We start from the raw sequence: 144,179 nt of genomic DNA, 5'->3' as shown, positions 1-144,179 counted from the left end.
TTAATAAATATTCATACATAGCTTTACAAAAATCTGTAATAATCGACACCTGTTCCATAGTGCGACGATTCCTTACATCCACTACTCAAACCCCTACAACACTACACAATGAACCAACTCACTTGGCGTAAGCCCGTGCTAGGTTCACACTTACCAGCATTAGCTGAGAAAAAATATATATCCATAACCCATAATAATAATAATAATTTATTTATTTCTCTCTTAAAGGTACAAGGTACATACAAATTCAAATGGAAAATAAATTAACCTTATAATTTATTTTGTAAGCCTTTGAAAGAGCTGAAGTCTGTACTAGGTTCAAAGACCTGTATTACTGATCTCCAGGCTCCCTCCTTCTTAAGATAGATTAGGTTAGGTTAAGTCGTGAACAGATGATGCGGACTAGTGTTGAGAGATCATTAGGTGTTATATTTTAAGAAGGTCATTTTACGTGTGTGTGCGTGTGTGAATGTGTGTGTATTTGGGTGTGTGTGTGTGTGTGTGTGTGTGAGTGAGTGTGAGTGTGTGTATATATGAGCGTGTGCGCGCATGCATGTTGTATTGTGTATGTGTGAGTATCTGCATCTATGCGTGTTTATTATTACTATTACATAGGTATAAATAATATAAATATAATAATATAAATAATTATTTGCTTAGAATTTAGAATAGCCACGATAAGTTATCGTTTTATAAGAAGGTTTTTTTTTAATTCACCATTTGTCCCTCAAAAGGGATCCGCGCTCTAAGTGTATTTTGATTTTAGAATTCAATTATACAGCATCTAATCTAAAATCCTTTCTATGAAACGGCCGAAACAATAACGTTACCGCGTATATAATAAACAAAGTCCTCTGGGAGCAGTTATTTCGTTATGATTCTCTATAAATTTTACGGTCTTCGTCTGGGCTCCCAATTCGATTTTTATACGTGCGTTTTCATTGAGCCACGAAAAACTATAAATCTGATAACGGAACAGCTCCATATATATTTGAAATATCGAGTGGTTTCGCGACGAGTAAACATTTCCGGTTCGTGGCGTGAGGTAATAAAGAATTTATTATAGACCACTATTATATTTCAGGCAGCCTGATATCATTTCGCGTCGAATACTAGTAGGTTTTTTTCGAGTAGATAACTGCGTGATTCATTTTTTTATTACTTAAATAGTTTGACGAGCTCATTGCCGATCTTGTGTTAAGTGGTTACCGGAGCCCATAGACATCTCCGACGTAAATGCCGGCGCTCACCTTGAGACATGTGTTTTAAGTCTCATTTTTATAGTAAGTACAGCGGTTGCCTCATACTTCAAACCTAAACGCATTACTGCTTCATGGCAAAAATAACCAGGGTGGTGAAACCTACCCGTGCGGACTTAAAACACGTCCTACCACCAGTGTATCTGGTGTACTTCCCCCATGGATATCACAGAAAGAGGCGAGGACGTAATTTCAATTCCTAAAACAATGGGATCTGGGTGTTAAGAGGTAGATATGTAGATGATGACGTATGCGGGTCCATAACACCATCCTGGTGTCATTCACGCCTTGATATAGTTACGCTGGGGCTCGGAATAAATAAAAATTCTACCGAAGTATAAATTGAACCTGTTTATCACTTAGAACACTCACAGAACTTTACAACTCGTAGTTCATTTCTTCCGCTTCGCTTCAGGTGATCCGTTCGCTGTTTCGCTTCGAGTAAATCCGATTACTGACTGACTTCGTGCCAACCCTGCAATGCTTTTGTAGTCGATACGACATCTCTAGAATTATCAAGAACATTCCTCACAAGTCAAGTAGTTTCGATGTGTGTTTCCGTTATTATGACAATAGATGGCGTTGTACTTCTCGATTTTTCTAGTACCTTCGATATTCGTTTCTGCTATTCGGCGATAGATGGCGTTACTCTTACCGGTGTAACAATATCTATGGACAGAGGCAATCACTTAACCTCACCTGTTCAGCGCACAAAGATAGAATCAAAAAAAATAATTCAAACCATATAATTCAGATTTGGCGTTTTTTTATATTATTTGTGGCGACGCGCGACTTTTTTTTTTTTTCCACAGGAGAAAATCGCCGGATCCCCACCCGCGCGGCAGGTGGGGTATGTGGGAGTTGAACCTCACTAAAAACTCCTGCCGCTCACAACCGGCGCCCTACCTCGGACCGGGCCGGAGCCCAGTCGGGGCTATTGAAACGGCGGGACAGGGTTGACGCAGAGCACATTACATCCATCCCACCGTCCCACGGACGCCGGACCGGCGGCCGCCAGCGACACGACCATCGGTTCCCTCGTTCAGCGGGCCGAGAGCCCGCTTAGACAAGTTTCAATGTTAAAACTTCTTAAGAATATTTTCGGTTTTTCCATTTAAGAAATTCATCTTGAATAAATTAAATAAGTTTTCTTGTTTAAAGTCATCTCTTATTATAAATTTTGTTTCACAGAACGCCGCCGTACACTTAACGAGTTCCGTAACATTGTTATTTATTTATTTAATTAGTGGCATTAAAGAAGTGATCAAACACTATCGAAAATGTTTGAAATGATTGAGAACATCTAGCAATTTAAAAATAAGAATAATAGAATAATAATACAATGAAATATGTATTATGTAGTTCATAATACAATAAATAACACAATTTCACTTGAGTAACAAAATATTATTAAAAAAAAAAGTTAATGAGAGAGCAAAATTATGAAAAATATATTAGAACTGTCGAATTAATAATCAAAACACAGTTTTCTCTGATCTGAAATCACTGAACCAATAAAATACAGAATGTGATTAATTTATGTTAGGCAAACGGTTCAGTTTTGGTTCCGTGTATTTTCCCTCAGCTGTCAAAGTACCCGAAACTTCCCCTCCTGATTCCTACTGAAAATAATAAAAGGCTATTTCGCGGCCATTTTAAATAAAACTTACTTTTCGATTACTATGCACTACATTCAAGCGTATAGTATTTTCGTGGGTTTTTTTCGACAAAGGTGGTGTAGACAGTGGCTTGGCTTTGCCCCTGACATTGCTGATGGCGATAAACCATTGTGACAACTCAGCAAGTACGCTCCGTGAAGCAGTAATGCGTTTCGGTTTGAAGGGTGGGGCAGCCGTTGTAACTATACTGAGACCTTAGAACTTATATCTCGAGGCGGTTTTATTTTATTTTTTTATTGCTTAGATGGGTGGACGAGCTCACAGCCCACCTGGTGTTAAGTGGTTACTGGAGCCCATAGACATCCACAACGTAAATGCGCCACCCACCTTGAGATACAAGTTCTAAGGTCTCAAGTATAGTTACAACGGCTGCCCCACTCTTCAAACCGAAACGCATTACTGCTTCACGGCAGAAATAGGCAGGGTGGTGGTACCCACCCGCGCGGACTCACAAGAGGTCCTACCACCAGTAATTACGCAAATTATAATTTTGCGGGTATCATTTTTATTATACGATGTTATTCCTTCACCGTGGAAGTCAATCGTGAACATTTGTTGAGTACGTATTTCATTAGAAAAATTGGTACCCGCCTGCGGGATTCGAACACCGGTGCATCGCTTCAACACGAATGCACCGGACGTCTTATCCGTTAGGCCACGACGACTACTGGCGTGACTGGGGTGGCGCACTTACGTTGTAGATGTCTATGGGCTCCAGTAACTACTTAACACCAGGTGGGCTGTAAGCTCGTCCACCCATCTAAGCAATAAAAAATAAAAAAGCTACACTGTTATTAAAAGTAAATGATGAAAACAACCTGATTTTGCAATTCTTACATAGCACATATTTCTGATCAAATAATAATCTTTGTAACGAAAATCTTGCAAACGTGAAATAGATTTAAAAAATATAAATATTCTAGAAGGATCCCTAACGGCGCTAACTACGTCTTGTACACAGGTTTTTGCACAAACACAATGAGACTTTGTCTAGAAAGGAGAAAGTTTTTCCGATTTTGTTGTATCTTGAAATAGAATTTTTCCAGACATTTTCCCGAAACGTATTTCGTCCGAAACTAACAGACTAACCAACACCAGAAAGTTTTGGACGCGATCCCGAAAAAAAAAAAACTGACAATTTCGTGAGTGAATTTATTTCTATTATCTCCAATGGATTTAGATTGGAAATAAACGGGCTATTATTACCTCCAATGACATAAAGGATAAATCCAAATCACACGTCAAAATTGTTATAATAATTAGGACAACTCCCACTCGACGTGACACCACAGTATGGGACGAAATTGCATAGACAATTTAAACTCATGTCCCATGGTCTATGGTGGCATTCACCTTCCTAGTGTAGAAGCTCCAATATAAGCTCCACCGGGAGCTTACACGCCCATCAATAGCAAACAAAAACTTAAATTCTTGTTAACAGAGACGAATGCTGAGAATTGACAACGTTCACCCTCGCCATCGACAATGCCAATAACTTACTCAAACTAATTAATTTTAGCTCTAAGCCAGACGCCATACTTTGAAACTATTAACTAAGCTCAAAAATATAAGCTAAACAGTGACCTTAGTGTATCTGAAACAAAAAGAAATCCAATTTTGAACCTTAATCCCCCGTAATTCGTATGACTTAGGTATTCGTAAACAAAATCTTATTTAAAAGTTTAGGGCGATCTACGGATCCGTTTCAAGTTTCCAATCTGGCGCATTTGGGGTCTTCCTGATAATTCCACCTGTCTTCGTCTTGAAGAGAGTTTAATGGATGTCTAAGTGCTCCGAAGAAATTCCGGTAGATCTCCCAAGTTTGACGAAGCTGAAATATACAAACCTGTATCGTGTCGAACTGAATTTATTGTTAGAAAAATCTCTGGAACAATAAATCGTGAAAATCAGTATTTCAAAACGTCAAAATATATTTGCATTTTCTAGCGGTAGGACAAATTTTGAGCTGTCAAGTGCAGGGACCAATATCCTGTTTATAATTGATCTCAAATCTCATGATATTATTACGCGCTGGGGTTCGGGATAAATAAAATTCCACGAAAGTACAACTAAAAACTGTATTCAACACTTAAAACACTCAACAAACATTTTAAAACTCTCAATTCGCTTCTTCCGCTTCGCTTCAAGTAATACTGTTTCGCTTCGAGTAGTTCCGATTACTAACTAACTGCGTGCCATTTCTGCAACGCCTTTGTAGCCGGTACCACATCTCTAGAATTGTCGAGAATATTCCATACATCTCTAGTAATGTATTTCCGCTATCTTACAATAGATGGCGTTGTACTTCTCGAGCGTTCTAGGTGCAACTGGGTCCTTCGATATTCGTTCGACTATTCGGCGATAGATGGCATTACTCTTACTGGCGTAACAATATTAACATTAGATAATATTATACAGTGAATAAATTAATTATAAAAGCTTGTCGCTGTGTTATGTGTGTGGCGGTAGCTTTCCTAGAGGACAAGATATTTTGACAGAAGCCTGAATCTTGCTCACGACATTCTCATGTTTTTTTGTATATTGCTTTTATACGAGCTCCGAACAATAACATTTGGATCATGGATCTGTGGTCCGGCATGATCCATATAGTATATGGTAAAACGGATCTTATAGTCTCGAGATAGTATAGTTTTCTTGGTCAGGAACGATTAATTTGACTTGATTTTTTTGAAAATTTATATTCCAGAAAAAGAAAGGAAATGACTTTCCAACCCGTCTAGTATCATATTATTGGGATTTTTTTTTGGTCAGGAGGAAATTGCCGGACTCCCACCCTCCACTGGGGATGGCAGGCGGGGTATGTCGGAGTCGAACCGACTAAAACCTCCTGTCGCTCAACAACCCACATCCGAACCTCGCACATAAGTCATGAAAAGGCAAAGGGGAAGAGAGAAGCGTTTAGTGCGGAGTACATCCCTCCCATCACCATTCCCCTATATTATTGGGATATAACACTTTTCTCCGCTGGTCTTTTTTTTAACCACCGGAGAGTGAAAGTTCGTTGAAAAGTGGCTAATTCAGCTTATGTTAAAAAGTTATATTAAAAAGGACCTTAGAGGTCAACACGCAACCACGACACGCAGTTGAGCGACGAATGATGAATAAATTGAGTATAAAAACTAAAACTATAAACAAAAAATAATGAACTATCATCAATTAATTTATTAAAATATTCAAGCAGAAGAGAAAGTGGCAGTTTCCCAGCTGAAGTGAAAAATCCGAACTTGCGCTCCGGGCGTTATGAGAAAGCTTCTTCATCATGCTTCCGATCAATATTAGCATATTATACTTTTTTCGTTATCTCTAAGGTTCAAATGAAACATAATTTCATATTTTAGTTGAATACCTACACTTTTGTGCCATTTGTCAGTACAAATAACTAATCTCATAGATAAAAACATTATTGACGCGTTCCGACTTGCGCAGCGCAATATGAATCCGTATGCCATCGAAACAAAATGAATAAAGGTATTAGTCGAGTATCGTTCAATATAGAATTTCACGAAAAAAATCAAAATCTTTTCGAAGCCTTAAATTGGTTTCAGATTAAACCGATTAAGTTAAACCATAAATCAATAAGTTAGCTTCATTCGGGATATTTCCGGCGACTTTATTTTGAGTTAAATCTTTTGGAAAAAATTTATAACTTGAGTTTTATTGTACCATGGAAAAATTTGATTGGCAAAACATACACATCTTTGGGGAGGCTTAACGACGAAAGGGAAGATCTTCCACCGAGTGGGTGATATTGCTCGGTAGACCGACGCGGCGACGGTCCGAATGTTGTTGTTCGGAACTTGTATATGTGCGAGATTATCTTGAAAATGTCGTAAGCGAGATTCAGGCATCTGTCATATATCTTGCGTTGTATGATGGCTACCCGCCACACATCTAGTTTTAAATTCAAGAAAAATACTGTTCTCGGTAGAATCTATTGTTGGTGTGTTTGAAGTTCGTAAAAGCTTAAAATCAATATGTAATGAAATTAAAAATCAAAAAGTAATATTATGTACGACGTAGCTATGTGAGTATACGTATCAATGTACAGGAAAATAATGGATCATATATTCGGAAATCCATCGTAAACTAGGTATAAGTCGTAGGTATTCTTTCATAGTCTGTACATAGGTATAGTCTGTAGATTATGTGTAATAGGTGATTATGTTTCTTTACATTATGTTTTTGGATATTACACCGAGCCAGTTAAATTCTTCGCTAGAGCGGTTCGGAGCTTGTATATATGGGTATTTATCTCGGATATCTTCGTTAGCGCAATTCAGACGTCGCCGCGTCGGTCAAATACCTTGTGGCTAAGATCTCCGCTACCCGTTTAGCTTCACATCATAAGAAATACCTTTGCTGATGAGGTAAATCAAACAAGTATGCGGGTAAGTACGTAAGTATGTACTACAAGTCTGCTTAATTTCATTACCAAACAGATATTGGTAATGACTATGATCATCAGATGCACCGTGTGCTCGTCTGCTTTAAAAGACAATGAAATATTATTGAGACTTTATCGTATATAAAGACGACAGACTGTATGATGTCCACTTTTTTTTTATTGCTTAATTGAGTGGACGAGCTCACAGCCCACCTGGTGTTAAGTGGTTACTGGAGCCCGTAGATATCTACAATGTAAATGCACCACCCACCTTGAGAAATAAGTTCCAAGGTCTCAAGTATAGTTACAACGGCTGCCCCGCCCTTCAAACCGAAACGCATTACTGCTTCACGGCAGGAATAGGCAGGGTTGTGGTACCTACCCGTGCGGACTCACAAGAGGTCCTACCACCAGTAATTACGCAAATTACAATTTTGCGGATTTGATTTTTATAACACGATTTTATTCGTGCACCGTGGAAGTCAATCGTGAACATTTGTTGAGTACGTATTTCATTACAAAATTTTTTTACCCACCTGGGATTCGAACACCGGTGCATCGCTCAGCACGAATGCATTGGACGTGTTATCTTTTTTTTTTTTTTTTTTTACCTACCAACTCAAGAGCAATTGTTTCGCGAATGAATCTACTACCGGATCGGAATCGCGACCCGCTGAGAAGATCCGGCGAGAAACTCAGCGGGCTGATGCATGGGTTAGGTTGCACGTCGACCTCTTTGTCGAGTTCGACGAGTACCTACGGTTACCGGGGTCCCTAAGCCTGCTCCTAGAGCTGAAGGCGTCTAGTGCAAACGTTATTGGATCTGATGGATCCGTAAGGACGTGTCTAGGGCGTCGACGGTGACTGGCTCCTGCATGATCAGGATTCGGGGAGTAGTCAGCGGCGGCAACGATAAGGCGATTATCATGACGCATAGCCTTATCGAAGTATCGTTCCGACGCTGACTTCATGTATTTCCGAATTGATGCGAGGCCCAGGTCGTCGTGTAGGTCAACGTTCCTCACGAACCACGGAGCCCCGACAGCTAACCTGCAAAAGCGGGATTGTAGGGATTGGAGGGTGTCTATGTGTGTGCGGGCCGCGTGAGCGAACACCACACTCGCGTAAGTCATGACGGGCCTTATGCAAGTTTTGTAAAGTGTCACCTTGTTCCGAAGGGACATTTTACTCCGCTTACAGATCATGGGGTAGAGTCTACCGAGAATAAACGCGGCACGGTCACGGACTGATTTTATATGCGGGCGGAATGTCATCGATGCATCCAGGGTAACGCCCAGGTACTTGTCCTTCCTGGCCCAGGGTATGGGTTGTCTAAAGAGAGTAATCGGGGGTGTGAGATTCCTCCTCCTAATCCGGGAGGAAATCCGTGTGGAGCTTCCCGTCTGAAATAGCACCGCAGTACTTTTCGCTGGGTTGATGTCTATGCGCCATTTTCGGAACCACTGTCCTAGGGCTAGGGCTGCGCTCTGAAGCTTCTTCGCGATTAGGGACTTATTTCTACTAGAATAGTAAACAGTCGTGTCGTCGGCGAATAAAGCTAAATGGGTCGGCGGCGACCGGGGAATATCGTTGACGAATAAGCTAAATAGGAGGGGTGAGAGGACAGAGCCTTGCGGGACTCCAGGTGTGAGAGATCGTGGGGAGGAGCGGGTTCCCTCGACTCGATATCGAAAAGAGCGGTTCGACAAGAAGTCCCGTATGATGAGCACGAGACTATCCGGCACGCCCATGTTGAAAAGTTTGAAAATCAAACCATTGTGCCAGACTTTGTCGAACGCTTTTGCGACGTCAAAGAAGAGAGCTCCCGTGTATAACGGTTTTGGTCGATTAAGCCCCACAAGAATGTGCTCCGTGAGGCGGTGCACCTGTTGAACGCATGAGTGATTTGTACGGAATCCGAATTGTTCATCGATGAGAATGCCCTTGGATGAGACGAAATCTCTGAGGCGCTTGTAGAGCAGACGCTCATACAGCTTGCCTAGAGACATGAGGAGGCTAATCGGGCGGTAGCTCGTCGGATGATTTTTTGGTTTACCGGGTTTATGTATGCCGATAACGTCCGCTTCTTTCCACACCGCGGGAAAGATACAGTTCGCCATAGCGGCATTGAAAATAGATGCCAACATCACGATGAGTTGGACGGGTAGAAGTTTAAAAACGCGGTTAGATATACCGTCGGAACCGGGAGCCTTGCGAGGACGTAGGTCTTTGATCAAGTCTTTAACTTCCATCGGGGTGACGGGTGGTAACGCATCCGAGGGTAGCAAGGAGGCTCTGCGTTCTACCTCACTGTCTACTAATTCTACATGAACAGGGTCCACGGATTGAGTGCTGGGCGTGCACTGGGTTTGCAATGTATCGGCCAGCAGCTCTGCTTTTTCGTCATCATCAAAGGCCGCGAGTCGGCCTGAGGGGCCTACGAGGGGGGGCATAGTTACTACCGTATCCGATTTGAGAGTACGAGCTAAGCGGTAGTAAGACCTTTGGGAGGGCGCGAGTCCTTCTAAGAAATCAGACCATCTGGCATCTCGGACTTCAGCGATGCGAGACTTTACGTCGCGTTGTAGGGCACGCATTCGAATACGATTTTCCGCGGTAGGATACCTGTCGTAGGCGCGTATCGAGGCGTTCTTAGCTCTAAGGAGTTCCCTAATATCGTCGGACAATTTGAAGCGGTGAAGGAAGTCCTCCGCTACAACTTGTTTCGATGACCTATCTAATGTCGAGGTGATGTGTGATGTTAAGATGTCTATGGCTTCAGCGGTATCCTGAGGAGACGGGGTAGAGTCCAGGTTAAACGGGAGCGATGGTGGATCAGATTCAGCCAGGCTGATGCCCAGCGTGTGCCAATCCACCACAGTCCTCGTGACGGGAACGGAATCGGGAGCGCGACCGAGCTTCATAACGACGGGACGGTGGTCTGAATCTAACTCTGAAACTACTTCGATCGAGTGTAAGCGCAGAGTTACGTTTTTTAATAACGCTATGTCGAGTATATCCGGGCGATGCGCGATATTTAGCGGGTAGTGAGTCGGGGTTAACGGAGCGACGATATCGAAGGCGAGATCATCGACTAACGCGTCAAGCCGCCTGCCATTCGGGGTTGTGGTGTGTGAGTTCCACCTGATGTGTTTACAATTTAGGTCGCCCGCCAGAATGACAGAGCTTCCCATGCCGAGCAGCGCCTCGATATCACTGCTTAGAACGATCTTATCCGGTGGAAGATAAACGGACGCGATAACGATCGGCGCGTGTCCCGTCAGTGAGATTCGGCACACTGATGCTTCGATATTAGCGAGCGCGGGAGGATCGAGCGGGACGCAATGCAGGGCTCTTCTATAGCAAATGACGGTACCACCACCACGGGCAGAGAGCCTGTCGTTCCTGACCATGTTATAGTTCGCGATTTTAGGGTCACGGCGCGCGGGCTTAAGTAGGGTCTCCTGCACTAAAAAGATATCAATTTGATGGTCACGCAAAAAGTCAGAAACCTGATCACGTTGATTTGCGAGACCGTAAGCGTTAAAAAATCCTATCGTCACGGATAGGGGCTTTATTCTGCTTATATACGCCATTGATTACCGGCGGAGTGAGGGGAGGACGTACGTATTTAATGACGCGTATACATCGGCGTATTCCTGCACAACGGCGATAAAGTGTTGTGCAGTGGAGGCAGCGCGAATGGCGTCGCCCAAAGCGTTAACGCGCTCAAAGTTGATCGACTGAAAGAAGTCGATCGCTAAAGCGAGATTTTCGGACGCGGTCGGAGGGCAAGTCGCGGGAGAGGGACGAGTCGCGGGGGCGGGACGAATCGCGGAGGAGGGAGTTGTAGCCGTGTTCGTGTACGGCAGCGGTTTCGCCCAGGCCGAGACACTGGGCACCGCCGCCGGAACGAACGCTGGCTTAGCCTGCGACGCAGAGGGTGCCGAGGCTTTGATGTCTGGGCCGGAAGCTCGGAGGCGGTTTTGGCGGGCGACGCGGCGATTTATTTTCGGGGCTCGGGGGCATCCGCAGTAGTTTGCGGGGTGACCCTGTGTTCGACACAGGACGCAGCTAGGCGGTTCCGTCGCGGTTTTTTGATCGCGAGTGCATAGGGCCATGGCGTGATCGCCTAAACATTTGACGCATCGGGGGCGCGCGTGACAGTTACGGGAAGAGTGCCCATACAATTGACAGTTATGGCACTGGCTAGGAGTGCCTTTTTTATGGGGGGCTTCGACAGCGATACCAGAGAGCCTACAGACGGTCTGTGTGTTGAAGATTTTCTTACCCTCGGGGGTAGGCTGGAGAGCGACTAGAACCATATTATATGGCTCCCTACCGCGACCGGTGTGCATACGGTGCACAGAATTCACTGGTAAGCCTTGTTCTAACAGGTCGACTTTTACGAGCTCTACATCTAACTCTTTAGGGATTCCGCGTATTACAACGCGGAGTTCGCGCTCCTCCTGAAGCGTATAAGTGTGGAAGCTTATACGCTCCTTACGGAGATAAGAGGTGAGGGCCCTATGGTCATCAGATGAATGCACCTTTATTTGGATGCCGTTCGCGAGGTTACGGGCATTCGTGAAATTGATATTTTTGGCCTTAAGGGCCAGGGAAACTCGATCCCAAGCTGCCTTCTCTTGAAGGATTACCGGAGGAGGGGACTGGGTTTTATTTTGTGCCACCGGACGCGGCGACGGACTGGCACGGGCTGGAGGCGCAACGGGAGTCTGGGGGCGGGGGCGCGACGCGTTCGCGGCTTTGCTAATTTTAGCGGCCGCGGGAGCTCGAGACTCCGCGGCACGCTTCTTACCCTTTTGTACCAGGGTAAATCCATCCGTCGATGAGGCGGGGGCGAGGTCGACCTCCATCTCCGAGTCAGAGTCGGAGGACGAGGAGGCGGGCGCAGGTGACCTACGAGCAGGTGTTTTGGAGGGCGCGACGGAGGCCGCGGATGATCGCACAGCTGGAACGGTGGCCACGGCGGACGACGCAGCAGTTTTACTCGCCAGTATAGGCGATGCGGGAACGGCAGGCACGACGGAGGCTGCGGTGCTCGATGTAGAAGCTTTACACGCAGGTACAGGCGACGCAGGAGCAGCGAGCACGGCGGAGTCTTCGAGAGAGCTCGCAGTGTGATTGGCCTTGAAAGCCAGAAACTCTGAGGCGAGCTGTGGATGACGAAGTCGGAGGAATTCCGCGAATACAGCGTCCATGATCGCTGAGTGCCCAGGTGGGGCGGCCCTGGGTCTTGAAAACACTCGCCTTGCCGCGAGGCCCCAACTTCTCGGACCTGAGCGGTTCTATTGAACACAGGTGGCGATGCGGCGCGATTACTACAGGACAAAGAAAAAACACAACAAAACGGAAATAACAAAAAGAAACAAAACAATTAAACACTTCCAGGAAAGCAGTTTGTCGGCAGATGTAACACGAACACAGAAATAACGAAAGGAAACAAAACAAATAAAAACTTCCAGGAAAAACACTTGGTCGGCAGATGTACCACGAACACAGGCCGTGCGAACAATGGCCGGGCTACAAAAGCCGGGCGAACAAAGACCGGGCGATCGAGTGGTCGATGGGCACGTCCGCACGTGACGGGTGCCTCTATCGGAATGGACGTGTTATCCTTTAGGCCACGTCGACTTAAAGACGACGATCTCCAACAATCACGCAACGACGCTCATAGAAATATTGAAAAAAAAAAATTGCACCAATGGTCGATTATCAGAGACGCTCGTTAAGAATGCCTTCTATTTAAAGTAGGAAACCAAATCCTTTCTACATCTTAAAATTTCCTGGGAACGTGGGGTTGGTAATTTAAAGTTGCCATAGTCGCCAAGGACTGAGTGAATCGCCATCGGTCTGCTCATCATGTTTCTGTGAAAGTACAAAATTATAATGTTGGCGATTCAAGTCATTCTGTAAAAACTCGGAACGTACTACGTTTTATATATATAAGTAGATATACTTTTTACATTCACCAACAAATCTATCTACAAAAATATAAGCTTGATCAGCGAAAAACAAACGACCCTTGGGCCCTTAATATTTACGACAAGAACTAAAAACAATGCCATCAATCAAACCATCATAAAACTAAAACAATTCTTACTACATATACATATATAAACAACACACTATCATACTAGATTGGTTCACTGAATAGTGCTAACTATACCGGTATTGACGCAGTTTTTTTTTTAGGGCTGGTGGCCTTACCTCCTACAAGGTCTCCGCGCCTAAGGGGCGCGCGCGGTATGTGGGACTTGACGATCTGCATGGTGTTGGGAGCAGACCGCGGGCCCAAGGAATTTTAGGGCCTTACCCACTAAACGACTCCCCTGCACTCTTACACCCGACATCCGATTTCCGTCCGGGGTCAAAACCCGGTCAGAGTAGGGGGGTTCCCGCGGTCAACACTACAACTAGACACACGGCGCCACCCCAAGGACGCCTGACCGACGGGTCGTCGAGGCGATAGTCGACGACGAACGACCGAACGACGTCGGTCTCCGCGGTACGGCGACCCTACTAGGACGCCCGGGCGATACTGCTAGTGTTCCGGGATACCCCGCTGGACCAGAACCAGCTTGCCGGATCGGAACGCGATACACTGCCGACTTCCACAGTATGTTCGGCGACAACAGCGACGACGAAAATGCAGACCGCATCGCAGTCCGCAGCCGCCGACGCCTTGTCCCGTCCTCCTGGTGCCAGCGCGCTAGAATGACGGTAGCGTGCGGCGCAGCCTCAATCCCCTTAGGTCACCCCATGACCATCGCCAGAAGGAAACTGCCTCCTCATAATTGACGCAGTGCATTAACTCAATTATTTTGACTCTTGTAAATAAGCAGAAATTACGCCCAGCAATAATGTTTTAGTAGTCATAAAGAGTAAAAAAAATTTGCAGGAAAATGATTAAATGAACAAATATCTTGGACCTATGTGGGGGAAGAACTGAATGCAATATCTCAAAATTAGAAAGTGGATGAACCTGCAAAAGACCTACACATAGCATCAATCATTGGTAAAAGAGATATGGATGATTCCAATACGAGATGACGTCTATAAGTTTGCCCAAAACTAAATTCTTTGAACACTGAGAATCAAAATTACGTATCAAATTCTCGTTTCATGAAATACAATTTTGTCGCATTAACATTTCCAGTATTTAATGTTACCGTAATTCTGCGTTACCAGCCTACCCGATTCATTCTTCGATTACCCTCATTCGTGCAATAAAACGCTATTGGCCTATGTCTATAAATACAAGAATTTCCCCTGAAATCGATATATTATTTCAATTTGAGTATTCGTTCGTTTAATGGAAACTTGATATCTGAAGAAATTCCTGACGCGTTAAGCAGTTATATATGATTTGGCTTATAACGACCAAAGTTATGACTTATGGTTTGAAGGATATATTCGTTCAGGCAAATAAAAAGGATTTGTAACGTTTTTGGTCGAATGCACGCAAGGAACGCATTTGGAAATTGGGCAAGGCAATAACCTTGCCCAATTTCCAAATTCCCGGGAAGTGTCCTGTGGACAGAATGGAATGGAACAGTCGTGTCATACATAATACGACCGTTTCGGGGAAGTGGAAAAATGCGAGGGAGGGAATACCGTCCTCATCCGGCGCCTTGCGGGGCGATTTCATCACTCCCTCCGAGTGATGAAATCATCATCTCCCAACGGTGGCAACGGGGAGGAGAGTAGGCTTGCTACGTGTAGGCTGGCTACGTGAGACGACTCTGTCCACGTACTGCCATTTTATACTTTGGTGTTATGGTGTCTACCCTACATTTTTGTGATATTTATCAAAACAACATTTTATCATTTAAAATAATAATCAAAACAATGTCTTAATATTACTAAAGTCGTTATCCACGACAAATATATAGTTCCCTACGATTGCACAGAGACTGTTATTTGAAAGAAAATAAACTGCGCACTACTATAAAAAGGATAAAATTTTAAAGAGAATGTGACGCATTCATTGCTTGTAGCACTGCACGGCTTTTTGCCAACACTTTTAATTAACAATTTTAAAATTCACTACAGCCAATAAATAGTGTGGACGACGATAAATCTTAATAGCAAGTACCAGGCGCAAATAAACGAACGGAGATAAAATACCTGCCGTGCATTCCTGATAGTCGTACTCCAGAGCGCAGTGTTGCCATTAATCGCATTACTCTCGGAGCCGAGGTGTTGCAAGTAATTAATATTGACTGTACATTCTCCGCATACGTCAAATTTCGCCCAACACAACTGTGTTGATTCAACATTATTTTCTTTAGCTTAATTAAATTATTTGATAACATTCGGATATTTAATTGCTTGTTTCCGTTCGTTTATTTTAACAACTATAATTGAGGACATTGGCGCAAAAGTGGCCTAACCCACAATTTTGTATATTCAAGATTATATGACGTATATTGAAATTTATTTAAAATATAATATATTTTTATATAAAACCAGCCTATCCATAGTTTCATCCATACATAACAGATAGCTTTGTAAACATTATTTTTGCGCGGATTGTTTTTTTTGCTTACTCAAATTCAAATTCATGAATATTCAAACCTAATTGCCTCCATACTAACTATGATAAGCTTTTTTTTTTTTTTTTCCACAGGAGAAAATCGCCGGATCCCCACCCGCGCGGCAGGTGGGGTATGTGGGAGTTGAACCTCACTAAAAACTCCTGCCGCTCACAGCCGGCGCCCTACCTCGGACCGGGCCGGAGCCCAGTCGGGGCTATTGAAACGGCGGGACAGGGTTGACGCAGAGCACATTACATCCATCCCACCGTCCCACGGACGCCGGACCGGTGGCCGCCAGCGACACGACCACCGGTTCCCTCGTTCAGCGGGCCGAGAGCCCGCTTTGATGGCGCCGCGTTACACCTTCCCCCAGAGCGGTCGGGGGAACGCGGTCTACCATCACCCGGCTTCCTATTGCGGGTGAGCGTGCAAAGCACGCCACCCCACGTCTGGGTCTCTCCCCGCACAAAACGGGTGGGACCCCTAGCTCTTAGGGGGCCAGGTCACGGATACGACCCCGGTCCCGACCCCCTGCTCGGCGGCGGCGGGTTTCTGCGAACTATGATAAGCTTAGGCCACTTTTGCGATGACGGCCTCAGTTAAGAACGAAAATCTTAGTTGCTAAAACGAACATACTAGATATAAACATGATAAATTAAAAAAAAAGTAACATGCAGTATTAGCAATCATAGAACGGAAAATGTCCAGTAAAAATCTGGATGGCGCTAATATTTACAAGGTGAACTTATATAAACAATTTCCAAAGAACAACCTTTGGAACGTCGGTCTGCTGACCAACCACATCCGCTCGGTGGAAGGTCTACCCTTTATCATTCTCCCCAAGTACCTAAGTCAGTTGTTGTTGCTAAATCGTAAGTTGCTTTCAGACTATCCCGGTGGTAACAGTAGCTATTTCGTTGCTTTACTTTCGCGTGTAATAAAGACTTTAGCGTGTATTATTATTAACCTATATTTATTAAAATCTTATTAAAGATCCTTTTTTTTAAAACACTATATAAAAAGTAGATTGAGGTTAGGGTTTCAGATTGAGAAACCTCCTCACAATACGTGCCATATCAAAAAGTAATGCGTTCCTATATTATATTATTATCCTATATATTAGGTCTATAACACAGCTGGATAACGAAAGTTTCTTAAGGTTTTGGTCGCAACTTTCCGCTATCAAACCCTGTACCGATAAAAGTATTGGAGCAATGATGGTTGGATCAACATGCCATATGGCGATTGTCTCGTGGGCCAGGTCTAAACATTTTATCAAACTGTCCTTTTCTACCTTCACTATGTTCTCCTCGTGAGGAATGGTGATGTGAACCAACACTGCTCGACGCGCAGTCCGATCTATTATTACAATATCAGGCTTATCGGCAAAAATAGACCTATCTGTGATAATAGATCGGCCCCAATAGTGCACAACATGACCATTTTATTGGTCCAAGGTTGGACCAAGGTTGAGGCTGTTAATGGTAATAAGGCACAGCAGAATCAACTTGATGACTTATACTCTTAGATATCTATACTAATATACAAATCTACAGTGGTTTTTATGGATGTTCCGTTATAGCTACTGAACCATGCATCCGATTGACTTGAAACTTGGTATCCATGTAGAAAATATATGTACTTAATGGATAGGTTAATATTTATATAAGTGTTGGACTCGCTACACCAGTTGCGGGCGCGTTAATGATGAGAATCGCTGTGGGATGACAAATAATAATGTTAATTTTAAATGCCCAGCGAAGCGGGCGGGTACAGCTAGTAGACTTATAAATAGGAACAGAACTGATTCGATTAAAAGACGATCCTCTTTAGAATAATTAAATGAATTGTCATCGCAATAAGAGTCCTGTAATAGACAATTATTCTAAACGATTGTTCCGTTTATGGCAGTCGTTTCGTGTCCGTTCGTCCGACTAAGCCCAACGTAATCCCGGTATCCATTCAAGGTTAATCCCGCATAATTGCACTGACCTATTCGGAGGACGACGCAAAATTTGGTGTTGCGACTTTATCGTTTGGTGTAAATCCGGTCGAAATTGGAGCACTTCGTGGAAATAGAGCATAGTTTTGGTTACTGGTAGCAAGGTCAGTTAGTTTAGGTAGTAGTCAAGTCGGCAGTTGTTTGCATGAGTGTACCAGACTCACCACAAGCCGGGAGGAGTGGCGATTGCTAGTGCATAACATCTGCCCAATGCAGGAATGATGCTGAATGACGATGACGACCGCTCTGACAAGAGTGATACGATAAACGGAAGTAGAGTGTCTTGTAAGCCAATACTGGTAGGTACCGCGTCCTCTCTGTTTTTACCGCGATGCAGTGATCTGTACATATTTTTTGAATAGTAATGAATGTCCATTAAAAGTTCGGTAATTTATTATCGCACGTCAAAAAAATTTACTGGTGATAGAGCATTTTGATTTTGAGAGTCCGCACGAGTAGGTACCACCACCCTGCCTATTTCTGCCGTGAAGCAGTAATGCGTTTCGAATTTAAATGTCTCGAAGTGGGTGGCGGCATTTACGTTGTAGATGTACATGTATGGTTTGTAGATCCCAACGGAAGTCTTTAAAAAATATTTATCGACGAAGCATCACAAGAAACGCTAATTTTGTAAATAATTGTAAAGACAACAAGGTCGTATTTGGAACTCAAATCAACAAAAATTACCGTACCTTAGTTAGTACCTTGCTTTAGTAAGTACTTTACCTTACTTAATACCTTACCTTAGTACCGGTTTCATGTCGTTCCTCGATATTTCAACTCCCAAAGCTAAATAACATGAAGATGGAAACGAGTCGTCTAAATTTGCCATATTTCCTTTCGCAATTAAAGTACTCGCACGACATTTGCGCACAATTCGTACGTAATCTCAGACAATTACCAAATTTAGATAGCTTTTGTCAATCAACAAAAAAATAAGCCAACATGTAATATTTAACTTGACTATAAAAAAACTATATTTTAAATCAACCGAATATATAATTCATACAATCGTCATCGTGTTTTTGTATTATATGTATTTAATATACAAAATGTTTTTTATCAATATCATATAATTATTGTGAACAATCGCTGATGTGTTGGACTATTCATTTCGATCGGTGTATTTTATTACGTAGTTCAACGTAAAAAGCGTTGACATTTGATTTCATTTTCTTATCCAGAACGCAATTGACATTGACAAGAAGATTATGCGTCACAAATGGACCTGAATAGGCCATACTGTCAAGAGAGAGTCCACAGACATCCTGAGACAAGCCCTGGAGTGGATCCCCAAGGCAAACAGAATCCAGTTGGCCCTAAACAGACCTGGCCCAAAGTAAAGCTCTAAAGCCCTCAGCCCTACCTGGGGCCTTTAGGACCGACGAACAAAAAACAGCTCAAAACAGAAAAGGTACGTTGTAAGCTCACGCGAATTTTACGTGGGCTGGTGTATTTATCTTCCAAACCGAAGGAATCGTGGAAGCTTTGAAATGAAAGCATAAAACTTCAGTAGCATTCGTAGTTAATTACTTCGATGCCCGTTATAGTTGAACACGGGCTGGTACCATTTTCCTAACTTAACATAATTCAATGCATAAGTACTTATTGGCTTTCCGTCTACCTCTTTGCCTTCACAGTCTACTCTTTGTATCGCGTGAGCAGAGAACCCAGCTCATGACTGATATAAAAGGATAACCTAAATTATTTTCCAGAGCTCAACCTTAAAAAATTTCGTCATAATCGGTTCCGTGGTCTCAACGTGAAAACGTAATTATACCGACATAGTTACTTTTGTATTGGTAATATTATTCGTTAACTAACTTCTAAAAATCTAACAGCTTAAAGCTAAATTCCAAAATTTTTTAACCATAAAATATTTTACTATATCCGTTCTTATTGAAACAAAGCTTAAATTCAAAGTTTCAAATTATGAGAGACCAGTGGTTTAATATAAAAACAGATTGATGGAGAAGAATTCAAAAATTTACTTTACATTACTGTTCCTTTACAGCCTCGGTACCTATTGGTACATTAATTGATTGAAACTTACGATCTCACATCTGAAATAAAGGGGAAAACATTCAAATTGTGATAAGTTTAGACTCAAGAAAACATTTACACTTTTTTTTCTTCTCTCTAAGAGCCGTGCCGAATAGTTTGACGATACTTCGAGTCTGATGACAACTTATATTATAAAGCCACGGGGGTGCAGCTATTAGCGTCGTACCTGACTATTGCGCCAAGGGTCGTGGGTTCGATTCTCGCATCGGGCAACATTCATGTGTTGAACAGGTTTTATTACTATTATCTTGGTGCTCATTACCTGGGTGTACATTTATATATTAAAACGTATAGGGTAAAACCTGGATAGATGCCGCAGCGGGATAGATGCCTCATGTTCTAAAAACCTAACTTCCCTCACTCATGACAAAAAATTAATTTAATAAGTAGGAACCACAGTCACTCTATACCTTATGTACCATTTGACAATCGCGTGGTGACGAAGTGTTTTCCTCGTGCACGTAATTTTCTCCGCGCGGAATTTTACGAACACGTCAAAGATTGAAAGGTTAGTATTTAGCGTGGTATAACTTTATAATTAGTGTAAAATTCCATTCTATTTTTTGCTACGTGAATATATTGGTTCATTGAGTCTGCATCTAGGTGTAAATAAATGCTATTAAGTTTATAATTTATTTACAAAAAATTTGGGCATCTATCCTTATCACAAAGGATAGTTGCCCTGATTTTTTGGGGTATAGGTGCCTTTAGAGGCATCTATCCCTCCATACTCTGCCATTTCAGAATACAGCAGAAATATGCCACGAAAACATAAAACACAAACAAATGATTTACAGTTCAAGCAGCGAAGATGAAGATAATCCACTTAACTATAAAATGAAAGGAAATAAAACAATAGATTTGCCCCTAAAGAAATCCAAGGGATAAACCTAAAACGCATGTAATAATATCGGCATTGAATGTTTTGAAAACTATAAAAATACGAAGTCGCAATCCGACTGGATTCAATGTTTAATGTTTCAGAACCAGCTACATGAAACGTGTTTTTTCAGAAATGATGTAGAAGATGTGGAAAATTTAAAGCACTATCCAGTTAAACTTCAATTGGACAAAATAATAAAGATATCTTTATTGTGTTAATTTAATATAAAAAAATATGATTTTGCAATGTACACATTGATACTTAATGTGAATATTTTATAAACAATTAAGAGTTTATATTTTTGTTGAATAAATATTTGTAAAATTTAATTTAATAAAACAATAGGATAATGCATGTTGAAACAAAAAAAATTGTAGTTTAGCTTACGCTTACCTAACGCTTTAAAAATTAAATTATGGTCATTTGTGTCATATGAGAATTATCTATTAATTATAAACATTCAAAGACTTAAAAAATACAAAATATTTTTTATTATTAACATGGGTCGTTTCTTGGAGACAATTATTGCTCTGTTAGGAATAGAACTTCTTAATATTTGGTTTGGTTTTTTCGTTTACACGATATAAAGGGCATCTATCCTGCACTGCAGGCATCTATCCTACTCAGTATTTTCTTGGTGGGGCAACTATCCATACAGGTAGGCATCTATCCTCCAAAAAAAGGTTCTACGAAAAACGAATTTCTGCAAAATCTGTATTTGATAGGTTAAAAAAAAATTATATTAATTAAACATAAAGGATTGAGCTAACTACATTAATAGAAATTATTCGTATAAAATTAATATTTTCAAAATTACATGACTATTTCAAAAAGTGGGGCATCTATCTCGGCTTTACCCTATATGTATGTATTTTTTTTTTTTTTTATTGCTTAGATGGGTGGACGAGCTCACAGCCCACCTGGTGTTAAGTGGTTACTGGAGCTCATAGACATCCACAACGTAAATGCGCCACCCACCTTGAGATACAAGTTATAAGGTCTCAAGTATAGTTACAACGGCTGCCCCACCCTTCAAACCGAAACGCATTACTGCTTCACGGCAGAAATAGGCAGGGTGGTGGTACCCACCCGCGCGGACTCACAAGAGGTCCTACTAGAGGTATGTCAGTTTCCGGTCCCCACAACACAGGAAATCTCGATTTTGGGGCCTGACGACCGTGCCTGATGGGTTCCCGGCTATAACATATCATCTTTCAACTTCCTCAAATTTCCAAGCTATTTGATTAATTTCGCAATCTTAAATCCACATTCACGACGAGTTAACGGTAAAAGCGTATGCAGAATAATTCCAGTAGATCATTTACCATCCCTTCAACAATATTTCAGCCAAAAAAGTCTTCGCGGACCCTAATGTCGGAAGCTGTTCCCCTCGAATCAACGTTCCCAGGGAAACCTCGCTCGGCTTTTTGCACGACATAAAGAATCTTCTAAAATAAATAATCTAAAGAGACTCCGCTGTACAAAAAACAGGAGTTGTTTGCGAAAAGGTTTCGCATATGGTTCGGTATGTTAATGCTACACTTTATTATGAAAACACTGCCAAAGAGAAGAAAAAACACATTTAAAACTCTGATCTAAACACGCGACTATTATCATGTGTTTGTAGTGAGAGTGATTTATAATGAGTATAAATACTTATCATTATATTCACTATTCGTAAACTCGCAATGTACTGTTAGGCCGGTAAGAGTAACGCCATCTATGGCCGAATAGCTGAAACGAATACCAAAGTAACTCGTAACGTCGAGAAAGCTCGAGAAGTACAACGCCATCTATTGTCATAATAACGGAAACACACATCGAAGCTACTCGACTTTCTCAAAATGTTCTCGATAAATCTAGAGATGTCGTATCTGCGTTGCAGGGATAGCACGAAGCAGTCAGTAATCGGAACTACTCAAAGCGAAACAGCGAACTGATCACCTGAAACGAAGCGGAAGTGAATTGAGAATTTTAAAGTGTTTCAAGTGTTTTAAAGTGTTTTAATACACTTTTAATTTATTTGTACTTCGGTGGAATTTTTATTTATCCCGAGCCCCAGTGTATAACAACATTAACGCGTAAAAAAATTAATTAAAACAAAGCGGTGATTAGATATTAAACATAATTAGGTTTATCCTAAGCTAGCAGCACTATCTAGTCTATTTTTATTACCTTGGATCCTAGTGTTCACAGGTTGTAGAGACCTGGCTCACTTTTCTATGGAATATTTTCAGTTGTCGTTTTTGCTGTTAGTTTAAAGTCAAGTGTGGACTATTCATTGGAGCGGTAATGGAGGGTTGTAAGGCAAACAAAATATTTCCAAATGTTTTCGATTGTCGTAATTTTTTCGATTTTTGACGAGCGGTACCCAAATATTTTGAGCACGATAAAAACATGACAAGCCGCAGACCATCTGGGCCCTATCGATTCTACGCTCTCTCGCCTGGTCTCCGGAGACCTGCTATTTACATAAACATGGCCTTTATTGAGATAAAAAATACGGTCCAGTTTTTTATTCGCGCAAAACGTGCGAAAGTAATATTTATATGCTAACGGAATGAAATAATTTCACATTGATTTTGAAGATTCACTTTTAGGTTCGCTTTTGTTGACTTCACTTTTAGGTGACAATAGAAGTGGTGTTTAATTTACTTAAAAAATCGCACAAAGTTATATAATAAACTGAATAACCAATCAATCTTTTAGTACTATCAAACTGATCTCATGTAAATTATGTTACGTGAGAAGTCAGAACCGATAAATTTTTTCGAAGAAACTCGTGATAGGACGTCTTGTGAGCCCGCACGCACCACCACCCTGCCTATTTCTAGCGCGAAGCAGTAATGCGTTTCGGTTTCAAGGGTAGGGCTGCCATTGTACTGTACAAACTGAGAGTTAGAATTCAAGTCTCAAATTGGGTAGTAGTATTAACGTGGCCCGCACCATATTATGAGCTATTCCAAACGTCCAACCTCAGCAAAATAAAAAAAAATTAGTTATGTGACGCATCAATACGAAATCTTAGAATGAAATATTTATATCAAAGAAAACCATATTGAGTTGTTCAATATGGTTTTCGTTCATAGACTTTAGTAATGTCAGGAGCAGAGCCACTCCGCTGCCTACCGTTTAAGACTCTCCACAAGCCTCGTTTGAAGAAGGATATGTCATAGCGCTCGGGAAACACCGTGGAGAGGAGCTCAAGATACGTGGCAAAAAAAATCTCTGGATGTTTGCAATTAATGCTTGCAAAATATTTTTTTACAAAAGGTACTTGAAAATACATGTTTATTTTTGGTTCAAATAATAAACGATTTACGTTGGATAGGCAAGCATAAGTTGAGAGTAACGGATACAGATTAAAACAAACACTAGATTGTAAAGCTACTTATGTGGCAAGATCATAAATGTAGCCGCGCTAACGGTGACATTTTTAGCGAAGTTCCTTAAGGGACGATAAGGAGGGGTAACCTAACTGGGAAAAAAAGTCCGTAACGTAAGATTTTTATTATTTATGTATAGTCTTAGTATGATGGCTATACCGTTAGTTATTATTATTTTAATAATTCCAATAGAAAATTTTGATTTTTTTTTCTAATTATGATATTATTGAGTATAATTAAATTTTGATTAAAATAACAATATTTAATTTCTCTGATATCAATTTAAATATTTTTATTTTAATCAATAAAAAAATCATGATAAAAAATGTATACACGAATAATTATTTTCTTTATACCTCGAATAGAACTTAAAATTAGTTAATATTTTTATAATAAGGAACTTCGTTACTATCCGGTGTCCCGCGACACCACACATCTTTTTATTTTATTACATTCATTCATCGACAAAGCAACGATGCTATAATAATATAGCTTTACTTCAAAACGAAAGTCAAAATACAGCACAATTCCTTTGAAACGTATCAACAAACGTCTATTAAAGAGGCAGAATGCATTGTGTAGATGTATTGTTGAAAATAAGGAAATAACTCTGAGACCGCGGCGAAAAAGTGAAGCGAAAGAGTTGAACAGAATGTCTCATTCCTTATGTAAGTTTACAACAAATCGGCGTAGGGCTGAGTGTATTGAAAACAAAGATTTTGGTTATCTATAAAATAGGTTTACGGACGATAGTTTTGCGTGATAGCGTCAGTAGCAGAACTTTTCGAACTGCTAACTCTGACGTCATGCGAGAAGATACATAAATGTGTCACAAGTCAACCAACGCTTGGGCCGATCGTGGATCTTTTTTTTATTGCTTAGATAGGTGGACGAGCTCATAGCTCACCTGGTGTTAAGTGGTTACCGGAGCCCATAGACATCTACAACGTAAGTGCGCTACCCACCTTGAGATATAAGTTCTAAGATCTCAGTATAGTTACAACGGCTGCCCCACCCTTCAAACCGAAACGCTTTACTGCTTCACGGCAGAAATAGGCGGGGTGGTGGTACCTACCCGTGCGGAATCACAAGAGGTCCTACCACCTGTAATTACGCAAATTATAATTTTGCGGGTTTGATTTTTTATTACACGATGTTATTACTTCACCGCGGTGTGCATTTGTTAAGTACGTATTTCATTAGAAAAATTGGTACCCGCCCGCGGGATTCGAACACCGGTGCATATATATTGATATATGAATATATATATATATATATATAATATATATATATATATCTTGATACGAATACTCCGGACGTCTTATCCTTTAGGCCACGACGACTTGACGGCCTCTCTATCGCTTGTACGCTTAGGCTCAGACGGAACGTGACACTTTTTCGTGCATAAAGCCGGTCTTCATCGATTTATAAGACGTCAATCACGTTGAAAACTTTTATTTATTTATTTTTGTTATGATTACTCGCATTTTTTCTATTTATCATTATATTGTTTCTTTTTAAATATATGTATAAAATGTAGTTCTTAAAGAATTATTATAGAGTTGGAAACATAAAAATAACCAAGGTAAAGGATGCTCTACACTTCTCTCAAAGTCTCAAATGGAGATAGGCTGTCCATGTCGGGAGATACGGTAACAATCTATGGTCAATTAACACCACAAAATGGAAAGGATCGCAGGGCGTGAGAAGTAGAGGTCGCCCGGGCGCCCGGTGACAGGACGACATTGTATCCAAAGCAGGAAGAGACTGGATCACCACTGCTAAAGATAAGGAAAGTGGAATTCTTTGGAGAAGGCTTTTACCCTGAGGGGTCCACATTTAATTGAGTAGTAGATTTATTATAGTTACATAATGTAAAATACTAAATCAATTAAGCTCTATGTAATTATTGTGGAATCAAATAAAGCTATTTTATTTTTATTATTTTCTTATTATGATATTGTTTCTAACGAACGATTAAGCAATCTTCCACAACCACGAAAACGGTAAAGTATTCGGAATATCTGAAATATGTTGAGAAAAACATAAATTATTACAAGATATTCTTTTCGTATTGCGTTTCAACAATAATAGTACAATATTTTCGTAAGTAATTTGAATACTTTCCTTATACGTACATTTTGATCATAACATTCAAAGTATAAGCCGTCTTAGGAAATAGCTTCAGGCAAACATTTGGCGCGACAGCATAGGGTCATTAGATTTTAGCACTTTTCGAACACAAGCAAACGTGTATTAGGCACACATTGTCACTTATTATTTATTCCACTTGTTGTGTTGCATAAGCGTGATGTATTTTATAAATAACTAGCCGTACTCGCCCGCTTTGCTGGGCATTTAAAATTAACATTATTTTCATTATTATTAGGGAGTCCAACACCCATATAAATATTGGCCTATCCATTAAGTACATGTATTTTCTATACGGATACCAAGTTTCAAGTCAATCGGATGCATGGTTCAGTAGTTATAACGGAACATCCGTAAAAACCACTGTAGATTTATATATTAGTATAGATTACTCTGCTTTTGTGTTATTTTTCAAACATAATAATAACATAAAACAGGATCCGAAGAAACAAAAGACCGTGTTAATTAATCCTAACCTCTTTTTCTTATACAAAGAATATATTCAAAATATTGTTTTCTTTGTATTATAACACACAGCCCTAAATAAAAGTGAAAACTCCTTAGACCGAGCAACTCAAAGTTTCTTTAGGAAAAATTTTCTAGAAAAAAAAATTGAATCGCAAAGGTTCTGGAGAATTTACATAAAGTTTCTTTCTGATGAATTTGCTTCTTTAACATAAGTTTCGGAGACTAGGAGGCACTTGGGTATACGCCCGAGTAAATTTTAAGTTGAATAACAACAAAATATATAATCATACTGGACTTAGTTCCATTATTCGTATCAATCATACTCATGCAGTTTGAAGTGCATAATACAACACTGATACAAAACTAACTGATAGTACAACCGACCGCCAGTCCGGCGTCCCGAAGGGGAGGGTGATGGGAGAGATGTGCTCCGCACTAAACGCTTCACTTTCCCCCCTTTGCCTTTTCATGAGTTCTGTCTCATGCGAGGCTTGGATGCTGGTTGTTGAGCGACAAAGGGTTTTAGTCGTTTCCACTCCGACATGAGACTCCAGTCCGGAGATTTCCTCCTGAAAAAAATAAAAAAATAAAATGATAATACAACGTCTAGTGAGCCTGCATTTTTGACGCGGACCAGTAATGCTTTGTAGCTCAAAGTATGGGATAACCGTTGTATTATAGAACTGAGATTTAGAAGTCATGTCTCAAGATGAGTGAAGTCGGGCCGTGAAATTCTAAGGAATAAAAAAATACGAAATGCAGCAAAAGAGCCTCTTAAGATTTTTTAATTTTTTTTTATTGCTTAGATTGGGGGAACGAGCTCACAGCCCACCTGCTGTTAAGTGGTTAATGGAGCCCATAGACATCTACAACGTAAATGCGCCACACACCTTGAGATATAAGTTCTAAGGTCTCAGTATAGTTACAACGGCTGCCCTACCCTTCGAACCGAAACGCATTACTGCTTCACGGCGGAAATAGGCGGGGCGGTGGTACCTACCCGTGCGGACTCCCAAGAGGTCCTACCACCAGTGAAAAGTGATTCTGAAATCTGTTATGACTATATGATGTACGCTTAAATACGAATAATGAAATACCCGCATATTTGAATGTGAAAACGTCTTTTCAAAAGAACTGTGACTAATAACAATAATGACTAAACACCACGTAGATCTAGCGTTGTTGTGGCATGTTGTAAGCTCGCAAATGAGGGTGTAGAGCGGGAAAATGACACAAAGGACCCTGTGAGTCAAAACCTCCGGCAATATTTACCCTATCCCGAAAGAACCAGATAAGAAAAGAAGAAAAACCCGCCATTCCATATACCATTGAGCCTCGATATACCGGGAAATATTCATAGGTTTCAGTTTAAGGCATTGTACATCGGACGGATTTGAGGCTTCAATCTTATGTCTCAAAATAAACAGCGTTCTTTACACCGTAACGTCTACATTAGGTCATAAACTGGCTAAGAGTTAATAGAATTCCCGCGTAGAATTTTCGTGATTCTAGGTATTGCTGAACTCTTTTTTTCCCTATCTAAGCTGATAGCCTTGAGAGGCTATTTCAGCGTAACCTTAACTAGTAGGTGAGCTCACGGGGCTCAAACCTGACGACGTTGCTAACACGAACCCTAGCAAGAGCCGTGCTTCGCAGAATCTACCACCGGATCGGAAACGCGACCCACTGAGAAGATCCGGCGAGAAACTCAGTGGGCTGTGTCTGTAGGCTAATTTACTCGCCGAGCCCTTCGTTGCAAGCGACGGGTTCGACGGGAACGACGACCGATGCTTGAGGTACCTAAAAGCACTTTTAGTGGATCGGGAGGATCCGAAATGACGTGTTTTGGACGACGTCGACTGCTTTTCATTCTGTCCGCAGGATCGGGAACGTTGCTAAGCCCCATTCATGTCTGGAATAGAAAACCTCCACATTAATTGCTGAGCGCTATGAAATATCATTTGTCAAAGTAGGTAGGTGTAAAAAAAAATCCTGAGCGGAGCATTGGCTCATTTATTGGTCTGTACTGATGTTCATGGAGTATCGAAGTAGATCACGTATCTTGGATTGAAGGGACCGTACCGATACTTCAACCTCTACGAACTCCAGTGGTCATACAGCAAACACATTAAGAAATATTATTGGCGATCATTCAACCAAATTTGTTCAACTACATTTGAAGCTTACAAGAGTGTAATTTATTTTTATACCCTAAATGTAAATAGTAAAAAAAATCGACCAGCTTGCTGTTTTTAGAGAAAGGACATCAATGAAGTCCCTCGAGGCTATGCGGAATAAATTTAATATTCTACTCGATATGTTAAGAAATGTATATCTTAAGGACTTTGATAAACAAAATATGTATAATAAAATGAACTTTACCATTTTTGTATTATAGTCCTTTTTTCAATCAAAAGATATATGTAATCTCTATAAAGAATATCTCGTATTCTCGTATGTCGTATCACTCTTGTCAGAGCGGTCGTGGTCGTCATCCAGCATCATTGTTGTGGGTAGATGCTATGCGCCTCACGAGCAATCGCCACTCCTCCCGGTTTGCGGTGAGCCTGGTACACTCATGCAAACAGCCGCCAACTGCCGACTTAATCTGGTCGGTCCATCGCATAGGCACCCTTCCACGCGGTCTGGTGCCTTCTACTTTGCCCTGAACTTAAAAAGGAATATAGATAAACACATATTCCTTTTTAGTATATCCCCGATAGCGATCACAATACATCTAGTATGATACTCAGAAAACGTTGCTTCTTTGAATAAAATTCTCTGGTGAGTCCTTTAGTCGCCTTTTAGGCTATACACGCGCGAAGAGATAAGGTGGCACTATTCTAGACCGATATGAGCCGAGGATCGGAAAAGGGTGACAAGCAAGACATTTACATAATACACTTGGTAATTTCCCTATGAATCAAACCTCGACATAGTATCCATTACGCTCCAACGCCTAGAGCAAATTGTATACATAGTTATACTGTAAATGACGTACAAGCTTAAGTTTGTATTTATTGCTTAGATAGGTAGACGAGCTCACGACCCACCTGGTATTAAGTGGTTACCGAAGCCGAATGTTGTAGATGTCTGTAACATCTACAACAAATTTTTTCCTACCTAAGCTGATAGCCTTGAGAGGCTATAACAGCGTAACCTTAACTAGTAGGTGAGTTCACGGGGCTCAAACCTGATGACGTTGCTAACACGAACCCTAGCAAGAGCCGTGCTTCGCAGAATCTACCTCCGGATCGGAAACGCGACCCACTGAGAAGATCCGGTGAGAAACTCAGTGGGCTGAGTCTGAGGGTTAATTTACTCGTCGAGCCCTTCGTCGCAAGCGACGGGTTAAATACCGCCACCTACCTTGAGATATGAGTTCTAAGGACTCAGTTTTTACAGTACAACGGCTGCCCCACCCTTCGAACCGAAACGCATTACTGCTTCACGGTAGAAATAGGTAGGGTGGTGGTATCTACCCGTGCGTACTCACAAGACGTCCTACCTCCAGTAATTCTGCAATTTTAGTAAGGGGTAGAAACACATTCAGTACTAAAAATAAAAGCAAGATAAGTACTGAACATATTGTATGGAGTTGGTTAATTTGAATTTAACGAAGCCTTTGAAAGGTACTCTGAACGAATTAAGCGACTGAAACTGTATAATATTGTAATGAAAGCCTTCTATAAAATACAAGGACGTGAAAAGTTTTCTCGCTACGTAAACTAGATACAAGCTTTAGCGCTGAAAACTCTTAAATTTTTTTAAAGCTACGTCTATCATGTTATAATTTACGAAGCTTTTGAGGATGCAGTATGAGTATAAATATATTTGACACTTTGGCCTTTTGGAGATATACGACGAAGGGAAGATCTTCCATCGGTGATATTGGGTGATATTATGATTGTATGATATTATGGCGGGTGATATTGCTCAGTAGACCGATGGTCCGAATGTTGTTGCTCGGAACTTTTATATATGTAAGCTTATCTTGAAAATGTTGTAAACGAAATTCAGACATCTGTCAAAGATCTTGTGTTCTGTGATGGCTACCGCCACAATCTTATTACCTGCTATCGAAACATAATCGAAACATATAATCTTAAGGATCTTACCTCTGCATCTTTGAACACCGCGTTCATTGATCATTTTGTGATGGTTTTTATCATGTTTCAAACTTACCACGCGTTTTTTTCCTTCTTGACTTTGATCTGAATGTGCTTTGAAATGCCCTCTCTTGCACTTTATCACCTCCGCGAGTCTACTATCTCACGTGTAGACGAACGAGGAGACGATCCGTCAGCATCAGTCGGAATTATGACGTCTGCATACCGGCGGTCGGATGTAATAGACGAGTCTCTGATGACGTTTCTTGGCTTGGATAACATCAAGGTCAGAATACAGCACACCCCCGTCGCGGAGGACGCACTACCATACTTAATGCCACATACAGAGACTGCGTTTTTAGAATTCAACTATTGACATTTTCAAAACAATTGCTAACTTTTTAACCTTGCAAAAGACTTATACTATAAAAGTCTAATCATTCACCAAATCCATTGTTACGAAGAAAACAATAAACACAAAGAAGATAACTATTAAATTGCCTCTTCCACAGTCTTTAAAGCATAACAATCGTGATTAAAGTTACAAAGTAAATAAAAAGTAACAAGTACATGTTAATGTAAGAAGGGAGTATTGTAAAAAGACTTGGTTGAACTGTGTGATATTATTATGAGAGACAAGAGTATGCCTGCAGAGATCAAGTATGATAAGCCTGAATGACAATAAATAATAGTTTAAAAAAACTAACAAAATACGCTTTTATAGAAAATCCAACTGAAAAATAGAAAATAAATTTTAATAAATTTGAATTAAAAATAGTGTAAGGAAAAATAATTATATTGTAAAATTTCAATTTTTTCATCATTTCGTTTCATCAAATTTCTTTTTTCGTTTTTTTTTTTTATATTGAATTGTCATCGGTCCTTAATAAGTATACCAAATTTCTAGTTAATCCGACGTTTTGAAGGGGGTCAAAATCATGTTCAAAGATAACGTTACATACATACGTACATACATACGTCTGAAGCTAATAAAAGCGTATTAAAAAAGGACATGCTACGCCGACATTGAATAAATTGGTAACAAAATTCATCATCCATTACAAAAACACAATCGGTTTGTTCTTCATAATTACGTAAAACGCCTACTTGAATATCAGCTCGAGCAGTTTCCCAGGCCGCCGCAAAAGACCTCGATTAGAGTAACATTCAGCTAAAAAACTGCCGATCCTCAACGCGGACCTAAACAAACCATAAAGCGTTACTCTGCAAAACGCAGGCTTCATTAAAATTCGTCCGTCAAAGAATACACAGCCAAGTCTCCGGTTCAGGATCCACTCATATTTGAACAGGCCTTATACGGTAATAGCATCGGGTGCTAAAGAATTTTGGGTTTTGCTAACATATACTTTAGTTCGGTATTCGATCGCAACGATCCGAAGTATCTATGATGATAATATATATTTACAATACAGGATAAAGAGACCGTTTCTAAAGGAACATGAAAATGGAATAGGAACTTCGCTTAAATGATGCTGAACAATAAATGCTTCTTATTTATAAAGTTCATATTATCTTAGTTCAATGTGTCGCAAAATTTACTTCCACGGTGAAGGAATAACATCGTGTAATAAAAATCAAACCCGCAAAATTATAATTTGCGTAATTACTGGTGGTAAGACCTCTTGTGAGTCCGCACAGGTAGGTACCACCGCCCTGCCTATTTCTGCCGTGAAGCAGTAATGCGTTTCGGTTTGAAGGGCGGGGCAACTGTCGTAACTATACTGAGACCTTAGAACTTATATCTTAAGGTGGATGGCGCATTTACGTCATAGAAGTCGATAAGCTCCAGTAACCATTTAACACCAGGTGGGCTGTGAGCTCGTCCAACCATCTAGCAATAAATAAAAACAAAAAAACAAAAATTGCCGAGCCAATTTTCATGCTTTCTTTACGTGTTTTATTTGAAAAAAACTTTTATACGTTCTTCGATTCAAATATTATTAAATTTAAAACGACAAAAAAATGCGCTAACACCACATCTAAATTCTCTATGAAATTCAAACCTATCGCTTTCAAAATAAAATATATTATCGAATGTAAAAGATCCTTACAATAATTCAAAACGTGGTCCACTCAACGAGTAAGGCGAGACTGTGGGATGGAGTCATTCCGAATGCTATTGAAAGAATCGCATTGGCCTAAAGGTCCCAAGCACGAAACCTCTCCGGTACCCATTATACGGGTTTTGAATGATCAATTTAACTTCTCCCGTTGAAAAGTCCATTGAGATTGGAAAAATACGAGGAGATTTGGTTTATTTTATTTTCTCGCACTGCAACAGCCAAACTCCGAACTTTAACGCTCGCTCCGAGAGTCGAAATACTTTTATTAAATCAATAGCAACAACGGCGTATAATTCAACTAGCGACCCGCCCTTGCTTCGCTTCGGAAACTGTAATTTATTATTGATTTCTCCACTATTTAATGGACGTTATTATATATATAAACCTTCCTCTTCAATCACTCTATCTATTAAAAAAAACCGCATCAAAATCCGTTGCGTAGTATTAAAGATTTAAGCATACATAGGGACAGACAGATATAGGGACGAGAAAGCGACTTTGTTTTATACTATGTAGTGCTAATTACAAAATACCACGTCATTTCGGATCCTCCCGATCCACTAACGGTGCTTTTAGGTACTTCAAGCACCGGTCACCGTTCTCGTCGAATCCGTCGCTTGCGACGAAGGGCTCGACGAGTAAATTAACTCTCAGACACAGCCCACTGAGTTTCTCGCCGGATCTTCTCAGTGGGTCGCGTTTCCGATCCGTTGGTAGATTCTGCGAAGCACGACTCTTGCTAGGGTTCGTGTTAGCATCGTCATCAGGTTTGAGCCCCGTGAGCTCACCTACTAGCCACGGTTACGCTGAAATAGCCTCTCAAGGCTATCAGCTTAGGTAGGAAAAAAAAAAAAAAAAAAACCGCCCTTGAAACCGAAACGCATTACTGCTTCACTGACACATTACTGACTCACAAGACGTCCTACCCCCATAATTATGCAATTTACAATTTTGTGGGTTTGAATTATATTAAACGATGATAATCCTTTAACTGTCCCCTTCATTGTAATTGTAAGTAAATTTTTAGATAAAGGCTAATGAAATCGTGACAAAATGAAAATCAGTGTGCTCAGTGCGAGCTTTTTAACGTTCTCGATAGCGTAAAAGTTAGCTCATATTTGTATGGAATGAGATCGTTTGCCTACGTTTGCCGCTAGGGGCGCTGTACCAACTGCATACAAAATTGGGCTAACTTTTACGCTATCGAGAACGTTAAAAAACTCGCACCAAGCACACTGTTGGTCCAATGCAATTTCTGAAGTGATAACTTCTTATGGAAGGGAAGGTATGTTACAATTTTCCTTTGTAGTCGAAGCAAACTGTCCCTCCGCAATAAGGTAACTCTCTACAAAACTTGTATACGCCCCGTCATGACGTATGCAAGCGTAGTGTTCGCTCACGTAGCCCGCACCCACTTGAAATCCCTTCAGGTTATTCAATCCCGATTCTGCAGGATAGCCGTCGGAGCGCCTTGGTTCCTTAGGAACGTGGATCTCCACGATGACCTGGAGCTCGATTCAGTTAGTAAGTATCTGCAGTTGGCATCGCTGCGCCATTTTGAGAAGGCGGCACGACATGAGAACCCTCTCATCGTAGCCGCTGGAAATTACATACCCGACCCAGTAGACCGAATGGTAAACCGTCGACGTCGCCCAAAGCACGTCATCACGGATCCTCCTGATCCATTAACGGTGCTTTTAGGCACCACAAGCACCGGTCACCGTCCTCATCGAACCCGTCGCTTGCGACGAAGGGCTCGACGAGCGAACTAACCCATAGACACAGCCCACTGAGTTTCTCGCCGGATCTTCTCAGTGGGTCGCATTTCCGATCCGGTGGTAGATTCTGCGAAGCACTGCTCTTGCTAGGGTCAGTGTTAGCAACTCTCCGGTTGAGCCCCGCGAGCTCACCTACAAACGTTAGGGTGAAGCTGAAATAGCCACTCAAGGCTATCAGCATAGGTAGGAAAAAAAAAAAAAAAACAATTTTCCTTACATTATCATATAGGTAAAATTTCAATAATAACCTAAGCTTTTCTTAAATTAAACAATTTCAATATTAAACATAACTTCAACTTAGATTATTTTAAGTTATCCCGACTAGGTGGTGGGATGACCTCCGAACGGTAGCCGCCAAGAAGTGGATGAGGACAGCCGAAGACCAGGCTCAGTGGTGTAGATTCCGAGAGGCCTATGGCCAGCAGTGGACGACTGTGGACTGATGATGATGATGTTGATGATGAACAACATACAACACGATAATAGCAACAACTTTTATAGACGCATCGCCTCATTTTTTTTTAAAATTGGTGTAAGAACTGGAGCTTATAGATCTCACAACGTGATTTCCGAAGCCGACCTTAAGTCCCTTCAAATCAGACGACAGAACTAATTCAGTACCTCTTATAAACTCCGTTTAAGACCTGCGATATCCACGTGTGTTCTCTGGATTATCTATTACATTTGCTTGGAGTCATCCTTCCCTCTCTTCTTGTACATTAGTGTCTTTTGAAATATGCCCAATTCAATTTACGCACCCTTTTCGATCATCATTAAGCCGCTAAGGTTTTGAATGGTAATAATTCCTATGTACAGAGATGCGTGAATACGTTTGGTCTTATTAACTATTCCTGTACCTTCACAATCATTACATGGGTCCCAATACCACCACTATAGAATCTTAGTTACAGTAGTACCGTTAAGAAAATCGTGCTAAGAACCAGTTAAATAATAGCGCGTGTAATGATTCCATTCACTAGATCAAAGAATGCATCCATATTCCAGTCAAAGATTTATAAAAAAAAAGAGTTCTCGAAGTGTTCGAAAGAAACTGTCGATATCGTGAATAAATATTGGAGAGTCATCGAGTTCAAGTGGTAACACCAAACGGACTAAAAAGAGGGTAGATAGATTTGTCTGCTACTAACATCCTGCCCGCGGTCTTCAATCTACCTGTAAATGCTTGTAAAACTGCCGCAGTATGGCGAAGTCATTAAATGTGAAAATCATGCCAAGAATCTGTTAAACAATAGTTAGTGTAACGTAGATAGACTCGCAAGCTTAAAACAACTTCGCAAGCGCGTGCAAGCAATTTTGAATTTTAACAGATGCATTATACCGCATCCATTCTAAAATCGTCTGTAGTGAATGGTCCTGTGTTCGTCGGGTCGCCCCTCAGCTACGCCGGAGTACTCTAACGAACTCATTCACGTGCCCGCCGCCCGTATTGTGCCCCATGAAAGATATGCTCTCTTAAATTGAATCAAACTTTGCAATTAAAAGTTGCTAGGCGTCTTTGAGATCGAGATTTTTAAAGCTGGTTTTTTAATTAGTCTTAGTTTACGGTTAGCTTTCTGAATGGTGAAGTGGAGTGGATTATATTTTGTGGTACACTAATAAAGTAAGAAGCTGTAGGCCTTGCGGCAGTCCTTCTATAAAGTGAACGGTTTTTTCCCTACCTATTCGCTATTTTATTTTATTTTACCTACGCCCGAATGGTTAGGTGAACTCACGGGAATTTGCAAACAGAGCAGTGCAATGCAACGTCGTCGTAATCGACGAGTTTGAAGAGAAAATTGTTGTCTTTTTTCTTTTTTTTTAAGACAAGACAAGAGTACTAAATGTATCAAAAAAAAGATTGTTAAAAAAATCATTCGTCACCAAGAAAAGGAATTAATGAAAAGATCTAAATTATAAAGTTACAAAAATAAACGCGGAACTAATAAAGGACAATGCCCATTTTCTATGGGCGTTTGGGCCCCTAAAAAAAGTTGTCGCGTCATGAAGATTTCAACTTATTTTGATAGACAAAGAAATATCGTTTCATATTCAGAAAACTATTTTTATATTCAAACCCAGGTTTAAGAGAAATCTGTTATTTTCTGCAGCTAAAATTATGTTGTTAATTGTTTTTTTCGAAATCAATAATCGCTTTCATCATTATTTACAGTATTAAATAAGTTAATTGTGGTTAATGTTGCTAGAAATAAGCCCTTACGTACATTTTATTATTATTATATCAATGATTACTTTATTAGGAAAAGCAAAGTTGGTGTAAATAACAAATGCTAGAAAAATGCTGTTTTTCATGTTATTTACTTCAAGTAACCAGTTGTCTTTTTGAAAAAATAGGATTAATTCTATTGCTGTACAAAAATTTCTAATCGTCGTTGAGCCACGGGAATAGAACCATTCGACTGAGTTTTTTTTTCTGATTCCAAATATGAAATAAAAAAAAATCGTGACTGATGTGGGTTACAGCAGGTTTGCTTTTTGCCGTCGATATCCTCATAATAATAATAAAATGAAATGAAAATCCGGAAGCCGACAACGATATTGTTGTTGTTGTTTTTAAATTCGCCAATAAGCAGGCAAAGAGCGTAGCCTATACAGCCTAGTCTGTCGTAGTTATATTTTTTTGTCAATAGAAAGCCGGTGTATCTCTTTTTATTGCTTTTTGGGAGTTTTGACGTCAACTCGATGAATAGCTCATTGAGTGAGCATGAATTTCCGCAGACCTTTTATCTTGAAAAAAAAACAGTCAGTGCTATGTTAGCCACAGTTTTATTCCAATGCCTCAATAATCGTGAACAACGATTGTTGACGTATAATACACAAAACAACGCCCAATTTATATATTATACATCACAATAATCAATAAAAAAAACATTAAAATAAAACTTCAAGTGACGCTTCACTCGGGTTGCTGCCAAAACTCTGATCATATATAATAAGAATAGAGTAATGGTAGGCCATTGAGATTTTTACTAATGGAATCATTGATATCTAAAAATATTAAATAAAATAACTCATGGTTTTAAGTAATAATTATTATTACAATATATAAATATTGAATTGAACAAAAATAAACTAAAAAGTCTGTGAACTATAACCATTAGTTATTTTTTTTTATTTGTTGTTCAAGTCACAGACAACTCTCGTTTGGCAGCATATAGGTTTGCTATAAGGCTGTATGGGCTAAGCCCTTTGCCTATTGGCGAATTTAAAAACTATGACACTAAGTTTTGGGATGTTATCAAATAAGTAATTTATTTTTTTGTAAAACAATGCCAGGGCGAAAGAAATGTTGATACATAAACTAAACAACGTAAAAAAATAAGGCATAGTTTTTCAAGTACAAATAGTTTTGACATAAAGTTGGCCCACTTTTGGGCATTGTCCTTTAATTGTGTCCACGACTGGAGTAAACATGTCTAACTAAAATTCAGATAAACACTATCATTGCTGTAAAAAAGTAAAAAAAATATCTAGATCCGTTCTCGGACATATTTTCACGGTTTGTTTGTTGGAATATCGCCGACATAGGAAGCACTTGCGCTTGAAATACTGAAGATGCTTCAGCGAACCTAAAACTTCGAACACATGGCTGCCTTTTGTACTATGATTTATTGTTTTCAAAAATTTTATTGTTTTATTGCTTCGTTTGTTCTACATACTTTTTTTTAAGTATACCAATTATCTTCTTTTTTATAATTTATTTACGGTCAACAGTTACAAGACCTTACAGCCTAATAAAAAAAATATAATTTCAACGAATACGTAAAAATCTATATATATAAAAATGAATTGCTGTTCGTTAGTCTCGCTAAAACTCGAGAACGGCTGGACCGATTTGACTATTTTTGGTCTTGAATTATTTGTGGAAGTCCAGTGAAAGTTTAAAAGGTAAATAAATATGATTTTTTTTGTTTGTTTTAAGTTTATTTTATACAAAAGTTTAGTATTAAATTAAATTAAAAGTTTAGTATTAATTTACAAAAGTTTAGTATTAAACGGTAGGCAGCGGCTTGGCTCTGCCCCTGGCATTGCTGAAGTCCATGGGCGACGGTAACCACTCACCATCAGGTGGGCCGTATGCTCGTCTGCCTACAAGGGCAATAAAAAAAAAAAAAGGTATTTAATTATCAATTGAGGCACTACAAAGTCAGCTAGTTTACAATAAATACATATTCTGTTATATGAAAAATGATATGAAGCGAAATGAAATGAAGTAGATTGAGTCTTTAATCAATTTCGGCTAAATTAAATGAAACGAGATGAAATGCGATGAGATAAAGTAAGCCCTCGATAAAATTGTGGCTATTTACTCAGAGTTCAATGGACTCTTTGGACGAAGGATTGATTCAGCGGTTTTGTCTTATTTTCCCACATTTGTGCACTTTCACAGGTGCTAAACGATTAATAAACATTCATTAATACCGTTTCATGGACAGCACGCTGGACCAGCCTGTCCATTCTGAAGGAGCGCGGTATTGCCACAAGGCTGTCCGCTATCTGCTTCCAACCTATTCTCGCGTACTTCGGCCACATCGCTCGTAGAGCCGAAACGAAGACGAAGAGAGAGAGAAACTGATGGTAGTTGGTCAGGTTAACGGGAGAAGATCACGCGGACTCTCACCTACCCGGTGGTCTGATCTGGTTAAGACGCTCACCGGCCTGCCAATAACCGAGGCTATAAAGACCGCCGAGGACAAAAAGACGTGGGGAAGCATTGTGCATCGAGTGGTCCACATTTTAGATTAGACACGACCTTCAGTAATGAAAAGACCGACTCAGAATAGAAGATTACCGTTTACCGAATACACGCTAAATTAACATAATTTATACTATATTAATATTATTAAGCTGAAGAGTTTGTTTGAACGCGCTAATCTCAGGAACTATGGGTCCGATTTGAAAAATTCTTTCAGTTTTAGATAGCCCGTTTAGTGAGGAAGGCTATAAGCTATAGTATATTTAACATCACGCTCACTATTACACGCGTACGAAGTCGCGGGCAAAAGCTAGTAAAATAATACACACGGTTTCGCTCGTCAAAGTTCCCGCCAAAAAACCCTTCGATGCTGTTGTTCCAATATAAAATTGTTTGGGCACTTTTTTTTCGTCGGGCAAATGAACCTCATACGAACTTCTTCATATTATGTGGCAACGTAAATGCCAATATCGACCTTGACACGTGAGACGAAAGTCTCAATTGTATTCTCGGGTTAATTTTACAGGTTTGCATCTCGTTCTCTCATGTAGTAATTTTTGAAGATGCGGAAGGTATTTTACTTTAAAAAAATCAGGTCATCCCCGGAATTCGAATAACTAACTTATCGGAACACGGGACCAGGCGTATTTTAATTTAAATAAAGGCATCCTAAATATCCATTTAACCTCAGAACCATTAATTCTCAACTTCATCGCTAGCCGTACCAAATATTAAAGTTAATTTCCATTTCGGCCAAATTATTTTAGCGGCTAGTTATTTCCGTAATTCAGAGCAAAAATATGACAGGATAAGGTTAACTGGGCCAGGGAAGGTGCGGTGCGTGTTGCCAGATTCTGATAAATTCATTTTTAGAATTTTTGCTTTTTTTCCTGTGGCATTATGTATTGACAGTTCGTTGTAGACCATGGAATACTGAAGATTAAACGTTTTGATAAGTTCTCATTTTAAGTAGCATTTTAATAGCACGAAATTTTTGAAAATATCTTTTTTTTTTCAAACTTATCCTCTTATTTTTCGTATAGTGTGAATATAATTTTGTGACTGACGCTATCCTAAAAACGATTAGTGAATTCAGTTAAACTAATAATTATAATTGATTTTTTTTCATTTCCATTTTTTAGCTCTGGCAATCCTGGGTGCGGTTAAATCGGGACACAGGAATTTTAGTAATAAAAATGTTAATTAGTCTCGGACACGCTCAGAGCGTGACAATAGCCATAACAGCGTGACAGTGCAAAAGGTTAATTACGTTTTCTTCATTAAAAAATGAATACTTTTTTTATTGCTTATATGGGTGGACGAGCTCACGGCCCACCCGATGATAAGAGGCTACCGGAGCCCATAGACATCCACAACGTAAATGCGCCACCCATCTTGAGACATGAGTTCCAAATCTACAACGAAAAGAATAAGAATTGATTGGGTCCCTTTCAGCGGATACTTTTAACTACACTGAGATGGTTTACGTCTACCCTTCGTAATAAAAACTTAACTCTATAACTTCACTTTTATTCGTGCCATTTAGAAGGCTCTTCGTTCCATTAATAATACCTCATAAAGCCTACCACGCACTGCGCTACAAATCAGACTGTTAATGTTGGCTATAAACTAGACGCTTTCAACGCCAGTTAGCCGGTCTAGCCGCCGGCCTGTGTCCATTCGTTTACACGGATTTATGAACCGGAATTATCTATAAGCACCGGATAACAAGAACATTTTGTTGCGTGTAAAATCAATCTTAGGCAGTACAAATTGTTTTAGTATTCTAGTGATTATTGTTCTAGCATTATAACGCTGCACGCATACGAGATATTTATCCAATATCTGTGGCCATTATGAGGGAGTGTTCGGTGTAGGTCTAAGTCAATAGAGATTAAGTTGATAATTCAATATTTTTACCGGTTTCGAAATAACAGGCATCTCTACTCATTGTCATTGTTTCTATATCTTATTTATTATATATCTTATTTATATATCTTATTTATTATTTATTATTTATTATAAAATATATCGTGACTACTTAACTATAAAAATTACATAAGATTACTCTGACTATACGCATTCTGGCCATTAATATAACATTAATCTGTGTTTAAAAAAAATTAATGGCATTAAATTTGAATTTGGAACCTGTCACTGTCATTTGAATTTCCATCACTTGATAATTTTTCCGCCAATCTTTTTTCGATTTTTTCGTGATATTAAAAAGGGTGTGGGATCACAAAGATAATCGTATTTCTCTGATTGCGTTACAAAAACTATGCACGGAGACAAATGCAATTTTAATTTACCCTTTTGGTACTCAAATATCGTTTTATTGATATCAGATTTTTTTTTTATTCAAATTCGAATCATCACAACTAAAACGTCACTGAGACAAAGATAATCAATGTCAAAACCAATTTTAAATTATAGCCACAGACCTGAGAAGAACCGGCGAAATAAATTCAGCGGACTTTTACTTTTTTTTTTTTTAATAATACTTTTTAATAAATTGTTCTATTTCATTTCGAAAAAAAAAAACATTGTCAATTTTGACATTATGAGAATGGAGGAAAGGAAATATTTATATACGAAAAAATTTGTAACAGACATCATGTTTTCTGTTCGACAATCAATACTTTTACGGAATAGTATTGATTAATTGAATCTTCTGTCGGTTTTGTTCTATGTTCTATGTTCATTCTACATGTTTTAGCCGTCGACAAAGCAAGCCTGTCCTTGATCCTATTATTAGGACGAATAGGAGAAATTAAAAAGTTTTCTGTATGAGAAACAAAACTCTAACATCGACGTTGTAATCGTACTCAGAAGTGCTCAAGCTAGTGAAATTATAATTTAAAAAATCCTGCCCATAGTGCAACCATGCAGTCCTGTGTGCTTAGTGCGAGTTTTTTAAAAGTCTCAAGAAGACAATTGCCATACTTAAAAAAAAAGAGAAGAAATTTGAAATAGTACTCAGTTTTGTTAAATTCAATTTAGACTCCAGTGAGCTCCAGTACTGCAATACGCTGAAGTGTCGTCGCTCGGCTAATAAGATAACTTTGTTAGAGCGTTGCGATTAATAAAACACGTTGTAACAACGCTACAAAGTTATGTTTCGCTCGAAATATTATGTCTAATTAAGGAATTCTGAAAGGAGTTTATGATATAAAAAAATTTAGGGTTCCATAGCCAAAAAGATATGAAGAGAAATTTTAAATATCTATATCCTTTTATTGGTTCAGCCAAGAGAATGTACTCACAGCCCCTCCGGCGTCGTTAGAGATCTTGAGTTCTATGCCTTGTTTCATTTTATAGTCATTACGCCAAATACAATTTTTGCGGTTTTGATTTTTATAATAGTTTAGGACACTGTTAAACCCACTTTTGTAGCTAGCTGAATTAATAGGATAAAATAATATTTTGTAAGTTCGAAAAAATTATTGAGAGATTAAAAAAAATCTATGGTAAAAATCCATCGCGTGCTAAATGTCAATTAATTTAAATATTTTATTTACAGATATTGGTAATATTAACGTCATTATAAAATATCTTAAAAAGCACCCCACGGTTTTCTTTACGTAAATATGATTCTTTTCAATCAATACTTTTTTTTTACTTTTAGAAAACTATTTGATAAGTACACTTAAAAGTTTTTTTTTCTACCTAAGCTATAGAGCTACAAGATAGCCTTGAGAGGCTATTTCAGCGTAACCTTAACTAGTAGGTGAGCTTACGGGGCTCAAACCGGAGTGATGCTAACACTGACCCTAGCAAGAGCAGTGCTTCGCAGAATCTACCACCGGATCGGAAACGCGACCCCCTGAGAAGAAATTTAAAAGTAATTAGCACAATTTGCTTCATTTACGCTGCTACATTCATATATTTTTTTTATTGCACTGGTGGGTGGACGAGCTCACAGCCCATCTAGTGTTAAGCGGTTACCGAAGCCCATGGGCATCTACAACGTAAATGCGCAACCCACCTTGAGATATAAGTTCTAAAATCTCAGTATAGTTACAACGGCTGCTCCACCCCTCGAACCGAAACGCATTACTGCTTCACGGCAGAAATAGGCAGGGCGGTGGCACCTACCCGCGCGGACTCACAAGAGGTCCTACCACCAGTCCATATCCAAGTTATACCATATCACACCACATACTAGGCTAGCGCTATTTTGGTGGGTATTTCAATTTTAATTTACCACCCACAGCTGGACACTTTTCAAATTATCCGATAAAATACAATTCTCTTAATTTCTACATTCCTTCCAATAGGTATGCAATGCAGTATGCAATTAAGTTGCCAGCCGGAAAAAATTAGCGCAACGATTCGTTGGAAAATATCAATAATTAATTATGCAGAGGGTAAAATAAGCAGAACTCTGATTTCATAAAAGCGTCCTCTCTTTACGTCTCCATATGTTGAAATAAGTAACCAAAATTGTATTATAGAATTTGGAAGCCTTTTTCTTTAGATCTGTTTAAGGTCAATTTTGTTTAAGTATGAATAAAACTTTCATTAAAAACAATCTTCATTACGTGAGTTTTTTTGCCTAACCATTGCTAGTAACCTCAGAGTTGTGCTAGCTTCACTGGACATCTAGACAAGCTCACGGGGCTCAGCCTGGGTTACATGAGTAAACAAGTGCAATATTTACTATAATAGTTTATTTATTTAGTACAGTCTTGTTACAAACTAACAGTTAAACCAAATATGCGTTAAGGAATTATTGGTAGCTTATGTAGCTTTTGACAACAGCTGAATACCTATATCCATAGGCCGCTAAGGCATTCAGTGGCGAGACAACACAATGCAGCGGCTTGGCTCTGCCCCTGGCATTGCTAAAGTCCATGGGCGACGGTAACCACTCACCATCAGGTGGGCCGTGTGCTCGTCTACCTACGAGAGCAATAAAAAAAATCGTTCCAAATTTGGCGATGAGCTGTATAATTTTTTCTTTAATTTTACTGCCCTGACAACCCTGTTTATGAGCTGCTATTGCCAGATTGCTCCTACATTATCGATTTCTTTCATAGACCTATTAGGGACACGACATATTGTTCTATACGTACAATTGCTTATATAAATAGCACCCATTTTGAAGGTACACACATAAACATATATCTATCTCGTTCTTACTCAGCACTTTAACTCGCAGGAAAACAATATAACAGCATTTCAGTGCGTACATAAAATGAAACATGAATATACGTAAATATCTCTGTCTCCGTCTAATGAGGCCGAAAATCCGCCATGTTTAGCGCACCAAATGTCATTGTCACGTCAGTTCGGCCGTCTGTTTTGGGTTGTACATTATTATTGACTTTGATATCGATTTAATATGATTGCTTATATAAAATTTCATAATTTATCATGCTTAGAACATACAAAAATAATAATTAAAACGTATTTTATAGGATCTCAAGTAAGTCGATGCCCCAAAACTAGTATCTATATATATATTTAAATTCATTATGGAGCCCTCATCCGAAAAATCGGACACCATTTTTCGGTCGGAATCCATTGATCATGACACTAATCATAAATACCTCTTTAAAATATGTCATCAAAACATATTTAGACATTCTGTTTAGATATTTCGGGAAAAAGGCTACCGACAAAATCTCTTCGGAACTATTTAAATAAAATAGTTTTATTCCGCAGTGAGTAAAACACAAATTGCAAATTCGTTAAATATTTCATAATTAAGTGATTTTAGAGAGGAAGTCACAAGGAATGACGTTTTTAATAATGAATAAATGTTCTGTAGGTGTTTTTTCTTTTTCACGCGGTCCCTTGATAAGTTTAAAATTTGAATCACTCTCAAGTGAAAGTGATTCAAATGGTGCGGCGCACCTTCCTTGGGGTGCGCTGCGGTAGTGTGTTACGGACTTTAGAGTCAGCAAAACAATTAAAATAGATTGTAATAGTCTAAGAAAACCACGTACTCAAAATACGATAACATTTAACATGCTAGAAATGGGCAGATGGCACTGTACTACGCCATATCTTTATGTTTTGTGACAAACGACAACTTTATAAAATCAGTGTAGCAACTTTTAAAAATCATCATATCGTTTACTTGGCAAATTCGAAGGACGAACTTCACTTAGATTTCACCCATCTAAATCATATCATATTTGCACATAACAATATACCTACTTACTTCCCATTAAAGTATAAATTCTACAAATAAATAATACTCAACAATATTTAAAATAAAATGAGCTAAGAACGTTTATCGATAAAACCTGATAACATTGAAATCTTTTGTACAGCACTAAAACCGCCATGTTTTGTGGTCAGATGACGTCACAGTGGCACGAATTTTTGGTTGACGTTTCATTTCCATAGGTTTCCTACTTCAGTGATTTCTTTACATAAAAGAGGGTCTACATCTATCTTTTTCCCAACTTTTCTTAACCAATTCATTATTGCTATTTTTATTCGCTTAAGGAAAGCCGCCACGATTTGGCATATTAGTTTGACGTATTAGTTATAATTCGCGACCTGCCCTTTCGAGCTTATATAATACAATCAATAAATATTGATGTAAACTTCAATAGTATCACTCTATCTTCCCTCACTCATTCAGAGAATATACAGAAGCGTTATCCGTACAAATGTAAAATATGAATATAAAAAATCTTTTTTTTTAATTCTCTTAGACGAGGGCAGCCTCGGAATCATAGAAATTCTACGTGTTAACTTATTAAATGTGTTCGACTCGACAATATATGGCTCACTTTGACATGACTTACAGCTTCACGACTGGGTAGTGAATTACCAACTTACAACATGCATTTCAAGAATGTAATCTTTTCACAATTCAAACGCAATAATTTTACTTGTACAAGTAGATCTGTGGGCTTTAGTTAGTGAAAGAAAGTTAGTTAGAAAGTTAGTGAAGAAGGACCCCCTTTGTCATGGCGCCGCAATTCCAAGGATTATCCCTGCAACCAATACCGTCTTTACCATAAGGGCACACGGGACCCGTGCCCAGGGCCTCCATTCTCAGGGGGCCCCTAAGGACCGACAATTTCTCTCACACATTTATTCTCAAAACATTTTTGTCGGGCACATTACACTTTTTTCACAAATCAGTAATCTTATCAGAAGATATTTACAAGGCATATTATTATACTACGCCATTATATCGATGACTGCGCATATTCCTACAGTACTAATTAATAATATTTCCGAACGCATCCTACCTAATTTACTAAGTACACCATCTAGCGATCGTAACCAAAATACCAGCAGCATTCTAATATCGTTAATGACATATATCATACCGTATTTGATTACCTTGATTACCTATAATAAAAGGCCATACTCAATAAAAAAATGTTATTATAATTCGCTTTTTTTACTTTCCAAAAGGGCCTCAAATTCTTGTGTGCCCAAGGGCCCCAGCCTAATTTAAGACGTCCCTGCCTGCAACCTTCCGAGAGTATCGGGATACTTGGGGTCGACATTTCGAGCGATGTCCAATTTCGGAGTCATTTAGAAAGTAAAGACAAGTTAGCGTCCAAAATGCTGGGAGTCCTCAACAGAGCGAAGCGGTACTTCACGCCTGGACAAAGACTTGCTTTATAAAGCACGAGTCCGGCTTCGCGTGGAGTACTGCTCCCATCTATGGGCCGGGGCTCCGAAGTACCAGCTTCTTTCTTCCATTAGACTCCATACAGAAGAGGGCCGTTCGGATTGTCGATAATCCCATTCTCACGAATCGTTTGGAGCCTCTGGGTCTGCGGAGGGACTTCGGTTCCCTCTGTATTTTGTACCGTATGTCCTATGGGTAGTGCTCTGAAGAATTGTTTGATATGATCCCCTCATCTCCTTTTTATCATCGCACCTCACGCCATCGGTGCAGAGTTCATCCATATTATCTGGAACCGCTGCGTTCATCCACAGTGCGTTTCCAGAGGTCTTTTTTGCCACGTACCATCCGGCTTTGGAATGAGCTCCCCTCCACGGTGTTTCCCGAGCGCTATGACATGTCCTTCTTCAAACGAGGCTCGTAGAGAGTATTAAACGGTAGCCAGCGGCTTGACTCTGCCCCTGGCATTGCTGAAGTCCATGGGCAACGGTAACCACTCACCGTCAGGTGGGTCGTATGCTCAGTGGCGGATTTGCAGTCTCGGCCGCCCTAGGCCCCAAGCCATTAGCCGCCCCTTTCTCAGCATCCACCATATAGACTACATAATGAAATTACTTTATTGCCAACTTTTAGCAAAATAGATTTAGAAAAGTATGAAAAAAAAAGTTTAAAAAACAGAAGAGTATTTAAGGATGCTGTATAGATTGCATTATGCAGTGCAGTCCGCCCGCCATACGTTAAATCCTTAAATCTGGCCGCCCCAGGCCCGGGCCTACCGGGCATTAGGGTAAATCCGCCACTACGTCTGCCTACAAGGGCAATAAACAAAAAAAACCCTGGAGATCTCGCGACCCAGTCGTAATAAAGCATGAGGCATTTAAAGACACCATTTTATTCGTTGGAACGGCCTCCTTCAAAACTGGGATTGCTTCATTAAATAAAAAATAAACAGGAGGATGATACAAAGAAATAAAATTTATAATATAGTTTATAGTTTATACTGATAGCAATTAATTCTCCCTAAAGTGTCGTGTCCTTAGCGACAATCTTTTGAAAATTTGTTGCACTGCCCTCTGTACACAACTTTTAGAACTATTAGCAGTCTAAATAAATAGGAAATTGTCCTGCGTAGCTACATAAAAAAACGAAAAATTTATCAAATAAAATACGATTCCTTTTTTAAAAAATTACACTAATTAATATTATAAAATCATTTTTTAACGAGAATTTGTTGAATGAATGCATTTATTCGCTAGTCAGTACAATTGATTGTTCTAAATGAAATAATTCTACTGGTCTTGTGCAGCGTCCTGTTCATGATTGTTTATTAGTCGTTCTGTGTCTGCTAAAAGTAGAACACGAAAAAAAATAGTTTTATTTAAATTAGCCGAGTCGATATACTATAGTTTGTGAGTAGAAATATCTATATTCCTAATACTAGTGAACTGAGTAGTAGGTAGTCAATGGGAAATCAAGTTAATTTTTGAAGTCAGCAACACTAACATAGTGAGCCATCGCCCTCTTAACGGTGTCATGGCGGTTTGACTTGTTGAAGGTTTTTTTTGCAATAATTACCAAGTTAATGTGCTTATTACCGATTTGATCTTTAATTTCTATAAACAAATTCAAGTGACACAATATAGGGAATAATGCGCGAGTACAAAATAGTTGTGTTAGGCAGCGGAGGCGTGGGAAAGTCCGCCCTGACAGTGCAATTTGTACAAGGCATCTTTGTCGAGAAATACGACCCAACCATCGAAGACAGCTACAGGAAACAAGTGGAAGTTGATGGACAGCAATGTATGCTCGAGATCCTGGATACCGCAGGTACAGAGCAGTTTACCGCGATGCGGGATCTCTACATGAAGAACGGGCAAGGGTTCGTGTTGGTGTACTCTATCACAGCACAGTCTACGTTCAATGACCTACAGGATCTACGTGAACAAATCCTGCGAGTGAAGGACACGACCGACGTGCCAATGGTTCTGGTAGGCAACAAAACCGATCTAGAGGCGGAGCGCGTGGTTGGCAAGGAACAGGGACAAAATCTGGCGCGCCACTTCAACTGCGCTTTCATGGAGACGTCGGCAAAAGCGAAAATACATGTTAACGATGTGTTCTATGACTTAGTGAGACAGATCAACAAGAAGTCCCCCAAGAAGGATGAACACAAACCTAATAAACGGAAATGTATTATTCTGTAAGAGTGCTGTACGAGTCTCCGACGCGTCTAGGTATAAATATATTTAATAATTTGAAAGACTTCTTGTACCCAGATTTGGCTCTCGGCAGTTCCCAAAGTTTATCTAGGTCGGGTGATGAACATTGTTGCTTCAAAATACCTGTATGAGAATCTGTGTTTGTTACACTGTATATTACAAGTGCAGTAACACTCGTGAAATCCAGTGTCACTGATGATAGCCACATTTTCTCTGTACAGGCGTAGTTAATAATATCTTACTCTATTTTGATAGTACAGTATTTGAGGATAAATTCATTGTCTTTGTGTGTTTCACTCTAGAAAATTCCATTTGTATTGTGTGGATGCGGTTAGATTGCGAAGTTGTAAATGATTATTAAAAAAATATTCCTTTACTACTTATGATGTAAAACATTGTATTTTGAGCCTATGGGGAGTGTGTCCCATTCTTATCTAAAACTTCAAAGTATATGATTGAACAAACCATAATAGACTCCACAGTAAATATTTTTTGATGTCAGCATGCACTCTCCATGGCCTCCTCAGTATTAGAATCAATTTCATATTTTTTTCAAAATTCAGTGGAAAATTTTATGAATTGTGTTATTATAAATAACCGTGTTGGGTACAGACAGTCTTCTGTCAATTACACAGGAAAATTCCTGAGAAAACAACACATTTGCCATGAAACGCATCAAGGGCACACGCATTAAACAAACAATTCATATTATTCATTTGAAATTGTTAAAATGCCAGTTATTAAGCATTTAGTTTTTATTTGCTGTTTGGACCTAACATAAGGTTGTTAACTAGAGTCTAATTGTACTGATTGGAATTATCCGTTATGTCTATGTGACATTTAGACGGAGGCTGTACAAGACAAGCTCGGTATATTCTGTGCCAGCTGGTCTGAACCAGTGTAATGTTTAATAATTAAGGATACATTAAATTTTTTCAGATATATTATTGTCTTGTTATATAATTCAAGTGTATTGAAGAGAATGTTAGCGTAACAGTTTAGAACTTGATAAATTTAAATTTTAGAGAAGCCTTAGGTGATTGCACCCTGCAGATAGTTGTTGATGTCTCTATGGTGGAGTCCTGTGCCATTTGTTGTGCTTACACCATTGGCACTGTACAATTGACCCCTAAAAATATAGAGTTCTAAATAAAAATTATCGTTATTATAAATAAAATGAAGTTTACTAATTACAGTCTCATTTTTTAATATTAATTAAATACCAGCCAACGTTTTGCTGCTAGAACTTTGTTAAAAGTAATGATAGATGTTTGAAATATTGTTACGAGAATTAGATGTTTCCTCAATTTTTCTTCTGTTAAAGTTAATGACTACTGCACAAGGATATTGGTATAAAAACTTTGATCTGAGTTTTTAATTATATTTTTTTATATATATTGTGCAAATCAAAGAAAATATTGTATATTTTTATCTTTCGATCAATAATAATCGACATGTACAATAAATATTAATTTCTTTTTCTTTTGCAAATTTATCAATAAAACCAATTTTAAATATGATGTCTTAGGGTATATTTTGTCCCTCCCGTGATGCTCCCCTCATGTCAATTGACCTGGTTAGTGTCTGATGAGTCATGGTACAACTATCGGTCCTGGCGCGACGTACCCCCACCGACAATCAAATAAACACCAATTGACTCGGAGAATTTTAATGGTTTATAATCAAATTAAACGACAGCACATCATCTGCTACTATTTTATTTCAGTGTAAAAAAGATACATAAAAAGTGTTGCTTACACGTTATAGAACACACAATAATGTTAAATATAAACGCAGTGAGACGTGGCGGTCGTATGTCGACATTCTAGTAACATAAGAATTGACACAGTCCTACATATTAACGTAATTCTAACAAAGTACGACAGAACTATGATAATCAAGCAATCTAGCCAGTTACATAAAATAAGTATTATATTAATTCACCACTGGCACACCCCATATTGTGTAACAAGATCTAACGCATAGATCGAGCACACCATGGGATGAACTATAAAGCTAAATTAAACTTAATTTGCAATATGGTGGGTTTTGAAAAGCCGTGAATGTAAAGGTCACAATTTGAATGCTCTGGATCTATAAAGATGGCCCACGCAATACGTTCTTTCTTGATCACATTCATAAGAGCGTTTTATTAAAAGTTTTTCGTTCTTGATTTCGTTTTGAAATAGAATGCAGAGTAAAACTTGCATAACAATGCAGTATAAGTACGCTGCATAAAAACAATTCGCTTTTATCAGGATGTTAGGCAACGTCTAGCTTGCTTATCTACGCAGCGGGGTCAAATTGTGATTCAATACAACTAACGATATCCGAAACCAGTTAGTTACCTATACGTTTTCTATATGAAATTTGCTTAATGATAACCGTACGTAAAAATACATAGCGATAAGTGTAAATTCCTTCGAGTGCGATATGATTTTGTGGAAACCAGTGCATCGACAATCCGATATCTACGACTTGGAACGTGTAAAAATTATCTTCATTTTTTTTAAATTCTATTTCGTTCACTAGGTAGTAAATATTAATCAAAAAAAATTGTGTTTTTAAGACTACAATTTTAAGATTCATAAGTAATTCGAGGCGGAAATATGATTACAATTTATTTTTTAAAACGCAATTGGACGGAATTGTTTTCATGGTAATTACTTACGAATACATCTCTAAAATTACAATAGAATAGTTGAACTTGAATAATTTGAATAAGAAACACGATTAATAATGTCGTTATTCACATATCAGCTGGTCGCGAATAATTTTGCGAATTGTAAGAACTCTTTTATTTTCAATTAAAATGAATTCGATTAGGTACATAACGACTAGAACATTCTTCGAAAAGTGGGCGGTAAACGGGCTGTTAATGTGGGCAGTTACGATATTTTCCCATGTACTTTTTTGGTAATGTAAACTTATTTAAATTACATTTTGTTACAACAACTCGTTTTTATTTGGGACGCAAAATTATGAATTACGTCATTGTTTAAAAAAAAAGAAAACCTGATCCAATTAACCTAATTCGTTAATTGAAAAATGGTTTTATAGTAAGTAAACAAGTGTGAACGAAGATAACTGGTTTATAACATTTTTCATTCAAAATAATTCGAAACTATTCAAAAAATCGTTTATATTCATTTTCATTCGTGAGCATTGCGCCAAAAATTAACTAGAACATTAGCATAAAAATCGCCTCGGACTGTACTTCCGGCGCGTTCAACCTCAACACCTTATCTATCCACCGCACTCTGCACTCCACTATCATTCTATCCTGCTCACGGCTTCTAAAACTACAGCGAACAAGAAGAAGACGGATGATTTAAACAAAATCCCTACGTACAGATACGTTTTATTTGCCAATAATGGTGTCCTCCAATGTCCAGATGATTGAGTCATGCGTGTTATCAAACAGGTATTCTTGTGACGAATTAGCTTTAATTCTACAAATCTCTAAACAGTACACAATGATTCATAGCTGATTACTTGTATATAGAACTAAAAAGGTCACATGTTGAAACTTTGAATTGAGCACGGGTCTTGAGCTTCAGGTCTTAAAGACTATTTTTGTTCGTTTCAATAATTTTATTAATTTTTGTTATTAATTAACCGTTGGTCAATATGAAATAATTTATCAAATACATACGTTCCTTTATTATTACAATGATGTAATAGTCATTTTACACGCTGACTTCCCTAAATTGTGCTCATTTTACGTGCTAATAAAGTTTTATAAAATTCACGATATTAATATAATTATTATCAGTAAGCGTGTAATATATGGGATTGATTAACTGAATAAATATATCATTCATTATTTACTAATACAAAAATACAAAAAAATCAATTTAAGATTATTGTTTAGGAATTCGATTTTTTGTTAACTTGTTTGAGAAAGATTTTGTTTATAGGTGTTGGTTGGACGTTCATAGGAATTTCCAGGCAGCATACTTTTAAGGCAAGACTTCGAACCGATCTGCTACTTACATATAAAGTAATTTGATGGCACTATAATTATGATTATAGTGCTCTTCAATTCGAAACACGATTAAGCATGAGATGGAATATTCGAGATAATAATAGAAGCAGTAAAGGCACGTTTGAGATAATGAAGCAGAAATGACATATTTGAGATATTCCAGTCCTTTTTATGAGTGGTACGATCGCACTAACGCGTTCCTCAAAGTCCAAGGAACTTTTTTTTGAAGGCAACCTATTCGTCTCATCTATACTTAAACTTAATAATATATAAATCTACAGTGGTTTTTACGGATGTTTTGTTATAACTACTGAACCATGCATCCGATTGACTTGAAACTTCGTATTTATGTAGAAAATACATTTACTTAATGGATAGGCTAATATTTATATGAGTGTTGGACTTCCTATACCAGTTGCGGGGGCGTTAATGAGAGAATCTTTGTGGGGGTGAGAAATGTTAATGTTAATTTTAAATGCCCACCGAAGCGGACGGGTACAGGTAGTTTTCTATAATTTTATCTATTTTATTTTTTATAAAAAAGTTAAAAGGCAGTTAGCATAATATTTTAAAATACTGTGTGTAAGTAACACTTTAGTCTTCCGCGACCACGGAAACTATACAGTATTCGAAACAACGGACATAATTTAAATAGAGGTGTGAAAGGCCAATCGGTATAAGCGACATTTTTTTAGCTTTACAGGAGAGCCATTTAAAATTTAAAAAAATATAACAAAAAACTTATTTAGCTAGTTCAATGGAGTTCTCAATTGAAGTTCACTTAAAAACATCGGACTGTCGATGCTAATGCCAAATAAAACGCACCTTCAATTACAAAGATAAATGACGCGTATTGAGTGAAATGCCGCTTAAACCAATTTGACTGGAGGTAGGACGTCTTATGAGTCCGCACGGGTAGGAACCACCACCGTGCCTATTTCTGCCGTGAAGCAGTAATGCGTTTCGGTTTGAAGGGCGGGGCAGCCGTTGTACTGTTAAAACTGAAACCTTACAACTCGGATCTAGAGGTGGGTGACGGCATTTACGTTGTAGATGTCTTATTAGCTCCGGTTATCACTTAACACCATGTGGCTGTGAGTTCCACCACACATTTAAGCTACAAAAAAACTCTTCCACTTTCGAGGGCGATTTGACAATAATAAAGGCGAGAAAGAAAATACTAAACGCTGTCCGGTTCTAGGATGAACTGTTTCTAAACATTGCTTCCCGAGCACTGCTTGTCAAATATTCTTTACCCATAAACAGCGGCTTCGCTTTGCGCCTAAGATTGTTGATGCCTATGGGCGACTATAATCACTCACCATAGGACGAGCCGTATGCTTGGAGAAAAGGACCTTCACACCGAACCATGCGGACTCGCAACACGTCAGAAATTATACAAAGGACACCAAAAAAAACTATAAAATGCAGCTCATTATGATGAGTTATTATTAAACAGTCAGTGACGTCACAGGAAAAGCCAATCGAAAAATGAATTACGCTTTGCCACATACATAACTCAATACGTATGTATAGAGTTATTTTGCCAATTAATACGTCTGTATAGAATTGTTTGCTTGCGGTATATTAAACGAATCATTGATGATGTAGTTTGAAGTCACTATTGTTAGTGCTGTATCAGCTCTGAGTGCGCAAAGTGGCCCGAACGGGAAAACCGCATTAAATTACCGATTTGTCCTCAAATTTCAAAATAAATCCCAAAATTCACAAAAAAAAACACCTACAGATCGCTGAAACAACTCCCAACCGCGTAAACTGCAATCGATTTCAAAGAGTATAATGCCTTTTTGGATCCGTGTGCTTAGTGCGAGTTTCTTAACGCTCTCGATATCGTAAACCCAATTTTGTATGCAGTCGGAACAGCGCCCCTAGCGGCAAACGTACGCAAACGATCCCATTCCATACAAATATGAGCTAACTTTTACGCTGTCGAGAACGTTAAAAAACTCTCACTAAGCACACAGAAGTGTAACTTTTTTTCCAACCATTGACTTCTGATAATAATAATATGTTTTTATAAGATTACCAGACGAGTCTTTTGTCCGCTTGATGGTGAATAGACTCTACAATGCCGGAAAGTTAGCATTCACGCTACCCCGAAACTTTTCTTTTATTGCCCTTGTAGTCAAATGAGCATAGCCCCAGCTGATGGTGAGTCAACGTCGCTTATGGACGTCAGCAATGTGATGAGTCACAGCCAAGCCGCTGTCTACCTTTGAGTACTCCTTTTTTATTATAAACTAGCGACCCGCCCTCGCTTCGCTTCGGGAACATTAAAACACACATGAAACCAAAAAAATAAAATAATATTTTTTTTTTAAAAAGTAGCCTATGTTCATCAGCGACAATGTCGGCTTCCAATGGAAAGAGAATTTTTCAAATCGGTCCAGTAGTTTCGGAGCCTATTCGAAACAAACAAACAAACAAATCTTTCCTCTTTATAATATTAGTATAGACTAGCGGCCCGCACCGGTTCCGCTCGAGTCTTTAACAAAAATTTCGACAATATTTGACGTTGTTTTATTTAAAAAAATAAAAGAACACTTATTGCGGCATAGCTATAATAGTTAGACATATGCTGTCGCGACACTTTTTGTAAATAATAATGTGTTCTAAAAAGTTGTAGTACATTATTTTATTCTATCGTCAATAGTTTTCGTAAGGCACGCGATGTGAAGAATATTTTGAATTATTTTTTTACACCTTGGATTACATTATTAGAGTTTTAGTAAGGATCCTTAATTTTTTTCAAAAAAGATTATAGCCTATGTCACTCGGGAATCGTGTAGCTGCCAAACAGTGAAAGAATTCAAATTCAAATCGGTTCAGTAGTTTCGGAGCCTATTCAATACAAACAAACAAACAAATCTTTCCTCTTTATAATATTAGTATAGAAGTATAGATATAGTTTTTTTTTTTTATGTAGCATAAAGAAAGTGTTTATGCAAACAACGATAGTCGTATGGATCCCGCGCCCTAGCGTTTCTCTCTGTGAGATTTAAAAAAATTTGTTCCTTATTAGGAGCACCTCAAGTGCACGCTGCGCATTTAATATTTAGTCAATTCTCAAATAATACATTTAATGGAAACGACCTAATCTGTATTTTTAAATAATAAATTCCCTAATGGAACAAATATAACATAAATCTGGAGGCGATGTTTTTAACAGAGATATCCCTCAAACTTCTTAGTAGACTAGGCCTGAATCATAAGCAAGAATAACGCAATTACTGATATAAACAAATAAAAATATAAACAGCGCACATAACGTATCGTCTGGTATAAATTAGGAAAATTTTCGTAATTAATTATTAATTGCGTAAATGCCAAATAAAAAAAATTACTTCTTGGAAAACATGAACGCAACGGGCGATTACTCACTCATTTTAAATTAACAACTACTATTCATCGCTACGTATAATTAATTCCCTTGACGTATTATTATACAATTAAATATTTTCATCGAGACAATAACTTAATTGCAACGTAGAAAACGTAAAAAAACACGTATAGGATGCGAATAATAGTGTGCTTAGTGCGAGTTTTTTAACGTTTTCGATAGCGTAAAAGTCAACTCAAATTTGTATGCAGTTGGAACAGCGCCCCTAGCGGCAAACGTAGGCAAACGTTCCGACCCCATACAAATTTATGTTAACTTTTACGTTATCGAAAACGTTAAAAACTCTCACTAAACACACAGTATATATTTTGAATGAATCAAGTAAGACTACGCGAGAATTGCATCGTAGTATTGAGCTGTAGCACATTCTTGCTTCGTGAAGCAGCCGTGCGTTTGTAGAGTACAGGTTTTCATTTTTTTATTGCCCTTGTAGGCAGACGAGCATACGGCCCACCTGATGGTGAGTGGTTACCGTCGCTCATGGACGTCAGCAATGCCAAGGGCAGAGCCAAGCCGTTGCCTACCATTGGTTTACAACGTACGACAAGCTTGATACGAATGCACCGAATATTTTATCCTTTAGGTCACGAAGTCTTCTAAAAATGACTATACTTGAAAACCAATATTGTCCCAAATCAAACATTGATTGTACATATTATTATTTAAATCTAATGTTTAATTACCGAACTGCAATCTAGTTTAGTGTTTCTAATAGATGCATAAACTATCAAGCTGCGGTGGCATCGTGGCGCGTTCATTGTGTCAATAAGAGAGTAGTAATATTAGTAGTAGCAACAGGAAAGACGAAGGTATCACAAACCATACAGCCTAATACTTTGTATATTCTGTTATATGAAAAATAATATGCAGTGAAAATTGATACGGATAAAATAAGGTGGAGTTGTTTTATCTGAGACTTCTAATCAATTGAGATGAAATTAAATGAATCGAGATAAAATGGGATGAAATATAATCTCTATACAGGTTATTGCTTAGAGAATTTAGTGGACTTTTTGGTAGAACTCAAGATGCCACATTTTTTATTTATTGCTTATTTGGGTGAACAAGCTCGCGACCCACCTAATGCTACGTGGTTACCGGAGCCCATAGACATCTACAAAGTAAGTGCCGCCACCTACCTTGAGACATGAGTTCTAAGGTCTCAGTTTTTACATGAAGCGACTGTTTAATTTTCCCGCATTTACGCACTTTCACAGATACTAAATAATCAATAAACAGCAGTTAATACAGGTTTAAGCCCAAAGAAAACTATAAAATAACAAAATATAACAATCCACACAATATTTGAAGCAACACTATACTTGTCACATATTTACCTCGTGCTATAATGTACCACGCCAGACCACATGTAGCACTAAACAGTGCATTTAATACTAAACGTGAGTACTCGTGAACATTTAGAAACACCACTACCTTAATCCGAAATAAATTGATGGCGTTGTAATGCCAACAATGAACACATTCAAGATTTCTTCAATATATTGAATAATCAATGTTTAAAAAATATCATCTCTTAATATCTGAACACCAATTTATATGTAATCTGTTACGCCACAAATTCTGGCGACACTTTTACTACGGTAGTTCTGAACTAAATTTGTTACGCCACAAATTCTGGCGACACGTTTACTGTGGATGAACTAAATCTGTTACGCCACAAATTACGGCGACACGTTTACTATGTTAGTTCTGGACTAAATCTGTTACGCCATACGGCTACACTATGGTAGCTCTTAAGCCCTTGTTAAGTTTTCTTCGGCGATTCAAATCTGGGGTTGTATTTATTTTGATGAGTCATAGCTGTCGGTGAGCGGCGGTAGACTATGAGCCAGGGTGCTGTCCAACTTTCTGGCTTCATGTTCCAATGTGTAAGAGTCTAGGGCCGGGTCCTGTTGAAGACAATATATTCTTTGTTTATTGTCAAGCTTTTGTTATTGTTTAAAGTCTGTGGTCAAATTGAGAATAGATTTGTCTATGTCTTGGCAAAATCTGTGATGTTTTTATTTTTGAATTTCGAATTTCGACTACTAGCGAAACAATAGTACAATTAATAACGTGACGTTTGAAAAAAATAAACGGTTAATATACTTAAAGCTTTGTGCGGACATGTTGCGGTTAACGTTTGAAAAAAGAAACAGTGGATGCTCCTAAAGTTTGGTGTTTGTGTGGACACTAGCGACCCGCCCTCGCTTACGCTTCGGAAACTGTAATTTATTATTGATTTCTCCACCATTTAATGGATGTTATTATACATATAAACTTTCCTCTTCAATCAATTTATCTATTAAAAAAATCGCATCAGAATCCGTTGCGTAGTTTTAAAGATTTAAGCATACATAAGGACAGACAGATATAGGGACAGAGAAAGCGACTTTGTTTTATACTATGTAGTGATGTAGCGGTGGGTACCTGCGACACCGTCCTCAGCGAGTCCCCGAGCGCGGCCCGCAGGCGCTGCACGTCGCGTGCGGCGCGCCCGCTGCGCGACACGTACGCCTGGCGCCGCCGGATCTCCGCCGACAGCTGCGCCCGGAGCTGCGCCGCCTGACAACCGCAGTACAATTTTTGAAGTTATACTTCTTTATGCGCGTTATGAAAAATAGATGAGAGTGAAATTTTACGATGCGCGCGCACCGTGACGCAAAATTAACAGAATGAAGTTGCCCACTAAATCGCTCAATACAATACGACCGACGTAATTTGGCGAGTCTGAATATAGCCGCAGGTGAACTTTCCGAACCGTACCGAGAATTACCGAATTTATACGATGTCAAGAAAAGGGATGTCCAATATGCGTGTTTTAATCGATTTTCTTTGAAATTGATTAAAATTTAAATTAAAAAAAGTAATAAATATAATAAAAATAAAGTATAACTTCTTACGCGCATAGATAAATACACGCACATTACCTAGTTTTATTGAGTCCCGACACGAGGTCGTATTATTCGCAGATGATACATCTTTATTATTTAAAATTAAACGACAATTACAAGTCTATGACGAAGTGAATGATGCGATTTCGTGTGTGGTTCATTGGTTCCGTATCAAAAATCTATTATTGAATAGTAAGAAAACTAAATGTATTAAATTTACTTTAAAATGTATTAAACCATCTTTAAATGTGAGACAAGTGGATAGTGATGTAATTGTTTCTGAGGAATCATTGGAGCTTGTTGAGTCAACCGTATTTCTTGGTATAACAGTGGACTCCAAACTGCAGTGGGGACCTCATATTCATAAATTGGCGAGTAAGCTCAGCTCTGCTCATACGCAGTAAAAAAAATTAGAATGTTAACAAACGCGGACACGGCTCGTTTAGTTTACTTTAGTTACTTCCACAGTGTCATGTCCTATGGCATTTTGCTATGGGGCAATGCGGCCGATGTAGAAATGATATTTATTCTGCAGAAAAGAGCTATACGTGCTATTTATAACATGCACTCAAGGGAATCCCTGAGGGAAAAATTTAAAGAAATTAAAGTTCTCACTATGCCATCCCAGTACATCTTTGAAAATTTGATGTATGTTCGTAAACATATTGAGGAGTTTCCTAAGATGTCGGACATACATAATAGAAATACTAGGAACAAACACAAGCTTGTTGTGCCGATGAGTAGGTTACATAAGATACGAAATTCATTCGGGTGTTTGTCTGTGCGCCTGTACAACAAAATCCCACAAGATGTTCAGAACCTACACATACATAGGTTTAAGAAAACTGTTAAAGAACATCTGTGCAATAAAGCTTACTATAAAGTCAATGATTATCTAGAAGATTGCACAAAGTGGGAATGAGTTGCTCGCTCCGGGCATTTCAATATTGTAGTAATTGTTACGTTATAATACTCATTGTAAAAAACTCATATTTAAAAAAAAAATGTAATATTAAAAAATTAATAAATAATAATTGCTTATTAAAAAAAAAAAAAAAACATGCCCGCTGAGTTTCTTGCCAATTCTTCTCAGGACGGAGGCTAGTTCTTGTGAATTGGCGGTAGTTCTTTTGACGTTCAACAAGTATGTACTTTCATTTATGTTGAATAAAAATTTTTTGATTTGATTGATTTGATTTGCACCCTTTTTTTTATTTTTTAAAGAATTTTATAACCGTCGTCCTGGCCTAAGAGATAAGACGTCTAGTGCATTCGTGTTGAGCGATGCACCGGTGTTCGAATCCCGCAGGCGGGTACCAATTGTTCTAATGAAATACGTACTCAACAAATGTTCACGATTGACTTCCACGGTGAAGGAATAACATCGTGTAATAAAAACAAAATTCGCAAAATTATAATTTGCGTAATTACTGGTGGTAGGACCTCTTGTGCGTCCGCACGGGTAGATACTACCACCCTGCCTATTTCTGCCGTGAAGCAGTAATGCGTTTCGGTTTGAAGGGTGGGGCAGCCGTTGTAAGTATACGGAGGCCTTGGAACTTATATCTCAAGGTGGGTGGCGCATTTACGTCGTAGATGTCTATGGGCTCCAGTAACCACTTAATACCAGGTGGGCTGTGAGTTTGTCCACCCATCTAAGCAACAACAAAAAAAAATATAGGCAGGGTGGTGGTACCTACCCACGCGGACTCACAAGAGGTCCTACCACCAGTAAAAAGACGAAATGTGAGGGTTTTCGTACCTGGTTTTCGAGACGCAGCATCTGCTGGCGGTGGCTGGCCTCGCGCGCCTCCAGCAGCCGCTCGGCCTGCAGTGCGGCGCGGCGGTACTGCTCCGCGTCGTCGCGGCACTCCGGGCCTGAAGCGGACAGCTCGCCCAGGTAGCGGCTGCGAGCCACCGCCAGCTCCGACTCCTGTAGAATTATAGCCGAGCCTAGATCAGTTGAAGTCGCAGCGCAAAGGACGAGACAAGCTCGGTCGGTACATTTTATTTTTTAGTTTGGCAATTTAGCCTTGCGATGTCAGTGTTGCCAGCGATGAATTTATAAAATTTTCAACTGTTATTTGACATGGTGGGACACACGGGCTGGCGACGCGCTAAATCGCAGCCTAAGCATTTATTGTCCCCCGTCCCCAGTTCCTCCGCAAAACCATATTGAACAGACGAATGCGCGCAGTCACTCCGAAACCACGGCCTTATGCACACGGTGCCAGACACCTTATCCAAAACGTTCAAAAATCACCTCTCACAAATTTGTAAATTTTGTAAACTGTAAATAAACATAAGTCGCAGTTGGCTTTTGATTTGATTTCGTGGACTTGATTGGGATTTGATGACAAGATTTTGATTTGAACACGCAACCGCATCCTCAACATACAACGAACAACATTGGTGACCCCAACGTAATTGATTTAAGCACGCAACCACGTCCTCAACGTGAATGTTGAAGTATCCAACATTACAGACAAATGACATAGAGCGCAATTACAGGAATTGAAATCGTTAATGTAACGAAAGGAAATGAAATAAAATTTCGGTAAATCTGACGAAATTTACTAAGATATCAGGATTTTTTTAAAGAACCCGTGAAGCCACGTCTGACGGCTACGTTATCCACACTAGCTTACTTCGACGAGTGCAGACAGTCAACTACGCACAGCTCCTCGTGACCCATTGAGCCTTTAGTCGGATTTTCTCAGTGGGTCACGATTCCGATTCGGTAGTACATTCAGCGAAGCACTGCTCTCGCTAGGACTAGTGTTAGCAAATTCTCTCAGGTTGAGCCCGTGAGCCCACCTGTTAGTCTACACGAAGTTGGAATAGCCCTTAGGCTACCAACGATTAGACAGGGAAAAAAAGCTCCTCGCATTTCGATCGAACTGGTCGGTACATACTGGACCACCAATGCCCATAGACCAAACCCGTTACTTACGTACCCAGTAAGTAGTACGCGTGAAGCCTTCAAACATCGAAACTGAACTCTATGTCCTATGTCCAGCCCACTGAGTTTCTCGCCGGATCTTCTCAGTGGGTCGCGTTTCCGACCCGGTGCTAGATTCTGCGAAGCACTGCTCTTGTTACGGTCAGTGTTAGCAACACTCCGGCTTGAGCCCCGTGAGCTCACCTACATGCTAGGGCAACGCTGAAATAGCCTCTCAATGCTATCTGTATAGGCAGGAAAAAAAATCTAGTATTTTTTTTTTGGTTTCTCCTACCTAAACTGATAGGCTTGAGAGGCTATATCAGCGTCTCCTTAACTCACGTGAGTGAGTGAGCTCACGGGGCTCAAACCTGACGACGTTACTAACACGAACCCTAGCAAGAGCCGTGCTTCGCAGAATCTACCACCGGATCGAAAACGCGACCCACTGAGAAGATCCGGCGAGAAACTCAGTGGGCTATGTCTGAGAGTTGAAATTTAATAAATACGTGCCTTATCAGCAAGTTCCTTCTCGAGGCGTCGTATCTTCATCCTCAGTTCTCTGTTCTCCAACTCGAGCAGACTCAGCTCGGTGGAGAGTCCCTTGTCCCTGCAGGGCACCTCCTTGTCCTTGTAGCAGTGCGACGACGAGTCCTTGGTCGAATCCGGCCCTGGAAAGGAGAGTCAAATTTCGCAACCAGAATCTATGAAGTCATTTTTTGTACGACTCCTTTTAAATTCATTCTGTAATATATTTGTCACTCTTATTCCCAAAATTTATGACTTTTATCGTAACTAATGTGAAAACTGCTTTAGCACAAGAAGCAAATACACGTCTTTAGGAGAGAGAGAAAGATATCTGTATCGAATAGTACTAAAGGATTCGATTCTACTGTGTGTGAAATTTTAGTAACAGTAGAAATTATAAATACACGAGATATGAATTTTTGTTTTAGTTGTAACTATACTTGAGGCCTTAGAACTTATATCTCAAGGTGGGTGGCGAATTTAGGTTGGGGATGTCCATGGGCTCCGGTAACCACTTAACACCAGGTGGGCTGTGAGTTCGTCCACCCATGAAAGCAATAAAAAAAAAATCTAATGCGGGTTAAGTACCGAACAAAGTCAATGTTTCCACAAACCTGAATCCAAATCCGAGTAGTACACGCTCTTCTCGGTCCGGTCGTGGCTCTTGGTCCTCAACACGGAGGGCCTGGTCATCCTCCGGTCCGCCTCCAGCTTCCTCAGCGTGTCCTGGAGCGCGTCGTTCTTGGCCTTGAGCTCGGAGCGCTCTCGCTGCAGCTCGTGAAGCTCGCGCTCCAGCTCGCCGTCGTTGGACTCCTTGCCGTCCCAGGTCGTCATGCGCAGTTGGGATTCTAGGCCAGATCTGAAACCAATATGACATATACAAAAGATTACCGTATACCTTTTTTTTCTACCTAAGCTGAGAGCCTTGAGAGGCAGTTTCAGCGTAACCTCAACTAGTAGGTGAGCTCACGGCTCAAACCTGATGACGTTGCTAACACGAACCCTAGCAAGAGCCGTGCTTCGCAGAATCTACCACCGGATCGGAAACGCGACCCACTGAGAAGATCCGCCGAGAAACTAAGTTTTTATTTTTATTTTATTGGTTAGTAGGTTGGACGAGCTCACAGTCCACATGGTGTGAAGTGGTTGCTGGAGCCCATAGACATCTATAACGTAAATGCGCCACCCACCTTGAGATATAAGTTCTAAGGTCTCAGGTATAGTTACAACGGCCGCCCCACCCTTCAAACCGAAACGCATTACTGCTTCACGGCAGAAATAAGCAGGGCGGTGGTACCTACCCGCGCGGACTCTCAAGAGGTCTACCACCAGTAAAAAAACAGTAACAAACAGTATACAAAAGATTACCGTGTATACCGACTGCAAATAAACAAAATGAGATTATCATCAATATAGTTTGGAGTCAATTAAACATTAGTTATTGATGAAATTTAAAATGAACCGCGTGAGAAATATCGGCTTTCAAATAAACAAACGAATCATTAAAATCGGTTGACCTTTTAACGCTGAGGAATCCATTTACGGATACCCGGTCGAAGGGGGGTAACGGACCGGGTTATTTCGGACTCCGGCGCCTCCTGAGAGGAAGAAGGGGAGAAGAGAAGGGCCGAGGTCCTCCACCTCCCCCAATTTCTCACAGGAGACTAAGCCTTGAAAAAGGCGCGCGAAGCACTTGCCCCGCAGAACCGACTACCGACTAAAGCCCATCGAGCTCCGCCACACCGACTACACGAAACTTACGGTACCGCAGTGCGCGCCGAAATTCTCGCCTTAGCCGGTACCCGTACTAATGTTAAGACGGGATCTCATTGACCTAGAGTTAAATTATGACACATTAAAAAAAACTTAAAATTTTTTTTGACTAGCTTCTTTGTCTTCGTTTTGTGGATTTTATCTAAATTAAAGCAATATATCTGCGTGTCTACAGAATCAGCCATCAAAACCAATGATTACACATCCCTACCATTCCACCCTCTGCCATGCGTCCAATACCCGATGTTAAAGATATTTCTTAAGCAAAGATACCGACTCGGGTCTGCATTCAAACCTCACACCCGAGATACAAAGCGAAGATGAGCCCGCAGCACTGAGAAGTCAGATAGCGTTACAAAGGGTCGTTAACCGGAGTTTATTTGTGTTACATTGCGCAGTGCCAACACACTGGTTAAATAAATACTTTGATTAAAAGTGAGTAAAATGCAATTAAATGAAATGAGATGATATGGGATGAAATATAATCTTAATAAAATGGTGGTCATTTACTGAGATTTTTTCAGTGGACTTTTTGGAGGATCCCGAGAAGTTACGTCCAGCGGCTTTGTTTCATTTTCCCATATTTGTGCACTTTCACAGATATAAAATAATTAATAAACCACCGTTATTACATATTTAAACCTGAAGAAACACTAAATAGACAAAAATAAAACAAATCACACAACTTCACTCCTCGCGTTCCCGCCAAAAAGTCCCTGTTTTTTTATGTTCATTATTAGAACAGGTAAATCATTAAAAACAGAGTTCTTTACATCCGCGTGACGCATGCTCTTACCTTTGCACTTCTAAATTTGCCAGCTGATTGGTGAGTCTGTGGACCTGGTCTTCCAGCGTCGAGTTCTGCCGCTTCAACTCCCCGAGAGCCGATTTGGCACTCTCCAGTTTCTCAGTGAGCACGCGCCGCTCATTCTCACAACTCGCTGAAAATAAAATTGGGTTTCATTAGGAAACGACCCTGGGTTCAATCCAGACCCTGTCATCCTGCAACCCTTGCGACCTCAACACGCGAGGGTTGATGGGACCATTCAAAATCACGGTCACAAAGTAATGGTTCAATAAACGAGAAACAAATTTGTTAATAACCTAATTATGAAAGAGGAAATCATTTCGAAATATAAAATAAGTTACTAAATCTAATGTTATCGAAAATACTTATTATTGCACTGTCATCGGTCCTAGATGCAATAAGCAGGATTCTGTATTTTACATGACACTAAAACTTGGGGCACCACGTGTGACAAACACATTTCTCTTCCCCTAACAAGGAAGATATATAAGATCTTAATAAGGCCTGCCGTCTTGTATGAATCAGCTTGTTGGACCACTAAAGTGGCGGATGAAAGGCGATTGCATGCAGCAGATCTCTCAGCATCTGCGAATGTTGCGATGGGTGTGTGGAGTAACGAGAATGGATGGAATACGGAATGAATATGTTTGAGAAAGTCTGAAAGTGGCACCTGTGACAGAAAAACTGAAAAGCGCGTGTTTGGGGTGGTATGGACATGTCATGAGACGAAATGGAAATGAGGTTGGTAAGAGAGTTTTACTATGAATGTGGAAGGCTTTAGAAAAAGAGGTAGACCTAAGAAGAAATGGAAGGATTGCGTGAAAGACAATATAATGCATAAGGGGAGCGAGGGAAGAAATGGTAGATAAAGGAGTATGAAAGAAGAAAACATATTGCACCGACCCCAGTGACTGGGAGAAGGACAGGAGAATGCTGATAACTAAAACTTGAAGTACTACTAACTTAAGATCGAATTTCGATTATTCAGCCAAAAGTAGTAATATTAAAGGGGGGGGGGGGTATGCAATGGCTGGAGTCATTAGCCAATTTGCCTAAGTTAAGTAAGTAGTAGTAAGTAAACTCGGAAAGCATAATTATGTGGAGGTAGCCATCATACAACGCAAGATATTTGACAGATGACTGAATCTCGCTTACGACATTTTCAAGACAAGCTTACATATAATAATATATAAGTTCCGAACAACAACATTCGGACTGTCGGTCTACCGAGCAAATATCACCCGCTCGGTGGAAGATCTTCCTAAGAGAAACCCCACACATACTTAAAGGCCATATATAAAGGTGCTGCTAACAAATCAAATAAACAGCGAAATTAGTGACTCAAAGATTCAAAGAGTGACGCACGACATTCGATTGCAGCCAACACCAATTGAGTTGCTTCCATTCTTTGTCTCGAACTTCATTATTAACGTCAGAGAATGGTCTCTTTTGCTATTAATAAGTTGGACTATGTGAAGAGTCATTGTTTTACTGCGCAGTTTTCAATACGAACTCGCATAAGCGACCATTTCATTAGTCACTTCTTCCCTGCATTGGGCCTTTTGTTTAGACAGATGAGAGCCCACCAAGCCCATAGCGGTATATTAACCACGCAAAGAATATGGCATTAACATAACCCTTCCTGATCCATTAACGGTGCTTTTTAGGCATCACAAGCACCGGTCACCGTCCTCGTCGAACCCGTCGCTTGCGACGAAGGGCCCGACAAGCGAATTAACCCATAGACACAGCCCACTGAGTTTCTCGCCGTATCTTCTCAATGGGTCGCGTTTCCGATCCGGTGGTAGATTCTGCGAAGCACTGCTCTTGTTAGGGTCAGTGTTAGCAACACTCCGGTTTGAGCCCCGTGAGCTCACCTACGCACGTTAGGGCGAAGCTGAAATAGCCTCTCAAGACTATCAGCATAGGTAGGAAAAAAAACTCTTACTGATATTCTTCTGTATGTGTCTGAGTTTCTCGGCGGCGCTCTGTCCCTGCGCGCGCGCCTCGCCGAGCTGCCGCTGCAGCTTGGCCAGCTCGGCGCGCAGCTCGCCCTCAGCGGTGGCGGCCCGCTGCAGCGCTGCCGACAGCTGCTCCACCGTGCCCTTCAGCGACGTGCAGCGGTCCTCCAGCTGCGCGATCGTGCGGGTGTAGCCCTCGCAGCGCTCCTGCAGCTTCTGTAACCAAACATAGACTAATATATGAGGCAGTCCGCGCAAAAGTGGCGTAAGCTTACCACAGTTAATATGGAGATAATGAGGTTCGAATTTACCTTTACAATACTTGGTTACCTTTACAATACGCGCTAAAATGATGTTAACAAAGACATCTGTTACATACGGATGATGTTTTTTTTTTATTCCTAGATGGGTGGACGAGCTTACAGCCCACCTAGTGTTAAGTAGTTACTGGAGCCCATAGACATCTACGACGTAAATGCGCCACCCACCTTGAGAGATACGTTCTAAGGTCTCAAGTATAGTTACAACGGCTGCCTCACCCTTCAAATTAGGGAAATTAGGGATAGGTCGATTTTGCATCAAAATTTTATTATGTTTTAAATAAATTGCAATACATAAGCATGAATATGAATCGTGGGTTAGGCCATTTTCGCGCTGACGGCCTCATATGTCTGATGACCTTTCGATTTGAGTCACACGAACTCATATACATATGTAGGAGCGACCGCATTATCGATAACATCGTCAAACATCATAGACACGAAACAGTGAGTACACAAAACACGTTTATTTACAATATAGCAGTCTTCTTTTGACGTTAGCAAACAAAAGGAGAGTTCCTAGCATGGCAGTTCCGCTCTTCACGGAGGCTGGTAGGTAAGTGACAAATATTAAGTATATTATCTATCTAAGTGGCGCATGACGTATATGCGCGCCTCCATTGGCTAGGCTCTGTCCGTAGCACGACTTTAGCCAAGTTCTGAATTTTCAATTCACAAATTATCTACATAATTCTCATATCTATACTAATATTATAAAGTTGAAGAGTTTGTTTGTTTGAACGCGCTAATCTCAGCAACTACTGGTCCGATTTGAAAAATTCTTTCATTATTAGATAGCCCATTTATTGACGAAGGCTATATAACATCACGGTAAGACTAATACAAGTGGAGCACCAATACAGAATGTCTTTTGAGACATTCTGTATTTTGATAGGGTTTTCAATAGCTCCTTAACATTCTATAATTCAAAAATATCTTCACTTTCTACGTAAATGAAGTGGGGGGGTAAAATTTTGCGCTATGCCAAAGTAACTATTGCACGCGGACGGAGTCGCGGGCAAAAGCTAGTTAGAAATATATTGGTTAAAGTGGCCCCCCGGTTTGTATGGAAAATACTTTCATACGTCACAATTGGATCGCCTGCCTTCGGACGTTAGTTAGATAGACATATAGAGAGATGTGGTAACCTTGAGGGCCTGGTCCCTGTCCCTGGCGGCGACGGCGGCGCGCTGCACGTCTCCCTCGAGCTGCGCGCGCCGCACGTCCAGGCGGGCCGCGCGACCTGACACATTGCACCTTCATTACACACTTGTCTGTATGGGCTAAGTTCCCTTTGCCTGTCGACATCGACAAGAAGAAACAACAAAATACTTCGGAAAAGTATTTAAAAAAAGTTTAATCATAGATTATTGATCGTTTAGTATTTTTGGGTAAACGAAAATGCTTTCTTCGGTTATTAAAGAAAAATAGAGTTCTTCAAAGCGACGCGATGCCACGCGATAATCGGAGATATCAAAGGCTACCCAATCTTGTATAATAAAAAAATGTATATTTTGACTATTTGCTTAATTATTATAGTAGTGTTGTCATGTGCATCTATTTACTTCAAAGTAATTTGAATTTATTATTTCGATAAAGTTTTTACAAACATTCTACGAGCTCGTACGGGGGGTGCCACCCCCCACTCAGGGGGGACCGCTGCACTACACAATCAGGACTTAGACCTCACGACTCAAGCTAGATGGATTCGTCACTTAACGCCAGACGAGCCGAGAGGTCGTCGACCAGCGTACACATATATAGCAGACGGAGGCGCGCATACCTTCGGCGGCCGTCAGCGCCTCCCGCAGCTGGGCGGCCTCGTGTGCGCGCTCGCTCAGCTGCGCGCGCAGACTCTCCGCCTTGTTCTGTAATTAAACAATTAAAACTAATTGAATATGCAATTTCGAAATGGACACATGTCGCATATTTTGTCAAATACGTTTTTTCATATAAATGTAGTTTTGAAGCTTACCTACACCCATTTTATAATAATTCTAGTAATTTTCAAATGCTAATTAACAATAAAATATATATCAAAAGTAAATATTTTAAATTTTAAACTGCTTTAGAAAATAATCATTTTTTTTATTACCTGAACATTTTACATTTTCAGAGATGTGCCCTTTTCGAAATTGCATATTCAATTAAATAAATACTTTATAGCAAAGAATACTAAGACCGGCCAGTGGGGACCAGACTAGGGGACGAACCTCCGCCTGTACTTTCTCTTCGGTGACGGAGCTCAGAGCCGCTTCTAAACTGGTTATCTTGTCCCTCAAGCTGCTTATCTCAACCGTCTTCGACTGTATCGATTCGTTCTGAAAACTCATTACTATTACTATTTAATTCATAAAACAGTATACACATAAAACATAGCATGTAGATGTTTAGGCGAAAGGTTCATTTGGTATAGTGGTTAAAAGAGCTTTCAAACATGAGTGTGAATGTCGCGTTCTAGGTTGAGACATGAGGTTTAAGTCTCTTAACCTCCAAACCGAACCGCGTGACAGCGGACGTTATCTGCGTGGAAGACCCACACCACGCCCGCCCCCAGTATGGGGGAACATGTGTCCGAAGCGTGTAAACAGTATAAACATAAAACATAGTATGTAGACGATTAGGCGAAAAGTTTAAAGTGGTGACAGGAGCTTTCAAACATGAGTGTGAATGTCGCGTTCCACACGTTGAGACATGAGGTTTAAGTCTCTTAGCCTCCAAACCGTGACAGCGGACGTTATCTGCGTGGGGGCCCACACCACGCCGGCCCCCGCATGGGGGGGTCACGTGCGGGTAGGGGGGTGCGTACCAGCGCGAGCAGCTGCGCGTCCTTGCTCCCGCAGGCGGCGTGCAGGCGCGCCCGCTCGTCCTGCAGCGCGCGCAGGCTGGCGGCCGCCGTCTGCAGCTTGCCCTCGCCCTTGCCCTGCTGCTCCGTCGCCTCCTTCAACTGCTTCTTGAGCACGGTCACTTGGGACTTGTAGTCGTCCTGAAACGTTATAGTCATATTTTAAAAACCACTCAAATCAAACTAGTTTTTTTTTTATGTTATAGCATTGGGATGATACAAATACAGCTTAACGTTCGTACATTGATATACTAAGTCTAAATTTTTGGACGAAGTTCCTTGTGGGACGATACGGAGGGGTACCCTAACGGGAAAAAGACGTCCGTAACGTAAGTTTTTTTTTTTATATTTTGGTTAAGCGCTATCTGTCGATAGCAGCAAGAACTACGCAATCCTTTGTTTGGTCGGGATTTTATTCACTTCAACACAGTTTCTTTGGTTAGTAATAGGTGGCTCTGTACTATATTTCATGAAACTTTTGGGATTGATTCAAAGCATGAGGGGACTAATATTAATAATTATTAAATTTTTTATTTTTATCAATAAAAAATGTATACCCGAATAATTATTTTCTTTATACCTCGAATAGAACTTAATTTTTTTTTTTTATAATAAAGAACTTCGTTTCTATCCGGTGTCCCACGACACCACACTTTTTTTTTTTTCACAAAATAAATGACTGTTTCGTGACGAAGATAAGGGGGATAGAATGTTATCTATCCGTTTAGGCTCACGACGGGTCACCATTAAAGTCTCTCTCAACCCTACCTTCTCCCTCTCGATTTGACAGACATCGTGCATCAAGTTCCTGACGCCCTTCTTGATCAACTCCGGGTCGACGTCGATTATCTCGTTACGATCCTCGGAATGGTCACGACCTGAAAAATTTAACACTCTTAATCAACTAGTAGTAGTAGGGGATTTTACCGGTCATTGTTCTCGTCGTACCCGTCGCTTGCGACGAAGGGCTCGACGAGTAAATTAACTCTCAGACACAGCCCAGTGAGTTTCTCGCCGATCCGGTGGTAGATTCTGCGAAGCACGGCTCTTGCTAGGGTTCGTGTTAGTAACGTCGTCAGGTTTGAGTCCCGTGAGCTCACCTACAAACTCGGCGAATCTAGAATAACCACTCGAGGGAGAATAGGTAGGAAAAAAAGAGGGATTCTTTCATAATCGCACCCACGTGTTACAGCTCACTTTTTTGCGGAATGACTGGTGTTGTAAGGCTTTCTGTGAGCTCGCACAGGTAAGTACCCTGATTCTGCCTATTTCTGAGATAAAGCAACAATGCTTTCAACTTCGAAGGGTAGGTCAGCCGCTATACTATTTTTTATTTATTGCTTAGATAGGTGGACGCGCTCACAGCCCACCCGGTGTTAAGTGGTTACTGGAGCCCATAGACATCTACAAAGTAAATGCGCTACCCACCTTGAGATATAAGTTCTAAGGTCACGGCAGAAATAGGCAGGGTGGTGGTGCCTACCCGCGCGGACTCTCAAGAGGTCCTACCACTAGTAAAAACTCAATTGGGCCTTGCTTGTCGGCGGCGGTACCTCGGTGCGGGCTGTAGCGGCGCGCGGGGCTGGCGAGGCGGCGGCGCGCGGCGGGCTGCAGCGAGCCGTCGGGCTGCACGCCGCACACGCGCCGCAAGCTGTGCACCACCGACGACAGCTTCGACTCGGCCTCGCGCCTGCCGCCCTCGCACTGGCTCAGGGACGCCTCCAGCGCGCGGCACCGGCCCTCGCACCCGCCGAGCCGCGCCTGCACACCACGCCGATCATACATACATACGTACTCAGTGTTAAAACTACACTTTTAACTCAAAAAATTTTTTATTTTTTTTATGGGATTTTATGACCTGGTAACTAAGACCTTTAGGTCATGTCTTATTTTAATTTATATTCTTATTTTTATGAAAAATGATAATATGGAGTGAAATTATATGAAATGATAAACTCAGTAAATGGTGGTTATTTACTGAAATTCTTTCAGAGGACTTTTTGGAGGATCCCGAGAAGTTATTTGTTGGCTTTGTTTCATTTTCCCACATTTATGCATTTTGACAGATATTAAATAATTAATAAACCACCGTTATTACATATTTAAGCCTGAAGAAACACTAAATAGACAAAATAAAACAAAATCACACAATTTCACTCCTCGCGTTCTCGCCAAAAAGACCCAAAAATGTATTACAACGAGTGAACAATTTTGTGCTTAATCACTAACTTTAAATCTGATTGTTTTTTTTATCCATCCTCCTTTTACGGTTATTACTAGAAACGGGTTGTTAAGTCCTTATTACTAGTTGAATGAATGTAACCAGATTTGAAGATTTTTACATTAAGCACTCAATTAGTGGTGGGTCATCTAAGACCATATAAAAATCTTACAGAATCTCAAAGTGCATTGCTAACAAAAATTAGATAAAAGAAGAAGGATTATACATTTAACTGCCGCTTTGCAGTAAGAGTTAGCAGCACTGAACCCACTGAACGCACTGAACTGATGTAAAGTGATGTATTTTAATACTAAGTCAATTATTTATCAGTCAGTTAGTCAGTCGGTTAGGAACTAAAGAACTTGCAAAGTGATCATAAGCACACTCGATTCTACTCCAATGTGAATCTTAAGATAAACAATAAAAAAACTTCACCAGATATCTCAAGATGGATACACTTAATCTCCAGTAGTCGTTTATCATCAGATGGGGTAGATAGATCCTCATGAATTTAATGGTGGTAGAGCGAATTCTGAGTCCGAGGCACCATCACCCTACCTATTTCTGGCGTGAAGCAGTAATATGTTACGGTTTGAAGGGTGGGGCAGCTACTGTTATTGTTAAAACTGAGACCTTAGAACTCATGTCTCAAGGTAGCAATTAACGTTGTAACTGTCTATGGGCTCCGGTTACCACGTAATATCAGCTGAACTGTGACGCGGTTCGCCTTTCAAAGCAATAAAAAAATCCTCATTTATCAATTTACTTACAAACAAATTATTATTTCTGTTAGTTATTTCCTAAGACTGATTAAGTAAATAAGTGGCTCTATACGTTTTCTCTACCTACCTTCAACTCCTGTATTTGCTGAGTCGCATCGGCGAGACAAACTTCCAAGTTGTGCTTCAGTTCTTCAAGTCTACGCTCCTTCGAGCGGCAGTCTTCTAGACGCAGCACTAATTCCTACAAGCAGTATCTATATCAGTGATGGGCAAAGTACGGCCCGAGAGCCAAGTCCGGCCCGCGGAAGTATTTAATCCAGACCGCTGAGAGTCCATACATTCTAAATATTCTAGTCAGCATTTTGGCGCGTAAAATAAAATCTGACTTTCATAATTGAAAATCTTCGAATTTTTAATGAGAGCCCCAATTCGTCAGGGGTGTTTTGAGCTTTCATTATCTCATAATTAACTTGCCATCATTATAATTATCATGGCAGTCTGTCACAGGTATTAGTTTATTTATTAGAAAAAAACCATTCTTTTCACCTATCTATCACACGCCTCATGTCTCACACGCCTAACAAGGCGTAATAGTAAAAGGTATTTTGTTTATTAAAAAGCTTTAATACAAAATGCATTTTTCTATAATTCTGGCCCTCCTGTAGAATTTCTTAAGCTTTGTGGCCCGCCATTAAAAATGTTTGCCCACCACTGATCTATATATTAATACGTGAAGGAAAAACTTTGTACAATTTTTACGAAAATTGCGCGGACAGAGGAAGATGAAATTTCACACACTTATAGAAAATATAGAGAAGAAATGCAGAACGTTATTATTTTTTAAATTATGCATAAAAAATATATTAAATCAATTAATAAAAACATTACACACACTACCATATATTTGACACACACAAGCATGCATACTGTTTGTATATTGTCAAACTTTTCTTATAGCTTATTTATAGTCTGTGGTCAAATTGAGAATAGATTAAATATTGTTTGTCTCTATTAATATTTGTCTAAAGTGTCTTGGCGAAATATGTGGTTATAGAAGTATAATAGTCTTTGTCAATATAATAATAAGTGTAATAATTTATTATTATCTACAACATCTACAACATAAATGCGCCACCCACTTTGAGATATAAATTCTAAGGTCTCACGTATAGTTACAACGGCTGCTCCGCCCTTCAAACCGAAACGCATTACTGCTTCACGGCAGTAATAGGCAGGGTGATGGTACCTACCTGCGCGGACTCACAAGAGGTCCTACCACCAGTAATTACGCAAATTATAATTTTGAGGGTTTGATTTTTACTACACGATGTTATTCCTTCACCGTGGAAGTCAATCGTGAACATTTGTTGAGTACGGTATTTCATTAGAAAAGTTGGTACCCGCCTGCGAGATTCGAACACCGGTGCATCGTTCAACACGAATGCACCGGACTTCTTATCCGTTAGGCCACGACGACGATGTCGGGGGGTAGTGTCGTGATGGTGTGGTCACCTGGTCCCTGGCGCGGCAGGCCTCGTCCAGCTCGGCGGCCCGCTGTCGCGCGGCGGCGAGGTCGGCCCGCGCGGCCTGCAGCACGGCCTCCAGCTCGGCGCCGTGCCGCCGCGCCGCCGCCGCCTCGCTGGCGCACCGCTCGCGCTCCTCCGCCTCGTTTTGTAGTCTGTTAACGTTAGGTTTTATATCTTAGTTAATTAGTAAAGCCTGGCGTCGACTACAGCAGAAACGCGTCGAATCACTTTTATTCCTGGTGCCTCCATCTCTGAAGAATCGAATCGATTTTTTATTTCATCACAACTTTTCATCAACGTTTTTGCGTCATCGACAGCTCGGACGAAGAGATGTTTTTATTTCATCAGACCTTCATCAATTTATCAAAATATTGTATTGTCACGAGAACTTAATTTGTGTGCAGTCTCATAAGAATCGCTTGAGTAGAAGTAGATGAAAAAGCTATCGCAAGATTCAACCCAAGCCCACAAATAACATCCGCATCCGATTCACCAAATATATAAGAAGACGACTTTTTGTAATTCGATGCGACTTAGCTCGGCGAGCCCAGTCGACGCGGGCCTAAAGATTACTATCTAATTTATTTAATTATCGTTAGTGAACTACGTCAAACTTTTTTCTTTCTTTATTGATTAATGACTTGAGAAGTAATGAGATTAAAAGTAATTACCCGGAGCTCATAGACATCCCAAAGTGTATGTCGGAATACACCTTGAAACACGAGCTCGAAGGTCAATCGTATCATATATAGTTCAATCGTAGGGTATAGGTCAATCGTACCATATATCATAGCAGTAGGGGGACCGATACCGATATGCATGCACAGTTGCTTCCCCCCCCCCCAACGCCCCGCCAGTATCTGCCAAGTGCAAACTTTGTCGAGTTTTTTTTATTATTATTTTTTATTGCTTAGATGGGTGGACGAGCCTCACATTCCACCTGGTGTTAAGTGGTTACTGAAGCCCATAGACATCTACAACGTAAATACGCCACCCACCTTGAGATATAAGTTGTAAGGTCTCAGTATAGTTACAACGGCTGCCCCGCCCTTCAAACCGAAACGCATTACTGCTTCACGGCAGAAATTGGCGGGGCGGTGGTACCTACCCGTGCGGACTCACAAGAGATCCTGCCGCTAGTAATAAGAACCGAACCGTAAGCCAGCACATTATCACAGTGGGGACTCTACTAGCCTGGAGTGCAGCTCCTTGAGGTCCTGCTGCGCCTGCTGCAGCGCTGCGCGTTCCCGCTTGAGCTGCGCCTCGGCCGCTTGGAGCGAGCGCTGCACGTGCGCGCCGCCCGACTCGCTCTCCTTCAGCAGGGTCTGCACTCTGGACAGTTCTAGTTCCAGGGACGTGCGGCTTTCTTCTAAACCTGTTCATTTCATTATCTCTGTCAGACAACGATCAATAAAACAGGGAACGATTTTGTGGTATTTTATAATGCTCAATGCAACATTGTCGAAGATGATTAATGATCGGACTTATTGGCGGGAACGCGAGGAGTGAAGTTGTGTGATTTGTTTTATTTTGTCTATTTAGTGTTTCTTCAGGTTTAAATGTGTAATAACTGTGGTTTATTAACTGTTTAATATCTGTGAAAGTGCACAAATGTGGGAAATGAAACAAAGCCACTGAACGTAACTTCTCGGGATCCTCCAAAAAGTCCACTGAAAAAGTCTTAGTAAATGACCACCATTTTACTGAGATTATATTTCGTCTCATTTTCATTCATTCATTCGATTCATTCGTTTTCATTTCATTTCATACCATATTCATCAATTCATTCATATTAATCAACTTAATTTCATTTCTCATATAAAAAAGATTTCATTAAAATTAAAATAAGACTTGACCTAAGTCTTAGTTACCTTGGTCTTAGTTACCAGGTCATAAAATCCCTTATATATTATTAATGATCTCAATTGATCTTAGATGAATTCTACTTTGACGTAACGCATTGTATACGAATATTGATAGGAGATATTGTAAAGTGACTCGATACTAGATAAAGACTTTTTATTGTTTGTGTTCAGTTCGCAACCCTACTCATTACTAGTTGACTTGACGTCACCGACCGCACAACCCTGGGCGGGCGGGCAGCGTGCGTACCGGCTATCTTGTGGTAGGCGTCGTCGCGGGCGCGCGCGGCGTCCCTGCGCTCGTGCTCGGCGCGCTTGACGTGGTCGCGCAGCTCGCGGCAGCTGGCGCCGTACTTGTCCCGCTCGGCGCCGCACGCCGTGAGCTGGCGCCGCACGTCCGTCAGCTCCTTGCGCAGACTGTCCGCTTCGTTCTCCACTGGGACCATGGGGGATCACATATTCAAACACAAGACCTTGAAACATTTAGCGCATGTATTATACAAATGACGAAATAGAAGCATAAAATACCGCCAGAATCTAATACCCTGTGTACCGGCTACAGCGGCGGCGGAGTTCGATAGGGTTTAGTCGGTAGTTGGTTTTGCGGGGCAAGCGCCTCGCGTGCTTTCTTCAAGGCAGTCTCTGCGAGGAATTGGGAGAGGTGGAAGACCTTGGCCGTCCTCGTCTCCCTCTTCCTCTCTGGAGGCGCCGGAGTCCGACATAACCCGATCCGTCACCCCCCTCGACCGGGTATCCGTATCTAATACCCTTTAGACCACAGAGGTAATTACGATTCATACGATTATGTATCTAACATAGCAATAGTTCACTTTTAGGCCGTATAAGTTAGTATAAATTCAAAAGGTCTTTTTTTTATTGCTTAGATGTGTGGACGAGCTCACAGCCCACCTGGTGTTAAGTGATTACTGAAGCCCATAGACATCTACACGTAAATGCGCCACCCACCTTGAGATATAAGTTCTAAGGTATGTGTATAGTTACAACGGCTGCCCCACTCTTTAAACCGAAACGCATTACTGCTTCACGGCAGAATTAAACGGGGTGGTGGTACCTACTCGTGCGGACTCACAAGAGGTCCTACCACCAGTAGTATAACTATAGAACTATAGGGCATAACTATAGATATCGGACTTTATTTCTTCTACGTTAAGGTTCAATTTGATTGTTGAGACTAACATTCCTTCAGTTTCCGCAGCGTGTCCTGCAGCTGCGCGTGCGCGTTGTCGTGCTTGTCCTCGACGAGCGCGAGCTGGGCGCGCACCTCGGTGGCCTCGCGCTGGCAGGCCTCCTTCTCCAGGTGCAGCTCTTTGATTCGATTCTCGTACCGAGCGCATTCGTCTTCCGCGGCGGCTCTGAAAGTGTCGAAATGTTAATGTTTCAATGACCCAGCTAAAAGTCTAAATCTGAATTTCAATAGAAGAAAGGCTAGAGGATGTAGTTATGTGCCAGGGGCAGAGCCAAGCCGCTGCCTACCATTATTATGATTAAACGATAAGCAGCGCCTTGGCTCTGCCCCTGGCATTACTGACGTTCATGAGCGACGGTAACCACTCACCATCAGGTGGGCCGTAGTCGCGTCTGCCTACAAGAGCAATAAAAACAAAAAGTGCAATAACAGTACTGACTTAGCTTCCTCCAGTTTGGTCTTCAGCTGCGCCTGCTCCTCCTTGAGCTGGTTGATGGAGCCGCGGTCCTGGTCGGCGCGCGCCTGCCCGTCCCGCCGCGCGCGCTCCAGCCGGCTCTGCTCGCAGCCCAGCGCACGCTTCAGCTCCTCGAGGCGCTCCAGTAAGGCCTGCTGCTCTTGATGAGCTGTTCACATTATTCAATTACTTTATTTATTTATTTAATTAACTTAATGCACAGAAGTACAATGGTGTCCACCACCATTAATGCCTGAGGCATTTTCTACCTGTCAACCAAGGGTGGTATAGAGAATCCTGTGGTAGGTGCAAACTTAATGTGATAATAACGTAACTGATAATAATACTTCATACATATTCATACTTCATAATACTTCAATATATTTCGTCTGAACAATGTCTGCTATATGTGTGTGTTAAATACATGGTAGTGCGTGTAATGTATTTTATTTATTTATTGATTTAATGTATTTTTAATGCATAATTAAAAATAGATATTAACATTCTTCACTCCTTCTCTATATTCACTATAAGTGTGTGAAATTTCATAGTACTCCGTCCGCGCAATTTTCGTAAAAAGGGGTACAAAGTTTTTGCTTCACGTATCAATATATAGATTAGACACACAGTAGCTTAGCTAGTATACAAGTTGTCCTATTATTTCTCAATTTTCCTCTCACCCCCCAGTGTGTGATAAGGTCAATTGATAGGGCCAATTCTTCTGATTCTGTCTATCAACCCTGGTGGGCAGCACAGATACTGCCCCGGGCCGCTCCACATTTGGACTGCGGAATGTTCAGTGAGGAACTCACCCATGAGCAGGGCCTGCTGCTTGTCGTTCTCAGCCCTGAGCAGGGCTTCGTCGTGCTGAAGTATGAGCTGGTCGCGGCCCACTAATAGCTTCTTCTCTCTCTCGCGCGCGGTCGCCTCGCTAGCTTCCTTCTCGCTCGTCAACGAAGCTATAGTTTGGCTCAGTTTCTGTTCGAGAGTCTGACGCAATTGTTCCTGTTAAAGAATATTTAAAAAAAAATAAAAAAAAGGAATTACATTTTTATTCCCTATCTATTCTAGTAACCTCAAGGGGTTATTCTAGATTCACCGAGCTTGTAGGTTAGCTCACGGGGCTCAAACCGGAGTGTTGCTAACACTGGCCCTAGCAAGAGCAGTGCTTTGCAGAAACTACCATTGGATCGGAAACGCGAATCACTGAGAAGAACCGGCGATAAACTCAGTGAGCTAAGCGAATTATAACTAGTGAGGTCATAAGTATTGTCACACAGTAAAAACTTTTCTTTTAGAATGCTGGCCACAAAAAAGTTTATTGAATTCGAATTTCGAATTGTTCATGAAAATAAAAATGTATACTTTTAGAATTTTACTCATTTTTAAATATGGAGTGGACGCTTAAAGAAGACCGTGTTGCAGTTATTGCGTTGCATCGTTGCGGTTACGCGCCAATTCAAATTTTTAACATACTGAAAATTTTGAATATAACCAAAAGATTCGTTTATCGTACCATCAAACGATACAATGAAGACTCTAGTGTAGATGACAGGTCAAGAAGTGGTCGCCCTCGGTCTGTTAGGACTCCAGCAGTAATAAAAGCTGTGAAGGCGCGAATTCAAAGAAATCCCAAACGTAAGCAGAAACTGTTGGCCCTTCAGATGGGGTTAAGCAGAACCACGGTGAAAAGGGTGTTAAATGAAGACTTAGGGCTTCGGGCATATCGAAGAAAAACAGGACATCGTTTGAATGCTCGTCTAATGGACCTGAGACTGAAGAGATGCCGCGCTTTGTTGAAGCGGTACGCGGGAAAAAAATATCGGGAAATTCTTTTTTCGGATGAAAAAATTTTTACCGTAGAAGATAGCTACAACAAACAAAATGATAAGGTGTACGCACACAGTAGTGAAGATGCGAGCAACCGTATTCGGTGTTTCCAACGAGGTCATTTTCCATCCTCGCTCATGGTATGGTTGGGAGTTTCTTATTGGGGCTTAACAGAGGTACATTTTTGTGAGAAAGGTGTAAAAACGAATGCAGTTGTGTATCGAAATACAGTCCCGACGAACCTTGTGGAACCTGTTTCTCATACCATGTTCAATAACAGGCACTGGGTATTCCAACAAGATTCGGCACCAGCTCATAGAGCGAAGAGCACACAAGACTGGCTGGCGGCGCGTGAAATCGACTTCATCCGGCACGAAGACTGGCCCTCCTCCAGTCCAGATTTGAATCCGTTAGATTACAAGATATGGCAACACTTGGAGGAAAAGGCGTGCTCAAAGCCTCATCCCAATTTGGAGTCACTCAAGACATCCTTGATTAAGGCAGCCGCCGATATTGACATGGACCTCGTTCGTGCTGCGATAGACGACTGGCCGCGCAGATTGAAGGCCTGTATTCAAAATCACGGAGGTCATTTTGAATAAACTTTAGTGTCATAAGAATCTATATTTTGCTAAGTTCATTTTGCTATATGAATGGTTACATAATCAATAAACTTGTTTCAATTATTTCACATTAAACATGTGACAGAATTTATGACCTGACTAGGTATACTGAAGAGTCCTCAATACCGAAAATCAGGTTAGCGGTATGTAGTCATTTAGTACAGGTGTTCGTAACCAAAATTCGACCCTAATCACGGACAACTTAAGATTTACTTCTATTTCATACTAAATTGTCCCTGTTCTCTTTTGTTACATAATATAATAAAAAAGAACACTAAAGCTGCTAAAATTACTGAGCAGATATAGAACCGAATTTCACAAATGAACGAGAGACATATTTTTTAATACCCTTATTAGGCAATCTTATAAAGGCAGACGAACCTACGGCCCACCTGATGGTGAGCGGTTATCGTCGCTCATGTCGTCGTGTCCTAAAGGATAAGAAGTCCGGTGCATTCGTATCTAGCGATGCACCGGTGTTCGAATCTCGCAGGCGGGTACCAACTTTTCTAATGAAATACCGTACTCAACAAATGTTCACGATTGACTTCCACGGTGAAGGAATAACATCGTGTAGTAAAAAGCAAACCCTCAAAATTATAATTTGCGTAATTACTGGTGGTAGGACCTCTTGTGAGTCCGCGCGGGTAGGTACCACCACCCTGCCTATTACTGCCGTGAAGCAGTAATGCGTTTCGGTTTGAAGGGTGGGGCAGCCGTTGTAACTATACTGAGACCTTAGAACTTATATCTCAAGGTGGGTGGCGCATTTACGTTGTAGATGTCTATGGGCTCCAGTAACCACTTAACATCAGGTGGGCTGTGAGCTCACCCATCCAACTAAGCAATAAAAAAAAATAAAAAAATGCGTTTCGGTTTGAAGGATGGGACAGCCGTTGAGACTGAGACCTTAGAACTTATATCTCAGGGTGGGTGGCGCATTTACGCTGTAGATGTCTATTGGCTCCAGTAACAGCTTAACACCAGGTGGGCTATGAGCTCGTCCACCCATCTAAGCAATAAAAAAAACCAGTGGGGGCTCTCGTACCTTCTCCTCCTTGAGTTTAGTGATGTTCTCGGCGGTGGTGCGGTTGATGTTGGTGATGATCTGCTGGTACTCGGCCTCCTTCTTCCCGGACTGTTGCTGCATGGAATTCTTCGTGTCCCGAAGCTTGCGCTCGCTGCTCTCCAGCTCTTTAGTCAGACGGGCGATCTGACCTGACGAGTTAAAGAACAACACACAACTGAAACTATTTAGGCCGACCCGTCTAAGGCAATTAAGTCAACACCTAATTGCACGCGCACCGTTTTTTTATTATATTAATAGTTCCAAATTTTAAACTAAATAAGCTTTCACTCCTCGATAAAAAGATGAAATTAATTGTTAGTTCGGTTTGGTATTTAAGTGTGTTTAGATTTTTATTTTATTTTTAAACTGAGTATATTATTTTAGTATAAACTAGCGACCCTCACTCACTTCGCTTCGGAAACTGTAATTTATTATTGATTTCTCCACTATTTAATGGATGTTATTATACATATAAACCTTCCTCTTCAATCACTCTATCTATTAAAAAAAACCGCATCAAAATCCGTTGCGTAGTTTTAAAGATTTAAGCAGACATAGGGACAGACAGATATAGGGACAGAGAAAGCGACTTTGTTTTATACTGTGTAGTGAAGAATGTACCTTTATAATTTTCCTGCTGCACAAGAGTGTCCTGCAACTCTCTCTCCAGCTTGTTACGTTTGTTGTCGGAGTCTTCCAGCATATTGGCCGTGTCGAACAGCACGGCTTCTAGCGCGTCCTTCTCGGACCTGACGCCGGCCAGCTGCTCTTGCAGATGATGCTTGTCTTTCTCCAAGCTGTCTATGGACATCTGTGGGGATCGGTACGGTTATATAAACGAAGAACTTGTGAATATAGTACGGGTCTAAATTTTTCTAAGGATGAGTTCTAAGCGCAAGTACATCTGTGGTGATAGCCATCCATAGAGCACAAGATATTTTCAAGATAGGCTTGGATATATAAAAGTTTCGAGCAATACCATTCGAACCAACTAGTTTGATGAAATTTTTTTTATTGCTTAGATGGGTGGACGAGCTCACAGTCCACCTGGTGTTAAATGGAGCCCTTAGACATCTACAACGTAAATGCGCCATCTTGAGTTATAAGTTCTAAAGTTTCAAGTATAGTTACAACGGCTGCCCCACCCTTCAAGCCGAAACGCATTACTGCTTCACGGCAGAAATAGGCAGAGTGGTGGTACCTACCCGTGCGGACTTACAAGAGGTCCTACCATCAGTAAGCATGAATCTAGAATAACCCCTCGAGGTTGCTAGAATAGGTAGGGAAACTAAAAAATTCAGATCAAGCAATATAACCTGCTCAATGGAAGTTGTTCCCTTCATCCTTACCCCCAAATTAAGATCACAACTGTTCTTTTTATCTAGTATGCCTTTTAATCAGAATGCTCTATACTGCTCCACGCACCTGTTTCTCTTCTCCATCCTTGACGTGTTCTTCGAGAGCCCTGTTGATCCTGCCGATGGTTTCGTTGGCCTGCTCTAGGCGCTGCTGGAGACGGATCATCTCTTCGTTGAGGGTGTCCTTCTTGCGGACCATCGAGGTCAGCTGAGAGCTCAGCTCGCCGCGCTCCCTGCAACAGAATGAGCTCGTGGCGGTACCCGGCCGTGCGCACGGTCGTGAGCATGAGCACATTCACTCTTCATGCCGAATCACTTCTGATTAGTACATGTAGCGCCACTTATTTGCGACGATACGAACTTTGAATCGTTTTAAAATCTACACCTTTTCAACGTCCGGTTTTAAAGAAACCATTTCCCTCTATGACCTCCTTCCTCCTGACATTCATCGCCCCATTGATCTCAAATCTCTTCTTTCCCTTGTCAACTCCCCTTTCGTTTATATTCTTAGTTCATTCATTAACCATAATAATATTAAGCTGTAGTTTGTCTGTCTTTTAACCAACTAGCCCCTATATATTGCGTGCGTCTTATTTGCTCTAGGTACACCATCAGCGATCCTGTCATCAAACATTCTTGGCTACTCACTTAATTCTTAGTTACAATCTGTGACCTTGTTCGTTCACGAAGCCCGCTATAGAAAGCAGAGTTATAAATACACTTGACACTTGACATTGGCGAAATCTAAAAGGAAACGACATAAACCCAAGAGATAGATAAAGAAACCATTTGAAGGCACAATACAAGTCAGGAATGGGGGGAGGCTTGGTGAAGATACGAAAAACTTTACAAAAACATACATATACTATGAACCACAACTTATACACCACACTGGTGGTAGGACCTCTTGTGAGTCCGCACGGGTAGGTACCACCACCCCGCCTATTTCTGCCGTGAAGCAGTAATGCGTTTCGGTTTGAAGGGTGGGGTAGCCGTTGTAACTATACTGAGACCTTAGAACTTATATCTCAAGGTGGGTGGCGCATTCACATTGTAGATGTCTATGGGCTCCAGTAACCACTTAACACCAGGTGGGCTGTGAGCTCGTCCACCCATCTAAGCAATAAAAAAAAAATAAAAAAAAAAAAACCAGGAGAAATAAGGTATTGGTGATCCCTGGCCTGGTATCACCATGGGTGGCAGTAAAAGAAATGGCACATTGTGGCGGGGATGCGTCGGGGTCACCAGTTTAGTCGTCTTAGGTTGTAGTTTAATGTCTTTGCAAACACAAAAGGACACAAGGAAAGTTTTTATTCAAAACGAACACGTAATATAGAAAGAAGGAGAAAATAACAAGAAATATATGATAGTCCAAGCAACACAAGCAGGTACACAAAATAAAAAGCAATAATGACTTAATTATTTAAATAATTAATTATTTACTGGTGGTAGGACTTCTTGTGAGTCCGCACGGGTAGGTACCACCACCTCGTCTATTTCTGCCGTGAAGCAGTAATGCGTTTCGGTTTGAAGGGTGGGGTAGCCGTTATAACTATACTCAGACCTTAGAACTTATATCTCAAGGTGGGTGGCGCATTCACGTTGTAGATGTCTATGGGCTCCAGTAACCACTTAACACCAGGTGGGCTGTAAGTTCGTCCAAGCAATTAAGCAATAAAAAAAAAATTTAAAAAAAATTGAAAAGGCGTAGCACAGATACTTATATAGTTATAATACGGGATGCGCGCTCGCAAGTCAGATTTCGACTGGTGGCGGTGGATCGGTAACAATGCGACGACCGGTTCGTCTACGCACCGATGTACTCGCGAAATATTATCGCCGCCGCTATACTGCAGTTATCGCCTGACTTTGCTTGTGAATTAATTTTGTTTAGTGTAAATAATGTTTTGTATCATTGTGTGATAAATGAATGTGTTGATATAAAATAGTTTTTTTTTATTGCTTATATGGGTGGACGAGCTCACAGCCCACCTGGTGTTAAGTGGTTACTAGAGCCCATAGACATCCACAACCTAAATGCGCAACCCACCTTGAGATATGAGTTCTAAGGTCTCAGTATAGTTACAACGGATGCCCCACCTTTCAAACCGAAACGCTTTACTGCTTCACGGCTGAAATAGGCAGGGTGGTGGTACCACCAGTAAATGTGATCCCTGACCATTCACCATGGGTGACAGTAAAAACAAATAACACATTATTGATCGATTCCAACACTACTTGATACGAACCTAGCGACTTGACGTAGCTCCAGTTCGACCCTCTCCCTCTCCCCCTCTAGGAACTTGATCTTCTCGTACAGAGAGGACTTGTCGGCTTCCAGCTCCATCCGGTTCTGCTCGGCGGCCAGCAGCTCCTTGCGCAGAGAGTTCAGGTCGCTCTGCTGCTCCGACGACTGACTCGACAGCGAAGACCTCTCATCTTCCAACTGCTCATGGAAAATATAAAAAAAAATATTTTCAGAAGATATTCACTCTGTAATATATTATATTTCTGTAATATTTACTGGTGGAAGGACCTTTTGTGAGTCCGCGCGGGTAGGTACCACCGCCCTGCCTATTTCTGCCGTGAAGCAGTAATGCGTTTCGGTTTGAAGGGTGGGGCAGCCGTTGTAGCTATAATGAGACCTTAGAACTTATATCTCAGGGTGGGTGGCGCATTTACGTCGTAGATGTCTATAGGCTTCAGTAACCACTTAACACCAGGTGGGCTGTGAGCTCGTCCACCCATCAAAGCAATAAAATAAAAAAAACCACGAACATTTTTAACATCCTCCTGCAGTTTCTTCTTGTCACTCTCCAAGTTCCTGATGGCGGCTTGCATCTTCTCAGAGAGGTCCTGCAGATCAGTTCTCTCCATTATAGTCCGTTCCAATTCCATTTCGAGGTCACCTAAAAATATATGTTTTCAAATTACTAATTACTAACTATTATATATATCTTCAAATAACTATTGTATGGTCAGCGGTCCTTGTTCACGTAGTACAAATTCTCAAGTTAATCATAATTCTTTAAGTTGGTGAAAATTACTTTGGAAGGTTCTGTTATATAGGTTAAGTTGAATAAACGCGTGTTAGAAAGAGAGATAAATATCGAATGAAATTGGGAAGAAATAGAACTGTCTATGTATGATAAGAGAAAATAGATTAATACATCTGTTTTAATAGGACATTTTAGATTTATATTCGTCTCTTTCCTAACCAAAATAAATTGAAGTTACGGTCTCCGCGTGACCGAGGACTCTTTACGTGGAAAGCTTTCTAAGGCCATCGCAACGGGGATATTTACGAGGTGTATCAGACCACGTATCTCGCTTATGAATTCTTTTTTATTTATTTATTGCTCAGATGGGTGGACGAGCTCACAGCCCACCTGGTTTTAAGTGGTTACTGGAGCCCATAGACATCTACGACGTAAATGCGCCACCCACCTTCAGATGTAAGTTCTAAGGTCTCGTGTATAGTTACAACGGCTTTTTTTTTTTTTTTTTTTTTCTCGGGCCGGGGGCCGAACCTCCTACGAGGTCCCCGCGCCTAGGGGGCGCGCGGGGTATGTGAGACTCAACGATCTGCAGGTGTTGAGAGCAGATCGCGGGCCCAAGGATTTTAGGGCCCACCCACTAAACGACTCCCCTGCACTCTTACACCCGACGTCCGATCTCCGTCCGGGGTCAGAACCCGTTCAGAGTAGGGGGGTTCCCGCGGTCAACACTACAACCAGACACGCGGCGCTACCCCGAGGACGCCCGACCGACGGGTCGTCGAGGCGATAGTCGACGACCAACGACGTCGGTCTCCGCGGTACGGCGGCCCTACCAGGCCGCCCGGGCGGTGCCGCTGGTGTTCCGGGATACCCCGCTGGGCCAGAACCAGCCTGCCGGGTCGGAACGCGATACACCGCCGACCGGGTTTAGTTACAACGGCTGCCCCAACCTTCAAACCGAACGCATTACTGCTTCACGGCAGAAATAGGCAGGGTGGTGGTACCTACCCGCGCGGACTCACAAGAGATCCTACCACCTATTAATGAACTCGTGAAATACGATAACAAAGGTTCAATTGCAAGCTCATCCTGTGTCTATGGCTTGGGTATCTAGGTGCGGTACTCACTCCGGTGTTTCTCCATTTGGGACAGTATGACGTCGGCTTCCAGCTTCTGTTGGTCCAGCAGGTCCCTGGCCAGGGCGACCTGGTTGAGTTCCTCCCGCACGGAGACCAGCTCCGCGCGGAGACGAGCTGAACGTTCCTCTTCCGCCCTGGGTATGGGTACCAACAATTTTGCGATCAATAGACTTACGTATTATATTTTGTTTTTTTTTTCGCCTCAAACGCACCGCCCGCCACCGGAGTAGAGTTCATCCATACGACCAGGAGCCACTGCGGTCATCCACAGTGCGTTTCTAGAGATCTTTTTAGCCACGTACCATCCGGCTTTGGAATGAGCTCCTACACGGTGTTTCCCGAGCGCTATGACATGTCTTTCTTCAAACGAGACTTGTGGAGAGTACTTAATTGTAGGCAACGGCTTAGCTCTACCTCTGGCATTGCTGAAGTCCATGGGCGACGGTAACCACTCATCATCAGTTGGGCCGTATGCTCTTCTACCTGCAAGGGCAAATTAGTTCAAAGACCCCGAAATATATTTCAGTTGTATTTTAAGCATTACTGAAAACCCGATCACTCATACCGCGACGGAATACTATCCAGGACTCACAATCATACCGTGTTCTCCCAATCAGATGAATGGTTTAGGAATGTATAGCAGAACAAACATATTAATCAATCTAATTCTGCTTGCATGACTGCGCGAGACCTTCTTATCAATCAATGCCCACAGCAAAAATAATTTTTATTCCCCTTTTTTTTTATTACCGTTACCTACAGCCCTTGTTCTGATGCCTATCCGTCCTCTACCGTCACAGGCGACATGGCGCGTGAAGACACACCCTGTATCTTCATTGTCGATATCACTCTTGACAGACTGGTCGTGGTCATCACTTCAGATGCTGGTGGCAAGCTTCACAGCACACCACGACTGTTCTCCGATGGCCGCCCTCCTCGTGCATTCAAACAATGATGATGAATCATTGTGGACCACCCTGTATATACCCTATCACGTTGACTCTGACCTGAGGACCGAATCTCTGTGCGAGGCCTCGCGGTGCAAACGATCAACTTCCGAGTTCAAAGCTCTCTTCTCTCCCTCGAGACCCTCAATAGTCTTCTCCAGACGAGAATTGATCTTCTGAAGTTTCTCGTAGTCCGACGTTAGAGACTCCACCTGACAGCACAGGGTGGATCTTAATAATAAATTCTAATATTCACAGTTTAGCCAATAACTTCTAAATAATATTTACCATGGCGTTAATTTCCACTCGGTTCCTCTCCAGATTATTCTTGTCGATCCTCAGAGACTCAACGGTCTTCTGAAGAGACTCTTTCTCTTGCAAAGCTTGGCTGAGATCGGCGTTAGATTGATCCAATTTGTCTGTGAAAGGCATTTTTTATTTTTAAACTGATCCCATTTTTTATACAAAAAAAAGAATAGTTTTTGTGGCTCGTTTTTAATGCATATATGCATGAACATTGATTTTAATTTTATTATAAAGGGTAACGATATAGTAATCTATGAAAAGATTCAATTTTTTTTTTTAAATTTACTTCAGTTGTATTGAGCCCACACGGGTAGGTACCACCGTCCTTTTTTTTAACACTGGGGAATCCATTTACGGATATCCGGTCCAGGGGGTTAACGGACCGGGTTATGTCGGATTCCGGCGCCTCCTTAGAGGAAGAAGGGGAGAAGAGAAGGGCCGAGGACCTCCACCTCCCCCAATTTCTCACAGGAGACTACGCCTTGAAAAAGGCGCGCGAAGCACTTGCCCCGCAGAACCGACTACCGACTAAAGCCCATCGAGCTCCGCCACACCGACTACACGAAACTTACGGTACCGCAGTGCGCGCCGAAAACCATCCTGCCTATCTCTGCCACGACGCAGTAATACGTTCCAGGTTGGAGGATGGGGCAGTCTTATTTTTTTCATAGTTCCTTTTTCTTTAGCCAGGTATCGGTACCCGGGGGTCCGGTGACCAGAGTTTCGTCTCTGGCGGGGATCGGACTTTGGGAGACCGTGGTCGATAGCGGCTCTCAAGGGGATAAGTCTGTAGGTTGCGAATCCCCCGGTCCCGGCAATAAGAAAGACATTTTGAACAAACACTCACTTTGCAAGTCGTGCACTTTGGTCTCCAGCGAGTGTATGGTCGCGTCTGCGGCTTCACAGTGCTTTCTGTTGCTCAGCAGTTGTTCTCTCGTGTTTTGCAACTTCACCTATAACAGTATGTGTAAATAAATTAAATTTCAATAAGCTTCTTAAGTATGCTGAGGTCTAATAGTGAACGTCTGGAAACTGAAAGAAGTTTAACTTTTTACCGCGAAACTGAATCCTTTGTAGCTTTACTATACAATTATATTAGTTTCAATGGATGGGTAAACGTCACATATGAGATCAAAGTCTGAACTGTACTGGAGAGGGTCCCCCCACCCTTTAAACTGGGACGTGTGTCTTCGCGGAAATAGCACGAATGGGAAATATATCTACAATCCCACAAAATATAATTTGACGTTATCTCATCTGGCAATCTTCTTCTTCTGTCTTGTATTCCAGCCACTAATTTAATTTTTTTAATTTTTTTTTATTGCTTTGATGCGTGGACGTCCTCACAGCCCACCTGGTGTTAAGTGGTAAGTGGTTTTAAGCCCATAGACATCTACGACGTAAATGCGCCGCCCACCTTGAGATATAAGTTCTAAGGTCTCATTATAGTTACAACGGCTGCCCCACCCTTCAAACCGAAACGCATTACTGCTTCACGGCAGAAATAGGCAGGGTAGTGGTACCCACCCGTGCAGACTCACAAGAGGTCCTACCACCAGTAAATACGAATAAATTAACAAAAAAATATATAACTAAATTTGACCTGCAGCTCGTGTATTTGTATTTGATACTTGTGCAGTGCGGCCTGCACCGCCGATATGGTGCTCTCCGCGAAGGCCGTCGCCGCCGCTGCCTGGGACGCGCTAGGTTTCTGCGAACTGGGAACATAAACAGTTGTTATTGAAGACTTGCACGTCCCCCAACTCGGTCCCCCCGGTGTCCCCCCCCGGTCCCCCCACTGACCGGTCGGGCAGGTGCAGGTGCGCGGTGCTGGCGTCCGGCTCGGAGTCGTGTATGAGCGCGCGCGCCACCTCCTCCAGCGCGCCGCGACACACGGCCGCCTCGCCCGCCGCCGCCTCCGCGCTCTCGCACCGCTCCTCCTGCAAACGCGACCGTTACTACTGTTATTTCCGGCATTGCTGAAGTCCATGGGCGACGGTAACCACTTACCATCAGGTGGGCCGTATGCTTGTCTGCATACAAGGACAAAAAAAAAACGGACTTCTAAGACTTCTTCTTCACAGCAGACTACTTAGATTATACAAATCAGAAAGTAAAAAAGACGAGTTCACAAGACGGTGGTCGATGGTAGACTTAATAGTCACGGATAATGTAGCGCTGTCTGACAGCATCTTTCATCATAATAGAATTATATAATAGTACCCTACCATGCACGGCAATGTAAGCTCCCGTTCATTAATTGGATTTCAGATTTACAATTCATGGTAACTAAATAAAAAAATTAATTAAAAGGTGATATTTTTACCTTTTGGTATTTTAAAATCTAAATTTCAGTTAAAACGTTTAGGAACACAAAAATAAGAAAAGTCCATCCCTATATAGGTGATATAACCCAAGGAATCAACCCTTAGTAGAACTCATGCCAAATCTCTATGCAGCATGATGATATCCATATTATGATTCATTCATTCATCTTCAGCCCTTGGATACCTGCTTCAGAGCATAGAGTTCCTCTTTCAATGCCTCTCCCACCATTTTCATCCACGTCCTCTCCGCCTGACTATGTCATCGTTACACCGTACCACCTTACGGTCGGATCGATACCTTACGACCTAATCTTAACCACTATTCTGTCACCATTCTACTCCATATGTTATCTTTTCGCCTTGCTTAAGTATCCAACGCAAATCCATTTCACATCCGCCACCCCTATTTACCTTATAGCCTTATGATAATAATAAATAATAGTGTAAAAAACTAAAAAAAATACGCTTTTATAGAAAATCTCACTAAAAACCGAAAATAAATCTTAATAAATTTGAATTAAAAATAGTGTAAGAAAAATGATTTTATTGTAAAAAAAAGCGTGGGGTGCTTTTCAGGATATTATCAAAATAACCCTTCTACTCATATCTGTTCATAAAATATTTATAACTACTAATACCATGCACCCCATGCTTTTTTTACAATAAAATAATTTTTTTTTTACACTCTTTAATTCAAATTTATTAAAATTTATTTTCTATTTTTTAGTTGGATTTTCTATAAAGGCGTATTTCGTTAGTTTTTTTTAAGTATTATTTATTTTTCAGTTTTTACTTGAATTTCAATTTTTTCAAAATTTTTTTTTTTTTTGATATTGAATTGTCATCGGTCCTTCATAAGTATACTAAATTTCGAGTTAATCCGATGTTCTGAAGGGGGTCAAAATCATGTTCAACTATTCCGTTACATACTAACGTACGTAGTCTGAAGCTAATAAACGCGTTTTTTTTTATTGCCCTATAGGCAGACGAGCATACGGCCCACCTGATGGTGAGTGGTTACCGTCACTCATGGATGTCAGCAATACTAGGGGCAGAGCCAAGTCGCGGCCTACCATTTAATACTCTCCATAAGCCTCGTTTGAAGAAGGACATGTAATAGCGCTCGGGAAACACCGTGGAGGGGAGCTCATTCCATAGCCGGTTGGCTATTAAAAACAGATACAATTCTGGGCGTACCAATCCTTGCAGTTCAGAAAGCAAACGTTGTATCCGGGCGTCTCGCTCCCGCAGCTCAGCCACGGCGTGCTCACGCTGCGCGGCCACCTCCCGGAGCTCCACTCGTAACGTTTCGACTGTTCCAACGTCTGGCGCGGTCGAACTCACGACTGAAGCCTGAGGTTCGCTCTTCAAGATCAGAACACAACAATCAATTACATATAAAAGACTGAAGATGCTATGTGAATAACCTCAATGAACATTTTTATATAGTACTAGTTTCCACCCGCGGCTTCCCCAGCATAAAAGGAAATAATAAAAGGGAATAATTCCCAAGATTACATTTTATCCAAGTCCATTGAACTCAAGCCTTGCTTCCATTTCACATGAAAGAAGGACAAAATCAATTGTTATGATAAAATTACTTCATTTCCTGTTGGAGTATTCCGACCTAAATATATCACTTGAAAAAAAATGGCCATCCATTGCTTCACTTCAACGTGAAACAAAGACAAACAAACTCACTTACCTGTTAGTTTGTTGTTTAACAGTCAATCTTTCCTAGTAACGTAGTACATGTAACTCTTTACTAATAAAAATGGGTAAGATGGTGCTATAAATAAGTAATGTATGATACAAAATGAGGTATATTCTTTAGCAGGCTAAAATTTTCAATGGTAACTATTACACAAAATTTCGTACCTTACTTCCTTGAGCTGCAAATGCATTGATAGCATATCCACTCAATGATCCAACAAGCTCCCTAACAGATGAGTCAAAGTCGTTCTTGACTCGATACAAATCTCGTTCCGTGTTGGACTGCAGCTCGGAGAAGAAACGCTTCACAGACACCACCTCGCGCCACAGACTTAGCAGACGGTTATGCTCACTGGAATAGTAGTCATTGAAAGCCTGCAAATATAACATTGATTAATTATTTAATAAGCAAACCAACAACGATGCCCTCAGATTAGGGTCATCTCTCATCTTCAAAACGGACTCTAACTGATTGAAAACTGGCTCGAAGCCTACAACGAACATTAGAACATTGGTGCTCAGGTCATATATTTGATTAGTTTTTCGTTCAAGTATCAAGATTATCATGGATGATATTGTGAAACACAGTCTAGTTTTACTGTTAATTTAACAAAAGTACAATTACAGATTTTATTCAAACATTTTTTTAGCAACGTGATAGGATGTCTTGCCTTCATGGGTAGATACCACCATCCTGCCTATTTATACTTCAGAACTGTAAGGCATGCTGCTTTAAAGGGTTAGATCATGGGTTTTTTATTGGTTAGAAAGATGAACAAGCTCACAGCCCACCTTGTACTAAGTACAATAAAAATCATTAAAATCTTATAATACCTGTTCTTCATCTTTCCATTCATCCTCCTTGACTGCCATCTCGTCTCTCAGAGCCTCCCAATCATTGGTCAGTTTCTGCAAGTCACCTGTCAGAGCTTCATTTAGCTGATGAGACTCCTCCAGTTGGTCTCGGAGTAAATTATTCTGGGCTACCAACTTCTCACACCTAGAAACAATTGAAATACTTACACACTGAATTTTACTGATATGTTACAAACAAGGATAATAAAAACCAACTGCTTTTTCGTCTCAGTTACCAAATATAGTATCTGTCATCTGGCAAAGCTCTCAGCCCCATCAGATCTATTCAGGTTACTATAAACTGTATCAAATTTGTTAAAGACACAATAGCCCTAACCTTCCATTTTTTTCATGTAACAGAATAAGACACTCGAAGGAATAAAAAATATTTTTATCACAATACTGCTCTAACCAGCAATTTAACACGAACCTCAGAGTACTGTTAAGTTAAGTTTACTAACGACCAGAGCAACGAGGTGGTGATTAGCTTTGTCAATATAGAAGTAGTGTTCTAGCAATTCTAGCATGAACCCGTCCGTCCACTCACCTAAGCAATAAAGTGGGTTTTACAGAAACTTATAATTTGTTTAAATTTAATCTTCCCATCATACGGGGTCACTACAACACGCCCTATTTTTCCATTCTGTACTTGATTTATTTGATGATAAATTTAATTTAGCACTTTGATTAATATCCCTAGTTCTTCATTTATTTCTGACAAACACTAAGCACTAGGTACAAAAGCACAGGTTTTCACTAGTATTTTAGTACTACAGCTACTCCGGAATACGCACTTGCGTTTCTCCTCGTCCAGTCGACGCAGAGCAGTCTCCAAGTCATTAATGCGTTCATCCCTGCGCGAATCAGTGGAAGGCGGCGACGGTGCGGGAAGAGCGGCCGGCTGCAGCGCCGTGCTGGTGCGATAACCCTCGCTTCGGGGTGTTTCCAGCATGTGACTTTCGAGCTCCGCACATCGTTGCTTGTACTGCAAAACCTAACGCACCAAACGAAATGCGTAAATAGAATTTATTGCAAAGTGAAAACTTTTTTTTTACTTTTAAAAACATTTTAGATTTGTTTATTTTGATTTTTTTGTTTGTTTCATTTTGATTCTTCTATTGTGCAAAGGAAACATTACCCACACAGACCAATCTCTTATAATTAAGACCGAAGCTACATGTCATAATAAAAATAATAATAAAATCAACTGAGCTCTCAGTAAATTATGAGAAATTATTGGAAGTTCATTATAAGAACTTACGAAGCCACGTCCAACGATATTCTTTCATATCATATCGCTTTCAGAGGCTAAGTGGTGGTTATTAAAAGTTTAAGCCGGATGCAATCATAAGAGAATAAACCAATTTGCAATCTAAATCCTGTACACAGTCTACCAGTGATCATATCAGACCTTTACCGTCATTTGAAAGAGTTTTTATCTCATTCATCTGTCGTATTCAGTATTTGTGCTAAGACCATACAGCTCTATGTTGCCCAATCAGAAATAATATATCATATTAAATTTGTTTAGAAGAAATTACTTTAGCTTGCAGTCTCGATACTAATGCAGCTTGGCCTTGCTGAGCGCGACGATACGCGTCGAGACGACGCTTATGATCTGCCGCTTCTCCAGCAAGACGTGCACGAAGCTCTTCATTCTGACGTCTCAAGTCACTACCAACGCTGCCCGCTGGAGAATCCATTTCCGGCGGACTTTCAAGATTTTTCTGAAGTAAATCATTTTAGTTTAGAATACAATACAATACACTACCTACACAAATTTAATACTCATGTGTTATAATTTTGAAATAAAGTCTTAAATACCTCCTTCTTCAAGCGTTGATGGGGAAGAATACTTGGAGTCCGCCTTCCGACGGGAGCGCGAGCACTCCGCGGAGTAGTTAAGCCTTCTTTTGTTGACAACTAAAACAAAACAAAATGTTACAATTGTGATGATTTGTTCAATGTTTATTATTAATTGTATATAAATTTAGGCTATATTCTAATACCAAAAATGACTTCTCAAGCTGGATTAGGGACTCGTGACTAAAAAATTTGTAAGAGCGAGAATCCCCACACCATTTTTTTTCCTACCTAAGCTGATAGCCTTGAGAGGCTATTTCAGCATAACCTTAACTAGTAGGTGAGCTCACGGGGCTCAAACCTGATGACGTTGCTAACACGAACCCTAGCAAGAGCCGTGCTTCGCAGAATCTACAACCGGATCGGAAACGCGACCTACTGAGATGATCCACCGAGAAACTCAGTAGGCTGTGTCTGTGGGTTAATTTACTCGTCGAGCCCTTCGTCGCAAGTAACGGGTTCGACGAGAACGATAACCGGTGCTTGAGGTACCTAAAAGCACCGTTAGTGGATCGAGCCCCACCCTAAGCAACGCGATAGGGGCATTATCTTTTTTGGGAGAACGGGGTTTGTCAACAACTGCCGAAGAAGGCTTAAGTACCGTACTTTTGAAATGTTTATACGTCAACATAGAAACACAGAAAAGAGGATAAGATCACAATTTTAATAGGCACATAATACTTATGTTAGATTCATTCAAAACACTTAAATAGGTATAGGTTTAAATAGGTGCATTCAATGCTTGCGTTTTCAATATTAATTCTAACAAAATTGGGCTGTAAATATTTAATCGAAAATAGTCATAGCGCCAGAATAGAAATGGCTTTTACAAATAAACAACGCTTATGTGTACACAAATTACGAGTCGTCAAAAACATTAAAAAAGTAAAAAGATAAACAAAAAATCTTAATCAAATGAAATTCAAAATTTAACTGAAGCATCAAGCTATTTCAAGCAATGAAGTAGGAAACCTATGGAAATGAAACGTCAACAAAAATTTCGTGCCACTGTGACGTCATCTGGCCACAAAACATGGCGGCTTTAGTGCTGTACAAAAGATTTCAATGTTATCAGGTTTTATCGATAAACGTTCTTGGCTCATTTTATTTTAAATATTGTTGAGTATTATTTATTTGTAGAATTTATACTTTAATGGGAAGTAAGTAGGTATATTGTTATGTGCAAATATGATATGATTTAGATGGGTGAAATCTAAGACAAGTTCGTCCTTCGAATTTGCCAAGTAAACGATATGATGATTTTTAAAAGTTGCTACACTGACTTTATAAAGTTGTCGTTTGTCGCAAAACATAAAGATATGGCGTAGTTCAAAGCCATCAGCCCATTTCTAGCATGCTAAATGTTATCGTATTTTGAGTACGTGTTTTTCTTAGACTATTACAATCTATTTTAATTGTTTTGCTGACTCTAAAGTCCGTAACATACTACCGCAGCGCACCCCAAGGAAGGTGCGCCGCACCATTTGAATCACTTTCGCTTGAGAGTGATTCAAATTTTAAACTTATCAAGGGACGGCGTGAAAAAAAAAACACCTACAGAACATTTATTCATTAATTACAAACGTCATTCCTTGTGACTTCCTCTCTAAAGTCACTTAATTATTAAATATTTAACAAATTTACAATAGTGTTTTACTCACGGCGGAATAAAACTATTTTATTTAAATAGTTCCGAAGAGATTTTGTCGGTAGCCTTTTTCCCGAAATATCTAAACAGAATGTTTTGTATATTCTGTATTGTTATATGTTTTGTATTGTTATATGTTTTGATGACATATTTTAAAGTGGTATTTATGATTAGTGTCATGATCAATAGATTCCGACCGAAAAATGGATTTTTCGGATGAGGGCTCCATAATGAATTTAAATACATATAGATAATAGTTTTAGGGCATCGACTTTCTTGAGATCCTATAAAATACGTTTTAATTATTATTTTTGTATGTTTTAAGCATGATAAATTATGAAATTTTATATAATCAATCATATTAAATCGATATCAAAGTCAATAAATAATGTACAACCCAAAACAGACGGCCGAACTGACGTGACAATGACATTTGGCGCGCTAAACATGGCGGATTTTCGGCCTCATTCGACGGAGACGGAGATATTTACGTATATTCATGTTTCATTTTATGTACGCACTGAGATACTGTTATATTGTTTTCCTGCGAGTTAAAGTGCTGAGTAAGAACGAGATAGATATATGTTTATGTATGTGCCTTCAAAATGGGTGCTATTTATATAAGCAATTGTACGTATAGAACAATATGTCGTGTCCCTACTATATAGGTCTATGATTTCAAGGCGGTCTATAGTCTGATTTTTAATTAGACGAAGCCAGCTGACAGTAGCTAATGTCACTTTGTGAAATAATGTTGCTATATTTAAAGTAATAGTGATGCGTTCAGTTCTCGTTCAATCACATAAATGAACAATGAGTGTGAAGAGTTAATCATTAATTTCAAACTATAAAAGAATATTATTTATATTTTACAATAAAATTGTATTAAAGTGATCCAATATAATAATATGTTACTAGTAGTATGTAACTACAATCAGTTTTTTTTATTTTCATTACCTATGTACCTATAATTGTTATATTTTATACATCTATAGTTTCAACTATATGATGCATTGGAAATAGGACAGTCTTACAAACTTCCTCGCAATGTTTTTCTTAATGTTTAAAACACTTGGTATTTAGTACAGGTAGATACCATAGGAACATAATGTTTCGTCGAAAACTCGTTGGTATGTACAAAACACGGCTAAAATTCGAACCCCGTGCCCGATATCGGCAGTTCGGCACACTAACTATTCACTAGACAATCGAGGCAATTTCATTAATTCAGGAGTTTTTTCAATCGTTCACTTTGTCACAACACTATTTTTATTTCATCAAAAACTGACAACACAGTAAACGTCAGTTTACTTCGTCTAATCACTGAAGTAGGAAACCTATGGAAATGAAACGTCATCCAAAAATTCGTGCCACTGTGATGTCATCTGGCCACAAAACATGGCGGTTTTAGTGCTGCCCAGAAGATTTTAATGTTAGTAGGTTTTATCGATAAACGTTCTTGGCTCATTTTATTTTAAATATTGTTGAGTGAATGTATTTGTAGAATTTATACTATAATAGGAAGTAAGTATATTGTTATGTGCAAAGATGATGTGATTTAGATATTATGTAAAATCTAAGACGAGTATGTGCTTCAAATTTGCCAAGTAAAAGATATGACGATTTTTAAAATTTGCTACACTGATTTTATAAAGTTGTCATTTGCCGCAAAACATAAACATATGGCGTAGTACAGTGCCATCTGCCCATTTCTAGCATGCTGAATGTTATCGTATTTTGAGTACGTGTTTTTCTTAGACTATTACAATCTATTTTAATTGTTTTGCTGACTCTAAAGTCCGTAACACACACCGCAGCGCACCTCAAGGAAGGTACGCCGCACCATTTGAATCACTCTTACTTGAGAGTGATTCAAATTTTAAACTTATCAAGGGACCGCCTGATAAAAAAAAACACCTACAGAACATTTATTCGTTAATAAAATTACAAACGTCATTCCTTGTGACTTCCTCTCTAAAATCACTTAATTATTAAATATTTAACGAGTTGACAATAGTGTTTTACTCACTGCGGAATAAAACTATTTTATTTAAATAGCTCCGAAGAGATTTTGTCGGTAGCCTTTTTCCTGAAATATCTAAGCAGAATGTCTAAATATGTTTTGATGACATATTTTAAAGTGGTATTTATGATTAGTGTCATGATCAATAGATTCCGACCGAAAAATGGATTTTTCGGATGAGGGCTCCATAATGAATTTAAATACATATAGATAATAGTTTTAGGGCATCGACTTTCTTGAGATCCTATAAAATACGTTTTAATTATTATTTTTGTATGTTTTAAGCATGATAAAATAAGAAATTTTATATAAGCCATCATATTAAATCGATATCAAAGTCAATAAATAATGTACAACCCAAAACAGACGGCCGAACTGACGTGACAATGACATTTGGCGCGCTAAACATGGCGGATTTTCGGCCTCATTAGACGGAGACGGAGACATTTACGTATATTCATGTTTCATTTTATGTACGCACTGAAATACTGTTATATTGTTTTCCTGCGAGTTAAAGTGCTGAGTAAGAACGAGATAGATATATGTTTATGTATGTGCCTTCAAAATGGGTGCTATTTATATAAGCAATTGTACGTATAGAACAATATGTCGTGTCCCTACTATATAGGTCTATGCACAAAACATGGCGGTTTTAGTGCTGCCCAGAAAATTTTAATGTTAGTAGGTTTTATCGATAAACGTTCTTGGCTCATTTTATTTTAAATATTGTTGAGTGAATGTATTTGTAGAATTTATACTATAATAGGAAGTAAGTATATTGTTATGTACAAAGATGATGTGATTTAGATATTATGTGAAATCTAAGACGAGTTCGTGCTTCAAATTTGCCAAGTAAACAATATGACGATTTTTAAAATTTGCTACACTGATTTTATAAAGTTGTCGTTTGCCGCAAAACATAAAGATATGGCGTAGTACAGTGCCATCTGCCCATTTCTAGCATGCTGAATGTTATCGTATTTTGAGTACGTGTTTTTCTTAGACTATTACAATCTGTTTTAATTGTTTTGCTGACTCTAAAGTCCGTAACACACTACCGCAGCGCACCTCAAGGAAGGTACGCCGCACCATTTGAATCACTCTCACTTGAGAGTGATTCAAAGGACAAACCCGAAATCCATACAAACTTGGGCCTGGCGTTACAGTGCTAGAATTTGGGCACAAGTTACAATACCTAAGAAGGTTTCATGAGCCCAATTTTCAGGTCTCCCAGCAATGGCCAAATTGGTAAAATCAGACAATGTTTACATTTTAGGTTATGTTTATTGTTCGAGATATTTTAATAAAAACGATATTTTTGAGGCTGTTTCCTACTAAAGATGAGTATTTTTTTACGAAACCTGTTGCAGCAACAGGTTGCTTTAAAATAAAAATGGAACCTGTTACGAGAAATCGCGCGTTAGGTTGTTTACGAAAACGAACGAAAGCCAAAAATTAAAAACAACATAATGCGAAACGCGCTGCGCACGAAATGATTTTTTTAAGGGATTTTATGACCTGGTAACTAAGACCTTTAGGTCAGTCTTGTTTTAATTTTAATGAAAACTTTTTTATATGAAAAACTATATTTATATGATAACTTTTTTATATAAAATATAAATCATTACGTGCTCCCATATTATCTCATCACATTTCATTTCATTTTATTTCATGCCTTTTTTATTTTTATTTTTTATTGCTTAGATACCCATCGACGAGCTCACAGCCCACCTGATGTTAAGTGGTTACTGGAGCTCATAGACATCTACGACGTATATGCGCCACCCACCTTGAGATATAAGTTCTAAGGTCTCAGTATAGTTACAACGGCTGCCCCGCCCTTCAAACCGAAACGCATTACTGCTTTACGGCAAAAATAGGCGGGCGGGAGGCGCGGACTCACAAGAGATCCTACCACCAGTAAAATTATTAATGTAACTACACCATAGAAAAACTCAAAGTAACAAATCGACTTTTTCATGTTATATTTAAGATTGCCAGTTGAAAATATTTTGAATTGCCGCAGTTGCCGATATGATTTCGTGTCATAACTAAATGGCACAGTTATTTATTTCTTTTAACGATTTTTGTTAGTAGATTTTGGAGCTTTACGTTACGTTATTCAATGAGATTAAGTTTATAGTCTGGCCAGCGAATCATGGCACAACTAAATAGCGGCAATCCAAAATATCTTCAGTTGGCAACATTAAAGATAACATAACACTATTTGATACATTTGTGTTTTTCTATGGCATAGTCATATTAATATAAAAATGGAAAACTACCCTTTCATGCTATATTTAATGTTGTCAGTTGTAGATATTTTGAATTGCCGTCATTGTAAGTAGTTGTGTCACGATTCTATGGTCATACTCTATTTACATTGATTAAAATACCTATAAAAACAGTCATTTATCCTAAAGCAAAAGAGTATTAATTATTTTTTACACTCGATTTCCACTAAATCGATCCTATTTTATGGATGCTCTAATTCTAATCCGCACGTTTGTGGAGCTAGTTACGTATATTGAAATAAGTGATGCAGATGTTTACAAAGATTGTTTCAAACAAAAAATTGAATTCAACTTATTTTCTACACTTGGCCATTGTCAATGAAGCTAAGATTTCAATAGGTTAATCAAGCAAAATAGACGAATTTTTTGGTACATATTCCATTCGTGTAACGCTTAGGCCCAAAATGGGGTTTCTCCTTTTAAACTTATCAAGGGACCGCCTGATAAAAAAAACACCTACAGAACATTTATTCGTTAATAAAATTACAAACATTCCTTGTGACTTCCTCTCTAAAATCACTTAATTATTAAATATTTAACGAGTTGACAATAGTGTTATAAAACTATTTTATTTAAATAGTTCCGACGACTTTCTTGAGATCCTATAAAATATGTTTTAATTATTATTTTTGTATGTTTTAAGCATGATAAAATAAGAAATTTTATATAAGCAATCATATTAAATCGATATCAAAGTCAATAAATAATGTACAACCCAAAACAGACGGCCGAACTGACGTGACAATGACATTTGGCGCGCTAAACATGGCGGATTTTCGGCCTCATTAGACGGAGACGGAGACATTTACGTATATTCATGTTTCATTTTATGTACGCACTGAAATACTGTTATATTGTTTTCCTGCGAGTTAAAGTGGTGAGTAAGAACGAGATAGATATGTGTTGATGTATGTGCCTTCAAAATGGGTGCTATTTATATAAGCAATTGTACGTATAGAACAATATGTCGTGTCCCTACTATATAGGTCTATGCGTCTAATAAAAAATCCGACTATAGGTCATGGTCGCGGGTCAACAACCTCAAAACTAAATTAAAACGAAAATAACTTGGACTATGTTCAGAAAATTATGTGCAAATTATTTGATTTTATTTATTTTCGAATTATTTTAGACCTATGTATCTAGAATTAACTTACCTATCAATCATGACCATAGATTATACACTTAATATATATCATGACGAATCATAGTGTCACACGAAATGCACCTCTACTAGAATTGATATTACAATGGTATCCTAGCAACGCAATCAATGTAAACTTTGCTTAAACACTATGCAAGAAAGTATATTCGCAAAAAAGAAATTAATTTTTTTCGACAAATACATTATAAAGCTTTTTTTCTGACCAATTTTTAACAAATCCTTTAGATATCATTCAGCGTGAATGCGCATTCAAGTTCATAACTTGACACGGGGAGTCAAATTAGGTATTGGAACGACGGCTATCTCCCTTTCAAGAAACTAATAAAGCGCAAAATAATGTTATAATGTGTAAAATTACAAAACGTTACACGCTAAATTACAAAAAAATAATTAAATAGATAACTCCTTTGTCATGTCGAATTAAATTTATTGATTTTCAAATAATTAAATAAGTACGTCATTTTGACTAGACATGAACAACTATGTAGGTAGTGAAAGAAATCTCAACTTTAATTAGCAACGCCTTATATCAAATTATAGCAACCTATGAGCTATTAGTGAATAAAAATGTTGTTCCGTACCTGTTCCCATACGTGTGCTTTCGAAAACAAAAGTTGGTGAAGTGCTTAAAAATTCACTTTTTTTCCGACAGGGTAGCTTAATTTTTACGTTTCGCTTGAACGCGCACCCCCCACCGTTGAAACATGTAAACAGTAGTGAGGTACTATCATTGATAAAGAGTACGATATCACCCTATTTTTATTGATTCACAATCATGACTCACTACTTTTTACCTTGCAACGAATCAAAAATGTGAAATTACGGATATCGATACGGGCCTTATGTGGATTCGGGACCACAATATTTAAGCCGTGATACGATTTAAGGCAGAAGCTGAAACGCATCAAATATTTCTACCCAATAACTAACCTATTTTTTTAAGCCGGAACACTTCAATATAGCTCTTTCCAAACTGTAATCTGTGTGTAATCCATTGATATATAAAAACCCACATCAATGGTGTAACCAATGTGTAATCTACATATAACAATGTCCGTGCTTAGAATATGATCAATTACAAAATTTTATTATTGTAAATTTGAAAATGTGTTTGTCCTTTTTTTCACGTCGAAAAGAACAAACGGCTAGACATGATTTTTTTTAAATGATAGTTTTAGGTCATGTGATTGACTTATGCTACTTTTAATCTCGAAAAAACATCTCATACCCACGGAAAATGACACTGACGATATTCCTTAACCACGCAGGTGAAGACGCGGGTAATATGTGGATCTGTATTAATATAATAACCTTTTGTTATAATTGAGGGATTACTGGTGGCCTGGAGGCTTTCCAGTTTCACCAGGACAGGCGGGCGAGCAAGGGCTCAGCCAGGAGAGATGGGATTTGCTAACAGCTACCGAGGGCCTCCCAAGGACACTAACATCTCAAGAGTAACTGCTTCGCGAATAAATTGACTACCGGATCGGAATCGCAATCCGCTAAGAAGATCCGGCAAGAAACTCAGCGGGCTGATGTTTAGGTTAGGTTGCACGTCGAACTATTTGCAGAGTTCGACGATATCGTTACCGGGGTCCCTAAGCCTAGTGTTAGAGCTAAAGGCGTCTAATGCAAGGGTTATCGGATCTGATGGATCCGTAAGAACGTGTCTAGGGCGTCGACGGTGACTGTATCCTGTGTGGTCAGGATTCGAGGAGTAGTCAGATAAGACGATTATCATGACGCATATCCTTATCGATGTAAATCTAATAACCCCGGTGTGTTTGTTTGTAATGCTTTTACGTTTAAGTTACTTAGTTACTGTCAGAGGTACCTAAAAGGACCTTTCATCCTGTAATAATTTTAATAAAAGTTATAAAATAACATCGGAAATAGCGCGTTGTTAACTTATTGTGCATTGCGTTTAGAAGGGTGGTGCTCATGCATAACTTACTTCACATGTTTGTGATGTCCATGGGCTCGGGTAACCAGTTAACATCAAGTCGTGATTCCGTCACGGACAACCTGTTTGTTTTCATTTTTATTTACTTATTTACCATTACTCTATGCTCATAGCTAATACTCATTAGTAGTCACATGAATTCAAATTTTGTGATACCTAACATTTTTTTTTTTTTTGGGCCTAGATGTTTGGACGAGCTCACAGCCCACCTGGTGCTAAGTGGTTACTGGAACCCATAGACATCTACAACGTAAATGCGCCACACACCTTGAGATATAAGTTCTAAGGTATCAGTATAGTTACAACGGCTGCCCCACCCTTCAAGCTGAAACGCATTACTGCTTCACGGCAGAAATAGGCGGGGCGGCGGTACCTACCCGTGCGGACTCACAAGAGGTCCTACCACCAGTCCTACTACCATTTATACTTGTAAGTATACGACAAAGAGAAGATCTTCCACCGAGCAGGTGAAATTGCTCGTCAGACCGACGGTCCGAATGTTGTTGTTCGGAACTTGGAAAATCAGATAAACAGTTGAATGACCTATAATTCACGTTGTAGATTCGCTTTGCGATCGTAATGCTACCAAGCGTTTATCGTAAAGGGCTGAAAATTCCTAAGCAACAAGATAACATTAGCAAGAAACAGAATCGTGTCTCCATTAAAGGTGCATTCACAATGGACTTAGAATAGAAAGCGGTATTTAAATCCGTTCATGTTCTATAGTAATTATCGTAAAAGAAAAATATCATCTTGCATTTATTAATGGTACCAAGTCAGCTTTACAGTGATGTTATGAAATCAAATATAAATAAAATAAGGTCATAAAAAAACAATCACATTTTTATGCTATCCAGTTTAATATTCTTACTACCTCATCACTCGCAGTTTCGCCTGCGCCTTTGGCATTTTATATAACATTAGCTTTTGCCCGCGATTTCGTTCGTGTGAAAAAGTTACTTTGGCGTAACGCTAATTTTTACCCGCCTCTTCATTTACGCAAAAAAGGAAAATATTTTTGAATAATATAATCTTTTGTCTTGTCATACATTATTTTAGCGAAACTTTAACTGTTTCCGCAGCGCACGCAGCGGAAGCTCTCAAAAGGAAAAAAATACCGCGATTTTGAAACATTCTTTATTGGTGCTCCGCTCGTATTGGTCTTATATATTATAGTCTTCCTCAATAAAGGAGCTATCTGACACTGAAATATTTTTTCAAATTATATTTGAGAATTGTTTTTTTTTTTTTTTTTATTGCTTAGATGAATGGACGAGCTCACAGCCCACCTGGTGTTAAGTGGTTACTGGAGCCCATAGACATCTACAATGTAAATGCGCCACCCACCTCGAGATATAAGTTCTAAGGTCTCATTATAGCTACAACGGCTGCCCCACCCTTCAAACCGAAACGTATTACTGCTTCACGGCAGAAATAGGCGGGGTGGTGGTACCTACCCGTGCGGACTCCCAAGAGGTCCTACCACCACTGAAAAAATTCAAATTAGATTAGATGTTTGTCTACGTTCGCCGCTAGGGGCGCTTATCCAACTGTATGGAGTTAACTTTTACGCTATCGAGAACGTTAAAAAACTCGCTGTAAGCACACAGGTTCATCGAAAGTGCCGAGACCGGCGCCGCGGCGCCCCCTAACACCGCTGTCAGATCCCACACCCTGCACCATAGGTGAAGCCGCCTCTGTCGTTGATCCTCAATACAGACTTAAGTCTTTAATACTAAAATGTATTTTATTTGTTTTTTAATTTGAGTTAGTGTAAACTAGTTCTTATTATTAAGTTTACGTAATTAATTGTAGACATTAAGATTTACTAAAATGATCGAGTATGTTGTCTATGTTTCTTTCATTTTTACTCTTCCGATGCTTCGAATACATGAGGATAAATGAGGGTTTCCTCTCGTGTCGTTCTTGACCACCAAACCTGTATTTTAAACTGTAAAAGTAATTTTATTTATAATTCGTAGAATCATAATTGACAATTAGAAAATATACATTTGTTTTTATAGATTACGTCATAGATAAAAAACATTCTACCTACGCTGTTAGCCTCGGGTGGTTATGCCAGTTTCGCCAGCGAGTAGGTGAACTCACGGGGCTCTAACCTGACGAGTTTGCTAACAGTAGCCCTAGCATGAATAGACCTTCTTTTTTTTTTATTGCCCTTGTAGGCAGACGAGCATACGGCCCACCTGATGGTGAGTGGTTACCGTCGCCCATGGACTTCAGCAATGCCAGGGGCAGAGTCAAGCCGCTGCCTACCGAAAAGAATCGCAGACCTTCGCAGAATCTACCACCGGATCGGAAACGCGACTCACTGATGCGACTCTTGACTCCTCAACAACGGCTCTTCCGCGAAATGTTTGTTCATACACGGAATAATACTTATTATCTTAGCTAGAAAGAGACGAAGTAAACATTTTTGAAACACAAACCTATAAAAATATATGTTAAAAAAATGATTCATGGGACAAATTCCAATTTTGTGTTATCTCAATATTTGGCTCTATTGATTGACAAGTTTGCTAACCGCTATCATATATGGATCACACTGTATTTTTTAGCTTGAAGCAACATCGCATGTATTGAGGAAAGCAGACAGTGTAATTCTAAAATGAACTATGATGTGTTATCAACCACTCTGCCTATTTCGATCGACAAAAAAACAGCTCATCGGTTTTTAATTTAAGATTTTGAACCTTGTCTTCTCTCAACCTTTCTAAGCACACGCAAAGCTAAGCAATAAAAACGTCAAAGGGAATTATTGAGAAATACAATCATGTTTTTAGTGGAACTTTATCGTGAATTCATCCTAAACTAATCGATTGCGTCAACGTGCGTATAGTTCAATGACCGATATCTAATATTAACGGTTGATAAACGATGGCATTGGTTAATAAACAAATGATTTAATCCCGCCTACACGTAATTCTAACTAATTATTGTTTTACTTCACAATTTAATATTTATTTAAAAATTTACTAGTAGTAGGACCTCTTGGGAGTCCGCACGGTTAGGTACCACCGCCCTGCCTATTTCTGCCGTGAAGCAGTAATGCGTTTCGATTTGAAGGGTGGGGCAGCCGTTGTAACTATACTGAGACGTTAGAACTTATATCTCAAGGTAGGTGGCGGCATTTACTTTGTAGATGTCCATGGGCTCCGATAACCGCTTAACAGGAGGTGGGCCGTGAGATCGTCCACCCACTATGCAATAAAAAAATATATTTTTGAACGGACTTGCGATTTCGTTTGTGTTACGGGGAGCCCCCGTTTAGGAAAGCGTCGTAGATAACGTCGCGTCTACACTATGAAATTAGTTGCATGACACCAATTTCACCAAAAAATCGCGCAGGGCACGAAACTTATTTGCATTCATGAAATTAATGCATGCATTACGAAAATATTAAATTACACCTGAAACTGTTGGTAAAACTAATGTCACGAAATTAATTTCATGCCACTAATTTCGTAATGTAAATTCGCCCTAAGTGTGCTTAGTACATACGAGTTTTTTAACTTCTCGATCGCGATCGATAAAGAGTAACTTATTTGTATAGAGTTGGAACAGCGTCTCTAACATCAAACGCAGGAAAACGTTCCGACTCCATACAAATTTGAGTTAACTTTTACGCGATCGAGAACGGTAAAAAACTCGCACTGAGCACACAGTATTACGGGGCTTAGAGACCTACTAAAATTCCTTCTTTGTTATTCTGAAACCTTGTATCTCAAGACGTACTGCTAAGAATATAGGTAGCCACTGTTTATTCTCGGATTCACATTGAGATATGAGTCTCCATTTTATGAAGTATTTCAGTAGAAAACATTATGGGAACTCACAAGACGTCCTATCACCAATAATGTTACAGATAATCTAATTCTCTAATTAATTATCTAATTCTAATTGTACGGTTACACTACGTTATATGGATCTATTACACATTCAACATGGAAGACATGAACATAAGTGTGATTACAGTGTAGTTAACAGTTTCCCTTCTCAACAGCTTCCCTTCGTTAGCCGCTGGACGGCGCTTAGAGGCGCTGTTTCAACTCCATACAAATTTGAGTTAACTTTTACGCGATCGAGAACGTTAAAAAACTCGCACTATACACAAGAGAATCCTAGTATGGGGATGAATGTTCATGTGTGACTTGTTTACATTGTTTTTATCATTAAATAATTCGGTTCCCATATGAAGCGCGAAGCATAATCACCACATAGTATAAAACAAAGTCGCTTTCTCTGTCCCTATATCCCTATGTAGGTATGCTTAAATCTTTAAAACTAAGCAACGGATTTTGATGAGGTTTTTTTTAATAGATAGAGTGATTGAAGAGGAAGGTTTATCTATATATTAATACGTGATGGAAAAATTTTGTATCCCTTTTTACGAAAATTGCGCGGACGGAGGAGTATGAAATTTTCCACACTTATGGAGAATATAGAGAAGAAGTGCACAATGCTAATATTTTTTTAAAATAATGCATAAAAGATACATTAAATCAATAAAGAAAACATTACACACACTACATATCATATTGACGCACACACGCATGCATACTATTTATTGCAAATTTTTGTTCTCGACGTCTGTTGTCAAATTGGGAATAGATTAAATATTGTTAGTCTTTGTTAATATTTTTTATAGTGTAGTCTTGGCGAAATTTGTGATTATAGAAGTATGAAATACAATCATAATAGTGCAGAAACTTACAATTCCAATTAATTATAGTCGAATTTCGACTACTGCGGGACCACTAGTATGTATAATAACATCCATTAAATAGTGAAGAAATCAATAATAAATTACAGTTTCCGAAGCGAAGCGAGGGCGGGTCGCTAGTGTAGAATAAATGAAAAACGAAACAGCAATTAACAATCTTAAAGCGCAAGTTCACGGTCTATAATTTTTTTAAAAGCATCCATAATCATATATCTGCTAGTAACTAGGACTAGCAACTTCCCTGATGATGTTGTACTAAAATAAAATAAAAAAAATCCTGGAATTTAATAGCAGCGCCGGCTACCGGGCCACTTATAAATAATTAATTTTAGTATTCACAGCATCACAGCAATTGACGTTCACCTCGAGATAAAAATGCATTTACTTGTATAACTTTGTCGTTATCTTATCCACTGCAAAGAAAGAGAATGACATTGTTTTTATGATAACGGTAAAATCAAAACAGCCTTTGGATGTTGGGATCTTTGTATGGACATTATTCCTTCTTTGGGCGATTAATGAAAACCAAAAAATATATTTTACAATAGCAGTTTATTGATTTACTTAAAAAAGGACAGGAATAACGATGACACGCTCTACACACAATCGGTCTAGAAGAAGTATATGACAGCAGCTGTCAAAATATTTTTTTATAAGCAGTGTAGTGTTGCCATCAGGTGTGTAATGATAATATCAGAACATTGGTAAACTGGCTTAAACTGTATGGCGTATCGTATATTATAATCGCTACAATAGATTAAAAATTTATTAATGAAAAAAAAAAGAATTCAACTCTCTCATCGGAATTCAAAGCAAAAATTTCATTGATAAATTGCATCTTAATTTATATAAAAAATTTCAAGCTTTGAGATGAACCGCCGAAACAAAATTAGCGACTTTGTCTCTTTATTCATTATTTTTTGTTTAGAAACTTGTCTGCAACTCTTTTCATTTTCTGAGGATCCATGAGATGTCTATTGCAAAAAAAAAACGCCAAAAGTTTATTATTTATTTTTAGTTTAAACTTGAGCATTAGCGTTGCCTTGATTGTTATTAAACAATGAAAATGTTGTGAACAACACGACAGTTTTTTGTCTAAAATCCAAAGTGAACATAATAACTTCTTCAATAATATTATCATGACGTCAAATCGAGTCCAATTAGAAACATAGATTAAATAGTTTACAGTAGCAAAACGAATTAACGGTAATGTTGTTAGCATTTGCTACGAGTCCGTGTGTAACACGAATGCTATTTAATGTTATTTTGTTCAAATATAGTAGAAAGACTGACCAAATCACAGTAATTTCATTTCATGCAAGAAAAATCTATTTGGTTGGGAAATAATGAATTATTTCCCAACCAAATATAACATAATCAAAATTAATATAATCAAATATAATCAAGTTTCATTTTAACGGCCGTCTGGTGTAGTGGTAAGTGACATGGTCACTACACAAGGGGGTCGTGGGTTCGAATCCCGCCAAGGGAAGATATTTGCATGATAAATATAAATGTCTTTTCAGGGTGATGGGTGTATATAAAATTCATTATTATGTATGTGTATAATAAAAATCTTATATTTATTTCCGTTATCTGGTACCTGTAACACAAGTTCTTTACGAACTTATCACGGGACCAGTTAACGTGGCGTGATTGTTATTAAATATTTATATTTATAAATTATTAAAAAAAAAAAATTAATTTTTTCTCTATTGAGTGTAGTTTAAAAAAAATGTTATTTAGTGAAAATGTATTGAAAATGTGAACATGGACAATTGAAATAGGTTCTTAAGTTATAAGTGCCGTTTACCCAAGGAGGTTTGATGACGGGCAGTCGGCCTGTCGTAAAACTCGTGGGAAAATCCCTATGCAGCAGGATAAAAGGACCTAATGTGGGTTAAGGGCAATCAGAAGAATACGCAATTATTGACGTGACAACGTCTTATAATTCGATGGAGCCGGCTGCACGCCCGAAAAAACACGACACATGCGGCGTTACCTCGCTCTGAGGCGTGCATGTTTTCGTCAAGTATGAAGTTCAGTGAAAAGTGAATGTGGTGTCAATTGTTTATAGCAACGATAATTGCGATAATTGAAAAATGAAACCATTCCATCAGTATTTTCGACGTTGTCACGTTCAACTATCGTCAGTAAATCGACTTTACAGACAACATATTTTTTTTAAATATAATAGTGCTTAAGTATGCTATGTTACTTTCCATAAGCATGTTTCAGCTCATATTACGTACACTCTGTCTGCTGATACTTCACTGATCTTTGTCTCTCTGTATACATTTTGTTCCACACACTTTTATTTAACGACCTCCACATTTCTTACCACTCAATCTAGGGGGTCATGACGCTTATATCAGCGCCCTAATATAATATCGGAAACTGATCAAAATTTAAATAATATTTTGTGTAATTTAGATAGCCGTGAAAGTTTAAAACAAGAGATTTTATTGTCATTCCGTAACTGTTTGTTTTCTCGTAATAAATTTAGATATAGTTTCCCGAGCGCTATGACATGTCCTTCTTCAAACGAGGCTTGTGGAGAGTATTAAGCGGTAGGCAGCGGCTTGGCTCTGCCCTTGGCATTGCTGAGGTCCATGGGCGACGGTAACCACTCACCATCAGGTGGGCCGTATGCTCGTCTGCCTAGAAAGGCAATAAAAAAATAATAATAATAATATCGTACTTTATGTACTCATGGTTTTTCAATTCTTATAGGTCGGATTCAGTCAATTACTTTTGAGGTGGAAAAATATACATGTTTCTCTTTACGAACGTAATGTAATTACTGTTTATATCTACACTACGAAAATGTTAAGGTTGTTGACTGTGTAGAGCAAATCACAATGTTTTATCTCCCTTATTATTGATTAATAATTAAAAACTTTTCATAAGCTGTTTTATTCGTTTGAATAAAGGACAGTACTTAGTTTGTTTATGTAATCAAGCAATCAATTATTTAAAAACAATATACATACATGATCCAAACTAATCTGTTTGATTTAGTACAAGACAACAAAAAGGTTAATTTTAATGCTATCTTTATAGAATAATTTGTTGCAGATTTGTAGGCAGATGAGTATACGGTCCTCCTGTGTGCTTAGTGAGAGTTTTTTAACGTTCTCGATCGCGTAAAAGTTAACTCATATTTGTATGGAGTTTGGAACAGCGGCCTTAGCGGCAAACATAGGGACGATGTTCCAACTCCATACAAATTTGAGTTAACTTGTGCACACTGATGATGAGTTACTGTCGCTTATGGACATCAGCAATGCTAGGAACATAGTGAAATCTCTGCCTACCACTGTATACTCTCCGCAAACGTCGTCTGACGAAGGACATAATAATATCATAGCGCTTGGGAAACACCGTGGGGGCCTAAAAGTCGCTATTGCCGAAATCACCAATGAATGTATCATCGTCATCAATCTTAGTTATATATTTTTTTTATTTTTTTTGTTGTTAATGCACTGTCGATTGCACCTATAATTGCGGTGACATCTGCCATGAACTTTTGTCAATTTGTCAATGTTTTGTATTGATGATCACTTTGTTAGTGCAACCTAATAAATAAATCATAGGCTTAATAAAGCTGTGCTCTTTTTGTCAACAAAATTATACATTATTGGTTCTTATAAACTTTATACAGATAACTTTTATAAAGTACCTTAGGAGTTAGGAATAATTCCTTAGCATCTACTAAATACCTACGTAACTCTCTAGATCAGTGATTCTCAACCTTTTTTTTGTTGCGGCACATAAGGGTGATTTTTTAGCTATTATCTTTTTCGCAACACTGATTTTGAAAGCTCACGCATGTTTCGTGTTTTGTGTTATTGTCAAACATCTTCAGTTTAGTATATAATTTAACCATGAATCGTCTTACAAACGAACAACGCTTACAATTCATTAAATTTTATTGCCAAATGCGTGCTCTGTTAAGAAAGTTCATCTCGCGTGGTTCTTCCATTTTATGGTCAGTTTAATCGACCGACTGAAGCGGCTATTCGAGCTATTGTGACTAAATTTCGCATCAAATTTACATTGTTGGACATTAAACCACCATCACGCTTACGTACAGTGCGAACTGAAGAAAATACCGCAGCTGTATCGGCCAGTGTTAGCGATGACCATCAATTATCGATTCGGCGACGTTCGCAGCAATTGGGCCTCTGTTACTCAACAACGTGGAAAATTTAGTGAAAGGATTTAGGTGTGAAGCCTTTCAAAATACAGCTGGTGCAAGAATTGAAGCCGAAAAACCTACCACAACGTAGAATTTTTGGTGAATGGGCTCTTGAAAAGTTAACGGAAGATCCACTTTTTTATTTCACGTTTGGGACCGGTCAATTGGTCGCCTAGATCGTGGGATTTAACGCCCTTAGACTATTTTTTGTGGGGCTATGTTAAGGCTCATGTCTGTGCTGACAAGCTCGCTTCGATCAACGCATGGGAAGACAACATTGAAGCATTTATTCGTGAGATACCAGCCGAAATGTTGGAAAGAGTATGTCAAAATTGAACTAAGCGGATGGACCGTTTGAGGCACAGCCGTGGTCAACATTTTTATGAAATAATCTTCAAACATTAAATTATACGGACCGTACTATTGATTCAAATAAAGATTTCATGATTTTTTCTGAATTTTATGTGGTTTTTTTTTAAATCATTTCCTATAGCTATTAAAAAATCACCCTTTATTTAACGATTTCAAAATTTGGCGGCACACAAAAAAAAGATAAAAATTATTAACTTACTACAACACACTGCATAAATAGTTTATCAAAAAATTTTAATATACGAAATAAACTAAAATATACTATAAAAAAATTTTTGTGGATTTAAATATATATTCATGTTTAAAATATTTTTCTTTTAAAATGATATAATTTAATAATATTAACATTATTAAATAATCGCAAAATTTGGCAGCACACTTTTGAAATTTGACGGCACACAAAAGTGCCGCGGAACAGTGGTTGAGAATCACTGCTCTAGATATTTTGTTAAACTAACTAGAATCGATCTACCGGTATACATTTTAACCGAATACACATTTTATCAAATAAAACAATCTACGAATAGTAGGTACCTGGAACAAAACAAATAGATAACCGAAGAAACTATTATCTAACATAGGGATCTCTAACAAATTTCGTATATAATGAAAGAACAGTTTTGAAGACATGTAATCAGTCAAAGTTATGTGTTCGGAGTCGCTTCCCGGGTTATTTGCGTGTCTAGTGAAGGGAAACAGGTAAATTGGGTCAAAATATAAACTAAATTTAAATGATCTTTTACGTTACGTTAATATTATTTATTATTGTACTTATATTTACGTCGATTTACAGTTGTGTTATTTTACGAATCCATTTCAGTTATAGTATAATATAGGTTTCATACTTTAGTGGTTTAATACTATTTTTCAATTGTCAACTGACAAATTATAACAAATCATAATTTACTTCACCTGATATTAGCTTGAATAAACTATAATTTCTCTTGTTCTTTACAACTTATTTTATATAGTTTCAAGCACTTATGCCCACGTATTTTTATCTATCTGGTGTTTGAAGGATAAAAAGGAAGGAAAAAGGGAAGCTATTCGCGCGAATAATATCTTACGGAACTCTAACCTGCCGAATTTCCCTAGCAAGAGCAGTGCTTCGATGAATCTACCAAAGTGACCTAATGAGAAGATCCGGCGAGAAACTCAGTGGGCTATACGTAATGTTCGGAATTTGTATACATAAGCAAACTCATTTTGGCGATGCGTTGGCGCGATTCAAAAATCTGTCAAATACTTATTATGACAACTAACACTATACATATTTAGGCTGCTTTCAGACTACGCTATACTATAGTTCCATATAGTATACCAGCCTATACTTAGCTAATAATACATAGTACAGTACAGTGTGAGCATGTCCATAACAATGTATGGTGTGCGATATTGTTGTGCTATGAGCTATATACTATATGCTATATTATAACGTAGTCTGAAAGCGGCTTTAGCATTATTAAACCAGCTACTACCTATAGGCCGTTACTTTTTCAAGACTGCTAGTAAAATCTTTTAATTATTAAAATGTACCACATAGCAAATGCGTTTATGCTCAATAAAATTATCTAAACTTCTATACTAATTTTATAAAGAGGAAAGATTTGTTTGTTTGTTTGTATTGAATAGGCTCCGAAACTACTGAACCGATTTATAACGATGAAAAATTATTTCACTGTTTGGAAGCTACACTATTCCAGAGTGACATAGGCTACAATATTTTTTGAAAAAAATTAAGGGTATTTACTAAAATTCCAATGATGTGACCCAAGGTGTTAAAAAAATTACTAAAATATTCTTTACATCGCGTGCTCTGCTAAAACTATTGATGATAGAATAAAATAATGTAAGTACTACGACTTTGTAACACACACTATTAATTACAAAAACTGCCGCGGCATATATGTGTAACTATGGTAGTTATGCCGCAATAAGTATTCTAATATTTAAAAAAATAAAACATCGTCAAATATCGTTGAAATTTTTATTAAAGACCCGAGCGGAGTCGGATCGGGCCGCTAGTTTAAAAATAACCTTATTGGAATTTTTTCCAGTTACCAACTTTTTGTTTTATTATAATTCCATTTAAATCGTGCGTGCGTCGGATGATGGAATATTCTAACTGGGTCACAATGGACGTTATAAACAAACGAATAACGCAGATTAGACCAGGATTTTGTTAACTGAATTTAACTGATTAGGGAAATATTTTGTAGCTTCGGTAATGGAGTAATAGTTGCACGCGCGAATACAGCCGTGTGCTTAGTGAGAGTTAACGTTATCGATAGCGTAAAAGTTAACTCTAATTAAAGTATGCAGTTGGAACAGCGCTCCTAGCAACATACGTAGGCAAACTTATAGTCTAGTCAACAAGTTCAAAAACGTGTTAAATAGACATAAAGCTCCTAAAAATATGTACGATAGCTCATTGGATGCGGAATGATGTCTACAAAAATGTTTTTTAAGGGCTTATTAGCACATAAAAAATTGCGATTGTTATAAACAAAATAAGATTTAAAAAAAAAGGAATTTGATTTTTCCTTAATAATTTCTAAAATAATGATATTTAAGGAATTTTGAAAAAAGATCCTGAAAGAGGAGGAAATTTCCAATAAAAAAGTCCTAACTCCCGGAATTCTATCTCTATTATTTATTAAAAAAAAATAACGCTGAAAATAGCGCTCCGCGAGGTCGCTACGGCATAGGCGCGCAGTCTAAAAAGCCGGTATATCACCTAAAATAATTTTTTTATAGTATTAAATAACAATTTAAAAATTTGAATAATTATATGAATAATTATGGTGTAATCTAAACACTTGAAGGAAAAAAATCTCGGTGAAAAAAAAATTTTACATCGATTTTTCAAAAATTTACACCATTGTTAATTAACTAACTTTTTTCCAATCTCTGTTTTTATAAATTACGGTATAAAAGTTACAATAATTCATCTATAAATTTTTCCCTTCGTGGAGCTCTTATCATTTAAGTACTTAATAAAGTTAAGCAAAAAAATTTTTTTAATCTTTATTATTTTGATAATTATAATTTTTTTTAATTAACAAAAAATTTAATTTCTAAAAAATGTTATGAAAAAAATTTTTTTTTCGTAATATCTTAATATTGCTGTTTTTGCATCTACCATAGGTTTTAATTAACATTTAAAAAAAATTTTTTACGCTATTTGTTAAGAAATTGTTTATAAATAAATAGACTATTTTGGGATTTAAAAAAAAAAAAGAATTACCGTCTTATTGTATAGGTGAAATAAAGATTTAGAAAAAAAAAAAAAAATTCTTAAATAAATGTTTTAATTGTTTAAAATCGCTTTTTTCATATTTCAATTGTTTAAATAAATAGTTAAGAAATTATTTTTTTCTTAAAAATCATCATTGACTCTTTTCAGCGGATTAACAAAGAAATACATTTTTTTATAAATAATTTCATTGTTTATTAACTTAACAATTTGTTATAAAAAATTAATATTAATCGTTATATTTTTTTTCGAAAACTACAAAAAATTATAAAAACAACCATACAAACAAAATATAGAAAAAAAAAAATTTCTATTTTTTACAGCATTTTTAGATATTATATGATAATGAAATTACAGCCGTTACATAATTTGTCAAGTTATAAATTGTTATAACTTTTAAACTATAAGAGATACGGTAAAGGACACTCAGGTCATTTTTATAAAGGATTTATTTATCTTTAAAATAAATTCAAAATCGATCCTGTAACTATTGTTTATCAGTTGTTATAAGCATTTGATAAATAAATGAAAACTGATCGATAGCAGAATGTAAATGAGGTAAGTATAAATTAAAACTAGTATATTATTTAAACAAAATTATATATTTCTATGATTTATACGTAATTAGAAAGATACTTTATCATAGAACAAAAAAGTTTTTGGGTCCGTAGCTGTATGTATATTATTCAACAAATTATAAGCTATGAAATTTCAAAAAATATCAAAGAAATCATATTTTTTTATAAACAAATGCTTACAACTGATAAACAATAGTTACAGGATCGATTTTGAATTTATTTTAAAGATAAATAAATCCTTTATAAAAATGACCTGAGTGTCCTTTACCGTATCTCTTATAGTTTAAAAGTTATAACAATTTATAGCTTGACAAATTATGTAACGGCTGTAATTTCATTATCATATAATATCTAAAAATGCTGTAAAAAATACAATTTTTTTTTTCTATATTTTATATATATGGTTGTTTTTATAATTTTTTGTAGTTTTCGAAAAAAAATATAACGATTAATATTTATTTTTTATAACAAATTGTTAAGTTAATAAACAATGAAATTATTTATAAAAAAATGTATTTCTTTGTTAATCCGCTGAAAAGAGTCAATGATGATTTTTAAGAAAAAAATAATTTCTTAACTAATTATTTAAACAATTGAAATATGAAAAAAACGATTTTAAACAATTAAAACATTTATTTAAGAAATTTTTTTTTTTTCTAAATCTTTATTTCACCTATACAATAAGACGGTAATTCTTTTTTTTTTTTAAATCCCAAAATAGTCTATTTATTTATAAACAATTTCTTAACAAATAGCGTAAAAATTTTTTTTTAAATGTTCATTAAAACCTATGGTAGATGCAAAAACAGCAATATTAAGATATTACGAAAAAAAAAATTTTTTCATAACATTTTTTAGAAATTAAATTTTTTGTTAATTAAAAAAAATTATAATTATCAAAATAATAAAGATTAAAAAAATTTTTTTGCTTAACTTTATTAAGTACTTAAATGATAAGAGCTCCACGAAGGGAAAAATTTATAGATGAATTATTGTAACTTTTATACCGTAATTTATAAAAACAGAGATTGGAAAAAAGTTAGTTAATTAACAATGGTGTAAATTTTTGAAAAATCGATGTAAAATTTTTTTTTCACCGAGTTTTTTTCCTTCAAGTGTTTAGATTACACCATAAATTATTCAAATTTTTAAATTGTTATTTAATACTATAAAAAAATTATTTTAGGCGATATACCGGCTTTTTAGACTGCGCGCCTATGCCGTAGCGACCGCGCGGAGCGCTATTTTCAGCGTTATTTTTTTTTTATAAATAGTAGAGATAGAATTCCGGGAGTTGGGACTTTTTTATTGGAAATTTTCTCCTCTTTCAGGATCTTTTTTCAAAATTCCTTAAATATCATTATTTTAGAAATTATTAAGGAAAAACCAAATTCCTTTTTTTTTAAATCTTATTTTGTTTATAACAATCGCAATTTTTTATGTGCTAATAAGCCCTTAAAAAACATTTTTGTAGACATCATTCCGCATCCAATGAGCTATCGTACATATTTTTAGGAGCTTTATGTCTATTTAACACGTTTTTGAACTTGTTGACTAGACTATTATAATTATTGATATTATACATACACGTTCAGGCTTTCTTCTACGTAAATAAACAAAAGCACGCATGATTGACGAAAGATAAGTAACAAGAACTAACTTTTCGGACAAAAGATGCCGGGAAGCCCCTCCCCCAAATCGTTTGAAATTAACCTGGTTAATCCCGGCGAATATAAAGTTCACGTATCGATTCCGCTCCTAGCGAATTTGCGCGAAAAACCTGGTTGGGAATTATAATTAGCTGGTTTTTTCGAACCGTTCTCAAGCCCTGCTTTAAACTTGTCAACCCAACTGACGTACTCAGACAAAATGACAGCACAGCACAGATAGCAAATTCCTTTTTCAGCTATGTTTTGCATTTTGCAACAAAAATATTTTTGGTGTGGGTTTAACTTCCAAAATATTTATTGTGGTTTTCCTAAATGCCAAAGTTCCATTAATCCTGGTATTAAACCACAAAAAATAAAAACCATAACAGTGCACTTCATACCTTCTTCATTCTTCCGCTAAGCAGTATTGGCATAATGTTTTAAACAGTAATTTACGTTCCAGTGAACGTCTATTTTGTCTCTGGCTACATGAACGTCAACAATCATGCCATCAATCGGATACCTACGTCGATATAAAACGACTATGAATAGAAATCGCTCATTAAATATCTAGTATTTCCTTATTTCGTGACATTCTCGCATGTCGCATCCCGACTCGCGAACTTCCCGCCCATAAACAATGTTTTATTTCATGTGTCAAAAACGCCAGACGCCATCTTGCTTTTCCGGGTAAATAAATCTACAACGTTAATATTGCAAACCGTCTCGTCCCGTGTGTATCGATTTGAGCTTTCCGTCTTGGTTATAGAGTTCAAAACATACCGAAATTTGAATTTGAGCGGCAAATATATAAGAAAAAAAAACGGTAGGCTCGTCTCCTTATTGATTGTGCCAGCTGGTGCTTTACTCGGTTTTTGATTCCATTTCATATTGCTACCCTTTATCTGAATTATTTAAGACGTACAAGCTTACAAAATTTTAGTAAAATATGTAGGTATTGATGAACTAACGCAGATTTACGGAATCATAATTTTAAAGCCTAGTTATCTTTTAAGTTATTAATTATTACTTTAAAATTAAATGTAACATGACCATCGTAACCATAGACTTTAATTGTCTCTATTATGTACTGTACTGTACTGTTTCGAAATCATGTCTTCAAACTTCAAAACCACATTACAAACCGCGGCTGCCAGTACCGTAGCAGTAGCGGTTCGACTCGGCCTCTGGCTTTTCTTATTCTTATTTTATTTTTTTCGAACTTCCTTGGAACTTCCTTAAAGTATACCTGTAAGTACTACCAGTCTCTCCATCGAGTTCTCTAAGCGTTCCGTTACTTCCAAACGAATCTAAACAAGCATTGAATGTCCAATAACCATGAAACGAATGAAATTAAATGCGTTTTATTATTTTCTTTTTATTGTGCTAGGTAAGTAAACGGGACCACGGCAACTGATGCCAAATGGCTCCCCACCTTGATACCCACTGTCGTCCCACCTTGAGACGTCAGGTAAAAGTGTGTATTATATCATACAACGGCTATTCCTCTCTAATGCAAAACCGCCTCGATAGAAAGAAACCAGTTGGTGCTGATGACGAAATAAACAAATCATTTTGCCTTTTATAATCATTCAGTTTTGGGAAGAAAATAGAAGGGGAATCCGTAACGCATTAAAGTGCTTCATTCTGATTTCAGATGTTTTTTTTTCCCACCTAAGCTGATAGCCTTGAGAGGCTATTTCAGCGGAACCTTAACTAGTAGGTGAGCTCACGGGGCTCAAACCTGAGGATGTTGCTAACACGAACCCTAGCAAGAGGCGTGCTTCGCAAAATCTACCACCGGGTCAGAAACGCGACCCCCTGAGAATATCCGGCGAGAAACTCAGTGGGCTGTGTCTGAAGGTTAATTTGCTCGTCGAGCCCTTCGTCGTTCGACGAGAACGGTGACCGGTGCTTGAGGTACCTAAAAGCACCGTTAGTGGATCGGGTGGAATCAGATGAAAGACAGCAATGGAATACATAAAAATGGTTTTCGTTACGTTTCTCGGACACCTCAGCACGCGGCGTCTTGGTGATCTCGTTATCGTCGACCTTCGAACAACACCGTCGGTACTGACCTATGATAAACCTACACAATCTATGCTCTTAGGTTAATTGTTAAAAACGACTGCTAATTAAATGCACCGTGTTAAATTCGCGTGAAGTATAGTATACTTTTTATACTATCTGACGCGAGGTGCCGAAGACATATTATGCCATAATATGTATTTTTTATATGATTTTTGACATGAATGAAACATGTCATGGCGTTAAGTATTGTCAGAGCCTATATATATCATAAGTGACCACACCTTGAGGCATAAGGTCGAAGCCTCAATTGTAATTTATAACAGCTGTCCAAAACTAACGCATTAATGCTTCACGGCAGCAACAGGCAAAATGATCATACATATTTGGCGGTTATTATTACATGTATACTCTTCGAAGAGTTATCGATTTCATCGGTGTATCTGACTTGGTGGTTATATAACCGTATTTTCATTCCACCCCGGACTTTGACCGTGCGTCTCAAAGGTAAAAAGCCCCGCATGGTTTCCGCCCCACGCCGTCTGCTCGTGATAGGTGTAAAGTGCAAAGCAATTAAATCCTAATTGCATTATGAATGTATTGGCCATCCACTATCAGCTGTTTGTCTGCCGCATAATTATCGCGTCTGAGTTTATATTTATACTGATTTATGAACGGACAAATAATTCATCGTGAATATTCTAAATGATGGCCCGGTCGCTTGCGAGGTACTTGATCGATGGGCTGGGATGGTGGGAATTTTTCAATGTTTTTACTGGTGGTAGGACCTCTTGTGAGTCCGCACGGGTAGGTACCACCGCCCCGCCTATTTCTGCCGTGAAGCAGTAATGCGTTTCGGTTTGAAGGGTGGGGCATCCGTTGTGACTATACTGAGACCTTAGAACTATATCTCAAGGTGTGTGGCGCATTTACGTTGTAGATGTCTATGGGCTCCAGTAACCACTTAACACCAAGTGGGCTGTGAGCTCGTCCACACACCTAAGCAATAAAAAAATAATGTCTAAAAAATCTTGGACATCGCTAAAGAAAGGAGCGATTGTTATGTTTAAGTGTGTACTGGAACCCATGGACACTTGTTGCCGCCGACCGGAATGAGATCAGACGTCTAAGTTCCAGAGTCTAAAGGGTAAATGCCATTTTATTCAACAAATTGGAACGCATTATTGCCACGAGGCAGAAGTAGGTAAGGTTGTGGTACCTAACTCCTTCGGGCTCACAATACGCCCTACAACCAGTAGTAAATACGATATAAAACTCATTTCATTATTCTCCTACCCCTCTCTTGCCTGGGTCACCTGGGGTTGGTGCAACATGTTTTCTCCTTCCATACTCCTCTATCATATTCCATCTCTTTGCTCACTCCCCTCTTACACATATTGTCTTTCACGTAATTCATCCATTTTTTCTTAAGTCTACCTCTTCCTCTAAAGCCTTCCACATTCATAGTTAAAAGTCTCTTACCAACTAACACGGGGTAGCCGTTGTAACTATACTGAGACCTTAGAACTTATATCTCAAGGTGGGTGGCGCATTTACGTTGTAGATGTCTATGGGCTCCAGTAACCACTTAACACCAGGTGGGCTGTGAGCTCGTCCACACATATAAGCAATAAAAAAAAAAAAAAAAAAAAAAATAACATTGTCATTTCGTCTCATCACATGTCCATACCATCCCAAACGCGCGCATCTCGACTTCTCTGTCACAGGTTTTTATTGGTGGTAGGACCTCTTGTGAGTCCGCGCGGATGGGTACCACCGCCCTGCCTATTTCTGTCGTGAAGCAGTAATGCGTTTCGGTTGAAGGGTGGGGCAGCCGTTGTAACTATACTTGAGACCTTAGAACTTATATCTCGAGGTGGGTGGCGCATTTACGTTGTGGATGTCTATGGGCTCCAGTAACCACTTAATACCAGGTGGGCTGTGAGTTCGTCCATCCAACTAAGCAATAAAATAAAATAAAAGTGCCACTTTCAGACTTCCTCTAACATAAAACATAAATATAAAATAAAACTATCAACTAGTAATAAAAATTACATTAAAAGCTTAGCGAAATTGATAAACAGCGTTCATATGTTTACCGTACTCCTCAGAATTTAATACATAAATGCCGTAAACAACCTCAAGACGTAGGAAGAAGGTTAACCTGTATGGCAGAATCGGATCGGTATGTATAACTGCCTCTTAATACAACATAGGTTTTTTTTTATTGCTTAGATGGGTGGATGAGCTCACAGCCCACCTGGTATTAAGTGGTTAAATGTGCCACCCACCTTGAGATATAGGTTCTAAGGTATCTGTATAGTTACGACGGCTGGCCCACCCTTCAAACCGAAACGCATTACTGCTTCACGGCAGAAATAGGCAGGGCGGTGGTACCTACCCGTTCCGACTCACACGAGGTCCTACCACCAGTAATTACGCAAATTATAATTTTACGAGTTTGATTTTTATTACACGATGTTATTCCTTCACCGTGGAAGTCAATCGTGAACATTTGTTCAGTACGTATTTCATTAGAAAAGTTGGTACGACTGGGATTCGAACACCGGTGCATCGCTCAACACGAATGCACCGGACGTGCCTTTAGGCCATGACGACTTAGATATATTGAACAGAACTGTCACGTTGTATATTTTCCCTAGCTATTCTAGTGGCCTAAGGGGCTATTCTAGCTACGCCCGGACGGATAGGTGAGCTCACGGGCTCAACCTGAGAGAATTTACTAACACTAGCCCTAGCAGATGCAATGCTTCGAATCCACCACCAGATCCGAGTCGCGATATAATGAGAAGATCCGACGAGAAACTTAGTGGGCTGTGTCTATGCGTTAGAGAAACAATGCTTACTGACCTACGATATTGAAATAGTAAAATAAGACGTAATAAGTCAAGGAAAACTATAATTCAATTTAAATAATCGTACTATTTATTCGAGACGAACATTGAACTGGTAAACGATATAATTTTTTTTCTATTCACACCGACCTACGACCCTTTTTTTTTTAAACTAAATTAAAACATGTCATTAATCAATATCAATGTTCTACACAAACAAAAATCTGTTTATTAATCAAAGTTCAGACTTATTATATAGCTTGCTGCCGGACTTTGTACGCGGATCGTAAAACTAAATGGAAATGATAAAATAGTGCCACCAAATGTTGATTTGAAATACAGTATCCGCTGATAATAATACATTTTAAATAGTCTTATCTTTCATTGCAGTTTACTGCATTTAGTTTGTGGGTTCGTTAGTTAAAATCAATTATGAGAAGTCAATGACCTATAAACGTCAAAGTTATAAACGTCAAACTAACTTCATTGATTCGACATTACTAAGTTTGTTTGCTTCCAAAATAACTTTGTTCTTATTCAGTATCTATTTTATTTCGTTCGAAAACTGTATCTGATTAATTATTTGTTCTCCTATCTCTTGATAATGCCAACTCGGAGGTTTAAAACGAGTATTTTTAACATTTATGTACTACATAAAACTGACCTAAATAAACAAAGTTCCATACGTGAATCCGAATCCATGGACTCCAGTCACCGTCGACGCCCTAGACACGTCCTTACGGATCTATCAGATCCAATAACTTTTGCATTAGACGCCTTCAGCTCTAGCACTAGGAGCAGGCTTAGGGACCTCGGTAACCGTACTCGTCGAACTCGACAAAGAGTTCGCCGTGCAACCTAACCCATGAATCAGCTCGCTGAGTTTCTCGCCGGATCTTCTCAGCGTGTCGCGATTCCGATCCGGTAGTAGATTCATTCGCGAAGCAGCTACTCTTGAGCTGTTAGGTCTCCTTCGGAGGCGCTCGGGTAGCTGTTAGCAAATCCCACCCCTCCTGGCTGAGCCTTTGCTCGCCCACCTGTCCTGGTGAAACTGGAAAGGCCTCCGGGCCACCAGTAATCCTTCAATCATAAAAAAAAAAGAATCCATGGACATATATATACACACATGCTTATTATTATATTTTATACAACGAGGAGTCTTTGAAGTACACAGTACACGAACTAGAATTAATATACTACCATAATGTGTTATTTTCTGAGTAGTCTCTAAAGTTTTCGAGAATAGCAGCTATTTGCTAGTAGATGGTATTAGTAAAACATGATTTATAAAATAGATATTATAAAATTAATTAAATTACCAAAAAGCAACAATAAGCAAAAAAAAAAAAAATAACAAAAATTTTCAAAGATCGAAAAACATATGACAACTTTCACTGATGAATCTAATCTTTGTTAGTAATAATCCTAATTCAAAATTTATATAATTAAAATTTGATAACACCATACTTAATTTGTAGGTATTTCACGGAGAAATTCATGATAAAATACTTTCGTTAGATTGACCGAATATTATCCCCGAGATTACTTCCTTATCTCAAACATTATGTGGCGCGATTGAACACATAACGAGTAACAAACAATCAAACAACTGGTGGTAGGACCTCTTGTAAGTCCGCACGGGTAGGTACCACCGCCCTGCCTATTTCTGCCGTGAAGCAGTAATGCGTTTCGGTTTGAAAGGTGGGGCAGCCGTAGTAACTATACTTGAGACCTTAGAACTTATATCTCAAGGTGAGTGGCGCATTTACGTTGTAGATGTCTATGAGCTCCACTAACCACTTAACATCAGGTGGGCTGTGAGCTCGTCCACTCACCCAAGCAATAAAAAAAAAACAAACATAAGTGAAAGCGAGCTGACGATATAGCGTTAAAAAAATTCAGCCTCAAAATTATCAAACCAGACACGCTATGCTCTAAACATTTAGCGTTGATTTGTTAACACGTCTTTATAAAGATAACAACATGAAACCACCACGCCGTATGTGTTATGTGCAAAGTCCGCATTCAATGTTATCGGTACACGGGCCTAAAAATAATACTTTCAACTATATTTGGCAAACTTAAAGCTAAAAAATTGTTATGAGGTAATTCTTTTGAAATTCTATTATTAACATCTTAGCACCGCACAACCGGTCACCGAAGCACAGTACCTCCACGGCGAAAGAGAGACTGGTGGTAGGACCTATTATGAGTCCGCACGGGTAGGTACCACCGCCCTGCCTATTTCTGTCGTGAAGCAGTAATGCGTTTCGGTTTGAAGGGCGGGGCAGCCGTTGTAACTATACTGAGTCCTTAGAACTCATGTCTCAAGGTTGGTGGCACATTTACGTTGTAGATGTCTATGGGCTCCAGTAACCACTTAGCACCAGGTGGGCTGTGAGCTCGTCCACCCATCTAAGCAATAAAAAAGAGAAAGAGAGAGAGAGAGAGAGAGAGAAAGATCAAAGATTTTCATTTTATTTATAACGTATATAATAATGTATATATGTAACGTATAATTACATATAACGGCCGTCTGGTGTAGTGGCAAGTGACATGGTCACTACACAAGGGGGTCGCGGGTTCGAATCCCGCCAAGGGAAGGTATTTGTATAATAAATATAAATGTCTTTTCCAGGGTTATGGATGTATCTTAAATATATGTATGTGTATAATAAAAATCTTATATTTATTTCCGATATCTGGTACCTGTAACACAAGTTCTTTACAAACTTATCACGGGACCAGTTAACGTGGAGTGATTGTTAGTAAATATTTATTTATTTATTATTTATTTTTATTCGTACTCGAAGGAACTGGTTACGGCCGATCTGGTATTGAGTGGTTACTGGAGTCCATAGACAACATAACGCGAATACAACTCACCATGACACGTGAGATCTAAGTCTCAGTTTTTACAGTATAAAAATTGTCCCACCCTTCAAACAGGGATGGCAGAAATAGTCAGGGTGGTAGTTTCCTTTTTTAGACTCTTGGTAGAGTGGTCGTGGTCATCAGTTCGGGTGGTGGTGTACTTCACAAGACTTCGCTATTCCTCGCGTACCGCGGCCCTTCTTGTGCACCCGTTGACGGGACAATTTGGGGCTGTATTTATCTGGTCAGTCCATCGTAACGATGATCTGCTGCGGGGTCTTGTACCCTCAATCATGCCCTGCAGCACAAGGTGCTCAACTGAGGCGTCACCCCATCGCGACACATGTGCGAAGAAGGCGAGAATGCGACCCAGAACCATACACGATAGAGATGAACGATAGACCCTGAACCCTGGAGGATAGACGCTACTTGATGCCGAGTTCCTGTAGAATTGAGTGATTCGTTCCGAACTCCGTCCACGATGTAGTATCCACCAGTAATTACGGAAACTATTTAAATATATTTTTTATCGATTTGATTTTTATTACAATACTAGCTGACCCAGCAGACTTCGTAGTGCCTCAATCGATAAATAAAAGACCTAAACTTTTGTGTAAAATAAACTTAAAACAAACAAAAGGAATCCGTTCGACGGGGGACACATCTAAGGAAAAACAAAATTGTTATTTTTATTGAATTCCGAATTTTTTCATATTTATCTACCTTTTAAACCTTCTCTGGACTTCCACAAATAATTAAAGACCAAAATTAGCCAAATCGGTCGAGCCGTTCTCGAGTTTTAGCGAGACTTACGAACAGCAATTCATTTTTATATACCTAGTCAGGTCATAAATTCTGTCACATGTTTAATGTAAAATAATTGAAACAAGTTTATTCATTATGTAACCATTCATATACCAAAATGAACTTAACAAAACATAGATTCTTATGACACTAAAGTTTATTCAAAATGACCTCCGTGATTTTGAATACAGGCCTTCAATCTGCGCGGCCAGACGTCTATCGCAGCACGAACGAGGTCCATGTCAATATCGGCGGCTGCCTTAATCAAGGATGTCTTGAGTGACTGCAAATTGGGATGAGGCTTTGAGCACGCCTTTTCCTCCAAGAGTTGCCATATCTTGTAATCTAACGGATTCAAATCTGGACTGGAGGAGGGCCAGTCTTCGTGCCGGATGAAGTCGATTTCACGCGCCGCCAGCCAGTCTTGTGTGCTTTTCGCTCTATGAGCTGGCGCCGAATCTTGTTGGAATACCCAGTGCCTGTTATTGAACATGGTATGAGAAACAGGTTCCACAAGGTTCGTCAGGACTGTATTTTGATACACAACTGCATTCGTTTTTACACCTTTCTCACAAAAATGTACCTCTGTTAAGCTCCAATAAGAAACACCCAACCATACCATGAGCGAGGATGGAAAATGATCTCGTTGGACACGCGGAATACGGTTGCTCGCTTCTTCACTACTGTGTGCGTACACCTTATCATTTTGTTTGTTGTAGCTCTCTTCTACGATAAAAAAATTTTTCATCCGAAAAAAGAATTTCCCGATTTTTTTTTCCCGCGTACCGCTTCAACAAAGCGCGGCATCTCTTCAGTCTCAGGTTCATTAGACGAGCATTCAAACGATGTCCTGTTTTTCTTCGATATGCCCGAAGCTCTAAGTCTTCATTTAACACCCTTTTCACCGTGGTTCTGCTTAACCCCATCTGAAGGGCCAACAGTTTCTGCTTACGTTTGGGATTTCTTTGAATTCGCGGCTTCACAGCTTTTATCACTGCTGGAGTCCTAACAGACCGAGAGCGACCACTTCTTGACTTGTCATCTACACTAGAGTCTTCATTGTATCGTTTGATGGTACGATAAACGAATCTTTTGGTTATATTCAAATTTTTCAGTATGTTAAAATTTTGAATTGGCGCGTAACCGCAACGATGCAACGCAATAACTGCAACACGGTCTTCTTTAAGCGTCCACTCCATGTTTAAAAATGAGTAAAATTCTAAAAGTATACATTTTTATTTTCATGAACAATACGAAATTCGAATTCAATAAACTTTTTTGTGGCCAGCATTCTAAAAGAAAAGTTTTTACTGTGTGACAATACTTATGACCTGACTAGTTATATACAGATAGAAGATAGATTATTGAAGTCGTCGTAGCCTAAAGGATAAGACATCCGGTGCATTCGTATCTAGCGATGCAACGGTGTTCGAATCCCGCAGGCGGGTACCAATTTTTCTAATGAAATACGTACTTAACTGACGACTGACTTCCACGGTGAAGGAATAACATCGTGTAATAAAAATCAAACGTCGATTAACGAAATATCAACTAGATAAAATGTATGTATGCCATGTATACTCTATCGGGCGTCTTAACAAATTTATAAATACAGTTTAAAAATACTCAATTGCCATATCTATATAATGAACTTGATTTGAATAAATTTTATCGATGTCACGTAAACAACCTGTGATTACTGATAATAGGTTCCCAAGGTATGACGTACTAATTTAAAAAAAATATCCCCTCGTGCTTCGAGAATTTTGGCTTCAGGTAATTTTATAATAATAGGTTGGGGAAAAAGTCTTATCGCATTATAGTATGTGTGAATTGTAATAAAATCTCTTTGATTATACTATTTGTATCCGGCTGGTTTTGGTATCATTAAAAGTTTAAATTTTAAAGAAGATACTTCCAAATTCAAATTAGGAAAATGGTGATTTTTATTTATTTTTCGTACTATCAAGATGAGTGAATCTAATGAAAAAATCCGATACATTTTAAAATTTTACTAAAAAAAAGGAAAAAATGCAACACAAGCCGCGAAAAACAGCTAACACCAGGTGGGTCGTAAGCTACTCCATTCATTTAAGCCAGTGATTCTCAACCTTTTTTTTGTTGCGGCACATATTTAACGATTTCAAGATTTGGCGGCACACAAAAAAAAAGATAAAAATTATTTACTTACCACAACACACTGCATAAATAGTTTATCAAAAAAAATTAATATACGAAATAAACTAAAATATACTATAATTTTCTTTTGTAGATTTAAATATATATTCATGTTTAAAATGTTTTTCTTTTAAAATGATATAATTTAATAATATTAACATTATTATATATTCGCATAATTTGGCGACACACTTTTGAAATTTGGCGGCACACAAAAGTGCCGCGGAACAGTAGTTGAGAATCACTGATTTAAGCTATAAAAAAAAGGTGGCCCGTGAGCTAAGCTTTGCAATAAAAATAAAGTTGAAGTCTCTATGTAATTACAAAATGGGTTGCCCCACCTGTCGAAATAGGTAAATAACTACTTCGCGGCAGAAATAGTCAAGACGATGGTATCTCTAACCATGCGGACGTACACGCGCTACCCTCAGTTAACTCTAACTGTAAACTAGATTGTTTGAAAATATCTCACTATAATGACTAAAGAGTCAAAATAGAAAATTCTCTTGAACATTGACATGAATGTGCAAAATAGTGAAACTGAAAAGTTACCTTCAAAATGGATTGTAAATTCGCTGATCGATTTTCGTTGATGAATTTTTAAACTAAATTAGCTTGAATTCTTTAAAATCTCATAATCGTTTTTTCGTACTTTTTACATATGTTCAAAGTTCCAAATAACTTGAGGATTAGATAAAGATCTGGTAGAAACTAACGTAACTATTAACATCTCTCATACAATGTGTATAAAGTGATGAACGAACAAAAGAAATCATTAATTGTTAGCTTTTGTAGCTGCAGCAATTATACGATGGAAAACAATTGACAAAAGCCAAAATTGTTTCAAGAACATTCTCAAAGTAAGATTGAATTTATTCAAGTTCCAACCGACATTCGGATCGTCGCGTCGCCGTCGGTCTACCGAGTTATACTCATTGCCCGTTCAATGGAATATCATCCTTCTGTCGCTATCCACGAAAGCTTAAATTAAAGACAAAGATATCTTTAACAACGATATTTTTCTTAGTATGTTTGTGGTTTTAAACAAAGTTTTCTTTGACAAAGATTTTTTTTGTCTTTTACATACATACAATTTATTTTAACCGTTTTCAAAATGCCAACTTAAACATTGGACATTTAAATCTGCGTTGTTTTTTTTTTTTTTCTGGTAGTAGCCTGGAGCGGCTATTCCAGCGTAACCGTAACTAGTAGGTGAGCTCACGGGGCTCAAACCTAACGACGATGTTAACACGAACCCTAGCAAGAGTCGTGCTTCGCAGAATCTACCACCGGATCGGAAACGCGACCCACTGAGAAGATCCGGCGAGAAACTCAGTGGGCTGTGTCTGAGAGTTAATTTACTCGTCGAGCCCTTCGTCGCAAGCGACGGATTCGACGAGAACGGTGACCGGTGCTTGAAGTACCTAGAAGCACCGTTAGTGGATCGGGGGGATCCGAGATTACGTGTTTTGGGCGACGTCGACTGCTTTCCATTCTGTCCGCAGGATCGGGAATGTAGTTACCGGCGGCCACGATGAGAGGGTTCTCGTGTCGTGCCGCTTTATCGAAGTGGACAACATAAATTTGCAAGATGGCGTCGTTTTTAACTGTTTTTTTATTATTTATTAATAAATTTTCAAACACTGCCTTGAATTTATAAAACTCGTAGAATTCATACGTATAAAAACTCAAAAGTAATGTTTACTGTCAAATATCACTGGATTTAGTATATTTTATCAGATAATCTTTATTTTATTTACATGCAACTTCCCATTCTGTTGTAACTTCACTCGATAATGGCCCAGACGGTCGTAGATTATCGATTTAGATCGAGGACACGACGTCGATACCCTACCAATAATGCCATCTCTGGCGTTTCGTATAAATTAGAAAGAGAGAATCTTAGTGATTTTGTATTATTAATCAATATTAGACGTAATAATTTTGTTTATTGTTTTGTTCGTTTTACGATATCACATTTTGTATTATATATAACTGTATACTTTATAAATAATTATATACTATTAAAGACTGAAAGTCACTAAGAAAATCGACAATTTTCTTAGTGACGTTAATAATCATTCTTTAATAATTGATTCTTTAATAAGTAATAAGTCTTTAATAATAAATCTTTAATAATTAAAAAAAAAGGTATTGTACAGGATCTTTTTTATTTTATTGCTTAGATGGGTAGATGGCTCACAGCCCACCTGGTGTTAAATGGTTACTGGAGCCCATCGACATCTACAACGTAAATGCGACACCCACGTTGAGATATACGTTATAGGATCTCAGTATAGTTTTGTAACTCTTTCGGCTACAACGGCTTCTAACGGCTGCTCCACCCTTCAAACCGAAACGCATTACTGCTTCACGGCAGAAATAGGCAGGGCGGTGGTACCTACCCTCGCGGACTCACAAGAGGTCCTACCACTAGTAAAAAGGGGAATTCTCTTATAGGAGACTTCTTTTTTTTTTTTTATATAATGACTCTCACATTTACACACACCTTGCGCTTGAATTCTAAATGACAATAATGCCCTACCCTTGAAACCGGTACGCATGTTTCCTTCTTCTTATTCATAACCAGTATGCTTAGTGTGACTTTTTTAACATTCTCGATAGCGTAAAACTAACACAGTACGCAGTTGGTACAGCGCCCCTAGCGGCAAATGTAAGCAAACATTCAAAATCCATACAAATTTGATTTAACTCTTACGCTATCGAAAACGTTAAAAAACTCGCACTAAGCACACAGACCAAACCTAATCATTACTTTAAAATACTAATGGTGTAACAGATATAATTCTTATTAATTTAACATTTTTAAAAGTACCCTAAAAACGACTATATCTTGTTTCAACGCAAAATGCCTTTTAAATATACCATTTCTCATTTTTATTAACTTAATCGCGTGTCCCGCAACTTTAACCGGAGATCCTGTACAGTGATAGCACTGTGGCATGACTATTGGTTGTTCGCTTTATCGAACTATACGATTTATAGTAAGTACCTAATCGTATCCCACTAGTTGAGATAGTACACGCTTTAACACATGCAGACTTTATCACGACCAAAGTTTCCTAAGTCAATGCGTATTTTTGGTTACCCTTAAAATTAATTTTATTGAAACAATCCATATCTTTCTAGAATGCAATCTAAGTTGTACATAATGAAATTCGAAATAATTAGATAGGTGGACGAGCTCACAGCCCACCTGGTGTTAAGTGGTTACTGGAGCCCATAGACATCTACAACGTAGACGCGCCACCCACCTTGAGATACAAGTTCTAAAGTATCTGTACAGTTACAACGGCTGCCCCACCCTTCAAACCAAAACGCATTACTGCTTCACGGCAGAAATAGGCAGGGCTGTGGTACCTATCCGCGCGGACTCACAAGTGGTCCTACCACCAGTTAATTCATTTGTCATTCGTCGTACTTAGAATTGATATGCAGTTTTAATTATTAAAAATGCTTGATATAATCAATATAAAATCCTTGTCTAGGTATTTGTTATGCAAACAATTCAGTATATTCACAACTATTACGTTTCATCCCCTTTAAGTACGATTATTGTTTATGGCTTAAAAACACAACAATACAAAATGTTTCAGGATTGAAATAATTATGTAAACGTCACTTTCAAAGATAATTCGGTCATTGCTTTTGGATTATGTTTTATTTGAGACTAGCTGACCCGGTGAACTTTGTGCCGCCTTAGAGGCAATAAATGAGCAGACTTTTGATTTTATCATGGTAATTTTTTAATTTGGATAATTAATGTAAATTAAAAAAGCAAGTATTTTAATGATTCTTTATCGGCCATGTATTTTAGTTGTTATTAATATATTTTCTTGTTCTTATTCAGTCCTTTGACTCGCAATATTTCGAATCCTAGTTGCATTACGGTTTCGTCGGGAAAGATTTGATCGTGTTGGTCGCGGCATGCTTTCTTAATGATTACCTATCTCGGCACAATGAGCTAATAGAAACTCGAAACAAACACATCAACCAGTCAACTTCAAAATTCTACTATAATTAACCATAGATTACCTACATTACGTAAATTTACGTTTAGCTTTCAGTTGCGTTTTGTTAAGTTAGCAGTTTGATAAAAAGTTTTCAGCCAAATCAGTTCAGCCATTCTTGAGTTATAAACAGTGTAACTAACACGACTTTCTTTTATATATATATATAGATTTAAATAGGCCTAGTTTCTTAGTTCTCAAAATATTTATATAGACTCACCGGCATGTCGACCTTCCTGAGCCCGCTTAGACCGCCCTCCACGCCCGCCGCCTTGCTGCCACGAGGAGCGAGTCTCCACTGGGACCCAGCGCCGCCTGGCCCGAACCAAAGCCTCTTCGCGTGACTGACATCCTCGGCCTCACCCTCACGAAGCTCCACCTTATTTTCACTAAACGTAGAATTTACATTCCCTTGCATTCCATCTTCGTGATTCAAATTCGAATTTGATGTTTCATCGACATTGTCTCCAGTTATTACGATCGTTGGTACTGCTCCGGCAAATCCGCCTTTATATTCAAATGCTTCACGTCTCATATCCGTTTGAACTGTAATACCGGTAAATTTTTCTTTGAGTGATTTAATAACGGCCTTCCTTGCTTGTTCGTACCTCTTCCTAGTTCGCTTTTCCCTCCATTTCTTTAAAACTATGTCCTTAGGTTCATTTTCACGAGCGTCGTATATTTCTGTAGTGATGCTTCGTTGTTGATCTAAAGAATTGGTGTATGTAGATTTGTCTTGGTGTGTTTCATCGTTGCTCGTGTGCATGTTGCCATACGATTCCCACCATTTAATCCCGGCAGCGTTTATAGGAGCCCTAGACCTGGCTGTGTGTGGAGATTTCAAGGCATCTGGCATAGTCACAGATTATCTCTTCCAAAGGCATTCTTCATATTTATAATTCTCGTTCTTTCTTCATAAGCCCTTGAAAAAGTTTATTTATTTATTTCATGGATGTATATAACAGTAACTGATTACATAAGTTTTGAAATAAATTTTCAACACGTTAATCAATTAAAAAAAAATATCTAGTTTATTTCTTTTAGTTGGACCTAAGGTCAGTAATCTATGTTATTTTCACTATTATATGTTCAAAACGTCCTATTCAATTTGAAAAATTTCGCACGCATCTAGTATCGATATTATTACAACGGTTTTATTATATTGCCCTAATATCCTGATATATAAATAAATTCAGTTTTGAAGTCAGACGAGGGCGACATGATATTTGTTAAATAAATATTCTATATAATTTGAACATTGACGTCACTGTACTATTATTGAAGTAAGGCTGATTTTAAATTGGTAATTCCGAACCAATTCGTATTTTGTTTTTGTAGATCTTCTGAAGGTATTTTGGAGAGCTTTCTTATGTCAATAAAATAACAGTCAACTCGTGGATTGAGTTTTTGTCGTCTTTCATAATGGGGTAGGTATCCCTAAGTTGTCGCTAAACATAAACGCGGCCAAAACTTTAGGTCCGTGCTAAACATCTACCTATACATATAAATAAAATTGGAGTGTCTGTTTGTAATATTGAAATAACCGCTTTTTACTACATGCATATGAATATACGGTATAAACACCAAAATAACATATTTTACAATTTTTGTCTGTCTGTCTGTCTGTTTGTTCCGGTTAATCTCAGGAACGATTGGACCGATTTTGACGGGACTTTCACTGACAGGTAACTGATGATATAAGGAGTAACTTAGGCTACTTTTTTAGACTAGCTTCGCCCCACGGCGTCACTCGCGGTACGACAATAACCGCGGGTAACATCGCGGGACTCAGCTAGTCATATATAAATTCAAAGGAAAACCAATAAGGCCATCGATATATCGACATATATTATTTCTGATTTTATTAATAAATTCCGTATTATGTTAAGTCCATGTCATACTATAATATAAGTTGCGCAACTCAATCCTCATTGTTTGTTTCTTGTAAGTTTGGTTCTTAATGTTGAATAATAATATGTACTAGAAGTCCCGCAGTAGTCGAAATTCGACTATAATTAATTGGAATTGTAAGTTTGTACACTATTACGATTGCATTTTATACTTCTATAATCACAAATTTCGCCAAGGCTACACTATAAAAAAATATTAATAAAGACAAACAATATTTCATCTATTCTCAATTTGACAACAGACGTCAAGAACAAAAGGTTGACAATAAATAGTATGCATGCGTGTGTGCGTCAAATACATGGTATGTAGTGTGTGTAATGTTTTCTTTATTGATTTAATGTATCTTTTATGCATTATTTAAAAAAAATATTAGCATTGTGCACTTCTACTCTGTATTCTCTATAAGTGTGGAAAATTTCATACTCCTCCGTCCGCGCAATTTTCGTAAAAAGGGATACAAAGTTTTTGCTTGCGCAATTTTCGTAAAAAGGGATACAAAGTTTTTGCTTCACGTATTAATATATAGATAATGTTGTATGGCCTGTCAAAATCGGCCAGCGCAGATCCCAGTAATTATGTATTGACAAACAGCAGTAACTAGTTTGCGAATATTAAGTGATAGCAGCAAGTACTTAGTTGCGCACCTAATATTACCGTTTATGAGCTTATCATTCCATCACGATTTTATCAAATGAAAAAACAACACTGAGCCTTCTTAGTATTATAATTTCCTGTGTTTATCTAGATGGAATGAATCATGTTCAAATAAAATTATTTGTAAAAGTTAGCTTAAGAGTAAATACCTCTCACTGTGCATTGAGTCTTTATTAACATTAAGTTGGAATCTTAATAGCCTTCTATAAGAGTTTTCGTGAGGAGGCGGTGCTCTAAAAATATTTGGATGGACTGCGTGAAAGAGGATATGCGAAAGAAGAGCGCGGGTGCAGAGATGATGTATTGTGGGTCTGAATTGAGAGAAAGAACTGGCGGCTATGACCCTGCATTGTACGTAAACGGCTAGTAGAAGAAGAACTGTTGATAGGACTTCTTGTGAGTCCGCACGGGTAGGTACCACCACCCCGCCTATTTCTACCGTGAAGCAGCAATGCGTTTCGGTTTGAAGGGTGGAGCAGTCCTTTGTAACTATACTGAGACTTTAGAACTTATAACTCAAGGTGGGTGACGCATTTACGTTGTAGATGTCTATGGGCTCCAGTGACCACTTAACGCCAGTTGGGCTGTGAGCTCGTCCACGCGTCTAAACAATAAACTAAAAAAAAGGTGATAATGAATAGTTGTTGTTAATTTCAAATCAGCCGGTAGGTATGTCTAAGAAATAGACACTATGATGGTGCCTACCCGTAAGAATTTACGATATTACTTTGACACTTTTATTAGCTTGTTATATATGTATGTTCGTTGGCATATAACTGATTGTTTGAACATAATTTTCAAAGCCGAATGGTATATGGTGAAAAAGATCTCTGGAAGTGTGCTGTGCATGAATTGTTAGTTCGGTTTGCTATTTAACCTTGTTTTTTAGTTTTTATACTTATATGTTTTCTATAATTTGCTATATATCCTGTATAAACCACAATATATATTCGAATCAGTAACCTTAAATGTTTAAAAATAAAACTTACATACAAACGCTGCGCAATTAGTATCGTTTAAAGGATTAAAAAAGCAGTATGATTTTAAGGCATTGCTTAAAAATTGATTCTCACATATTCTTGCAAAATACGTGTAATTCCGTCAGCGGTTTTACTAAAACTGATTTTCGTATGTCGGTCATATCCGAATAGTATAGGAATGCAAGTCATCAACGCCTTTTGCTTTTCCATTAATGTAAGTAATCCTTTGAGAAAGTTCATTAGCTGTTTCTTTCTTATTAATGAGAATAACAGAGATAGCAAGATTTCAAAAGTGAAAAGCCACAAATAGGCTTTTTTTTGAAGATATTGAAGACAAAGGGTCAGCGAACCCAATTTAGGTCATCAGGTAATTTCAAATATATATTTTTTTGCTTAGATGGGTGGACGAGCTCACAGCCCCCCTGGTGTTAAGTGGTTACTGGAGCCCATAGACATCCAGAACGTAAATGCGCCACCTACCTTGGGATATAAGTTCTAAGGTCTCAAGTATAGTTACAACGGCTGCCCCACCCTTCAAACCGAAACGCATTACTGCTTCACGGCAGAAATAGGCAGGGTGGTGGTACCTACCCGTGCGGACTCACAAGAGTTATATATACATACCTGACTTTGATGTCTACATCTATCCTCCCGATCCACTAACGGTGCTTTTAGGTACCTCAAGCACCGGTCATCGTTCATGTCGGATCCGGCGCTTGCGACGAAGGACTCGACGAGTAAATTAACCCACAGCCCACTGAGTTTCTGGCGGATCTTCTCAGTGGGTCGCATTTTCGATCCGGCGGTAGATTCTGCGAAGCACGGCTCTTGCTAGGGTTCGTGTTAGCAACGTCGTCAGGTTTGAGTCCCGTGAGCTCACCTACTAGTTATGGTTACGCTGAAATAGCCTCTCAAAGCTATCAGCTTAGGTAGGTTAAAGAAAAAAAGAAAAAAGTCTACATTGTAAGTTTATTTATCAAAATGTGATTCTTACAATAATTATTTCAAGTTTGAGATAACTAATTAGAACTAATTGTACTTCCAAATTATACGATAAGGATCCCGGATCGCGGATGTTGAGATGTGTACACAATTTGTTTATCTGTAATAAATACATAGAGATTTATCCACAAAACAATGTAAATATCGCTCTGATTTGTTCAAATAAAGCCACCGAATACAATCATGTTTAAATATGACGAAAAGATATCATATACAATATAACTCTGGCAACGTGAATATAATTTTTTACAATTTTTCTTTTACTTATTTCTTATAGTAGACTTTCTGAAGTTTTTTTTTATACTGGGTATGTAAACTTGAAACTAGTATCATATTATTACAATTAAAAACTTTGTTTATTTATTTTATAAAGTAATCATATAGCTCACGGCTCATGGTATTAAGTGGGTACCATACCTTAAGGACATCATTAATGTAAATGCTGCCAACCACCTTGAAAGTTAGTAATATTATCAGTATCACTAATCAGCGTTTACACATATTACAATTTTTATGGATTTCATTTTTATTTACATAATGTTTATTTCTTTCACCGTGGAAGTAATTCGCGAACGTGAGTTAAATACGTATTTCGTTTGGAAAATTTATATTTGCCAGCAGGATTCGAACACCAGCGCAGGGGTATCGCTCGACGTGATCATACCAGGCCTCTTATCCTTTAGGCCACGACGACTTCACTTAACAATTTCGGCATTAAGAATTCGATTTTTTCACGCTAAAGACAATTATTAAATAATAACTGTATTCGCTCAGGACGTCACCTCCTTTGGTATGTGTTTTGCTGCACTCAATCCAAGGTAAAGTTATCAACATTTAAACATCACAGAAAACTGAACCTTATGTATACAATTCAAAAGCATAAAATCACGTGAAAAATAATTGACCTTTTCGACGACAAGCTATCAAGACGCGGATACATTAAAATTAATGCGGTTAATGATTGATGTTTTAAAATAATAAAAACGTGATTCAATTTGATTATGAAATAGCGAAATAAATTTATATTATTCTCCCTCAAACTACTGGAACATGAATATTAAAGCTCAATTATAAACGTGTGCTTCTAAATAATTGTTTTGGTTCAGAACTAAATAATGGGTATACTAATTTACAATTAAAACATCTAATTTGAAAAAAATAGGCGAAAACATACAGCGCTACGATATGGCTACGCCGTAGCAGTTTTGTAAAGAGTGTTTAGTTGTGACTTGGCAAACCTGTAGACTAGTCTGCCCACGCCTCTGCCACTCTGTACTGGTGGCAGGACCTCTTGTGAGTCCGCGCGGGTAAGTACCACCGCCCTGCCTATTTCTGCCGTGAAGCAGTAATGCGTTTCGGTTTGAAGGGTGGAGCAGCCGTTGTAACTATACTTGAGACCTTAGAACTTATACCTCAAGGTGAGTGGCACATTTACGTCGTAGATGTCTATGGGCTCCAGTAACCACTTAACATCAGGTGCGCTGTGAGCTCGTCCACTCATCTAAGTAATAAAAAAAACACCATTTAAATAATAGGTACTATATATTTGTTTTGGCATGGAGGTGTTGCTGGTCCCCTATAGGCCTTTCCGACTTCACCGACACGGGTATGTTAATGATCTCCTGGCTTAATGTACTAGTAAATAATTTTAGTTTGTTCATTTCTATTAAATTCCTAGATCTTCCGGTTTCAAGAGGGAGATCGTCGCTATACAACTCACGTCTGAAGGTGAGTGGCAGCATATAACCTGTGATGCCTACGAGCCCTAACTAATCTTAAGACAGGAATCAAAAAGATAATTCAAATTTCGTATTTTTTATTATTCACGTTTAAAAACAATGAACTTGCATTAAACGGCTACTGTTCTCTGTAGATACATGATATTTATACCTGGTACCGAATACAGAACACCTGATATATTAGAAATGAAATCATAGAGTAGTGTGCATAATGCAACAACTCATTCCCGATCCTGCGGACAGAACGAAAAGCAGTCGACGTCGCCCAAAACACGTCATTTCGGATCCTCCCGATCCACTAACGGTGCTTTTAGGTACCTCAAGCACCGGTCACCATCCTCTTCGAACCCGTCGCTTGCGACGAAGGGCTCGACGAGTAAATTAACCCACAGACATAGCCCACTGAGTTTCTCGCCGGACCTTCTCTGGCTCGCCTTTCCGGTCCGGTGGTAGATTCTGCGAAGCACGGCTCTTGCTAGGGTTCGTGCTAGCAACGTCGTCAGGTTTGAGCCCCGTGAGCTGACCTATTAGTTAAGGTTACGTCGAAATAGCCTCTCAAGGCTTAAAAAAAGTAACAGGACTATACTCGAAATTATCATACTTTAAAATTACTAATAAGTTTAGTTACATTTATTTTTTCATTTTTCTCGTGCCGTAGAAAAGTCTAATAAGGCTAAGACTTCTTCTACGTTTTAACCTCATGTTTTTTATTATCAGCATTATTTCCGATTAAGAAACGCTGGTTGGATGTGGTAAAGGCGGTTGTGGAGGAGAATAACCTCACCCAGAAGGATGCCGAAGACCGGGCAAAGTGGAGGTGTTTAAGTAAGAAAGCGGACTCTAGCATCAAACCAGAAAAACGCTAGTAAAAAGAAGAAGAAGACATTATTTCCGACAATTCGAATACTTTAGATTTTTCGTGGTATAAAGTATTTTTAATTAGATTAGTAAGTTACATTAATTAATATTGAAATATCTATCTTAACATGAAACTGACACGTGAATCGAACGTAAAAAAATAATAAAGATAAGTTAAAATAATTGTCAATTAGGTTACAGTCGGTGCTGTCTGGACAAATCGAACTTTGAACGTCTGGTGACAATGGAACGTACACGGGAAAAATACCGGTCGGATGTATATACATCGCCACTGGAATAAAACCAGTTTCAATGATAAAAATAGGGCAGTGCCAAGTGTGAATCATTATTATAACGATAATTTTTATTCGTAATGTCGCATTTATTAATACAAATTTATACGTGCTTGAAATTTTTGTAATTAGATATGAGTTGTATACTTACTTGCTAACAAATAAGTTTCTTATCACTTATCCCTGGTGGCAGGACCTCTTGTGAGTCCGCATGGGTAGGTACCACCACCCCGCCTATTTTGGCCTTGAAGCAGTAATGCGTTTCGGTTCGAAGGGTGGGGTAGCCGTTGTAATTATACTGAGACCTTATAACTTATATCTCGAGGTAGGTGGCGCATTTACGTTGTAGATGTCTATGGGCTCCAGTAACCACTTAACACCAGGTGGGCTGTGAGCTCGTCCTACCATATAAGCAATAAAAAAAAAAAAAGTCCTATGTGAGTTAACGACGAAGGGAAAACCTTCAACCGGGCAGGTGTAATTTCTCGGTAGACCGACAGTTCGAATGTTGTTGTTCGGTACTTGTATATATGCAAGTTTACTTTGAAAATTCCGTAAGCGAGATTCAGGCTACTGTCAAATATCTTGTGTTCTGTGATTGCTTCCGCCTTAAACACACAGTCTTAAAGACAAATGGATTAAGAGATTTAAGACTTTCTTGTAGTATTCTCTAGATACCACTCGAGAGACATGCGTAAAACACCTAACTTGGCGCCATCTAGGCGGGCTCCGGATAGCCTGCCGACCGAGAGGGCTGGTGGTCGTGGCGCCGACAACCGCCAGTCCGGCGTCCCGAAGGGGAGGGTGATGGGAGAGATGTGCTCCGCACTAAACACTTCACTTTTCCCCCTTTGCCTTTTCATGAGTTCTGTCTCATGTGAGGTTTGGACGTTGGTTGTTGAGCGACAGGAGATTTTAGTCGGTTCGAATCCGACATGCTCCGCCCGCCGTCCCCAGTGGAGGGCGGAAGTCCGGCGATTTCCTCCTGACCAAAAAAAAAAAAAAAACTTTACACGTAAAGCTTTGTCGTGGCGATTCACGAATTGATGTTCGGAACTGTACTGCACTAATCTTTCTTGATCACCTTTCATTACAGACGAGCACTCGGCCCACCTGATGGTAATTCGTCATCGCATTTCGTGAACATTGGCAATACCAGGGGCAGAGTCGAACCGCCGCATACTGCTGAGAGCTCGACTCAAGCCTTGATTTTTAGATTCCAGTGTAGTTCTACATATTTCCTGATCTCGAATGAAACTTTCTATATATTTTTTGAGGACGAGCTCACAGCCCAGCTGGTGTTGAGTGGTTACTGGAGCCCATAGACATCTATGACGTAAATGCGCCACCCACCTTGAGATGTAAGTTCTAAGGTCTCAGTATAGTACAACGGCTGCCCCGCCCTTCAAACCGAAACGCATTACTTCTTCACGGCAGAATTAGGCAGGGTGGTGGTACCTACCCGCGCGGACTCACAAGAGTTCCTACCACTAATAAAGATCCGCCTACCTTATATCGCTTCGTAACTACACATCAAAATTAAGTTCCGGGTTATGTAGCGATCGATAACATATCTCACCCTGCGACAAAAACTTTACTCAGCGATAAGGTCTCGTCGTCTACTTTACGTCTGCGTTGGCAGCCTTGGACGAGAGACAAGTTCGCTCGTTCTGCGGACTCTGGACTCACTGATACTCGGTCCACGCGCACGGCACGTGCAGAGTTGAGTCAATCGAACACTACCTTCATTCTGACGCGACGAGATCTAAATCTTTAGCGCTGCTAAAATCAGGGGGTGCTCTAATTGACGGCCGCCTGGTGTAGTGGTAAGTGACATGGACACTACACAAGGTGGTCGCGGGTTCGAATCTCACCAAGGCAAGATATATATAATAAATATAAAATGTCTTTTCAGGGGTTATGGATGTATATTAAATATACGTATGTGTATAATAAAAATCTTACATTTATATCCGTTATCTGGTACCTGTAACATAAGTTCTTTACGAACTTATCACGGGACCAGTTAACGCGGCGTGATTGTTAAAAAAAGAAAAAAAGATAAAATATTATTGAAACTCTCAACAGATAATTTTAACAAAGACAGGGTTCTATTTAAAAAAAAAATCTAATTACTCTAACATACTGACAATCCCGCTTGATATGGGTGTGACATCCAAACTGATAGCAAAGGGGTGATAATGGCAT

The 144,179-nt window shown here is 39.0% G+C and overlaps 2 protein-coding genes across 3 annotated transcripts; one reads left to right on the top strand and one right to left on the bottom strand.

Moving 5' to 3' along the window:
• The first annotated feature begins 48,468 nt into the window (after positions 1 to 48,468).
• Rap1 (RAS oncogene family member Rap1) lies at positions 48,469 to 50,891 on the top strand. Its single transcript, XM_028188386.2, has one exon. It carries the CDS (start codon positions 48,802 to 48,804, stop codon positions 49,354 to 49,356), a length of 555 nt encoding a protein of 184 aa, XP_028044187.1. The 5' UTR covers positions 48,469 to 48,801; the 3' UTR covers positions 49,357 to 50,891.
• Positions 50,892 to 51,073: 182 nt separating this feature from the next.
• Positions 51,074 to 135,390, bottom strand: Root (ciliary rootlet coiled-coil, rootletin). 2 transcript variants are annotated; one of them, XM_089728196.1, is made up of 38 exons: positions 134,755 to 135,390; positions 95,833 to 95,931; positions 95,550 to 95,735; positions 94,803 to 95,002; positions 93,988 to 94,153; positions 93,319 to 93,528; positions 92,638 to 92,805; positions 90,917 to 91,053; positions 90,717 to 90,831; positions 89,961 to 90,066; positions 89,096 to 89,226; positions 88,868 to 89,019; positions 87,849 to 87,994; positions 86,501 to 86,631; positions 85,972 to 86,168; positions 83,790 to 83,955; positions 82,986 to 83,175; positions 82,344 to 82,513; positions 79,655 to 79,847; positions 78,828 to 79,011; positions 78,379 to 78,554; positions 77,432 to 77,617; positions 76,514 to 76,694; positions 75,306 to 75,471; positions 73,921 to 74,034; positions 72,404 to 72,611; positions 71,619 to 71,728; positions 70,815 to 70,991; positions 70,219 to 70,326; positions 69,789 to 69,873; positions 69,154 to 69,248; positions 67,673 to 67,901; positions 65,713 to 65,857; positions 63,758 to 64,002; positions 63,129 to 63,286; positions 61,437 to 61,607; positions 59,211 to 59,345; positions 51,074 to 58,690 (listed from the first exon to the last, which is right to left on the bottom strand). In XM_089728196.1, exons 1-38 carry the CDS (start codon positions 135,388 to 135,390, stop codon positions 58,583 to 58,585), a joined length of 6,480 nt encoding a protein of 2,159 aa, XP_089584322.1. In that variant the 3' UTR covers positions 51,074 to 58,582. The 2 variants fall into 2 exon arrangements, with proteins under 2 accessions (XP_089584322.1, XP_089584323.1); XM_089728197.1 differs by lacking the exon at positions 134,755 to 135,390 and adding an exon at positions 103,583 to 103,727.
• Positions 135,391 to 144,179: the final 8,789 nt, after the last annotated feature.

The sequence above is a fragment of the Bombyx mandarina genome, chromosome 06 (genome assembly GCF_030267445.1).
Source record: "Bombyx mandarina strain Sakado chromosome 06, ASM3026744v2".
Lineage (NCBI taxonomy): Eukaryota > Metazoa > Arthropoda > Insecta > Lepidoptera > Bombycidae > Bombyx > Bombyx mandarina.
The sequence above is the reverse complement of the archived record's forward strand: the minus strand, read 5'-3'. Positions and strand labels throughout refer to the sequence as shown.

What these genes read in the sequence shown, in the direction of transcription:
- Rap1 (XM_028188386.2), top strand. Translation starts at nt 48,802, where the DNA reads ATGCGCGAGTACAAAATAGTTGTGTTAGGCAGCGGAGGCGTGGGAAAG.
- Root (XM_089728196.1), bottom strand. Translation starts at nt 135,390, where the DNA reads ATGCCAGATGCCTTGAAATCTCCACACACAGCCAGGTCTAGGGCTCCT. An exon ending in GCAGCAGGCCCTGCTCATGG is followed by an intron (nt 79,012 to 79,654) that starts GTGAGTTCCTCA and finishes TAATGTGAACAG; the next exon opens with CTCATCAAGAGCAGCAGGCC. An exon ending in CCGCTACAGCCCGCACCGAG is followed by an intron (nt 71,729 to 72,403) that starts GTACCGCCGCCG and finishes TAAATTTTTCAG; the next exon opens with GTCGTGACCATTCCGAGGAT.